At 46.4% G+C, this 121,896-nt stretch overlaps 1 long non-coding RNA gene and 1 other non-coding gene across 2 annotated transcripts; one reads left to right on the forward strand and one right to left on the reverse strand.

Moving 5' to 3' along the window:
- The first annotated feature begins 50,619 nt into the window (after window positions 1-50,619).
- LOC149857499 (uncharacterized) lies at window positions 50,620-100,987 on the forward strand. Its single transcript, XR_016444178.1, has 4 exons — window positions 50,620-50,881; window positions 72,485-72,634; window positions 95,232-95,361; window positions 95,459-100,987. It is a non-coding gene; the product is annotated as an uncharacterized LOC149857499 (long non-coding RNA).
- Window positions 61,237-61,308, reverse strand: TRNAD-GUC (transfer RNA aspartic acid (anticodon GUC)). The gene has a single exon. It is a non-coding gene; the product is annotated as a tRNA-Asp (tRNA).
- Window positions 100,988-121,896: the final 20,909 nt, after the last annotated feature.

The raw sequence follows: 121,896 nt of genomic DNA on the forward strand, positions 1-121,896 counted from the left end.
GGGACTCTTGCCTTGCCCACAGATTGTACCAGGGCTGGGGCAGGGGTGGGCTCCCTTAAGTGCCTTGGCCTGCTGGCTTTTCAAGGGTAGCTCAGTGGGCCAGCAGTGGCAGTATTCCCCCAGTCCCCCAGCGGGTTTAGTTTAAAGCCTGGTGGAGCAGGTCAGCCAGTCTGGCTGAGAAGAGCCTCTTAGCCAGGTGAGAGAGGTGGAGGCCACATTGACTTTCTTCCAGTCATCTGGCATCTGGCCAGAGCACCGTGAGTGCTCATAAAGCTGTGCCAGGGGCCCCACAATAACCCCTGCCAATTCCCTCAACACCCGGAGGTGGAGGGCATCTGGATCTTCTGATCTGAACATGTCCACCCCCTCCAGAAGGTCTCTAACCTGGTCCCCTCCACCCCCGACCTTAGGCCTGGTGGTGTTTCTCTTGAGTCCATCTGGAATCTTTGTCAGGGAGTTCTGGTCCCTGCACAAGAAAATGTAGGCAAAGAATTTGTTAAAGAGGTCTGCTTTCTCTTCTGGTGCAACCACCAGATTGCCAAGCATATCCTGCAGGGGCCCCACATTACCCAGTGCCTTCTTCATTCTCACTATATATTTTTAAAAAGGACTTTTTATTATCTTTGATCCTTATTTGAAGGATTATTAGGAAGAGATGGGATCCACCTGATAAAGAGAGGGAAGAGGATCTTTGCAGACAGGTTCACTAACCTAGTGAGGAGGGCTTTAAACTAAGTAAACTGGGTGATAGAGACCAAAGACCTTAATTAAGTGAGGAAGTGGGTGACCTGGAGGAAGCACAAGAAGAAGGGGTCAACAGGGGACTCCTTTTCATTCTGCCTGAGAAAGGAGGGCAATTGGCTAGTTACTTTAGGTGTTTGTACACAAATGCACAGAGCCTGGGAAACGAGCAGAAGGAATCTTTGCACAGTCCCAAAAGAAGTAATGTGATTGGAATAATGAATGCTTGGTAGGATCACTTGTATGACTTGAATGGAGTACTGTCATGGATGGGCACAAACTACTGAGGAAGGACAGACAGGGGAGAAGAGGAGGAGGAGTTGTGCTGTGTGTAAAAGAGATGTATGATGGCTCAGAGCTCCAGTATGAAACTAGAGAGAAGCCTGATGAAAGTCTAGGGTCAAACGGAAAAGCAACCAGGGTGATGTTGTGGTGGGTGTCTGCTATAGACCCCAAGACCAGGAGAATGAGGTGGATGAGACTTTCTTCAAACAGTTCACACAAAAGTTTCTCATTCATAGGTCCTGGTTCTCATGGGGGACTTCAATGACCCTGACATCTGCTGGGAGGGGAATACAGCACCACACAAGCAATCCAGGAAGTTTTTAAGTGTTGGGGACAACTTTGTGGTTCAAGTGTTGGAGAGACCAACTATGAGTTATGCTCTTGATCTGCTGCTCACAAAGAGGGAAAAATTGGTGGGGAACATGGTAGTGGATGACAGCTTGGGCAGCAGCAACCACAATTGAGTTCAGGATCCTGAAAAAAGGAAGGAGAGCAGCAGAGTAAGGACCCTAGACAGAAAAACAGACTTTAACTCACTCAGGGAACTGATGGAATCCCCTGAGAAACCAGACTGAGGGGAGAAGTAGTCCAGGAGATCTTGTTGCATTATAAATGAACTTTACGGAGGGTAAAGGAATGAACCATCCCAACACTCAGGAAGACTAGAAACTATTGCAGAACAGCAGCTTCACTTAACAGGGAATTTTTCAATGAGCTAAAGAAACAAAAAGGAAGCTTAGAAAAAGTGGAAACTTGGGCAAAGGACTAGGGAGGAGTATAAGAGTATTGCTCAAGCATGCAGGGATGAAATCATGAAGGCCAAAGTGCAACTGGAGTTGCAGCTAGCACGAGATATGAAAGGTATGTGGAAGGGTTTCCAAAGGTATGTCAGCAACATGGGAAAGATGAGGGAAAGTGTAGGCAACCAAGTGGCAGATGATGTGGAAAAGGCTGAAGTACTCAATGCCTTTTTTACCTCAGTCTTCACAAGTAAGGTCAGCTCCCAGACTACTGCACTGAGCTGCACAGTTTGGTGAGGTGATGAGCAGCCAACAGGGGTAAAAGGTCAGGTTAGGGACTGTTTAGAAAAGCTGTACATCATATGATCTAACACAATGCACCCAATGGTGCTGAGGGTGATTTGATCATCAATCCATTGACCATTATCTTTGAAAAATTGTCGCAGTCAGGAGAGGTCCTGGATGATTTGAAAAGGGCAAATATAGTGTTCATCTTTAAAAGTGGGGGGAAAGGAGGCTCTGAGGAACTACAGACCAGTCAGCTTCACCTCAGTCCCTGGAAAAATAATGGAGCAGTTCCTCAAGAGATTTCTTTCTAAGCACTTAGAGGAGAAGGAAGTGATTAGGAACAGTCAGGATGGATTCATTGAGGACATGTCATGCCTGAACAATCTGATCACCTTCTATGTTGACATGACATCCTCTATAATCAAGATGGGATCAGAGGAGGGCCAAACTGAGGTACTGTGGGTCAGGATACAAGGGGGTTGGAGGGAAAGGGACTCAGTAGTGAGGGTCTACTATAGATCACCACACCAGGAGGATAAGCTAGACCTGGAATTCTCCAGACAGCAGTCAGGGGCTGTACAGTCAAGAGATATGGTTGTCATAGGTGACCTAAACTTCCCTGTTATCTGCTGGGAGGAGCAGTCAGTCAAATCTAACCACTCATGTAGGTTCTTAACCTGCATACAGGACCTCAACCTAATGAGGAGGTATACTATCCCACTAGGGGAAATGCCTTGCTAGACTTGGTGTTAGCTACAGGGGAGGACCTAGTGGGGAATCCGTACACACAAGGTAACCTAGGGGATAGTGACCATCAGTTGGTTGAATTCAATATCTAGCAAAGGGTCAGTAAACTAACCAGCAGGGATGAAATGCTAGACTTCAGAAAGGCTAACTTCAGTGTGCTCAGGAGATTAGTTAGTAAGGGTTAAGACTGGGCTGTGTGAAAAGGCACTGTTCTATTTGACTTCAGTTTCAAAGTTTGGACAGAACAGCTGTTCCATTTCACTTCATCAAAACAGTGAGGCTGTTTCAACATTTCACCCAACCATCCCATTGGGGAAAGGAACTCATCCCAGCTGGGCTGACTTCCCAACCCCAGTGTGATCATAGGACTGGGATGGGGAACTGAGCAATTGAGCTCAGTTCCTTTCCCCAGCCTGATTACAGTGCTTGGGAGGGGAACTGAGTCTGGGCTCAGTTTCCTTCCCCTACACTGTGATCAGCTGCCTGCAGCCTGGCGGTAGGAGACAGGGAAGAGCTATGGCTGTGCTTCAAGTAGTAGCCAGGAATGCAGCCCTGGCTCTTTCTGTCTCCCGCTGCCAGGCTGCAGGCAGCTGATCACAGTGTAGTGGAAGGAAACTGAGCCCAGACTCAGTTCCCCTCCCAAGCACTGTGATCAGGCTGGGGAAAGGAACTGAGCCCAATTGCTCAGTTCCCCTCCCCAGTCCTATGATCACACTGGGGTTGGGAGTCAGCCCAGCTGGGATGAGTTCCTTTCCCCAATGGGATGGTTGGGTGAAATGTTGAAACAGCCTCACTGTTTTGATTGATTTCACTGTTCCAAGCTCAAAAAGAGTCGACAATGTCAAACCAAAACAGCCAGTGACATTTTGCACAGCCCTACTCAAAAGCATTGGCAAAATGGGGATCCAGGAAGGGTGGCCATTCCTCAAGGGAGCAATCCTAATGTCACAGAAGGAGACAATCTCATTGCTCATAAAAAGGGGGTGAGGAGATCAAGAAGCCCTCTTGGCTGAGCAGGCAATTCCAGGAAAACCTAAGGGCAAAGAAAGAGGTATACAGGCTATGGAAACAGGGGATAGCTACCAAGGAGGAGTATACCTCCCTGGCTCACACTTGCAGGGAATCAGGAAAGCCAAAGCAAGATTAGAATTTAGGCTGGTGACAAAAATTAAGGACCACAAAAAGTCCTTCTTCAGGTATACAGGAAACAAAAGGAAGGCACAAGATAGCACAGGATCCCTACAGGACAAACTAGGGCAACTGCTGACAGAGAGGAGGGACAAAGCTGAGCTCTTCAATGAGTTCTTTGCATCTGTATTCCTAGACACAGACCAAGACAAATCTCCCAATTGGATCACAGACAGACACAGAGGGACACCGGCCCACAAACTGCTAGTGCAGACTTAGTGAAGGGGAACTTGGAGGGCCTGGATGTGTTCAAATCATCGGGCCCTAGATGAATCAGCGGGCCCAAGGGTTCTGAAAGAAATGGCTGGTGCCATAGCAAAGCTGTTGGCATGACTGTTCAAGCACTCATGGTGCTCCAGTCAGGTCCCAGAGGACTGGAAAAGGGCCAATATGGTCCCTATTTTCAAGAAAAGAAGGGAGGAACTGGGAAACTATAAGCCAGTTAGTCTCACCTCTATCCTTGGGAAAACTCTGGAAAAAATCATTAAGGATCACATCTGTGGGAGCCCAGCAGGGGAAATAATGCTGAAAGGAAGTCAGCATGGGTTCATTGCAGGTAGATCCTGCCTGACTAACCTTGTTTATTTTTATGACCACATCACAAAAATGCTTAGACACAGGAGTCAAGGTAGATTTCATCTACCTAGACTTTAAGATGGCCTACAATATGTTATCTCATTCTGTTCTTGTAAATAAACTGACAGGCTGTGATGTAGATGATTTCATGGTCAGGTAGGTGGCAAATTGGCCTAGGGGTCACATCCAGAGGGTGGTGGTGAATGGGTTGATATCAACCTGGAAAGTTGTGGGCAGAGGAGTCCCACAAGGCTTGGTCCTTGGACTGGTGCTATTCAATGTCTGCAACAGTGACTTGGACGAGGGCATGGAGAGCACCCTTTCCAAGTTTGCAGATTGTCAGGTATCTCAGTCACTTGCAGACCTGTAGGACACCACCTGCCAGCCGACTAGGGTGAGACCATTTTTAATTGGGAATCCACACCCATGTTTCTTGTGCCATGACTTGGTGTTAAAGGACTTGGTTCAGTACCTGTGCGAGTAGTCCCATTAGTAGTCTTACCGTCATCCTGTGAAGGTCCTACATTCCTGAGGGCTCTGCCACACCTACACCCTTGCCTGTTCCACCGGGTTCTGATCAGCCAGTTGGTCTTTCAACATGACCTCCGTTCCAATCAAAAACAGGAAAACAAGAAAACAAAACAGGCACTCCTGGCCTGGGTCATTGTTCCGGCTGCTTTTAGCCAAGAGCAAACCAAATAGACTTTCGTGAGGTCGGGCCCTCTTTTCTGCCCCTTTCCTCTGTTTGGTGGTTCTCTCTAAGCCTCTTGTTGAGGTTGCCACCATTCCATTTATCCCATTAGGTCCATCTGTGACACCATTTTTGGCTTGTGCCACTTTTACATGCTTCACGGTACTGCAAAATCTATCATAATGTCCCTATTAGGGATATTACAGTACAAAACTCTGCCGGGCTCCGCCAGCTCCTGGCATAGTAACAAAACAGTTCTGAGCCCCGCCGGGTCAGTAGTTTTTGCTCTAAGTTCCCTCTGTGGGGCTTACTGTCTGCAAGAGTCTCCTACCAGCTCTCCGCGTCGCTCTCAGGGTTCCATGCAGCGTGCCGGCTCACTCCTCCACCTCCTTCCAGTTCTACATTCTCCCCTCTTACCTGTTCCAGGCTTTTCTTTATACTGGCGCTGGAGGTCCCTGCCCCTCCCCTCCAGAAACACCTGGGTAAGGGAGATTTCTCCCGGGCTCTTTGGGGCCGTGGACCTGGGGTTGCTGAGCCTCTGTTTAGTCCTTGTGCTTTGTAGCCCTGTGACTCTCACACAGATGATACCAAATTATGGGGCAAGGTTAACAAACTAGAGGGTAGAAAACAAATCCAGGCAGATCTGAACAGATTGCAAAAATGGGCAGAATGAACTAGGAAATAGTTCATCAAAGACAAGTACAAAGTGCTGCACCTGGGCAAAAAGAACCACCAAAACACTTACAGGCTGGGGGATGACCTTATGAGCAGCACAGCAGTGGAAAGAGATCTTGGAGTCATAGTTGACTCCAAGATCAACATGAGTCATCGATGTGACAAAGTTGTCAACAAGGCTATCTTTCTCATGCAATAACAGATGCATGACGAACAGGTCCAGGGAGGTGATGCTTCCCCTCTAGGTGGCACTGGTCAGGCCACATTTAGAGTATTGTGTCCAGTTATGGATGCCACACTTCAAGGGGGATGCAGAGAATCTTGAGAAGGTTCAGAGAAGGCCATTCATATGGTCAGAAGCCTGCAGGCAAAGCCCTATGAAGAGAGACTGAGGGACCTGGATCTCTTCAGCCTTTGCAAGAGAAGGCTGAGAGGTGATCTTGTGGCTCCCAATAAATTCATCAGGGGAGGGCAGCAGGGAATCAGAGATGTTATTTTTACTAGGGCACCCTCTGAAGTAACTAGGAACAATGGCCACAAATTGACAGAGAGCCACATTTAGATTGGACATTAGAAAGAACTTCTTCACAGTAAGGGTTGCCAGAATCTGGAATGGGATTCTAAGGGAGGAGGTGCTCTCCCCTACCCTGGGGGCTCTTTAAGAGGAGACTGAACAAACATCTAGCTGAGGTCATCTGAACCCAGCGCTTTCCTGCCCAGAGCAGGTGTTCAGACTCAATGACCTACTGAGATCCCTGCTGACCCTATCATCTATGAATCTATGACTGGCTCTGTGGTTGTGGGAAGGGCAGAGCACATGATATATCTTGGCTTTAGCAAAGTTTTTTATATGGTCTGCCACAATATTTATGCATCTGAACTAATGAAGTATGGGTTTGATGAATGGACTGTAAGGGGTATAGAAAACTGGTGGTATCCTTGGGCTCAGAAGGTCATAATAAATGGCTCGCTGTCTGGTTAGCAGCTGGTATCAAATGGCATGCCCCAGGGGTCAGTCCTGGGCCTGGTTTTGTTCAAAATCTTCATCAGTGCCCTGGAAGATAAGATGCAGTGCACCCTTAACAAGTTTAAAGAGGACATCAAGCTGGGGGAGCAGTAGATACACTGAAGGGTAGGGCTATACCTAGACAAATTAGAGGATTAGACCAAAAGGTCTCTCACGAGGTTCGATAAACACTGGTGCAAAATCCTGCATTTAGGACAGAATAATCCCATGCACTGATGCAGACTGGGGACTAACTGGCTAAGCAGCAACTTTGTGAAATACCTGGGGGTTACAGTGGACAGTAAGATGTATATTAGCCAACAGAATGCCCTTGTTACCAAGAAGGCTAACAGCATACTAGGCTGCATTGCCAGCAGATCAAAGGAAGTGATTAATTTTGCTCTATTTGGCAGTGGTGAGGCTACATCAAGACTACTGTGTCCAGTTTTGGGCTCCCCGCTACAGGAAGGATGTGGAGAGAGTCCAGTGGAGGGTAGCAAAAATGGGTAGAGAGCTGGGGCACATGACTTCTGAGGAGAAGCTGAGGGAACTGGGCTTACTGAGTCTGGAGGAGAGAAGACCGAGAGGGGATTTAATAGCAGCCTTCAACTACCTAAAGAGTGGTTCCAAAGAATCATAAAAAATTAAGGTTAAACGGAACCTTGAGAGGTCATCTAGTCCAACCCCCTGCTCAAAGCAGGACCATCCCAAGCTACATCATTCCAGCAAGGGCGTTGCCAAGCTGGGTCTTAAAAACCTCCAAGGATGGAAATGCCACCACATCTCTAGGTAACCTGTTCAAGGGCTTCACCATCCCCCTTATGAGAAAGTTTTTTCCTAATATCCAACCTAAACCTCCCTTGCTGCAACTTGAGACCATTTCCCCTTGTTCTGTCATCTGCCACCACTAAGAACAGATTAGCTCCATCCTCTTTGTAGCCACCCTTCAGGTAGTTAAATGCTGCTATCAAATCCCCACTCAGTCTTCACTTCTGCAGACTAAATAAGCACAGGTCCTCAGCCTCTCCTCATAAGTCATGTGCATCAGCCCCCTAACCATTTTCATTGTCCTCTGCTAGACTCTTTCTAGCTTGTCCACATACTTTCTATAATGGAGGGGGGACCCAAAACTGGACACAGTACTCCAGATGTGGCCTCACCAAATAGAGCGGAATAATTGCTTCCCTCAGTCTGCTGGCAACAGTCCTACTAATGCAGCCCTGTATTCTATTAGCTTTCTTGGCAACAGGGACACCCTGCTGACTCATATCCATCTTATTGTCTACTGCAGGGGTGGGAAAAAATACAGTCTGTGGGCCAGATCAGGCCCAGCAGGCCATTCTATGCAGCCCGTGGGGCCCCTAAAAGTTTAAAAAAATTAATATGCATCTGCCTCTGGCTCCTGTCAAAGATGTGTGGGAGTGTGGGGTCTGTGCCAGTGGTCCTGGGACCAGCACTGGTGGGGCCTGTCTGGACTGAGCAGCGGTGGTGGGAATGGTGCTCATCGTGGGGGAAAAGCATCCCCCCTCTCCCCACCTTGGAAAGACAAGGCTGTGTCTAAACTCCAACTGGCTACATGTTTCAAGGACAATAAAAAGCCCTTTTTTAGATATCTGTGGAGCTACAGGAAATGCAAGGGTAACATTGGAACCCTGCTAAACCATATGGGTCAACTGACAACCGATCCCCAGGAAAAAGCCAACCTGCTTAACGGGTATTTTGCATCAGTTTTTCACCTGCCCCAAGGGACAGCCCTGCTCAATACGGTACAGGACAGCCAGGGTGAGGGAGAATTGTTACCCTTCATCAATGTTGACCATGTGAAGGAACACCTTGAGAGGCTAGACACCTTCAAGTCAGCTGGCCCAGACAGCTTACACCCCAGGGTACTTAAGAAGCTGGCAAGCATCATGGCTCTGCCACTGGCACGGATCTTTGAGAACTCCTGGCGCTCTGGTGAAGTGTCTGAAGATTGGAAGAAAGCCAATGTGGTGCCTATCTTCAGGAAAGGGAGGAAAGTAGATCCAGGGAACTACAGCCCCATCAGCCTGATCTCTATCCTGGGGAAGATCTTGGAAAAAAAATCAAAGAAACGATTCTTGACAAATTGACTAAAGGCAACTTCCTGAGGGACAGCCAGCACGGGTTTGTTGTGGGTAGGTCTTGCCTGACCAATCCTATCTCCTTCTATGACCAGGTGACCTATCACCTGGACAAGAGAGAAGAGATTGATGTCACATCTTGATTTTAAAACAGCTTTCAATCTGGTATCCCATGATCATCTCATAGAAAAACTGGCCAACTGTGGCCTCGGCTACATCACAGTCCACTGGCTGGGGAATTGGCTCTGAGGTCAGACCCAGAGCGTGGTAGTTGACAGAAGTCAATCATTGTGGTGTGCTGTGACCAGTGGGGTCCCTCAAAGCTGTCCTTGGGCCTGTTCTTTTCAACATCTTCATTAATGATGTGGACATTTGGATCAGAAACAGACTTGCCAAGTTCACTGATGAAGCCAAACTTTGGGGTAAAGCATCCACATCCAAGGATAAGATGGTGATCCAGGCCAACCTTGACAGGCTCAGAAAATGAGTGGAGAAAAAACTGATGGCCTTCAACACCAAAAAATGCAAGGTACTCCACCTTGGGATGAAAAACCCGCAGCATGCTTATAGGCTTGGCAGTGCTACACTTGCTAGCACCACGGCCAAAAGGGACTTGAGGGTCATGATTAACCACAAGATGAATACGAGCCAATGTGATGTTGCAGCTGGCAAAGTGAGCAAAACTTGCATCCATATATGCTTCTCTGGCAAATCCCAGGATGTCATCCTCCTGCTGTACTCAGCCTTGGTGAGGATGCAGCTGGAGTACAGCATCCAATTGTGGCCGCCACAATTTAAAAAGGATGTGGAGAAGCTTGAGAGAATCCAGAGGACAGCTATACACATGATCAGAAGGCAGGAAAACAGGCATTATGATGAGAGGCTGAGAGCAATGGGACTCTTCAGCCTAGAAAAGCATAGGTTCAGGGGGGACCTGGTGACTGCCTATAAGTATATAAGGAGTGTACATCAGAATCTGGGCAAACAGAGTGCCCCATGGGACGCCAAGGTCAAATGGCCTGAAACTCCTCAAAGACTGTTTCAGGTTGGACATAAGGAGGAACTTCTTTACTGTCCAAGCCCCCAAGGCCTGGAATAGACTGCCACCAGAGGTGGTGCAAGCACCTACTCTGGAATCCTTTAAGGGTCGGTTGGATGTTTATCTTGGTGGGATCATAGATTCATAGATGTAAGGGTCAGAAGGGATCTCAATAGATCATTGAGTCTGACCCCCTGCATAGGCAGAAAAGAGACCTGGCTTCAGATGACCCCAGCCAGATGCCCATCTAACCTCCTCTTGAAGACCCCCAGGGTAGGGGAGAACACCACCTCCCTTGGGAGCCCATTCCAGACCTTGGCCACTCTAACTGTGAAGAAGTTCCTCCTAATGTCCAGTCTAAATCTGCTCTCTACTAGCTTATGGCCATTATTTCTTGTGACCCCCAGGGGTGCCTTGGTGAATAGAGCACCACCAATTCCCTTCTGAGCCCCCATGATGAATTTATAGGCAGCCACAAGGTTGCCTCTCAATCTTCTCTTGTGGAGGCTAAAGAGGTCCAGGTGCCTTAGTCTCTCCTCATAGGGCTTGGCCTGCAAGCCTTTAACCATGAGTGGCCCCTCTCTGGACCCTCTCCAAATTATCCACATCCCTCTTAAAGTGTGGCACCCAAAACTGGATGCAGTATTCCAACTGCGGTCTGACCAGTGCCCAGTAGAGGGGAAGTATCACCTCCTTGGTTCTGTTTGTAATGCATCTGCTGATGCACGATTAAGTGGCGTTAGCTTTGCTGATGACTTCGTCACACTGACGACTCATGTTCATCTTGGAGTCCACTAGGACTCCAAGATCCCTTTCCGCTTCTGTGCTGCCAAGCAGGTAATTTCCTAGGCAGTAGGTGTGCTGGACATTTTTCCTTCCTAGGTACAGCACTTTGCATTTCTCCTTGTTAAACTGAATTCTATTGTTTTCTGTCCATTTGTCCAACCTGTCCAGGTCTGCCTGTAGTTGTTCCCTGCCCTCCAGTGTGTCAACTTCTCCCCACAGTTTTGTATCATCTGCACACTTGGACAGAGTACACTTCACTCCCTTGTCCAAGTCACTGATGAAGACATTGATGAGTATCGGTTCAAAAACTGAGCCCTGCAGGACCCCATTGCCCACGTTCTTCCAGCTCAATACTGACCCATCCACCACCACTATCTGGGTATGACCCTCTAGCCAATTTGTCACCCACTGGACTGTGTAATCACCCAAGTCACAGCCTCTTAATTTGTTCACCAGTATGGGGTGGAATACCATATCAAAGGCCTTCCTGAAGTTTAAGTAAACAATATCTACCCCTACTCCTGCATCCAGGTGCTTTGTAACCTGATCATAAAAAGAGACTAGATTAGTCAGGCATGATCTACTTGCTATGAATCCATGCTGGTTTCCCCTCAGCATAATTTTTCCTGCTGGGCTCTCACATATGTGAGCCTTAATAATCTTTTCAAAGACTTTACCAAGGATGGAGGTGAGACTGACTGGCCTGTAGTTGCCTGGATCCTCCTTCCTCCCCTTCTTGAAAATAGGGACCACGTTGGCCCTTTTCCAGTCCTCTGGGACCTGGCCCGTGTGCCATGAGTGCTCAAATATTCTTGCCAGTGGCTGTGCAATGACATCAGCTAGTGCCTTCAGTACCCTCGGATGGAGCTCATCCGGGCCTGCTGACTTAAACACATCCGGTCCTTCCAAGTGACTGCACCATCTCGGGGTCAACGCTTGGTAGTCTGGTGCCCAGCTGTTGTCTGTCTATGAACCCATTGTGAGACTTGTTTTGCCCCTCATTTAGGAACACTGAGACAGAACTCATTGGGGAGTTCAGCCTTGTCCACCTGTCTGTCACCAGTTGCTTTCGCCCATTCAGTAGTGGTCCTATACTGCCCTGGGCCTTCCTTTTACTCCCTATATATCTGAAAAACAAATTTTTGTTATCCTTAACTTGGGATGCCATCCTCAGCTCCATGGTAGCTTTGGCCTTTCTAACTGCCTCCCTACAACTGCGAGCTGAGGAGGCATACTCCTCTTCAGTAATATCTTCCCATTTCCACTGCTTATATGCCCATCTTTTTGCCCTTAGTCTGCTCTGGGTTTCTCTGATCAGTCAAGGAAGCCTCTTGGCCCCTTTCCCTCTTATCAGAATTGTCTCCCTCTGTGCCTGAAGGATCGTTTCCTTAAGGTACAGCCACCCTTCCTGGGTTCACATCTTGCCAAATCTCCTACTCTGCAGTGCGTCATTGGCTAAACACCTGAGCTTGCTGAAGTCAGCCTTCCTGAAGTCTAGCACTTCCACCCTACTAGTTACCTTTCCCTCTCTACAACTTATGGTGAATTCTATTATTTGGTGGTCACTGTCCCCCAGGTAACCACTAATCTATAGGTTCTGTATCATGTCATCCCCCATTGCCAATACCAGGTCCAGTACAGCATTCCCCCTAGTGAGACCATGTACCTCCTATGTCAGGTGGAGGTCCTGTACACAGGATAAGAACCTGCATGAACGGTGAGAATTTGCTGTCTGCATCTCCCAGCAGATGTCAGGGTAGTTCAGGTCCCCCATGACTACTGCTTCTCTAGTCTTTATGTTCTCCAAGAGCTGCCTCAGGAGTTCCAAATCTAGTTCTTCTCCTTGGTGTGGGGGTCTGTAGCAGACCCCTACCACCAAATCCCTTTCCCATGTATCCTAACCCAGAATCCTTCTACTTTCTCCTCCTCTAATTCCATTTTGATAAGGATCGATGTATAATGCTCCTTGACATAGAGCGCAACCCCTCCTCCTCTCTTCCCTACTCCATCCTTTCTGTACAGCTTGTAGCCCTCAATGTGTACCACCCAGTTGTGGGTAGAGTCCCACCAGGTTTCTGTTAACACCACTAAGTCATAAGTGTTTTCTGCAAGCAGGAGTGCTAGTTCATCCTGCTTGTTCCCCATGCTCCTAGCATTAGTGTATAGGCACTTGAGTCCTGTGACTCGCGCCTTTGTTGCCCCCTGGCTCTGATGCCCAATGGGCCCCTTATTGTTTACCTACTTATTGCTTACCTGTTCTATACTGCTGAATGTCCCATGGATTACAGGTTCCTGATGTTCTCCTTCTTCTGCCTTCCCATCCCCCATCTGAGCTAGATTAAAGCCTGACATAGGAGATCAGCCAACATGTTGGAGAAAAGACTTGGATCCTGTGACCCCAGCTGACTTCCTGCCCCTGGGGCAGGGGGCTGGACTTGATCTTCTGAGGTCCATTCCAGCCTTAATGTCTATGAAATCTATGAAATCACACACTAAAAATAAAACACCCATAATAATATATTTTAATTTAATTTAAAAAATATTTTTGTCCTGATTTGTGTATTTGTGCTGTATATGCAGAAGTGATTGCATATGTGGGGATGTGTGTGTGTGTGTGTGTGTGTGTGTGTGTGTGTGTGTGTGTGTGGGTATGGATGACATGTAGTGCAGAGTAGCTAGCTGGTAGGCAAGAAAGTGGAGAAAGCAGAAGGGGTGGGGGGAGCAGAAGTGAGTGCAGTAAACAGCCTGTGCCAGTGTCCTGGGGCCAGCACTGACAGGGCCCAGAGTGGGGTGGTAGGAGTGTGGGTGTTGGCTGGCAGGGGTTTGTGGATTCAGGCTGGGCTGCACCAACAGGGAGAGGGGAGAGCTGACCCAGTCCAGAGAGCCCCTGCTGGCTGGGACCTCACACTCCTGCTGCCCTGCTCTGGGTCCCACAAGCGCTGGCCATGGGACAGTGGGGCAGGCCTCATGCTCTTGTGTGGCTGCTGGCTCCTGTCCAACTGCTTACTCCCCGTGCCCCCACCACAGCCCTGCAGTACAGGCGGGGATGAGCACACATCCTCCAACCCTGCATGCCCTGTGCTTACCCACCTGGACTGACCAGCGGCAGTGGGGATGGTGCTCAGAGCAGGGGAAAAGCACTCCCACCATTGGCACTCCCTGCTGCAGCCAGCTGGAGCCTACATGGGACTGTCCTGCCTCTTCACTGTGTCACCACAACAGAGAGCAGGCATAGGCAGCCCTGCATGTGCTCCAAGCAGCCACAATACAGGGCGCCAGCCACAGGGGTGGAGGGGTGCACTTTTCACCTGTGCCAAGCACCAGTTTGTTCCCTGCCACACTGCTAGCCTGGGCCATGTGCTGACTCCAGATCACCCATAGGGGCCCAGTGCAGTTCATGGGAAAGTGGATCCCCACTTGCCACTGCCAGGCAGTGTTTGCTGTGGCTGCCCTCCCAGAGCTCACACTGCACTGGGCTGTGGTGCGACTGTTTCACTGCAGCCTCTGTGCTGTCCTGTGGCTGCTCCACATGGCCATGGCTGGTGTGCTGGGGCAGGCAACCACAACAAACACCGCCCGGTGGCAGCAAGCAGAGGAGCTGCTTTCCTCCATGCTGAGCAGCAGTTCATGCCCCACTGCCACACCTCAGCCCCTACAGGTAACCGAGAGCCAGCACAGGGCCCAGGCTAGAAACAGTGCTGGGGAATGAACTGGTGCTCAGCATGGGGGAAAGGCAACATCCCCCTCCCCGTGGCTAGCATCCCATGCTGCAGCTGCTCAGAGCCCATGTGGGGCTGCCAGTGCCTGGTCTCAGTTGTGGTGATGCAGTGGAGAGAAAGGACAGCCCCATGTGGGCTCTGGCTGGCTGTAGCAAGGAGCACCAGTGGCGGGGAGACGAGGGATGCTTTTCCCCCGTGCTGAGCACCATCCCCACCACTGATGCTCCGTCCAGACAGACCCTCCCAGTGCTGGCCCCAGGGTGACCAGCACAGACCCCACGCTCCTGCACAGCACTCACTTCCACTCCCCCCCTGCCCCCACTGCTACTTTCCCACCCACTTGCTGGCTCCTGGATTTATGGCCGGACCTTGGGGCTTAGCAGAAGCTGGCCTGGCCCCGAGGACTGGGGTGATCCCCATGGTCCTCCCTGCCCCCTCCCCCCACTTCTTTACTGAATTTCCCATGCTGGTGCAGGCATGAACATCCCCATGATCTCAGGTCAGAAGCCCCTGCTAGGCAGATATGTGAACTTCAGTTGGAGTTCAATCGCAGCCTTGGCTTTCCTGGTTCACTCCCTACAGGTCTGGACCAGTACAGAGTACTCCTCCTTTTGGGTGGATCCATCCTTCCATCCTTTATGTCTCTCTTTTTAGATGCATTAGGTCCAGTAGTTCTCTGCGGAGCCAAGGGGGCTGCTGTGCCCTTTTGCTGCCTTTTCTCTGAGATGGGATAGGTATTGCTTGAGTTCCAGGATCGCTCCCTAGAGGAGCAACCACTCTTCCTGAACTCCCCTCCCCTTTGAGTCGAGGTCCCTTAGGGCCTCACCAACAAGCCTCCTGAGCTTGTCAAAGTCAGCTTTCCTGAAGTCTAGGACTTCTGCTTTGTTGACTGACTTGCCAGCTTTATGGCAGATGGTGAAGGTGATCAGCTCCTGGTCACGGTCTTCCAGCTTCCCTTCAATCATTGGGTCACTGATTAAGTCATCCCCTGTTGCCAGTACCAGGTTGAGCAGCATTTTGCCTCTCATTGGTCCATAAACGTCTTGAGTCAGAGCTCATCCATACACATGAGGAAGTTTTGTGACCATTCAGATGTCAGGGTAGTTGAAATCTCCCATGACAACCATGCACTGGGAGCATGCAGCCTCAGCTAGTTCCCTGGTGAATTTCTGGTCAGCCTCTTGATCCTGGCTAGGAGGTCTGTAGTAGACGTGCACCATTGTGTCCCCTGTGCCTTGCTCACCACGGATTTTAACCCAGTGAGTCTCCAGTTATCTCCCTGGGTGCCAATGCTAGTTTGCAGGGACTCATAGCTTTCCTTGACATAGAGAGATGCCCCCTCACCCCTTTTTTTCCACATTATCTCTCCTGTACAAAGTATAGCCATCTATACCTGTGGCCCAGTCATACGTGGAGTCCCACCAGGTCTCCGTTATCCCTATGAGATCCTAATCCTTTTTGTTTACAATTTGTTCGTTTTCTTTTCCATTAGATGGCAAACTCTCTTCCTCAAAGGAGTACTTCCAGAGGTAAGGGGAGGGAATTCCAGTGGCAAAGGCCAGAGGTTAGGGGCAGGACTTCTGGTTCCCAAGATGGTGACCATGTAGCCCTCTACAGCTTGCCAAAACTCAGTAAGCAGCCCTCTGCCCAAAATAATTGCCCACCCTGGAGCTACTGTAACCCCCCAGGTCCTTTTCTGCAGAGCTGCTGGTTAGCCAGTTGGTCCCCATTCTGTACCTGTATGTGGGGTTCTTTTGTCCCAAGTACAGGATTTGCACTTATCCTTATTGAACCTCATGAGATTTCTTTTGGCCCAATCCTCCAATTTGTCTAGGTCACTGAATTCTAGCCCTACTTTCCAGCAGATGTACTACACTCTCAACTTAGTATCATCTGTGCATTTGCTGAGGATGCAGTCCATCTCATCTTCCTGATTGTTGATAAAAATATTGAACAAAACCAGCCCCAGGACTGACCCCTGGGACAATCCACTCTATACCAATTGCCAGCTAGACAGTGAGCCTTTGATTATTACCCACTGAGCCAGATAATCCAGCCAGCTTTCTATCCACCTTGCAGTCCATTCATCCAACCCATACTTTTTCAGCTTTCTTGCAAGAATATAGCTGGGGTATGGTATCAAAAGCCTTGCTAAAGTCAATGTGTATCATGTCCACTGCTTTCCCTGCATCCACATAGCCAGTCATCATAGAAGGTAATCAGATTAAATCAGGCATGACTTGCTTTTGGTGAATCCATGCTGATTGTTCCTGATCACTTTCCTGTCCTCCAAATGCTTAGAAATGTATTCCTTGAGGACCTGCTTCATGATTTTTCTGGCAACTGAAGTGAAGCTGACTGTGGTCTGTAATTTCCTGGATCCTTCTTCTTCCCTTTCTTAAAGATGGGCACTATATTTTTCCTTTTCCAGTCTTCCAGGACCTTCCCCAGTCACCATGAGTTTCAAAGATGATGGCTAGCAGCTCTGCAAATCACATCAGCCAACTCCTTCAGCGTCCCCAAATGCATTGTATCCAGACCCAGGGACTTGTATTTGTCCAGTTTTTCTAAAGAGTCCCTAACCCGTTCTTTTAGAGCTGATCAACTGCGAGCTACTCACCTTCTCCCCAAACTGTGCTGCCCACTGCAATAGTCTGGGAGCTGACCTTGCCTGTGAAGACAAAGGTAAAAAAGGCATTGAGTACTTCAACCTTTCCCTCATCATCTGTCACTAGGTTGCCTCCCCCATTCAGTAAGGGACCCACAATTTCCCTGACTTTTTTCTTGTTGCTAACAAGCTTCTTGTTTCCCTTCATTTCTCTTGCCGGCTGCAACTCCAACATCCTCTGCAATACTTTAAACATGAAGTTCATCATGTTTATAATTCATTAAGGAGTCAATGTGTGATAGGCTTGCAGAAGGTAGGATTCTGAATGACAGCTAGCATGGCTTCATCGTGGTCAGGTTTCCAATTTCCAACTTCTCCAATTGTTGTTTCTTTCCATCTATTCATTCCCTCATCCCCTCAAGGAGCACCTTAGTTTTTCCTCCATCCACTTCTTTTCTTTTCTACAACTCTTTATAAAACTCTGCCTCTGTGTCCAACACTTTTGTGTGTTCTTCTATTTTGTTTGCTTCTTCCGTTCTCACTGCTTTCAGTTCTTTCCTTCTTTTCCTCAAGTTCACCAAAAAAATGCTTATACCGCCTTTCCCTCTTCTCCACCCAAGATGCACTGGTCAGAAAGATTTTCTCATCTGCTTTCCTTTTAAACAATTCTTCTATCCATCACTTCGTCTTTCAGTTCTTCTTTCACTCGGACTTCTCTTACCACTTCCTTTAATAATTCCTGCTTCCTTACCTACAGTTCTTCACACTCTTCCACCCTGTTCCTCACTTCTCTTTAACCAATATTTCTGAAAAATTCTTGTGTTCTATGTGTTATCATAGGTCTACCACTCCCAGACACTTTTGTAATATCTCTTCAGAGTCTTCCATCCTTTATACAGTTCCACATTGTGCCCCCCGGGCTTTATTCACTCCATAGGGTACCACCCTTTTGATGTCACCTTGCTCCAGGACCCTTAAGGGTAATGCGAGTGTTCTTTCTCCGCCTCGCCACCCCCATTCTCGCCTGCCACGTCTTGCTGCACCGTCAATGAGGGGGGCCGTCTAGCGAGTCCCTCGTTGCCCAGGCCCAACCCAGCTGATGTACACGGGGTTCCAACCACCCCTGCACCCCGGCCTCACGCCACCTTCAGAAGCGGACCCTAAGGAGGAGGTACGTGGCTCCTCTTGCCCATCTGCAGCCTTTCCCTATACCTATCCCTTATACCTAAAGGGTCGAGCCTTTACAGTTACAGGTTTGGCTCTGGACCCTCAGTCCCTAGGACCTTCATCCCTAATAGACATGGGCACCCGTGGTTCCGGTGGCGACCCCACCCCAATCGAGCTCCTCCCTCGGGATCCTTGCCACCCTGCCGTGCCCAGCATGCACCTGGTTCCCATGGGTCCTCCGCAATGCCTCCTCTTCCCTGTCATCTCGCCCGGACGCTGTCCGTCTGCTGCCAGCTCCTGGGAGCTGTTGCTGGTTCCCTCTCTCCGGCTCTTCCTGCTCTGGCCCCTTGTCCTTCCCTGGACACCACGGAGCTTCCCTCTCCTCTTCTGTCGTTGATGGATCTCCCTCTTCAGGGCCATCTGCCCCTTCCTCTGCAGCCACTTTCGCTTTTATCTTCACCGGCCGGCATCTGGTGCTGACGTCACCGGCCGGCCGCAGCTATATAAAGAGCCGGCTCACAAGCCGCGTGGGTTTCGCTGGCACAACGTCCCCTGCCACAGGTGAGTGTCTTGTTTCACCTCGGTCTCTGGGACACACATATTCTTGACAGACCTTCTCATTGTAATAATTGAACATTTAATTTCCACATCCCTTTCCCCCTACCTTCATGTTTTTCTAAACTCACTTCCATTCTCAGCATCTGGTGATCACTGAAGATCACGTCTAAGATCTCCTTCTTTCTAATCCCTAGCCCATTTGTCATTAATACAAAAATCAGTCTTCAACATCTGCCTCATACTCTATTCCATCCTCACATTCACCTTCTTACCAGTCCAGACATCTATTAAACCACCTTCCTTTATTATATTATTATATAATTAATTATTATATTAATCAGTATTTTTGATGAGCTGTCTAGCTATCCTTCCCCTCCATCCCCTCTCCTACCTCCCTCCTTGATAATGCAATTCAAATCCCCCACCAGAATTTGCTCCCTACCTCTACCTCTAATTTCTTAAACAGGGTGGTCCTTCCTTCCCTTTCAGCCGGTGTATATATATTAAAAATCTCTAACACTGTCTTTTCAAACTTCACCATCATCCATTGCAGTCTCCCTTCCACAATCACTTGTACTTGCCTCACTTCTACTTTCTCCGTCTTGAGCAAAATTGCAACTCCTTGCCCACCACAATGGTCCCCATCCCCTTCTCTTTACAAAATGCTTGTTATCCCTCTCACAGGATTCCATACTCCTGCAACCCACACTTCTGCAGAATACCGTGTCTGTTCCTCCTCCTTTCCATATCATTCTCTGCTCTTTCCCTTCTCTCTCCTCTGTCTCAAAGACACTTGTTCCACTTATCTTTCCTTCTTTTCCCTCTTCTGTTGCTAGCTGGCCACTTCGCCTACTAAAATTTCACTCTCTTCCTCCCTGGCTCTTCCATCTTGTAGTGTCTCCTTCACTGTCATGCATTCTGACAGAACATCTTCTTCCCCACTTTCCCTTTCCTGTCTGTGCTGCTTCTCTGTAGATCCATCTTCATTTGAGAAGGACCAGGGGCATCATCGCTGTACATGTCCCTTTTCCCCACAAATAACACACTTCAGTATTTCTTGGCACTCCACCACCCTGTGCCCTTTCCTTTCATATCTGTAGCATATTGTATACCAGCAGCATGCAGCCAAGTGCCCTTCCTTCCCACACTTGCTACAGAGATTAGGCTGTCCAAAATACATTGTCAGCTCTTGGTGTGGCCCTACTTGGATTACTCTCAGTAAGTGCATTAACCCACCATGACTTCCATTATCCAACCTCATTACCACCCAAGCTCTCCATGATCCTGTCCATATACTGTTTTTATCATGCATCTTCTCAACATCCATACCTTTTTGTACATAATTCACCAACTATTTCTCTCTCCCCCCTTCTCAAGTATGTCTGTGTACATTCAAATAATTATTGCCCTCTCTCTTGTCTTTGGTCCCGCAATAAAATTTATCCCCTTAAGTTCTTCTCTGTCATCTACTTCTGCATATGTCTTCCAAAAATGTTCATAGCCTTCATAATCTTCTCAGCTCCAATATAAAATTTCCCAAGACTTCCAGTTAAGAAAGGCAGCCAGGCTATTCAAATATTCCACTTTAACACCCAAAACTTCAAAAATATTTTTTAAATATAAATTTATGTCTATCATTGTCTAACTTGTCTTTTCTCCTTTCCCTGTTACTATTATTCTTATTCTTGGGTGTAGATTACCTGCCACTCTGCCTCTCTCTTCCTCCCATTTTCTTTCTCTTTGCAGATCTGATATATTTCTTTCACTAGTCTTCCTCTTCCCTTCAATCACTGTATCATTCCTCATTTCTCCCTCCTGACCTCCTCTAATTCTCTTCTCCAATTCTTCCTGCTTACTGGACTCTCCCCTCATTGCTTTCTTCAATAAAGCCTCCTCCAAAACTGCTGATTCTACCACACCGTTCTTTCCTACCTTATTTTCCCCTTCTTCCCCACCTTTGTCCATCCTCCATTAGACTCGGGATCTTTGCTTCTGCTCTCAGATTCACTTCTCATCTCCTGGTCCACTTTCTCTTCCATAACTCCCACTCTCCTCTCTAAGATCACCATGGGTGCTCTTTCAGGCTACAAGAACTCCTCCTTCATCCTAGTACTTCATCACTATCCCCCCCCCCCCCCAAGCTCTTCTAGTATCAATCCAGGCAGTATACTGGTCCTCCACCTAGCCACTACATTTGTTATTAACCAAAGGCACTGAGAAGTTATTCCACCACAAAGGAAGGCCACTGCAACCCATCTGAACCCATTGTGCTCAGTTCCCCTCAGTGCCGACTCTTTTACAAGTATGGTGAGCTACTATCTTGAATAAATTTAGACTGCCCCATTACTCCCACAGCTGAGATGTGCCTTTCTATCCCATTTTCAATCATCCCTGTTTCTTCACAAGTCTTAAATGCCTAGCAAATATCACAAATAAGGGCCCCAAGCAGTTCACCCAGAATCCCTGTCACCCCCTTTCTCAGCCTGTTGTATACATTTAATGTAGCCCTGCTCTCCATGAGGTGGTGCCAAACTAGGTTGCCCTGCGCCTCATCTACATATACATTTTGGAGTACCCTAGTACTTATGAGTGGAACCAGGGTTCTTGTCACAAGTGGGGGCCTAATTAGCACATAGATCATTTGTGGAGGGATATATGGAATACACAAACATATTAAGCAGTGCTGAACTATGGGATCACCATGGCTTTACATACTGTTGACTCTTCTGGAGCCCAGCCAATGAAATATATGGTAAATCATGAGTCTTTGGACTAATATCATGTATATTTGTTATTAGTAACATGCATAATCTATTTGGCTAAGATCAACTGCAGTTTTACCTGCCTGGGAAAAGCCAGAAAGACTGAGGAAGGGACTGGAAAGGATGGAGTGGATGGTGTGAAGACAGATCACCTGGACAGAGATCTTAAACAAGCAAGGAGAAGAGAACTAGCTGAGAAAGGATCATGACAGAAGGAAGAAGGCTCCTGGTAAGTGCTCAGACTGTCCCTAAATACCAGCCCAGAACTTTGAGCCAGATGTGATGGATTTAAGCCAGCTAGTGCTGCAGTACATCTTGAAAGTAAATCCTAGAGATCTAGTCAGGCTGGCAGCCTCACCTGGAAGGCTGGACTGGACTTCATGTACAAGGACTGCCAGCTCTTCAAGGATTTCTGGGACAGGTACAAAAGGAAGAAAGAGGCCCCAGGACTTTTGTTCCTTCACTTTGGAGAGCTGGAGGCGAACCAAGAGCATGTAGTGATTGTGAAGATGTTTAACCTGGCAGTGAAGGAAGAAGACATAAAAATCCAACTCATAAGCTACTGCAAAAAGGTGGGCGAGGTCAAAGAGGCCACTGTGACAGACAAACTGAAAGACAGACTGAAAGACTGAAAGACAGACTTTTTTCCTTTTTCTAAAAGTTTATTAAGGGAAAGTGGGGAGCAATACAGCAAAACAAAGTGGACCAGGAGATGAGAAGTGAATCTGAGAGCAGAAGCAAAGATCCCGAGTCTAATGGAGGATGGACAAAGGTGGGGAAGAAGGAGAAAATAAGGTAGGAAAGAACGACATGGTAGAATCAGCAGTTTTGGAGGAGGCTTTATTGAAGAAAGCCCACAAAGGGCCTAGGTGCAGAGGACAAAGCCTGGAGTTAGCCTGAAAGGCTTGCCCTCACAGGCAAAAACAAAAAAATTCAGTAGCACAGGAAACCGGCTGGGGGGGGCAGTGTTGCAGCATGAAAGCCAAAACAGGCACCCTCAATGCCGCAGAGCACCCCCTAAATGGGGCGACATGCCTGGAAGATGAGTACTGTTTGCTGGAAAACCACATGTGGGAATTGCAGTGACAAAACTTGCCCAGACCAAAAACTGGAAGAGTAACAGGGCAACATCAGTACCAGCCCCAGTGAGCTGACTCCTTCAGCTCTGGAGGGTGGCCATCTTGTAGTTTCATAGTTTCTAAGGTTGGAAGGGACCTGAGTAGATCATCTAGTGCAACCCCCCACCATGGCAGGAAATAATACTGGGGTCAAACAACCCCAGCAAGATGTTCATCCAACCTCCTCTTAAAAACCCCCACAGTAGGAGCCAGGACCACCACTCTGGGAAGTTGGTTCCAGATCCTACCCGCCCTGACCATGAAGTAGTGCTTCCTGATATCTAGCCTAAACCTGCCCTCTGCCAGCTTGTGACTGTTATTCCTGGTCACTCCTGGCAGTGCACGGGGGAACAGTGACTCCCCCAATGCCTGCTGATCCCCCCTGACTAGTTTATAACAGGCCACTAGATCTCCCCTCAGCCTTCTCTTGTGGAGGCTGAAAAGGTTCAGGTCCCATAGCCTCTCCTCATAGGGCCTGCCCTGCTGTCCCCTGATTATGTGAGTGCCCCTCCTCTGTACCCTCTTGATGCTGTCCACATTCCTCTTGAAGTGCGGCACCCAGAACTGGACACAGTACTCCAGTTGCGGCCTGACCAGTGCTGCACAGAGGGGGAGGATCACCTCTTTGGACCTGCTTGAGATGCATCTGTGGATGCATGACAAGGTACGGTTGGCCTTCCTGACTGCCTCCCCACACTGCCAGCCCATGTCCATCTTGGAGTCAATGATGACTCCAAGATCCTTTTCCGCCTCCGTGCTGACAAGAGGGGAGTTCCCCAATCTGTAGGTATGGTGCCGGTTTTTCCTCCCCATGCCGATTGTTCCTCCTCTTGGCCTAGCCAAACAGAAAGTCCACCAGGCAAAAGCAAGACTTTGTCGACAAGACTCTCCTGGAAAACATGCAGGAGACAGGAGCCGAGAAGAGGCCAGAAAGTCTTGTAAAAAACTCAGCAGGTAACCTGTCGAGGCCTGGGGCTTTGCCAGAGGTGAGGCCAGCTGTGGCAGCTGCCAGCTCTGCCAGAGTCACTTCCTGCTCAAGATTGCTGGCCTCCAGGGCACAAAGATGTGGCAGACCCACATGAAGTTCCCATGGTGGCATCAGGGCAGGACGGCTCAGCCGAAAACAGGTCACTATAGAAGGCAACGGCATGCTCATGTACTTCACCCGGGTCAGTGATTATCCAGCCCTCAGGGGTCTTGAGACGATCTAAAACTTTGCTCGCTGCCCACTGTCACTTCAGGTTGAAGAAGAAGCAGGTTGGGGCATCTGTTTCAGCCAGCTCTTGGCAGCAAGCGCGGATCCTCACTCCATGGGCCGCACTCTCCGCCAAGTCATGCAGGCACTTCCTACAGAACCGGAGGCTGTCACGCAGCACCGCAGCACCACTGGCAGCCAGCAGGGCAGCCTCAAGCTCTACCACGTCTTCCTCCAGCTCTCTGATACAATGGTAGAGTTCATTTGTGGCCACCTGGGTGTAGTGCTGGCAAAAATCCCAGATCTGTACCTTGCCCACATCCCACCATAGCTTCCAGGAGGAGTAATTCAGCCTTGTTGCCTCCCGGCCCCACCAAAAGTTGGCAAAGCAGTCCTGGAAGTAAGAGTCTTAAAGCAGGCTGATGTTGAAGCACCAAAAGGTTCAGATTCATGTTCAGGTTCTTCCTGGCAGGCTCAATTCACAGCAAGCAAGGCCATAATTGGACAGCCCTGAAGGAATGATGCGGCCACTGTGTAGAAGTGGCAGATGGTGCCTGGTGACAAAGGCAGTCGAGGTGGGCCATAGCGAGATCACCGGCACTTATTCTGGCCCAGGTGTACTGACACATGTTGGGGTGCAGGGCTTGCCAAACATCAATGAGGCCTGCAGTCTCCAAGATGGACTGCAGCCTGCAGGCTGAGGGGAGGCAAGGCTCAGGCCCTGTACAGTTGAGCAGGGTGCCAGTGATACAATTAAAAGTCCCCACCTACAGAGGAGCAGGTCATAATCCTCACTAATCTTGTGCAAAAGGATGGCCAAGTTCCCAAAGAATGTGAACCTCTCCCAGCCATCAGTAGGTGCATAAACATTGAGAAGTAGGTGGTGGTGTGCTAGAGTGATGCAGACAGTCAGCAGGTGGCCAAGGACAATCTCCCACCCCACTGTTGTGTCATGCTGTATTTGTGATGATAGGAGAGTTGCAATCCTGGCACCAAGGTTGGTGCTGTGACTCAAGAACAAAGTGGCCTTGCCAGGCAGCGTGCCAAGCCAACTGGTTGAGTTGTCAGAATGCATCTCCTGGAGGAAGGTGACAGCCAGCCATTTCTGGTGCAGGAGCTCCAGGGCGGCCTCCTGTTTCACCAGATTGACAGCTGTTCATGTTAAAAGTACCAATGGCTGTGGCTGCCATGGGTGTGGGTATGGGAGAGGAAGAGTGAGGTAAGGTGTAGATAGAAGAGCAAAAAGCAGAGACAGGTCAGAAAAGGCCTATCATGCCCTACTGTACTCTAGGGACCCCACCAGGCCCAACTCATCTCTCACCCACTGTGCGAGCTTCTCCAGATGGTAAGCCATCTGCGGAGTGCCTAGATCCTATTGCATAAGTTTAGCCACAGGTCTGGCAGCCTTGATAAAAACTTTAGGATCTGCACACCATTGGGTGATGCACCCCGCTATGTTCTTCTGTCCTTTAGTCTGTTTCAAAAAGGTCAGGAGTCCTCCATAGTTGGGACCAACTTGTGGGGAGGGGGGTCTGCCAACATGGGCTGCACATTTCCGACAGATGAACAATGAGGCTGCACCCTAGTTGGGAGCTCAGCATCTATACCCATCAACCTCCTCTGATTATCCAGGTCAAGGTCTGGATCTCGGAGAGCAATCCCCACCTTCTTGGGGGGGGGGGAAGAGAGGTCACCTTGCTCTTGAGGTCACTTGCAACACTCAGAAAGCTGGATCTCCATCTCACTAGCCTCCTCATCTATTTCAGTAGCCTGGATGTGACAAAGAGGGCAGCAGAGGAGTCAAATCTCCAGAAGAGAGACATTGGGTCAGATCTCCAGAAGAGAGACATTGTGCATAGCTCTTATTGCCACCAGCCTTCAGAAGCTGGGAGACAGGTGAGGGGTTAGTCACCCCTACCTTCGCCTCCCCTACCTCCAAGCTGCCCTCATCCCTGGTCAACAGAGTCATTGACATACAGCCAGAGCAGGCCAGGCTCTCCAGCAGGGCCCCCCCCAGCTGAGGAAGGTCTCAGTGGGGATGGGGAGTCCTGAATGGTCCCTTTCACTTTCTTCTTTGTGGCAGGTGGCCCACGCTTCATAGAGGATGGGTCAGACTGCTTCTGGCCTGGCTCCCCAGGGCCATCCACCTCAGTCAAGGTCACAGTGGAGGGCAACTGAGAGGAGACCTGAGCCCCATCATGTGACAGGGCCTTGGTGCCACAATCATTGACCACCCCAACCACCTCAATCAGGGCAGTCAGGGCAAGCGGGGGGGGGGGGGGAAGTGGAGGCATCAGCCTCTCCACCTGGTGGTGTCTCTGTACCGGTGGGAGTGGGCAGGGAGGGTTGGGGCCTAGTCCCAGCCTATCTGTTGGATGGCACTCACACCAGAGACTCCAGCCCCTTCAGATGGAACAGGGTAGAAGGAGGTCAGGAAAAGCTTCCAGCCTCACTGGGTGGGGCCTGCATCCCATCAGCGGATGTGCCATCCGTCAGCACCGCTGTAGTTGCCAATGTTCTGGCCAACCTCCCCCGTGGGCACTGGGCTTCTAGGTGGAAAGAGCTACTACACTGAAAACAAGTGGTATCCCCAAAGGAAAAATAGATCACATACTTTTTCCTGCTGAACATGAGGCTCAAGAACTAAGGCACAGACTGTAGGCCCTCCCAGGGGAGCATGAAAACCTGCCTTTGAAAAGACAGGACATGCCTCAGTTTTGGGTTCTTACTTCCTATTGTCAGTCGGTGAAAGGGACTCATAAGAGCCCAATAGGGCTCAGGTTCCTTGGCCAGCTCCCAATTGGTCACATGTGGGGGCACATTAGAAACCACCAACCTCACTGCTGGGGTGTTTAGGGGCATAACAAAATTGGTTCTCCCCACTACAAAGTCCTGACCATCCAGAAGAGATTTTCACCAGTCAGGAGGAGTGGTTGGACAAGTTCCTAAAAGAGTCACACATGGAAGTGTTTGTAAAAGCAATGAATATGAGAATAGATGAGGAGGGAGCACAGGAGGAGCAGAAGACAGAGAGAAAGCCTGTCAAGATAGAAGCTAACATCAGACAGATGACCTGGACTTCCATCAACAATTTCTTTGCCTCTATCTTTTTAAGCAGGGGCTGGGGCATCCCCCCCACTGGGATCCACAACGGACCCAGGGGAGGCGCTGCCAGGCCCACGGTCAGTGAGAACCTAGGCAGGGAACTTCTGGTGGGACTACAAGTGTTTAAATAAGCAGGTCCTGATGATCTCCACCCCAGAGTGCTGAGGGAATTAGCAGAAGTCATTGCGGGACCCCGGCACAGCTTTATGGTGCTCTAGCGAGGTGCTAAAGGACTGGAATAGGGCCAATGCAGTCCCCATTTTCAAAAGAGGGAGGAAGGAGGACCCATGAAACTACAGGCCCATTAGTCTTACCTTGGTCCTGAGGAAGATCTTTGAGAAAATAATCCAGGAGCACATCTGTGAGGGACCAGCAGGGGAGATCATGCTTAGGAGCAATTAGCATGGGTTCATTCAAGGCAGGTCCTGTCAGGCCAACCTGGTGGCCTTCTATGACCAGGTCACAAAATCCTTGGATGAAGGTGTCGTGGTGGATGTAGTCTTTCTGGACTTTTGGAAGGCCTTCGACACTGTCTCTCACCCCATTCTCATTAAAAAAAATTAGGCAACTGTGGTGTCAATCCTTACACAGTCAGGTGGGTCAAACTGGCTGGAGGGCCGCACCCAGGGAGTGGTGGTGGATGGGTCTTTTTTTTACTGGGAGGGATGTGGGCAGTGGAGTCCTCCAGGGCTTGGGTCCTCATGCCCACACTGTTCAACATCTTCATCAGCAACTTGGATGAGGGGGTAAAAAGCACCTTGTTCAAGTTTGCAAATGACACTAAGATGTGGAGAGAAGTGGGCACATTGGAGGCGAGGGACAGGCTGCAACTAGATCTAGACAGGTTACAGGGGTGGGCTGATGAGAACAGGATGGGATTTAATACTAACAAGTGCAAGGTACTGCACCTAGGGAGGAAGAACCAGCAGCATACTTACAGTCTGGGGAACTCCCTTCTAGTCAGCACAAAGGCAGAAAAGGATCTTGGTGTCTGTCGCAGGGCACTTAGGTGCCTGCTCCTGAAAGAGCAGAAACTGCCTGGGGAGAGCCCAAAGAGCCAGACAGGAGTGCAGGTACATGTTGCCATGGCAACCAGCTAACAAGGAAATTAGCTGGCACCTGCATCTGGTCAGCTGGCCAGAAGGGGCAGGGTCCTGGGCCCATATAAACTCCAGGACAGGGACTAGGAGGGAGTTCTCTGCTGGTAGCCAAGGGAGATGGAGCCCTCCTAGAGCAAGTAAAAGCAAGAGGCCTGACTAAGTTCTGCGCTGGGTAATGTAAAGAGGCCTGACTAAGTTCTGCGCTGGGTAATGTAAAGAGGCTCAGAACACCTTATGCAGCTTGTGTTATGTTATAGCCCAGGGGCTAATGTTTTGTTTGCTGTTGTATAAAACCGATGGTTTGGGTGAGGCTATTTGGGGAAGGAGAAGCGCTCATTGGGGACCCACAGCAGCATAAGGACCCCAGCGCCAGAGAGGGCATGGCATTTTTCTGGTGCACCGACGCCAGTGCTTAGGGGCATAGAGAGAGGGCTGCAGAGAGCCCAGCACTAAGGGGCCAAATTATAACAAGCCCTAGGCAAGACAACGCCAGTACTATCTATGAGGCTTGGGGTGTGGTAAAGGAGCAGTTGGAGCCACGCATCTAACCCATAAGGGTAGGGTGCCCTGAAACATCCATTGTAAAACAGGACCCACAAGGGCTCCAGGAACCCATAGAGTTCAGGGAGCCTATCAAACCATGTCCAAGAGGACTTAAAGACAGCCTTCCTATTTTATATTTTCCATCAGAGATGTGGCAGGAAAGAACTGAGGGTGCCCATTGGGCCAAACTGGCATGGTCGAGGGACCTTAGGAGATCACAGCCGTCCTTGAGGACTCTATCCCATGACAGTATCATTATGGATTCCAAAATGAATATGGGCTGCCAATGTGGGGACATGATCAGGAAGGCTGACCGTACCTGGTCATGCATTCACAGATGCATCACGAGCAGGTCCAAGGAGGTGATCCTCCCCCCGGTCAGGCTGCAGTCGGAGTACTGTGTCCAGTTCTGGGCACTGTACTTCAGGAGAGATGTGGCCCTCTTCTGGACCCTCTCAATGCTGTCTACTCACATGATCAGGGGGCAACCAGGCAGGACCTACGAGCGGAGGCTATGGGATCTGAATCTGTTCAGCCTCCACAAGGGAAGGCTGAGAGGAGATCTGGTGACTACCTACAAACTGGCCAAGGGGGACCGGCAGGCTATGGGAGAATCCCTGTTCCCCTAAGCACTACCAGGAGTAACAAGGAATAACAGCCATAAGTTGACCGAGCGTAGATTCTGCCTAGATATCAGGAGGCACTACTTCATGGTCAGGGCAGCTAGGATCTGGAACCAACTTCCAAGGGAAGTGGTGCTTGCTCCTAACATGAGGGGTCTTCAAGAGAAGGCTAGATAAATCACCTAGCTGGAGTCATTTGACCACAGCATTGTTTCCTGCCTATGGCAGGGGGTTGGACTTGATGATCTGCTCAGGTCCCTTTCAACCCTACCAAATATGAAACTATGACAGACAAAAGGTAAACCAAAATCTTAAACCCTCCCCCCCACCCTGGAACAATGGTGGGGTGGGTCCCCCCATGGGTCCTTGTTGCAAAGAAGGCTAACAGCATACTGGGCTGTATCAGTAGAATTGTTGCCAGCAGGTCAAGGAAAGTGATTATTCCCCTCTATTCAGCATTGGTGAGGCCACATCTGGAGTATGGTGTCCAGGTTTTGGGGGCCCCCACTACAGAAAGGATATGGATAAATTGGAGAGAATCTAGTGGAGGGCAACAACAACAACAAAATTGGATGGGGGCTGGGGCACATGACTTATGAGGACAAGCTGAGAGAAGTGTCCTTATTTATTCTAAAAAAGAGAAAAATGGGAGGGGATTTAATAACAGCCTTCAACTACCTGAAAAGGGGTTCAAAAGAGGATGGAGCTAGACTGTTCTCAGTGGTGGCAGATAACAGAACAAAGAGCAATGGTCACAAGTTGCAGCAAGGGAAGTTCAGGTGAGATATTAGGAAGAATTCTCACTAGGAGGGTAGTAAGACACTGGAACAGGTTACCCAAAGTAATTGTGGAATCTCCATCTGGCTACACAAAACTTGTCTAGTATGATCTAGTTGGGGATGGTCCTGCTTTGAGCAGGGTGTTGGACTAGATAGCCTCCTGAGGTCCCTTCCAACCTTAATTGTCTCTGATTTTAAGCAAAATGGAGAGAAGCACATAAGGTGCAGTTGCTATACAAAATGCAAAAACTATACCAGCAGAGCATGCTAGGATTCAAAGTGAAAGAAAAAAGAAATCAAGGAAACTAAAGGGAAATTAAAACAAGGAGAGAAAAAAAGAGTGTTTCTGGTACAAACGCAATGCTGAAGGAAAATGGAGAGTTGATGGAGTACTTCAACAAGATCAGAAGAGGAGGGAAAGAGGGAATAAAAGGCGTCTCTGGGATGATAAAGGAAAAGACGATGCCTTAAAAGCAGCCACACTGAAATGAAAGATTTCTACCGAGAACTACACAGACAGAGGTAGAGCCAGAGGCCAGACAGATCTATCTGGAAGGACTGCAAAAGAAGCTAATGAAAGAAGACCAACAACAACTGGAAGAAAACTGGAAGGACAGGAAGTTCAGTAAACCCCAAAACATTTTAGAAATGGAAAAACACCAGGAAAAGACAAACTGCCAAAATAATTCTATATAACTTCCTGGGACTGATTGGGACCAGACCTGATAGAAGTCTACAATGAGAGAAGGAAAGAAAGAAAACTTGAAAAGAATAAAAAGGAGGAAAAGTAACACTGATATTTAAGAAAAGGGGGCTGCGACCCCCAGGCTTCGACTAGCTGCTTTCGGGCAACTTTGGTCTCTTGGCGGATGTCACACCCCTTCGGGGCCAGTTTGTCATCAAGGTAGTCCTCTCCTTCCGCGTCGCCAACTCCGTTCTCGCCTGCCACATCTTGGTGTTCCTCAGTAGGCAGAACTAGTTAGCGGGTCCCTCGGTGTCCCAGGCTAGGGCCAACGGTTGCTCACGGGGCTCCACCACCCCTACAGCCCAGCCTCACGGCACCTTCGATGGACTGCCTAGCCATTATCTGCGGTCTTCCTCGCGGATCACGTTCACCACTCTGCATCCCAGAGCCAATGGCAGGAGGCTCTGCTTGCTCCATGGGCTAGTTCCTGCAGCGCTTCACTCCTCGATCCCATCCCACAGGGAACCTTCCCCACTATAGCCCCTACCAAGGCTTCCCTGCAACCCTGCCACAAGGACATATCCCTATAGACTCTGCCCCTGGCTTGGGGTAGTCCAAAACAAAACAAATACACCTCCACCACCCGCAACCAATTCCCCAGCCCTGGACCCTGAAGGGGAGGGATGACTCTCCACTCTGTTCGTCGCTCCCTGAACTAGGTCCAATCCATCGCTTAGCACCCCAGGCCCCAGCGGCGATCCCCACCCCAATTGTAACCCCCTTCAGGGCTGCCCCCAGGGTCTTTGCCTCCTGGCGTGTCATCCTCCGTGCTCCGCCGTCCCAGCAGTCCCACCTGGGTCCTGCTGCGCTCTAGGATGCCACTCCCACCCTCCCTTCACTTGGCCAGCCCGTCGCTCCTCTGTTGTTCAGCAGGGGTCTTCGAAGGGGTGCTTGCTCCTCTCTCCCCAGCCAACGTTACCTCCAGTTTGTTGGTCTCCTCGGGGTCTGTTTGTGGAGTCCACTCTACCGCCGGCGTTGGCTGCAGCTCCATCTCCTGGCTATCTGCCCCCTCCGCAGCTGTGGCCACCATTTTTATTTTCGCCGGCTGGCGTCTGACACTGACGTCACCGGCCAGCCACAACTGTACAAAGAGGTGGCCAACGAGCCATGCGGGTTCCTCACTCCACTCCACATGCACCTCATCCCGAGCTGCTGATGAGTGCCCTGTATTACTTTGCCTCCCAGGACAGGGGCAAAACCCAGACAAAAAAAATGGGAAACCAATAACTTGGTTAAACTTTGACTACAAGCTCCTGACCAAAGGGATAGTGAATGGACTAAAAGATGTAATCAGGAAAATGGTAGAAGAGGATCAAATATGCACAGTCCCTGGGAGGAGGATTCATAAGGCCATGATACATCTAAGAAACACCATGCAATACTGCAAAGAAAGAAACCCAAACATGGCAATAGTAAACAAAGACCTGGAGAAAGCCTTTGGTAATGTCGACCATGAATTCCCATGACAAATGCTGGAAAAGCTGGGGATCCCTGCAGGATTCCTCGATTGGCTTAAGATGCTGTAACAGGTGCAAAAAGTCAAGTCTTAACAAATGAATACCCAATGAAGCTATTAGAAGTGAGAGTGGGGATGAGGCGGGGTGCCCCCTCGCCCCACTACTCTTAATCCACATGATAGAACTGCTAGTAGAATGAATATAGAATGATGCCAGCATGTAGAAATACAGATACTGGGAGGAAGCAGAAGACAGACCAAGTACATTGTATATATGGAGGACATAAATATGTTATGCAGGAACCAATGGCCTGTCAGGGAAGCAATAAACCATGTTCAACTTTAAGAGGCTGAAACTCAACACTGAAAGTACTTGTATGGTAAGCAGGGAAATGGGATACCCACATCAGGGGTGGAGGGCACAGTCCAAAAATAAGGGATAAAGGGTACTAGAAGTACATTTCAAAGCAGATCTTAAAGGGAGGAAGGTATGGCAGAATGCTGCTGCAAGGGTCAATCAAAAACTGGGACTCTGGGGTGGGCAGAGATTAACCTTAAGAGAAAGCTGAGGCAGGCAAAAGCCATGATTTTGCCCATGATTTTATATACAGGATTGGTGTTCCCCCCTACATAGAGTACAGCTTGTGCAATACAGAGGAGCATGTGCATGCATTTCCAGGCGGTCACAACAGGAAAAACCAACATGGGACACATTATACAAACAGGAGAAACAGAGGCAGAGACTTCCCAGATGCATTTCTGTTCATAATGGCCAAGTAATTAATAAGCCTGTGTTGTAATTCAGTAATGAAAGGGAAGTCCAAAGCAACATGCTTTGTCATATAGTTTGGAGGAAGACCATGGAGGAAATGGGGAATAGGAGACTACCCATCCATGTGGTCATGGGCATGACAGCCCCCTAAATGGTATCTAGTAATAGCTTTCCAAAACTGATATATTTTACAGCAGGTAGAACTGGATGAAATAAAAGACCATCACAAGATCCAGCAAAAGTTGTGTGCGAGAGAGAACAGCTCGAGTTGGGAAACTCTCCGCAGAGAAAGTAGATGCCATCAGGAAGGAAGTGTGTGAGGGACCCTCCAGCATCAAGTTTCACATCAGGTAAGTCTGATCCCCATTCTCTCACTCATCATCAGCTTGGTCAAGTCAGGTAAACACTACACCACTGTGCAGTCACAACAAACTCACTGCTGTCAGCTTCCTCTCTCCAGGGGCTGCCCAAACCTGTCTTATCTGGTATTTAACTCTCCTGGCTTCCACTCACTCTCTTGCTGCACCTATCGGCATGACTTCCAGCCGCCACAGCTGGTGCTGCTAATTAGGGTTCTGAGCCTCTGGCCCCATCTCGGTAATTATCTTATCACACAGAAATTTCCCACTCCATGGCAGCTGCTGGCCTTTCTGTCATTCATGGCAGGGCCTAATTGCTGCCCTGTCACAAGCACCAAGAGCTAAGCTGGATGCTGGCACAGAAAATACTGCCAGTTCATAAGCTGCAACATTGCTGGGGCTGCGCAAACCTGTCTGATCTGGCTTTGCTGGACCACAGAGTGCCCAAAAGACATCTATACCAGGGAAGAAATGCATGAGCACTTACTGTGGGAATGTGCTTTTGCACAAAGGGTATGGGGAAGGGTAGAGTGATTATACCAACTAATAACAAGCACCAAGCTGGCAGCAGAAGCAGCGCAGTGGGCAGAGATGCCAAAGGTGGAACAAAATTGAGTGTGCAGAGGATGGCAGGTGGTAATCACTTTAAAAAATATATTGTGGACAGTAAGAAATTTTCTGGTCTTGAAAAACTTATAGTGGTGTGTCAAACAGTGCTTAAAACTAGGCCTACGCAGGAAGGTTGAAATTACACTCAGACTGTTAGAAGGGTCTGCAGTGGTGGCAGCCAGAAGCCAGCAGGAGTCGCTGATGCTGCCACCTGAGCTGCTTAGAAAGGCACAAGGTAGGCCAGGGGCTCTCATCTCTTATGGGGGTGGGATCTCATTGCTTCGGAGGGGGCTTAGCCCCTCCGCCAAGTCCCCCCATATTTCAAACCCTGCTATTTGTAATTGAAATATACCTATGGAGGGACTGGGAAGAGAGGGGAGGAAGAAGTGGACAGAGTCTAGGAGACAGAGAAATGGGTCTTGATGTTTGCAGCTAGAACCTAAGGAAAGAAAGAAGGGAAAAAAGAGTTGCATCAGAAACTGGACTGTGTAAGTAAAGGGGATGGGAAAAGGTTTCTTGTACTAATAAAATATTAAATGTGGAAATACCTAAGAGAAATGAGAGAATAAGTCAGAGAAGATTTTGTGTTTCTAGGAACAGGATACATACTTCCTTAGCTAAGTTTCTAAAGGGGAAGAGGAGGGGAAAGGAAGAAAGAGCAAAATGGAATTTGGATATTTTTGTTAAAAAAAAGATATATTAAACATATTTTGTACTATATATAAGTAGGTACAAAACTGCTGCTTAAAAGTGTGTTCATGGGGTACCTATACTAAAACTTACATTAATTAATGCATCAATTCTGTATGAGCCAAATTATTATAGGCATCTTTATTTTATAGTCACTGTTTTTAAATTTGTGTCTCATTTCAATGTGCTTAGGGGTAGCAGGATCTGACAATAAGAGGTAGGGAGGGGCTACAGGAGAAAGAAGTTGTGGGAGGACAGAGGATAAGGGGAATACCTGACCCCTCACATTTATTTTCTCTGCTTGAGCAGTGGGAGGAAGACAAATTCAAAGTTAAATTCTATCTTACATGGCATCATCTTTAATTACCTAGAAAAGGGGCTAAATGCTACAATAAAGGTATCTGCACACAGGGTGAAGCTGGGAGATCTTGAGAACACTAGCAAGTTTTAAAATGATGTAAAAGAGACTTGGAGAGTTTAGAAGGATGGGCAGAGGATTGGAAACTTGCTTCTAATGCTGTTACCGAACAATAATGCAGGGCATAGAGTATATGCCACTGGTCACTAGAAGTGAAAGACCTAGAAAGTTGTAATAATAAGAGCTGCATAGAAGAAATGCTGCTCAGGAAATTAAATGTGCGTTTGCAGTATGGCATAGCAGCTAAAAAAGCTAATGTAATTTGGGGCTCTTTGTATCATAATGCAAGGCAATAACAGTCTCTCTGCATGTGTAGCTCTAAATGCAGTCAGCTCTGGCTACCACATTACCTGGATAATATTGAGAATTAGAAGAACTACAGAGAAAAAAAACAATAAAAATATTCAGCCAGCTGAAGGAACTGACTTAAAAGTAAAATGCACTGTTTGACTGAGAGGCAGCTGAGGACAATGACAAAAGGCTGTGAATCTCTAAAAGAGGATAAGCACCAAAGCATAGGTCTGATCCCAAGCCTGTTAAAAACCATAAGTTGTTCCTTTTGATGCCCTTAGGCTTTGCATCAAGGCCATAAAGCAAGACTGTTGATGAGACAATGAATTTACAATAAGAAGCAATCTTGGACTGAGGGGAAAGATGGACTTTTCCATCTCCGTTGTTTGACTGTGCAGTTCCCCTAGCAGAGACAACTATTCTGTTTCCCTTCGCCTCACAGATTCCTCATCTCATTGTACGTCTCAGCTGAAAATCTCTTTGTTCACCCTTTATTTGCTTATGAATTTCTTTCTCATTGTAAAGCTACATAAGAATGTGCATTATGCGCTACTGAGGCTACAGGGCCTCTATCGCTCTCCAGGACATCCCCTGATTGGGCTCCCTGCTCCTTCATTTAACATTACTTGCAGGAACCCACACCTTGTGGAGAGTGAATTATGTACACCACTGCTTCCTTGAACTGTGAAATGCAGCCCAAATGAAAGGCACTATTTACGCCAGGATATCTTTCTATTGTGCTTAATGAACAACAATCGTTGTGGTGTCCAATCACCACACAAGTGTCCTCACAACACCGGCATACAATAGGGTAAGATTACTTTCCCGTTGTAAAGATGGACACTGAGGTCCAGAATGTTGTAGGCATAATTCTGTTACCCATGCGTACCTACATGATGGTATTCCAGAAACATAAGTAGCATGCTGGGCACTCATGAACAGTTTGCAATTCTATTACTCATACAGTGTGGACATACCCGCATATGCTGATGGGAGGAGGAGAAGAGTTCCCTAAGATTTAGCCCCCATAGCTGAGTGGTCAGGAGACTTCCCTATGAAGCAAGTAGACCCCGGTCCAGGATTCAGTCATCCTAAGGGGGTTTGAACAGGCAACTTGTATTACTCTGGTCTTTGTGCCCACAGCAGAAACTTCTGTACTGCTCTCAATCCTTTTTATCCAAAGAACTGTAAATGCAAAGGGCAGTGACTCAACTTCAAAGGCAGTGCTAGAAATGAAGTGAGATGTTGCCTCGCCTGTGGTGCAGTACCTAAAGGAGTATAGTAGGAATTCAAGAAGATATTGGTTCAACTACACTGTGGTTGAGGAGAGCCTGGATTCTGTGGTTTTGGCTTTCTGAGGAAGGTTTCTGACCACTGATCTGCTGAGATTAGAACACAGATGCTTATCCTCTTTTTCCTGGTCTCACACACAGGTACATGTATAAGTAGTTACAGACCTGTCGAGTCAACGGGTAGCCTGCTGCACACACTTAATCTACATGTACTCAATTAAACATCCATAGTGTAGGGATAATAGAATCAAAACCTGTGCATAAATTGCAAAAACTCCATTTACAGGGCTGGAAAATTGTCATTAAGACACACAAAGGGAAATAGAGTTCTGCCTTTGGTGTTCTTTGAATATGCCCCCGGGGTCAAGTCTCTTTAGCGAGTTTAGGCATGTAGCTGCTCATATTGAGATACTTTTTTCAAGCATATACAGGAGTCTAAAGTTAGGTGATAAGGGATTTTTCCATTCCCAAATGAAGGCAGTAAATAAATTTAGGAGCCTAATAGGTTGTGTTGTGTTTGATGCAGTGATTTTGCACTGCTTTTTGTGATTTAAATTCTGCCTAGATTCCAGTGAAGTAATTTGCCAATCTACATCTGGCTCCTACTCAAGTCAAATGTCTCACAGAAATCTATTATAGCTACAGGACCATAATTATTTTAGGGAAATCTAGGAAGTAGAAAGCCAAGGGAGGCACGCACACACACACACACACACACACATGTGCTGGGGCAGTGTGTGGCAGCAGGCAATGGTGGAGCAGCTGTCAGGAGTGCGGCGCCTCTCTCACTAGAGCTAGGGCTGGAGGCCAAGGACAGGGAGCCTGCTGGGGGCACTGTGTGGGCTCTATCTGATGCACAGCTCTGGCCCCTTCTCAGCACCTGCAGCCACATGCTGGCCTGTGCCCCGGGCCAGGCAGGCACAACTAGCACTGGCCTTGCACCCTCATCCCCAGCTGGGACAGGGAACGGCCGGGCTGGTCTGGGCTCTCCACACAGGGCTGTGATGTAGCAGGCCTGACCCAGCAACATGTGGCCAGGATGAGGCTGTAGGTGGCTGGGATGGGGCTGGTGCCAAATCCATGAGTCAGCCCAGGGCAGACAGAGCCCATGCAGTGCCCTCAGCCTGGCCAGTGCCCTGGCCCCATCCCCTGCCCATAGCTCCAACTCCAATGACAAAGGAGGCTCTGGCCCTGCCCACTGACACACTCATACACACCCCCACTCCAACCCTGCGGCTCCCAGGTTCCCACCAAGTTCCTAGGTTTCTCCAGCAATCTAGATGCTATGGCAGCTTATAGCATCCAGGACTATCCCAGCCAATCCAAGACATGGTTATCCTAATTATAGCAGCATTACTGATCTTGAGCAACAAACTTGTAATTTCAGAAAAAAGGTTTGACATAATCTAATTTCCTTAAACCAGTGTTTAATTGGCATTAGCTATATTAGTCTTCCTTTAATTCGTTATTAAACAGGGTCAATATTAGCTATTCCATTATTTTGCCTGGGAACAGTGACAGGCATACAGTTCCTTGAATCACCTTCTGTTCTTTTTAAGAATTGATTTAACATTACCATTTTTCCAGGACTCAGGGACTTTCCCAGTAATGGTCCAAGGAGCTCCTTGGTCAGTTCATTCAAAAATCTTCAATGCATTCTACATGGATTGGATAATGTAAGTTTAATAGCTAAATTTAGTGCTTTCTAGTTAAAATCCTTCTTAATTGTAGTTGGAATGAGAAACAATCTAAAGGATGATATGACATTGTCTGCCTTTTCCCAAATGCAGAACAGGAATATTTATTGACTGCTTCTGTCTCCTGCAGTATTAATAATTATTATTCCATTGCCATCTAATGATGTACCAATACCAATGTTAGTGTTCCTTCTATTCGAGATATACTTAAACCTCTTATTGATTTTCAGACCATAATCCTAAAATGCAGGAGAACTATCCCCTTTGACCTTAATTGCCTGATGGCATTCTCTCTGCACAGACACAGAGCTACAAAAACACACCACACTAACCTGCTTCTCCCATTCCCTTGTTCCCATCTGCATCCACTACCAACTCCAAATGACACAGACAGGAAACCATAAGACCAGAATCCCCTTCCTAGCTTCATATCACTTCTCTATAAAATGTTCACGTTGAGCTCTGAAACAATGAAGGCTAGCATAGACTGGACAGTTATGCATCACTTCCTTGCCCCACACATGCATGCACGCTGCATGCACACATACACATTGGTTCAAAGTCGTGAAAACTAGTACCTCCCAAAAGGCCCTTTGCTGCCACACACTTGCACATGGAGATCTAAAGCCACCTAGGCTTTTCGCAGTGCCCACATCACTCTCTTCCCAAAATATGCAAAATAGCTTCAGAGCATAAAATCAATGTCTTGGCACCTTTCTGGCACCCACATATGCATTTTATATAGTTCACACTTAGCTCAGTGACACCAGTAAGACACCAGTAAGACTTCTCCCCAAATGGCCTGTATTTTCCATTTTGCAGACAAGCCTTCAGGTATCTGAGACACTCTTCCACTGCTTGATGAATCTTCTTTATGAGCATACCCAATAGAATTAAACCAAGAAGAAAAAGTCTCCCTAGCCAAGATATTTATCTTGGCACCATTTATTTTTATATCAAAGCTTTTCACAGTCTTTAATGTATCTATCATGTATATATTCTGACTGAGCCAGAAGCTATCTTGGGATTGTAGGAAAACCTCAAAACTAAGGCTTGCTCAATGATCTGATCCATCCTGGATGTAGTAAGAGGGCATGTTTTTCATCAACCTACATTGCCATAGCGGTGCACTATGTTACCGTATGGCACACTACAGTGACATAGTGATTACATGAGTCTACATATGACCAGCAGTAACTTTGCTGTAGCAGCATGCTCCTCCATTTTAGCGTGCAACTGTGGCAAAGTAGAGGCTAAAAATAACCCTGCAGTGCATGCACGGCACAATACATGGGGTTACTGAGCCATACTTTAGTACTTCCAAAAGGAAGCACAGTAACGTCACCGTAGGGCGACGTGTAGATGCACCCAGAATGTAGTGAACACCTAGGACAGAGATCAGCAACCTACATACTGTAAGCTGCATTCAGCTCATTTAGATATTTTTTCCAGCTTGCCAATCATGTCACTCTCTGGCTAGGCATCTATGCATCTTCAGCACCCTCACCCCAGCCAGGAGCGGTCACAGGGAGGAAGTAGTTTGCATGGAATTGCTCCACTGCCACAAGAAAGAAACTGTTAAGAGAACAACCCTGGGAGGGGAACCCTAGGAGGGGAAGGATGGTTTCTTGGAGAGAATAGCCCCCAGAAGCCACTGGTCACCTTGCAGTGGCCCCAGTTACCATTGTGAGGCAACTTCTCCAATGATGCATCCAGCAATGCTCAAGTTGGAGAGGAATGGGGAGGACAGAGAGGTCAGTAGAGCAGCATGACTCCAGGGCACCACACTGACAGATTGAGCTGGAGCTGTTGCTGGAGCCAGACCTGCTGCTACCCCCTGAGCCCAAGCCCCAGTGTTCCCCTGACACACACTGCTACCCGGAAGACCCAGACTTACCCATGTTGGTTTGTACAACCTCCAGGCCATGCTGGGGAAGGAGAACTTTACTGTGGTACAGCTGGAGCAGCCCACGTTAGGACATGGCTTTGTTAACTTGGTCCACTGTTAGTGAAAAGTTACAGACATTTGATCTAGGAGGACTAAGAGATGTCAAAACCTTACCTGGTTAAGAACTGATTATCACATGCGTCCTCTGTTCAGCAGCTTATCAGTCACAGTGTTGCTTCCTGGGGGTCTTGGAACTGATCAAATGGTCAACTAATGTAGAAAATAGATTAAAATGGTAATGCACTAACACACAAGAGAATGAAATAATGTTAAGCTGTGTGTATATGTGTTAGTGAGTGATTGAATAGACCAAAAACTAATATATGTATAAATACGTATGTTTGCAGGAGAGAGTTTGGATGTGTATAGCCTGGCATTTTTCCCCATCAGTTGGATTGACCAGCCAACTGGCAGTGAATAAAGGCTATTTGCTCTCTATTTGGTTGCTGCTCCCTATTGAACCTGCAGCAGTGGGACTGGAAGAAGTACCCTGGAAGCTGCAGAAGTAATTTAACTACTCAACTAAAAATAAAATGGGAAAAAAACAATTAAACTGGATACACACCCATTCTCCCAATAAACAGCCCACTGCACCCCCAAATGTTGACCCTATTTACCCTGTAGAGATGCACAGCTCTGCATTGCTGTTTTGGCAATGTGCAACAGGCAGTTTGTGCTCCTCCAGAGGGCAATTTCATATGGCAGTGGCCAATCCTATGACAGCTAGAGAGATGCACACATACTCCCCCTGCCCCCATTTCAATAGGTAGACTTGTGAGCAGCCTCACTGATAGACAGCAGTATTAATTCAGCGTAAAGTAAATGAGGGAAGATTAGTGGTAGCACTATAACATTTTTTTCCCCAAAGTCTAAGGCATTTGTCTAGGAAGTGGGAGACTTGGATTCTAGGCCCACCACAGGGAGTTTGAACCTACGCTTTTTACTTCCTAACTAAAACAGTGGCCTACACATCAGGCCACAGGTTAAGTAGGACTTCCTTCAACATGCCTCTTGTTTAAAAAGAGCCATTGTGTGGAAATGAACACAAGAGTCTTGAAAGAAATCAGGCAAGAGGGAACTTGACTCTATAACCTAGTAGGTAGGACACAGAACTAGAAGGGGGGCGGGGTCTTAGATTCTAGCTCCTGCAGTCTGGACTGTTTTTCATTTTGCATTAAATAGCAATTAGGTAAGTAATTCTGGGAGCACTGGCCAAAAACCAGGACTCCCCCATCTCAGTTGAATGCCCCTTTCACTGAGCTACCGCCTTGCTCCTCTGTCTTTGAATTCCAATGATGTCTGCAATCTCAGGCTAAAATAGCCAGAACCCATGCTCTGCAGTACTCTCTGCTCCTCCTAGAAGATAATGTGTAAGTCAACATGTGGGAAGCTGTGTGCAAGTTTGCTGACTGGGAACTGTGACACTTAACTTCACTCCTCTGATGGTTGTACAGGATGGGGATGGAGAGAAATCTGCTGATTAATTTACCAGCGCTCATTTTGAAATTGTGGAAAGGATTGAAAGTTGTTGTCATGAAAAGTGGACTTTGGCACTACTCAGCCTACTCCTTTAAGAAACTGAAGAGTATTCCATCAAAATGAGCAGGGGTAATGGAAATTCTGGAGAATGACAGAAAACACCAGATTTACTGCTTGTGAGAGGTAGCAGGGGCCCAAATGAAAACAGACACATAACCCCACCAAGCTCTCAAGACCCTGCAAGGCATATGACCCAGCACCACCAGCTGTGCCTTATCTCAGACAAAGAAAGTGGACTGGTGCAGTATAGCCTCCCTGCTGGCATGTCGTAGGAGCAATATTTAGCTGGCTTTTGTTTCTGTATTCTTGAGGAAGATGAGGAATATGTAGAGGAGCAATTTGAAGAAAGGAATACCCGATTTAAAGAGTCCAGACTAAACTTCTGATTATTTAGGGAAAGAAAATGAAACTGGGGGATGGTGTCTGCAAGGCCTCTGCACTGCAGCTGGGCAACTAGGGGTATGTATAGACATTCAGGGAGGGTCAGGGGTGGTTAGGTCATGGTAAAAATGACTACCCAGTCTAACTTAGTTTGCCCAGGTGAAGACATTACACTAAGGTCCTCATTACACAGTGATTTTGGGTGGCTTCTGGAGCTCTTAACCCCTGGATTGTCCGCACATCAACACCTTAAAGTGGTTTTAAGCACTCATTATGTGATTCAAAGTTACACCACTCCAGGGCAGATTCCTCTCTAATCTGCAGTACCCAGTTCCTGTTCCATTAGCCTCTCCCCATAGATGGACCACCCAAGTTAAAATCTTCTAGTATCCCAGGACCTCTCACACTCCTGCCCATACAGCAAGGATAGAAGCCTGTCTTGGTGCACCAGTCCTCTAGTGGCAGCTCACAGCTACATCTCCCAGTTCTGCCCCTGCTCACCAGGCTTCTAATGGCAAGTCACAGCTGTGCAGGTGGGAGATAGTAAAAGAAGGTGTCTAGCCTTAGACTAGATACAAACATTACACTTATTGTGTGATGAGTGCTCAGAAAGTGCTCTATAGCCGTAACCAAACAGATGTTTGTGGCACATAGAGCACTTTAAAAAGTGTGAATCCCACTCTAAACTAACCTTGGATTGATGTTGTATCAGACTAAAGTGCTTTAGGTTAGGATGCTTTATTGAACGTCTGTACCAGATCCTGTCACAAGTCAAGGTAGATCACTTGTGATAGCCAGAACCAGAAGAATTAATGAGCAACTTATAACAAAGAGAAATCTGCTTTTTGAAGATATCTGAAATAGTAGCTTATGGAGCAGTTTCTGTCTGTCTGGAGTATAACCAGCAAGATTTATATATAGCTTTTTATACTGATCTTCAGACAGCATAAAAAGCAGAACTAAGGATTATAACCACAGACACAGCTGATTTATGAAATTTTGCTTAAAGTCAGTAAAAATTAATGAACATAATCACAAGGTATAATTAACATAGTGGGTTAAACTTAAGTAGACACACATTAATCTCAAACCCCAAAGTGATGTAGTGTATTTGCTTATTGGGTAAACCCAAGCTTGGGCAGTAACTTATTATAATAATTTCTAATACCTTTTAACCCCACAGGATAACAGCTATAAAGTAACACTATGAATAGCTATATAACTAAAAAAATAGCATAAACAGAATATAAAAGAACACACACGTTAAATAACCCTCAGGAAAAAACGAAACAGAAAAGTCATTGCTGTCCCATTTCCCCAGATCTCTGAGCAAAAACCAAATCCAAACTGAGGGACTTTTCCTCCAGTTTCCCCGCTGACAGCCCAGTTCAGAAACGTCTGACTTTGCTAAATCAGCTTGACGTGTATCTTCTAACTGAGGAACTATCGATAAGTTGCTAACCAAGTGGAAACTCTTAGTTAATTCCTTCATCTGTTTTATTATCACTGTCAAGTTTAACTTGTATTATTATGTTATCTGTTTATTAGATTAACCTTTGTATTAACTGTCATATGTGCAAACTATATCTTTTGTTGTTATAAGTAAAATTTATTCTTTTTTATAAGTAAAACTTATCATTGCTTTCCTTCCCAACATCACCTCTTCGATCCCGAACCAAAAAGCCCAGTAGCTAATAAAGTTGCAGTGCTCAGTCAGTTTGCAACTAAATTCATATACTCACAGTGCCCAGCTGGCCTGTAACAGTTGCTGTCTCCCTGTGTGGCTAGGTGGGGATGGTGGGGGGCATGGAGGAATGGAGTGCCCCCCTCCATGTTGTGCATCCCCCCACCCCCCAGTTGCTGTCTTGGGTCCTGGGGGAGCCTGGGCTAGGTCCATGAGGCAGCAGCTCAGCTGGGCTCAGCATTCTCTGGCAGACTCCTGAGAGACATGTGAGAGCATCCCCAGCCCAATGACTTCAGCCAATGCTGGCAGGCTCTGAGCTCCCCTGTCCCTCCCCCCTCCACTGAACAACAAACTTCTGTTCCCATCATATCTAATATAGAATACTTTGAGTAAAGTGCAATATGTACAGTGCTTCTTTCTTGGGCTCTTTGAACATCTGTACTTAGCCTTAGGGTGTGACTCCAAGCTAACACTAATGCCAATCAACATTTGTGTGGCTCACAGCATAAGATGTAACAAGGCCCCAAGTGCAAATTGTATGGAAGTTCAGTACAACTGGATCAGTCTAAAAATGGCTGATCCAATATAAGTTAAGTGTACCTCTGAGGTAGTCTAACTTAGATCGGGTCCAGCAAGACTGTGCTACCTGATGTCCTGTACAGTTCCCAGCACAGCCCCAGAGCTGGGAAAACCCAGCTGCTGGCCTTAATCCTGGGGCTGTGCTTTCCCTACCTGCCCCTCTGGCACCAGGATATTTTTAGCCCACTGCCCCTCTGCCCACCCCCAGACAGACACACCCCCTTCATAGACCAGCCGACCAGCCTCCCCTCCCCCCAGTCCCTCAACCAAGCCTGCCAGGAGCATTATTGAAGTAAGGCAGGGTGGGGCGAGAGGTGGGGATGGACAGTTGTTTGTCTGGGAGTGGGGGGTTCAGGGGACTAAAAATATCCAGCCTCCCCATTCTCCCAAGCCCCACTCCATGGACACCATGATACCCCTGATACCACCGAACCCTTCCAGAGCCCAAGAGCACTGCCCTCCCAGACCCCAGTAATTCCCCCTATGCCACATGCCCCCCACTCCCTCTGCAGACCCAACGTGCCCCCATCCCCTCCTCCCCAGAGCCTACTTGCTCCCCTGACCCCTCCCCCAAGCCCCTCTTCCTGCTAGCCTCCCCGTCCCAACTTTCCTTAGATTGGGTGGCCATTTTTAACTCGATCTAACCTACCTCTAACCTCCTCAAATGTCTGTACATACCCTAGTTCAGCAATAGTCCACCCCCTAATCAAGGCCAGCTGAGTCTCAATCTGCTAATTGGTTCTCTGGCTGCATTTAAGGAGCTCTTGCAGCTCTTGGCCTCTGCTGCACAGCAAACTCATTTTAGTCTGTAGCTGTCACCCATATGACTTCCCTGTTCCTGCATTCCTGCCCGTGCACCCCCTCCCTGAACTTCAGAAACCAGGTTTGTCTTAGGCTTGCTTTCTGACATTTGCTTCTGGTAACCCCTCAATTCAGCACATGCACCCTGGTTTGACTTCAGCTTGCCCACTATTTACAGATGCTGGTAACACCCCCCAGCTCTAGCAACTAATGAATCTGTGGACCCTGATAGTGTCCTTCCTTGGATAAACTATCTGAGCTCCTCCTAAAGCCATCCCTGGAAAAAAACTTCCCCAAAACACACTATTTCAACAAGGGGAAAAAGTGTTTTAGAGCAATGCCAGAAGCGCAGAAAAAGAAGAGGCAGGAGGTGAAGGGAATGCATAGCAAATGGGACATAAATATCAATACATAAATGTACATAAAGCAGCTTAAATTAAAAAGAAGTAGGAAGATTGTGAGCAATTATGGCTAATCTTCATAGAGCATTACTATCAAAGTGTAAATGAGCTCAGCACAAGCCCATAAAGAAGAGTAGCTGGAAGTCTGAAAAACTGAACCTGGCTCTCATACCTCTGTGTCTCTGTCTGTCCTACATATCTAAAATTCGATACCATATTTGTTATCATTTTACTTGGCCAGAAACTCAGACAATAAGGGTGTGCGATGCACAGGAATGCAGCATGAATATAGAAACATTTTACTGTCCCCAGCATTCACTGGCTTCTGGAGTTGCTATTACATGTGCCCTCACCCACTGCCCATCTTCTGTTCCTCCTTTTGAAAATCAAGTGGAAATAAAATGTGACATCAGCCAGAACAGCCGGTACAAATTAATGAAACTGAGGTCAGTGGGGTGGTAGTCTGGGGCTAGACTTTTAAGCGTAATATCAATGTCTGATCCTGGATGGCTTTCTGAGCTTCTGGCCACTCCTCATTCCTTAAACGGCTTGGCTTAGTTCAGCCAGGGAGGTAGATTCACTTCCTGGAGTTTGCTTTTGCTTCCCAGGGTAGTTCTCTCTACTGCTGAGTGGGAGTCATGTCTCTCAGCAGAAGGCACTGTCAGCAGTATGTCTTTAAGGAGCAGAGTGCTAGAATGCCCTTTGTCCGTGCTCAGATGTCTTTTGCTCCTCTTGTAGGCCTGGCCTTCAGGGGTTGCTATGCCATATGGCACCCGCAAAGCAAAACAGCTGCTACTATGGCAGGTTGATGGATATATTCTGCTCAGACTTTTAACATTCTTTTCCACTTGCAGTGTGACGAACTGGCTGGCATTCCTTATGTAGTGTTTCTTCTGTGGTAGTTCTTGTAGTGCTTCCTGTTTAAACAGGGGTGTTGCCCTCCAGTGTGGGTAATGAAACTAGGCTCCTAAAAACTCCCTCAATTTTTCAGTTGAATACTGTGCTCTTCACTTCTTGTCCTCACTAGGTATGTCTGCACAAGATGCTAACTAAGCAGTAGCCTAATAATACTGCACAGTAGTGCATCACAGCACAAATAATGCTAATACACTACTGCACGGTAGTATTAGGCTACTGCATAGTAGAGTCACTAAAACGGTGTTCACCAGATTTACTGCACAGTAACTCTAGCTGCTGTGCATTTATTTAGTATTTGATTATACAAGTACTATATTATATGAACAGTAACTACTGTGCGTTAATGAATGTGTACATGTGCCCACTGTTAATCACTGAAGTGTTATTGCTCTGCCACTTCCTACCCCAAAAGGCAGCTGCATTTAACTGATGGCTGAAGTGATTCCCATGTGTGCCAATGCCTGATTCTGCAAGCACTTATATATGTGACTTTGGTTGGTGTGGGTAGTTCCATTCACATCAGTATGTTTTCCTGTGTGTAGCCCAAAGGGTATCTGGCATTATTTATATAAGGAGAAGGCCTACTAAGAAAGTTTTTTTTCTTTTTTTCCAAACTTTTTTGGAAGAAAAGTAGAGCTTTGACTAAATGATTTTACTGTTTTCCGAGGAAATTCCAATTAAAAATAAACCTTCCCCAATTAAATAATTTGGGAGGATTTTGGTCTAACAAATATTTTGGTTTGTAAATGCTGGTATGGGACCTCCTAGAAGTTACAGCTCAGTTGCTTCAGGTTTCCAGCCTCCACTGTGGGTTAGGCTGCCCAACCAACTTGAGCTCTCATGGTCCAAAGCTGCCACAAGATTCCCATAATTCCTTATCTTCCCCTTGGATAAAGGAATCTATGGTGCATCATGCAATTTGCAATCCAGCCACAAAGCCCCTTCTCTAGAGCAGTGGTTCCCAATCTGTGGTACAAGTACCACCACAAGTATGCAAGCAACCTGTCAGTGGTACTCATTAGCAGATTTATTATAATTACTTTATATGACAAAGATTTGCTGATACTTAAGGATGAACTGAAAAATTTGCTGGTGGTACTTAAGGTAGTATCATTTTAAATTGGTGGTGCACAAACTGTCAGAGTTTGAGAACTGCTGCTCTAGAGGTATGTGAAAGCATGAGGTAGGTGATGTACAAGGTCTATAAGGCACTACAACAACATTTCCAAATTAAGATATTTCTATTTTCAGCTAAAATGTACTAATTTTCTTTTTTTTTAGTAAAATTCAAAACTTTCCATGAAGGAGAATACATTCTCTACCCAGCTCTGGTGATAAAATAATAAAATTTGTCAAGGTCTTTTTGATCTTTGGATAAAAGGCCATATATAACAATCTATTATTAATAATTAAGCATTATATTATTAACTATATCTTTAAGAAGTTGTAACATGCTTTTCTTTAAAAGTAGACAGAGAAGAAGGAAATAAAAGGCAAAGACAAGATAAACTAATTTTTAGCTCTAATATCTATGATTCCATAATCTTCCCTGAACCTCTGATTCATTCTGTTTCCTAATATTCATCCTGCTATCTGCTCTTCCTTGAAGGCACATGGCAAATGGAAGACAACACTACTGTTGAAAATGGAAGGTGCATTGTAAGTGATGCATATACCAGCTGGAAACTGGGATAAGGTTAGAAGGAAACAATTGAAATGTGTATACACTAATGCAAGGAATTTGGGCAATAAAAGGGTGTAAATGGAACTCCTGGTATGGGACACAAAACTAGGTAAGATAGGAACAAAGGAAGCGTGATGGAATATTAGCTAATACAAGCTGCTTAGGAAGGACAGACATAAGAGTAGAAGTAGTAGAGTGTCACTGTAAATTAATGAAGTGGTAGACTATAAGGAAATAAAATGTGATGACAGGAAAAAACATAATTCTTCTGGATAAAAATTACACTACAAAGGAACAATATAAAGGCAATTAAATGTGGGGTTAGTAGAAACCCTCATGTTCAATCTTGGAAATGTATAGGGATATATATTGACTTTTAGGGTGAACTTGAGGCATGGGCAGACAGCCAAGGGGGAATGTCAGAACAAGGGTTACCATAGAGAGAGACAAGGTTGAGCTGGGTATCAGTTCAAGTCAGAGGTATCAAGCTGAGGGGGTTGCAATAAAATCAGAGTCAAGGCAAGCCATTGCTTGTACCAAGACAGGGGCAGGAGTACAACAATACAGGATGGAAACAGGCAAAGTAGCAGGAGGTGGAAGGCAGGTATTAGGCAAGGATTCAGGCAGGAGTGAGGTACAGGCTCAGGCTGTGCAAGGTGCAGGGAGGAATTAGGCAGATGCAAGACATAGGTCTAGGCTAGGCACATGTGCAAGCAGGTATGTAGGCAAAGAGTTAGTCTACAAAAGGTTCAGGTGGTAACTAAACAGGAGCAACCAGGTTAGCAGGGTTCCAGGCAGGCCAGAAAGTTCATCCAGGCAGTCTGTTGCTCAAACAGCTCTCTGCTATCTGGTCTAAACCTATGAAGGCCTGTAGGCAAGGCCTCTTCCTCAGGGCCCTGAGAATGATTCAGCCAGGGTTCTGATTACCTCCAGCCAGAGCCTGTGACTGGTTCCCCCCAAACTGGGCCTATTCTCGTTACATCAGGTCTTCAGAAAATTTAGTAATAGTAAAAAATATGTAATAATGACTGCTGACAAACAGAGGGGGAAAAAACTCTGCACTTTACTAGAAGAAGCAGCACTTTAGTTGGACCCAGCTTTGCAGTGTCTGTATAGACTGGGTGCTTTAGCAGGGCTTTTTGGCACTTTTATTTAAAACTGATTCAAACAGCTATTAGATAAAAGCACCAAGAAACCCCCTAAAGTGCCTGACCTATATAGATGTTGAGGGAACTGAGTCCAACTAATGCAGTGCCTTTTCTAGGTATGCTCTGGCCTCAGTGCTGGGGTGCTGAGAGTTTAAAGTGTTGGGTTTTTTGAGCTGGGGGGGTTACATATGTAAGCATCCTACAAAACAATTTCCCTGCTAGAGAATGGATAACTAATGCTACCAGTAATAGCAGGGCACAGATATTTTTTGATGTTAGCTACTAGAGTTTCTTATCAAATGGTCACTGTACCAAAGATAGGCAATGCTCTCTTAGATCGGGTTTGGCTAAGTAGAGAGGATCTTGTAGAAACAATCTGAGATCAAGCAATCATACAGAAGAAATCAGGGCTGGAAGGGACCTCAGGAGGTCATCTAAGCCAACTTCCTTCTCAAGGCAGAATCATTCCTATTGAAACTACCCTAGACAAGTACTTGTCTAACCTATTTTTAAAGCTTCGTGAACAACACTCACACAACTACCAGGCACCATGCCTGAAACATCAAAAACAATCTAACTTGCCATGGGCAAAGCAAGGGGAATGAGGGCACTATCAATGTCCTGCTACTGCAAGGACAGTAAGTAGTTTGTTAAAACACACTCAGCATATCCAAGGAAGACAACTATACCTTCTGCTACAGGGGAAAGCAAAAACCTCCACGCTCTATGCTGATTTGATCATGGGGCAAAATTCCTTCCTGATCCCAAATGTGAAAATTAGTCTGACCATGATCAGAAGAGTAGCCAGAAACCTCTGTTTGTTTGTTTGTTTTTGTTTTGTTTTGGGGTTTTTTTGGTTGGATGGGTTTTGTTTCTTCTATTTTTAAGTCCCTAAAAGAGCATTGGCACACCCCAGTCAAATTCCCAGCTTGGCTACAGGCAACACCCAAAGCTTTGTAGCAAAGTGAAAAAATAACTCAGAAATCTGTAACAGCTGGGGGAAAAAATCCTACCTCGTTCCTTGTGCTGACCAGCAAAGCCAGGAACCATGGGCTAACCAAACAGCTTCCACTAACATGAGTTGATTCAATTTAGTTTAAATTGGAAATAGACACGAAAAAGCCTTCAATGTATTTTGGATTTCAGAAGAGCCAATTGTGAAATATTCAGGCAATTAGTAATTGCAACTGCATTGAGAGCTGCGTTGAGAGAAAATAAAGACAGAAGAGGCATTGGATTTAAATCAGAAGTGCAAATACTGTTGGGAATTTGAATCCTAAGCAAAAGGAAAAAAATGGTAGAGAAAATCTACAGAGCTACTTAAATGAGTAAGTACCTTGAACAGACTTAACTGTATTAGTAAATGTTAAGCTGGCAATTTACAAAGTTGAAGGGGTAGAAGAAAATATAAAGGCCTGGATGAGGATAGCTAGAAAATGCAGGGTGGAGAGTTGGGAGGGTGGGGGCAACTAAGTTACGTCATAAGGAAGTAGCCTACTTCCCTGGGGTGTGTTGGGGTGAGGGGTAGGGGAACTAGGGGTGTAACACTTACAGAGGAGAGAGGATATATAATGCCCTGCACAAGGAAGCTGCATCCTTACAAAGTGGTGGGTTATGAAGAGTATACACAGATACAAGTAACATCATGCAGGGGTACAATTGCAGGGGTGAGGGAAAATCCAAATCCAGCCAGAAATGATTCAAATGAAAACTTTAGTTTTCAAGCCTTGAAAGAAATAAGAGCAATAAAGCTGATATTTAATAAACGGTCAGGAAATCTTTATTAAATAACTTCTAACACTGTGTTAAAATTCCTTTATTCTTATAGTAAAACCAAAGACTGTCTAGTAATAAAAAGAACGCATCATCTTTAAAAAGCACAATTAATCAGGCAGCTCAAGCAATAATAAGAGCAGACTCTGACAAGAGTACCAGGAAACATTTCAAGTCAGAAACCCTGATCGCCAAATAAAACTCCTTTTCATACTAGTTTTCCCCATTCATATTATAACGTATTTTATATATGTCAGCATATATACATATCCATGTGTGGATGTGGGGGCTGGAACAGTACAATTTGCAGAAAAAGCCAAAGAATGTAATGTCAAATCCTATTCCATCTTTACATGCCTATGGGTGTTGACAGGTTAATATGAGGCACTTTAGATCTCCACTTTGGTGTGCTTCAAATGTGCAGGTCCCTCCTAAGGCAGAGAGTCATGGCCTCCCTGGGTATGTTTTGAATCCTTTTCCAACTCATCTGCCAGCTGGTGTGCAACAGCATGGCAGGGCACCCTGACCAAGGCAGTCAAAAGGTACCTCCATGACATTAAACAATGAAAGAGATAAATAGTACATGCTGTATTGTTCATCATCACAAGAAAGATGTACCCAATGTATCAGAAAAAAAAACCCAAAATCTTTTTATATTTTCTACAAAGAGCCACAAATGATCTTTTGAAGTCGCTTGTGATTTGGGAGACACAGTCTGTATATAACTTGCTTAGAGATTACAGCACTTTCACTGAGTTCCCCCAGGGAGGGGGGAGGCACTCATTTGGGATCGCCACGGGCTTGTCTAGCCTTTAAGAGTCCCACCTGAAGCCAACTCAGGCAAGACTTCTACAATGGGGAGTGGGAGCTCTGACTTCTTCCTATTCGAAGACCCTTGCCTTCTGGTGTTCAACCCTCCCTGGTCCTTCCATGGCTGTTACTCAAGCTAGCACCCAGTTCAGATCCTGAGAAAGGGATTTTATCTCTTGTTGAAGAGAGAAAATGCAACTTGAAGATCTAAGCAGCAAAGCAAATTTCTCCTTTTGAATAGAAGTGGTTACTGGGGCAAAGGCCACCCAGCCAGAGATTTCCTGCTTTTTCCAAAGGATTCCATCCTACAGATCCCTGCGCACCCCAAAGTTACTCAGTTTTCCAGTCTGCCCAGCTCCCAAGCCCATTCAAAGCCATGCTGCTGGTACCAGTCTTCAGACTGTCTCCCTTAAGCAGATCTTCTGCTTGTTCCCACTCCCCTGTCCATTATCATGCTTATCTTCTTTCACTTCTCTGGAGACTCCTGGCTGTCACTGGCCATCCCACCTTCAATTATGCATCAACAAAGCTATTAAATTATTTTGTTGCTGGAGTTTCATATTGCCTTGGGTAAACGGTGGCATGCAACTTTGTAAAACATGAAAACAGAGCAGAATTATTACAATAAAACCCATAGTCTGTCACAAGCACTCATCCAGGATGTGGGTGACTTGGATCAATTCCTTCCTCTCCCTGATTAAATTCAAATCCTGACTTCCATTCTTCTTAGAAAGGACTAACCACCAGTCTGGAATGGGGCTTTCTCCACCCCTCTTGTTGCTCCATGGTGCAGAAAATGATTCAATATCATTGGTCTAGAAAAGGAAGCTTGACTTGATTAGGGCATTCACTAGGGAAGAGGAGTCTTTGCTCCTAGTTCCTGCTACAATGTCTATTAATTTCATCCAATGCAATTTGTATAATGGAAGGGAAACTCAGTAAGTTCATGGGTATTTTGAGCACTTATTTCCGGTAGTGGAAACAAAATCTTAGTGAATTCAGATCAGTAGAACTACATCTCACCCACACAACCATCTTGCCAATAAACTCATCTTGATCCATGTAAAAAAAGTAGCTGCTGCTATTCTGATAGTCCTTTGTCATACTGGGGAGTAAAACTAGATTACAGTTTGACATACCAGCCTTATCTGGAACATCTGAGCATGAAACGTCTCTGCCTGGAACCTCTGGAAGAGCAGACCCCATGGTTCTCTATACATCTGTATGGGACCTGGTATTTGTTTCAGCTAGATACTGTTCCTAAGTCTGGCAACAAAGCTGTCACCCTCATCTTGTTGACACAGTGTTGAACTCAATCTATCATGGGCTGATGGAACTATGCACCCATAGTTACAGTATGTCCCAGCACGCACAACCCTTTCAATTTGCTGACAAGATGCCATCACTCCAAAGTCTGCCTGGAGAGCTTTGACGATAAGATCAACCTATTACATTTCCAGTTCATCAAACGCTCCATTTTCAGATGTGACACAGTGTGCAGGGCTATATCAAAGGTCTACTCTTATTCAGGGAGGAAATCTTTCTCCTGTAGACTGGCACACAACACAAGTAATATCAATATGTCTTCACAAAGGCAGCTTGTGCACTGCTGGACAAATGCCCTACAGACTGTTTTCTAGGTATGGACAATCATGCATGACAAAAAGTCTGTAGGGCATTTGTCCAGCACTGCATTTCACCAGGAAGCTAAAAGTTACATACTTTTTGAGCAGAAGTATAAGTAAGAAAGAGATTCCAGTACATGAACTAATTTCAGAGTCCATTGCTGCACCTGCCTCCCTGACTAGTTGTATATAAAACATGGATAAGGCTCAAACCAGTCAAAGGAATGTAGGTTGTAGCCATGTTGGTCTAAGGACATAGGCAGACAAGGTTCTTTGGGTAAATCTGATGTATTTTATTAAACTAACTCAAATAGTTGGAAAAATTCTTCTTAGCAAGCTTTCGGGCTCAAATACCCTTCGCCAGGCTGAAGAAGCATCTGCAGTTGGTGTGTGCTCTTCCTGGATGGAATGAATAGTAAAAAAAAATCAGAGGCTGGTCTGCATGCAAGAAAAGCAGTCAGTGAAGATGTAAACTGAGGAGTCAGTGGGTGAATTGCTTCAATCATGCACTGATTTAACCTGGTTTCCTTCCCCTGTTATGACTTCAGAGAAGTGTTACAGACTGTAACTCAGCCTGTGGAAGAATGCCCTATCCAACATTTAGAGGGCAGTCTAAAGGCTTGACTATACTGGTGGGCCAGCAAGTTCTGGCATATGAGAATGGGGGGGAACCAAGCACACCCCACACATGCCCTGCCTATACTCCACATCCAGAAACTCATTCCACTTGACAAAGTCACGCTTCCTTTCCCTTGCCTAATGAATCCTAAATTCTTTTCTTCATAGTAACCCAGGTTCAGCAAGAACAGTTGAGAAAGTCTCCACTCCAGAATAGGTTTATGTAGGGTCTGAGGTATTCAGCAGACTCTGAACCTTCCTACTAAATTGCGGTCCTCTGGGTAGAAAAATAAGTGAATGACTTGCCTGACTCCCAGTCACGGTTAAGTGCAACCTAGGCATCAAGCTGCTTCGCCTTGTCACGCTGGGGTACTTCTAAGCATCCCCGGAAGCAAAAATTTAAACTATGTGGGAAACTTGAAGGAAAATAAACTAAAGCACCTACAAAGCTCAGACATCTCCAGAATTAGGCAATAACTAAACATGGGCTTTTAGGACCAGTTTCAGATATAGGAGCCTTAATTTTGCCTAAACCTCTTGTTTGATATCCAAATCAATTTCTGCATCTGGTCTCAAATTCCTAAATGGCCCTTTGAAAAATAATGCTGTCTTGTTCTATGCATAGTTGTACATGAAAATCAAATGACCAAATTCATGCTTCTTGGTAGAAAATACAATATTTGAAGAATTTTTTCAGTTGAGCACCTTAGATTTTCTTTCCTTTCCCTGTGCATGCACAGATCTATAAAATATATAACAGACATAAAAGAATAATATCCTAGTAAGTATCAACTAAAGTTTTCTATTCTGATTAAATGTAGAGCAACAGCTAAAATCAGAGAAATCTACCTCTGTATTTTACTGATAGCATATGCTCATGTGCCTTTTTCAAACTGTTTCTGGAAAAATAAGCATACATGCTAGGCTGACCTTTCCAGAGAAAGAGTACTTGTTTTCTAGAATATCTCAAAGATGTGGTGAGAGCATTTAGGGCATGTTTCAGAAGATGTATTGCAATTTCAGTACACTGTATGCTACAACCACTATAACAATACCTGTAATAATACCTGCAGGCACTGTCTTGTACAAAGCTCCAATCTTAATTGCTTAAGTTCAGTGAAGATGTAATTTCAGTACAAAGTAGGAAGGAAATGTTTTTAAATTATTTTATGCCCATGAGCACAACAGTGAGTGAGTATTGTCTAAGGGCCAATCCAATTTCCATTGAAGTCAATGGAAAGAGTTCCTTTGGTTCCCTTGGCTTCTCTGGGAGATAGGTTGCATTCTTAATGCATAACACTGATCTCAAAAAAGCACAGAGTACTAGGCACAGAAAAATGCTACTTTGTTCAATAGGCTAAAGGGGTAAAGGACAATAAATAGAGATTTGGAAAATGTATCTGGGGAATGAGAACTATTGAAGCAAAGCTATATTCCTCAATGAATGATCCAATGTTGAAATTCAGGGGCATTCAGAGAAATGGGTGAAATAATGGAGGCCTTTTTAAAATCTGTCCCAGAGAAAAAAAGGAAATGAAAGGTCAAACACTTATGAATTAAAGAAGCTTCTGTAAATAAAAATGTTAATAAGAAACCGGAAAAAAAAATGAGAAATGTGTGTTGGTGGGAATCACTGTTTGGGATTATTTGTATGGTTGCTACATCAATAGGAGCATCATTTGCATGAACGACTGCTGCCTCCCGAGACTGGGGGGGCACCATTTGTAGGGGGTAGTGTCAGCGGCAAGTGAGGACTGCCCGCAGATGCCAGCAGTGGGGAGTAGCGAGAGGAGACCACCCGCAGACACTGGCAGCGGTGTTGGCAGCAGCGAGAGGCAACTGCTTGCAGACACTGGTGGCGGGGTCGGCAGCAGGGGGGAGAGGGTGGAGAGCAGCGAGTGGGGATGCCCACAGACCCCGGCGATGGTATTAGCGGCAGCGAGTGGGAACCACCTGCAAATGCCGGCATTGGGGAGGGGAGGAGCGGGGAGGGATGGCAAGTTGGGACCGCCCACAGGTGCTGGCAGTGGTGCCAGAAAGAGTCCGGTGAAGAGTGACAGAAGTTATTAGAAGCCTGAGAAACACGAATGATAAAGAAATCTGAAAGAAATAGGGTTTTTAGCTGCCATGACTAAACTGCTTCGGCTATCTGAGCCATTTCTTTTAAGCTGTTTTGGGCCTTTTTATGATACACTTCTGTCTGCAGTGGAAGCATATCCTAGGCCTCTGCATGTTTCATGAGATGTTTTTAAGGCAACTGTGTATGAGAGAGAGAGCTCAACTCAGCAGTATCTCACAAACTACACTGAGACATAGTTTCCACCTCCAAGGTAAGAGGGCATGAAAAAAACGCTTCCCCTATGTAAAGCCACTCAGTTAATTGGCTGCCTACAATGCACCTCCCTTCTACCAAAATAGAGACTTCTAGAGAGGAAGTTCACTGTAATCCATCCCTTTTGATTTTCCATGAAAGCCTGGTCCCTGAAGGAAAATGCCCCCTCAGCTGGCAGCTACTGAATCTACCTCAGCTAGAAAGGTATAGAGATGTAGTATCAAGGATCTGTGAGTCGAAAAACACTAAGAGTCTTGGGAGTTGTTCATAGGTAAACTTGGAATATTAAAATGGAGCGTCAGCCCCTGGCAAAATTTGAGAAAGGCCTAATGAGCGCTGGGGATTTACTCTTTCAAGGTTTCTAGCCGTTTATTTTGTGGAGTTTACAAAATAGAACCAACTTGGAGGGACGTTTTCAGCCTCAGTCTCACTCAGCCACTAAAGGGTGCGCATGCTGTAATCCCATAAGTCCCAGAGCAACTACAAAAAGAGTCTGACATGACAGTGAGACAGAAAATAAAACAGCAGGAGTCTAAAGTCTGATGACGGAAAAGGGAGTTTTCTCTCTCCGGTGAGGATGTACGAAGTGTGAAGTTGTGTTTGTAGTCCCCCGGTTGAAGACCACGGTGGAGCATGTTTGTTTTTTCCCATTCTTCTAAGCTTTGCTGGCTGCTACATGGGACTGGGAAGGATTATTGCTACACAGGTCACAGCTTGTTTGGTTTTTTTCACTTTCCTTGGAAGCATCAGGTGTTGTCTGCAACCAAAAATTTTGACTGGGGTTTACCAATGTTCCTATAGGAACTAAAAGTCTCCGAGGTTCCTGGCTGGAAGGTCTTGACCCTCCACTCAGGATAGGACCAATTCCTACATTTGGGATCAGGAAGGATTTTACCCACAATCCAATCAACATGGACTGTGTTGAGGTGAGGGGATTGCCTTCCTCTGTAGTGGGAGATGGGGCATGTATTTTATCAACCACTTTCTGTCCTTGCAGTGGTCAGACACAGACAGTCCCTTCATCTTCCTGCTTTGCCTGGGAATGGTTGAGGTGTTTGTGCTGTTTCAGGGCAAGGTGCCTGGCAGCTGTGTGACAAGGTTTTCTGTGTAGGTTAGACAAACACTTGCATAGGGTAGTGTAGATAGGGATGATCCTGCTTTGAGCATGGGCTTAGACTAGATGACTTTCTGAGGTCCCTTCTAACTCTACTTTTCTATGATTCTGTAGAGTAGGAACATGGGGCCAGATTCAAGCTGAATCTGTAAGAGGTTAGGCGAACTTAGGTGAGACTTAAATATCTAAGCCCAAAGGAGTATTTGAAACAGTCCCGGAACCAGCACCCTAAAAACTCAATACACACCTAAATCCTCTAAATACTTCCTACATTCCCCTAAGGCCTGAAGCAATTCAAACTCATCCTGAGATGTAACCTATCTAGCTGGAGGGGCCATGCTAATAGAGGGCAACATTTCCCCTGGTATACTCATGTTGGCTGCTCTAAACTCAATTCAGAGTGAGTAATGGTGCTATTCCCCTTCTGTTTTATAGTTTAGTGGTTGAGATTTTTATGGAAGACATGGGAGACTTTGGCTAGGTACAGACATTCAAAAAGCCCAAGGCGAATCGATCTGAGTTACACAGTTTTCTCCATGTGCCTTAGTTTAGATCAGTAGCAAATAGAAGACACATTTTCCCTTTGGCTGGGGTGGGGAGTGTAAATCTTAGACTGGGTTCCACATTTTTAAACCAGCCTGTGCATGCCAAATTTCTGTTCTGTTACGGGTATAGACCAGTTTCCAATCACTTGTACCGATAAAGCTATAATGCCTGTACCTGGTCATCCTTTACCCTGAGAAGGATTTGAACCCACATATCCAGCTTTTCAGAGAAGTGCCATAAGCACCACGCTGAAGAATAGGCTAGGTACTACTGAGTTTGGGGCAAGAGGCAGCCAAAAGTCCAAGAATCATAGTTTCTAGGGTCGGAAGGGACCTCAGTAGATCATCTAGTCTAAACCCCTGCCCTGGCAGGAAAGAGTACTGGGGTCAAACGACCCCAGCAAGGTGTACAGCCAGCCTCCTCTTAAAGACCCCCAGGGTAGGAGCCTGCACCACTTCTCTTGGAAGCTGGTTCCAGATCCTAACCGCCCTGACTGTGCAGTAGCGCCTCCTGATGTCTAACCTGAATCTATCCTCTGCCAGCTTGTGACCATTATTCCTGGTCACTCCTGGCAGTGCTCGGGGGAACAGGGACTCCCCCAATGCCTGCTGATCCCCCCTGACTAGTTTGTAACAGGCCACTAGATCCCCCCTCACCCTTCTCTTGTGGAGGCTGAACAGGTTCAGGTCCCATAGCCTCTCCTCATAAGGCCTGCCCTGCTGCCCCCTGATCATGGGAGTGGCCTCCTCTGGACCCTCTCCACGTTGTCCACATCCCTCTTGAAGTGCGGCACCCAGAACTGGATGCAGTACTCCAACTGCGGCCTGACCAGTGCCGCATAGAGGGGGAGGATCACCTCCCTGGACCTGCTTGAGATGCATCTGTGGATGCATGACAAAGTACGGTTGGCCTTCCTGACTGCCTCCCCACACTGTCGGCCCATGTTCATCTTGGAGTCAATGATGACTTCAAGATCCTTTTCCGCCTCTGTACTGACGAGAAGGGAGTTCCCCGACCTCTAGGTATGGTGCCGGTTGTTCCTCCCCAGGTGCATCACCTTGCACTTGTCGGTGTTGAATCCCATCCTATTCTCATCTTCCCACCCCTGTAACCTGTCTAGGTCCGATTGCAGCCTATTCCTCCCTTCTAGCATACCCACATCCCCCCACATCTTAGTGTCATCAGCAAATTTGAACAGGGTGCTTTTTACCCCCTCGTCCAAGTCACTGATGAAGATGTTGAACAGTGCGGGCCCGAGGACCGAGCCCTGCAGAACCCCACTGCCCATGTCCTTCCAGGTCGAAAATGACCCATCCACCACTACTCTCTGGGTGTGGCCTTCCAGCCAGTTAGTGACCCAATTGACTGTGTGGGTGTCAACACCACAGTCCCCCAGTTTCTTAATGAGAACGGGGTGAGAGACAGTGTCAAAGGCCTTCCGAAAGTCCAGGAAGACTATGTCCACTGCTACCCCTGCATCTAAGGATTTGGTGACCTGTTCATAGAAGACCACCAGGTTGGTCTGACAGGACCTGCCTCTAATGAACCCATGTTGGTTGCCCCTAAGCATAATCTACCCTGCTGGCCCTTCGTGGATATGCTCCAGAATAATTTTCTCAAAAAGCTTGCCCAGGATCAAGGTAAGACTAACTGGCCTATAGTTTCCTGGGTCCTCCTTCTTACCCTTTTTGAAGATGGGAACCACATTGGCCCTCTTCCAGTCCTCTGGCACCACACCAGAGCACCATGAGTGCTCGTAAAGCCGTGCCAGGGGTCCTGCAATGACCTCAGCCAATTCCCTCAGTACTCTAGGGTGGAGATCATCCGGACCAGCTGACATCCAGTCCTTCCAGAAGTTCCCTAACTAGTTCCTCACTAACATTTGGCCTAGGTGTGCCTCTCCTGGGGCCTGAGGAGGACCCAGCAGGGGAGGTAACTGTTCCGGTCCCTGCTTAAGAAAATGGAGGCAAAGAAATCGTTAAATATGTTGGCTTTGTCATCTAGTGTGACAACCAAATTTCCTAACGTGTCCTGCAGGGGCCCCACATTACCTGGAACCTTCTTTTTATCCCTTATGTATTTAAAGAGGAACTTCTTGTTGTCCTTAATCTGGGAAGCTAGTCCCAGTTCCCTCTCTGCGTTGGCCTTCCTGACTGCCCCCCTGCATCCTCAAGCAACTGCAGTATAGTCCTCCCTGGTGAAGGCCCCTCCCTTCCATTGCGTGTATGCCTCCCTTTTTGCTAGGAGACATTCCTGGATGCTTTTGGTGAGCCATGGAGGCTTGTGTGCCCTCCTGTTCCCTTTGATCCGTGTTGGGATTACCTCCCGTTGGGCTTGGAGGATCATCTCCTTAAGGAGTGACCACTCTCCTTGGACACCTGGCTCCCCTCCGGGACCTCAGTGCTTCCCCAACTATTCTCCTTAGCTCACTGAAGTTTGCCCTCCTGAAATCTAGGGGTGCTGCCTTGCTGTAGGCCTTTGCCACCTTGTGCTGGATGGTGAATTACAGCAGGCGATGATCACTGTCGCCCAGGTGGTCGAGCACCTGCAGCCGCCTCACCAGGTCGTCTCCCGTGGCCAGCACAAGGTCTAACAAGGCATCTCTCCTGATGGGGCTGTGCACCTCCTGGGTTAGATGGAGGTCCTGCACTCTGGCTAAGAACCGACGTGAGCGATCAGACTTGGCTGACTGCTCCTCCCAGCAGATGTCTGGGAAGTTCAGGTCCCCCATAATGACCACATCCTTTGACTTCACTACCTCCGTGACCTGACTTAAGAATTTCTGGTCCAGCTCTTCCCCTTGGTTGGGAGGTCTGTAGTAGACCCCCACGCTTAAGTCTCTTTCCCCAAAAATTATTAAGCAGCCTCCCCGTCAGGGAATCGAACCCTGGTCTCCTGCGTGACAGGCAGGGATACTCACCACTATACTAACGAGGACATGTCTCATAGAAGAGAAGAAACAATAGTAGCCTGGTAGGTAGTATACTCTCCTTGGAAGTGGATAGTCCTAGCTTTCAGCTGCTTCTGCCAGGTTTATTTTGGGTTTTCAATTGATAAAATCAATTGGTGGGCAAATTTGGCTCATGGGCTGTATTTTGCTCATCCCTGGTCTTATCCCTGGAATGAATCACAATTAAATTAATGGAACTGATATTAGCTTACAGGTGCACACAACATAGTATTAGGGGAAAAAAGCATTAGCAGATCTTAACCATCATAGTTCACAGATGCAACCTCATGACTGCATCCCTCTGCATCTGCCCCATCTGGACTCTGCTTCTCCCTCCATGTGGCTGCTGGAAAGAAAAGAAAGAAAGAAGCAGTATCTATTTTACAGCATATCCATGCTTCTTTTCTCAGCAGAAAAAAATCAGCTGCCCACTCAAAAAAGACATTACAATTTTGAAAGCCTAATTTTTTCAGAAAAAGGCATGTGTTGTATGCAAGTAAATCTGGTACCTCATTTTCACAACCTTTCCTCATACAGATTGTATTCCAGCCTTTATATCATCTTTATCAGTTGCTTCCGAATCTTTTATACATCCTTCTTAAACTCAAAACCCCAAATCGGAGGCAATGTGATTGGAATAATAGAGACTTGGTGAGATAGATTGCAAAACTGGAGCACTATCATGGACAGGTATAAACTGTTGAGGAAGGACAGGCAGGGGAGAAGAGGAGGAGGAGTTGTGCTTTATGTAAAGGAGCTGTAGGATTACTCAGAGCTCCAGTATGAAACTGGAGATAGGCCTGTTGAAAGTCTCTGGGCTAGGGTCAGAGGGCAGACCAACAAGGGTGATGTTATGGTGGGGTTATGCTGTAGACCATGAGGATGAAGTGGATGAGCTTTTAATCAAACAGCTAGTGGAAGTTTCCCAGTCACAGGCCCTGGTTCTCATGGGGGACTTCAACCACCCTGACATCTGCTGGGAGGGCAATTCAGCAGTGCACAGGCAATTCAAGAAATTTTTGGAGAGTGTTGGGGACAACTTCATGGTTCCAGTGTTGGAGAGGCCAATTAGGGGCTGTGGTTCTCTTGATCTGCTGCTCATAACCAGGGAGGAATTAGTGGGAAACATAGAAATGGATGGCAACTTGGGCAGCAGTGACTATGAGATGATTGAATTCAGGATCCTGAGGAAAGAAAGGAAGTAGACCAGCGTGGTAAGGGCCCTAGGTTTCAGAAAAGCAGGCTTCAACTCACTCGGGAAACTGATGGGCAGGATACCCTGGGAGGCCAGTCTGAGGGGGAAAGGAGTCCAGAAGAGCTGGTTGTATTTTAAGGAACCCTATTGAGGGTGCAGCAATGAACCACCCAGTTGCACAGGAAGACTAGCAAGTATGGCAGAAGACTGGCTTGGCTTAGCAAAGAACTCTTCAATGAGTTAAAACTTGAAAAGGAGGCTTACAAGGAGCTAAAACTTCAGCAAACTAAAAGGAAGAAGTATAAGAGTAATGCTCGGCCATTCAGGGATGAAATCAAGAAGACCAAAGCCACCTGGAGTTGCAGCTAGCAAGTGATGTAAAGGGCAACAAGAAGCATTTCTACAAGTATGTCAGCAACAAGACAAAGATTAGAGAAAGTGTGGGTTCCTTACTGAATGGGGGAAGCAACCTCGTGACAGATGATATGGAAAAAAGCTGAAATACTCAATGCCTCTTTTACCTCAGCCTTCACAGGCAAGGTCAGCTCCCAGACTGCTGTACTTGGCAGTGAAGTTTAGGGAGGAGGTGAGCAGCCAACACTGGCAAAAGAACAGGTTATGGACTCTTTACAAAAGCCAACAATGTCCCATCATTGCCAAGAAGGTTAACAGCATACTGGGCTACATTAGTAGGAATGTTACCTGCAGATTGAGAGAAGTGATTAATTTCACTCTATTTGGCACTGTTGAGGCCACATCTGGAGTACTGTGTCCAATGTTGATTTCCGCCCCCCCCCCCCCCCCCCCCCCCCCAGAAACGATGTGGATAAATTGGAGAGAGTCCAGCAGAGGGCAATGAAAATGATTAGGGGGTTGGGGCACATGACTTCTGAGGAGAGGCCTAGGGAACTGGGCTTACTGAATCTGGAAAAGAAAAGACTGAGAAAGGATTTAATAGCAGTCTCCAACTACCTGAAGGGTGTTTTTAAAGAGGAAGGAGCTAGACTGTTCTCAGTGTTGGTAGATGAAAGAACAAGGATCAGTAGCCTAAAGTTGCAGCAAGGGAAGTGTAACAGGGTGCCATCCCCAGGGCCTTTTGAAAATGCTTGGAGGCATCCTTGAGTCCCTTTTTTATATTTTAATTTGCTGCTGAGAGAAGACTCCCATTTACTTGCTTCCTATGACTTGTTGTTACTTTGAGTTCTTAAAAGGGAGGCTGCCCCAGGGCTTCTCAGATCCATTCTTGGCTCTCAAGCACCAGGAGGTGATAAGCCCCTGCCTTAAGAACTATTTTCACAACTCTGACCTTCCCTTATTGTGCCCCATGCCTTGCAGGTGTTGTCTGCATCTTCTGCTCCCTTTAGTGGGGTCTCAGCTAATGCATCTTCTGTCCCTTTTTATGTAGCTAAGCCTTCTAGTTCAGACCCACTATGCTGGGCCCAGCTTTGAGGCACTAGCTTCGCTCAATCTGTTCTGGGCTCCTGCCCCCTGTAGCTGCGCCCCTGTGGTCACTAATGAGGTCTCCACCTCCCCTGCAGCCTCAGCCACAAACCACCAGATTAAACTACAACATAAATAGTAAGCCCCCCGTGATATAACAAAGAAAAGTTAATGGAGGCAGTCAGCCTTCTTACCCATGGGTTCCAAGTCTCTGAGTCCTCACTGCTGGTTGCTCTCACTTGTAGAGCTGCTGCAGCTGTGATTGGAGCCTTCCAGAGTCCACCTTCTGTCTCAGCCTGGGCTCCTCTGGCTAGCTCAGACCAGGGCTTATATAGTTTTGGCCTGGGGCCTCTAAAATTCACCTGATAGCCCCAGTCAACTGACTGGCCTGCCAGGCTTAGCCTTTAACTCCTACTCTGCTGGCAGGCTGCACTCTGAAGACTCAAGTCTTAAAGGGGTCATTGTGCTTCCTAGTAATAGGCCTAGGGTTCCCTGTTACAGTTAGACATTAGGAAAAACTCCCAAAGCCAGAGAGCAAAGGCCAGAGAGGTTGTGGAATCTCTATCCTGTGATAATTTTAAGGGTAGACAAAGCCTTGGTTGCGATGATATAGATCAGGCTGATCCTGCTTTGAGCAGGGGGATGGACTCAATGACTTCCTAGGGTCTCTTCCAACCTAATTTTCTGTGATTCTTTGTTAAAAATTAGAGTTATTACATGGCTTTGTAGAGTTAGAAGACAATATAGATTCCCATGCATGGTAGCTACTTAAAAACATAATTGGTGTAAGTTAGCACGATATATGACATGCAGTTAGTCATATGGCCTATGTTAGCCTGGGGTAAAGTTGTTAGGAAGTTTCAACATGATACTATGGAAATAAAAGAGACAAGACCCTGTGCATGGTAACCCTACCAGTACAGAGTTATAGGGTTGTAAGACAATCATAGAAGTCGGGTCAGAAAGGACCTTGTAGATCTTCAAGCCCGACCCCCTGCCTGGGCAGGAGAAAAAGACTGGACTCAAATGAGTCCAGCCAGGTAGTCATCAAGCCTCTTCTTAAAGATCCCCAGGGTAGGAGCCAGCACCACTTCCCTAGGAAGTTGGTTCCAGCTCCTAGCTGCCCTAACTGTGAAGTAGTTCTTGCAGATGTCTAATCTAAATCTACTCTCTAATAACTTGTGTCCACTGTTCCTTGTCATGCCAGGGGCCGCTAGGGGAAACAGTGTCTCCCCTAAACCCTTCTGGTCCCCCCTAGTGAGTTTATAGACAGTCATCAGGTCCCCCCTCAGCCTTCTCTTGTGAAGGCTGAACAGGTTTAGGTCCTGCAGTCTTTCAGTGTAGGGCCTGCCCTGTAGTCCCCAGATCATGCGAGTGGCCCTCCTCTGGACCCTTTCACATCCCTCCTGAAATGGGGCGCACAGAACTGGATGCAGTACTCCAGCTGTGGCCTGACCAGCGTCGCATAGAGGGGGAGGATCACCTCCCTGGCTCTACTTGAGATGTACCTGTGGATGCATGACAAGGTGCGGTTAGCCCTGCCAACCGAGACCTTGCATTGTCGGCCGTGTTCATCTTGGAGTCAATAATGACTCCAAGATCCCTTTCTGCCTCCGTGCTCTCAAGAAGGGAGTTTACCATTCTATAAGTGTGCTGCTGGTTTCTACTGCCTAAGGGCCGCACCCTGCACTTGCCAGTATTGAAACGCATCTTGTTTATGTCAGCCCACTCCTGTAACCTATCCAGGTCTTGTTGCAGTCTTTCCCTCCCTACTAGCGTGCTCACCTTGCCCCAGATTTTGGTATCATCAGCGAATTTAAACAGGTTGCATTTCACCCCCTCATCCAAATCACTGATGAAGATGTTGAACAGCGCAGGCCCCAGGACCGAGCCCTGGGGGCCTCCGCTGCCCACTTCCCCCCAGGTCGAATATGACCCGTCCACCACCACCCTCTGAGTACAACCCTTCAGCCAATCTGCAATCCATCTGACTGTGTAGGCATCAATGCCATGGTCGCCTAGTTTTTTAATCAGGATCGGGTGGGAGATGGTGTCAAAGGCCTTGCTGAAGTCTAGAAGGACTACGTCCATGGCAACACCTGCATCCATTGCCTTTGTGACCTGATCATAAAAGGCAATCAGGTTGGTCTGACAAGACCTGACCCTAATGAAACCGTGCTGGTTGTCCTTGAGCATCATCCCTGAAGCCGACCCATCACAGATGTGCTCCTTGAGAATCTTCTCAAAGAGTTTCCCAAGGGTAGAGGTAAGACTGATGGGCCTATACTTGCCCGGGTCCTCCCTCTTCCCTTTTTTGAAGATGGAGACCACATTAGCTATCTTCCAGTCATCTGGCACCTGGCCCGAGCACCACGAGCGCTCGTAGAGCCGTGCCAAAGGCCCTGCAATAACCCCAGCTAGCTCCCTCAACACCCTGGGGTGGAGAGCATCTGGACCCGCTGACTTGAACACGTCCAGCCCCTCCAGAAGCTCTCTAACCCGGTCCTCCCCAACCTGAGGTCTGGAGGCGTTCCCCTCGAGTCCATCTGGCATCCCAGCGGGGAAGTCCCGGCCCCTGCACAAGAAAACGGACATGAAGAATTGGTTAAAGAGTTCCGCTTTCTCCTCTGGCGCAACCACCAGATTGCCCAGCGTACCCTGCAGGGGCCCCACGTTACCCGGTGCCTTCTTCATCTTCCCTATGTATTTGAAAAAGGACTTTTTATTATCCTTTATCTTGGACCCTAGTCCTAGCTCTATGTCTGCCTCAGCTTTCCTGACAGCCCCCCTACAGACCCGAGCAGAGGAGGTATACTCCTCTTTGGAGATAGCACCCCCCTTCCACTGGGTGTACGCTGCCTTTCTGGCAAGCAGGCATTCCCGGACGCCCTTCGTGAGCCAGGGGGGCTTCCAGGCACTCTTGCCCCCCTTGCTTCTTGTTGGGATGGACTCCCCCTGGGCCCTGAGTATCATTTCCTTTAGGAACGACCACTTGCCCTGGGCACTGAGTTCCCCTGCCCTCAAGGACCCCAGCGCCTCCCCCACTAGTCTCCTCAACTTGTTGAAGTTGGCCCTCCTAAAGTCTAGGGCTGTCGTCTTGCTGCAGGCCCTTGACACCCTGCGCTGGATGGTGAATTCCAGCAAGCAATGATTGCTATCACCCAGGTGATCAAGAACCTGGAGGCCCCTTACCAAGTCATTGCCTGTGGCCAGGACCAGGTCCAACAGGGCGTTTCCTCTGGTGGGACTGTGCACCTCCTGGATTAAGTGGAGGTCCTATATCTCAGCTAGGAACCTCCTGGAATGGTCCGTCCTGGCTGACTGTTCTGGCTGACATTCTTAGACAGTAGATTTAGCATGCAGTGTACAGTGGGATAGGGGATATTCTGGGGCATTAACAGTCTTTGCAAGTCTACTGTGTGTGTGTTGTGGGTACAGTGTGTTCCCTCATCCTCACTTCTGGTGGAAAGTCTCAGCCAGGTGTCTTCATACGGGCACTGCTCTGTAACGTGCTCAGCAGAGATGCCCCCTGGCCATTGGATAGGTATTGGATACTATAAGGTATTTAATCAACATGAAGTAGCGATACTCTGAAAGCTCTCAGGACACTCTCGTTGCTTGGGTCCCATGATCCTAGTGCCCAAACAATCAGCACCTGCACTGTCATGTCATACCCCTTGTCCCTCAGGGTATTGGCCTGTGGCCTGTACTTGGACAGCTTTCTCCCCCAGGCTTCAGCAAAAGCCTGCCACCAGTTCTCAAACAGGATGGCCATACCAATAATCAGGATCTTTTTATTGTTCTTGTCATTACAGCAATGGCTGGCCTGTGAAGGCAGCATACTGTGAAGGAGATTCAAAATTGCATTTTCTTTTTTTCCAGCAACATCACATTGCTAACTCTTGTTGAGTTTGTGATCCAGTATAAATCCTAGATTCTTCTCAGCAGTGCTATTGTCCATCCAGTTATCCCCCATTTTCTACTTGTGTTTGATATTTCTTCACCATGTGTGGTACTTTAAATTTGTCTTTACTAAGCTTAATTTTATTGTCTGTAGCTCACTCTTCTATGTTATAAGGATCCTTGTGAATATAATCCCACCCTCCAAAGTGCTTAAAAGCCCTTCTAGTTTTGTCTCATCTGCAGACTTGACCAGAAAATTCTCTACTCGTGTATCCAAATCATGAATACACATATTAAACAGCTTCAGACCCAGTATAGACCCTATAGAAAACCACTTGAGATCTCTTGTCACTCTGATGATCCATTTACAGTTATCCTTTGCCTGTGGTTAGTCAACTAACCATGTACCCACCAAACAGCAACTTTCTCTAGCCCACACTTTTCCAGTTTAATTACATAACATCATGAGGGGCTGTAACAAAAGTCTTGCTAAAGTCCATTATAATCCCTGTATACCTTTCATCCACTAAACTAGCCACCATGTCTAAAAGGAAACCTAGTTGGCTTGGCATGATTTGGTAACAAATCAATGTTTGATATTAGTCGTCTCCCCTCTTCTTCAGAGGTTTACAAATGGACTGTTTTATCATTAGCACTTGTGTGTTCCTGGGTACTGAAGTCAAGCTGACAGGTCTATAACTCCCTGGGGCATTTTATTTCCCTTTTCAGAAATGGGACCTCACCTGTTTCCCATGACTTTACAAATACTATTACCAGTAGTTCTGAGATTTCAGCAGCTAGTATGGAGCAGGGAAAAGTTATCATTTGTTCTAAATACAGAAGTATCTATATCAGAAAGAGGCAAAAGTCTGTCAGTGCAACAAAGTTAAAAGAGAAGAACCCAACTATTTCACGCACTTCACTGTTTCCATTTTATTGACAGATAGGGAAAATCAAAATAAATTATGATAACCCAATCATGCTGACGTAGCAATACATTTCCTCTCTTCCAAAATGCAGTCATCCCTAATGGGACATTGCCTTAGTATAACCACTTTGGGTTCCAGAAAAAAATCTCTGAACCTGCATGTGTTGAAATGACCCCCAAGACATAAGTGTTCTAGGGAATTTCAAAAATTGAAAACTATTAAGTGAAAAAGCATTTGAAATGCTATCAGACTTTTCTAGATTTCGCATTTAATTGAATTTCACACTGAGGTGTCCCAAAATGGAACTAAGTGGCACTTATCTGGCTGCAGTGCAGTGTGACCTTCTCAGAACAATAGACATTCCAAAGGGCTGGTGAGATGGGCCAGATGAAGATATGTTATTAAAAGCTTGCTGTGCTTTGTCATCTATGTACTTTGCTGAAAATGGAAGGGAGCATAGGACCTGTCACCCATCCCAGATCTGAGTCTAATCACACAGAGGTGAAATTCAGATTCAATTTCTGTTCAGCAAGAAGGTGATATTCTTGAGAAGAAACCTGATATTGCTAAGCTTTCCTGTGTGATTGGAATGAATATCCAGCTGTATTGCTCTGGCAGGCAGCAAGGCATATAATGAGTTGTCTTCATGCTGTGGCAAAGGGCTTTACATTAGCATTTCCACACCTCAGCTGGACTGGAGGTTGCTTTATTCTTCTACAGTCCCATTCCCCCACAATGTCTATGTGTAGTGTTAAGAAATTACTGCATCTGAATTGCAGAGCAAACGTTTCCCTTTCTATTGTGAGTCCTTTGGGAATATTTCATTCAAAAGCCTTGCTATCAATATTATGTTAAACTGTCATTCATTTCCAGCCTAGTCATCTACAATATATTCAATAACCTACATTTATAGAATGTCTTTCATCTCCAAGAAGCCCTGGATGCTTTACAGTGTGTCTTTAATAAAATGCTAATTGTATCTCTTTGATACCTTCTCTGTGTGGATCTCAAAGCGTTTTACAATTCTAAGAAATTTACCCTCTTTTCAAAATAAAAGATACTGTTCTCTAGGTAAAGCCGGGCAATTGGGAGTACAGAAGAGTTGAATGTTTTGCCCAAGGTTTCCCAGTAAAGTAAAGAAAAGAACACCGCTCCCTGAATCTACCCAATAGACCACTATCAACCCTCTGAGAACGCTCATTGCATCACTGCACAACAACTTTTGGACAGAAGTAAAGAATACTGTACCTGTGAACAATGCAGGAAAACTGAGAATTGAGACAGCCACAATAAGTATCCTGGTTTCTAATTTGTCCAGGACTCCAAAGCTAAAGCCTCTGTAGAGCACTAAAACTCACATTGGGCATGTTTACATGCGCCTTTTAATGCACAGTAACTTATTCTACTCCTCATTAAAGCATCATGTAAAAAAACCATGCAGTTATACTAATACAACACAGTAAAATAAGCTGTGCGCAGTATGTGCATTTAAGTGCATATTAAGTATCACTTAAAAACTGTGCGTATTTGTTACTGCGCATTAAGGCACCCTAATATGCATTTGCTTAGTACCTCACACTGAAGGTACTACATTTTAATGCATATTAGGAAAAGTGCCTTAATGCACATGTAGATGAACCCACTGAGTTATAAAACATAACAAACCTTCACTGAGTTTGAAAACATTTTTTTTTCCAGTGTCCCATTTTTTTTCTAATCTCTACTTCTGAGAAGTATTAAATATATATAAAAAAAATCCTTCGGATTATGCCAACCAAGGAATTCTGGGGTCTACATTGAAAAGTCTGTTCTTATTATATTTCCAGGTCGGTGAGTTTGGGATAAACGTAAATACACTCAAACGATGCTCTGAATTTCTTAACACTAGCTATTTATACTAAAGGGAAAATGAGGTATGGGCAACATTTGAGAGAAATGGGAACAAATTGGGTTTGGGCCCTGACCCTGAAGATACTTAACTTGCAAAAGTAACTTTATGGAATGAGTAATCCCATGACTGGTAGGTATTAGTCATATGCAAAAGTGTTTATAAGATTTGAGCCATAAGATTTGAAGGATTTTACCTCAGGAACCTCATTTGGGGCCTGCAGAGTGCTATGCACGTTTTCAGTGCTATGCAAAATAACAACAAAATTCAATTACTTAAAACCTACCCATCACGTATTTCAGTTCATTTCATAAGCATTAATTAATTACATCTGACATCCCACCCTTTACTTAGGTTTGGTAGTTACTCTACAACAGTGGCTCCCAACCTCAGGGCACAACCCAAATCCGGGTTGCAGGGGGTCCACCCCTCATGCCTGAGGGCTCTCCCAGTGCACGGTCCACATGGCTCTTACTGCCATTGCCCCCTATGATCCCAGCCTGGCCTAGGCACTGCTGTTGCCACCAGGCATGAGTGAGTTGGCAGCAGGGACAGGGGTAGGGACAGAGATCATGACCCGGGTCTAGGGTTGCAGCAAAAAAAGGTTGGCAGCCACTGCTGCATAGTCATGGTCATTGTATAGATATGGAAACTGGGGCTAGATTCCCAAGGGGCGCACCTAGATGAGACACTTACTGCAGAATTGCCTAACTAGCTCCATAGTAAAGTGTCACCAGTCCACATGTGCAGAGCTATTAAGCTGGAGTAAACTAATTACTGGATGCTTATCTTGCTGGGATCCTATGACCCCAGCTGACTTCCTGCCCTTTGGGCAGGGGGCTGAACTCGATGATCTCCCAAGGTCCCTTCCAGCCCTAATGTCTATGAAATCTATGAAATCTATGAAATTAACTCTGTCATAGGTCAGTACAGGGCTTTTCAACATTTTTTAATAAGTGTACCCCCAGGGGAGGGGGGTGGTGAGCAGCCAGATGTGGAGCAGGGGGTGGGGTATTAAGCAGCCAGACGTGGAGTGCATGGAGTGAGGGGATGGCGAGCCACTGGAGTCAAGCAGCCAGACGCAAAGCATGGGGGAGGGGGTGGTAAGTGGCCAGATGTGGAGCATGGGCGGGCTGGCGAGCAGCCGGAAGTGGAGTGCAGTGGTGGGTGGGGGGTGGCAAGTGGCTGGATGCGGAGCATGGTGCTGGTGTGGCGAGTGCCCACACACAGAGTGTGGTGGGGGGTGATAAGAAGCCATATGTGGAGCATGGCATTGGCGAGCAGCGGAGCAGCAGCAGCGCAGCATCTGTGTGACCCTGTTCTCATCCTGTCCCATTCCTGCTCCTTTGAGGCAGCAGTGCAGGGTGGCAGTGCTCCTTTCCCACGTACCCCCTGGGACTTTTCAAACTACCCCTTGTTTACAACCGCTGGGTTAATATTGCCAGATAGAAGTACTATCCTATGGCCTAGTTATTTACTCCAGCACTTCACACATGTAGATGCTGATGGGCCTGGCTGGGGGATGAGGTTGCTTCAGTGAAGGGGCTGTCTGCTGGCTAGCCCCACATTGAAGCACCTTCATGTCCCAGCCAGCCCCTCTGCAGCATATTGAGCCAAGTTGGAGCAGCCCAAAGCTGGCTGGCAGACTGATCCCCAGTACCCCCTACCAGCTGGAGCTGGTCTGACCTGGCTCAATGTGCTTCAGTCCTGGGCACACATATAAATGCTGCACCTGGGAGCAATGAATTGGGCTGGGCTCAAGGAGTCAGGTGCCCAGGTAGTCTTTTCTTCTGTTCTCCCTGTTCCAGGCCACAGTCCTAGGTGCGAAGAATGCATCAAGGAAGCGAACCGACTCCAACAGTGGCATTACCAAGAGGGCTTCAGATTCCTCGACCACAGTTCACACTTCAGGGAGAGAGGACTCCTGGGAAGGGATGGCATCCACCTCACATGGGAAGGTAAGTCCCTGTTCTCAGCCAGGGTGGCCAATCTTCTGGACAGGGCTTTAAACTAAGATTTCTGAGGGATGGGGATACACTAACTCAAACATGCCCAGGAACTGACATAAAAGAAAGCTCCATAGATAGGGATACCCCGAGAGCCACTCTTGTGGGAGCTGAGGGAATAGTTGTCCTTCAGTGTGACAGGAAGTCAAGGGCCTCAAAAGGAAAACTCAGGTGCCTGTACACTAATGCTAGGAGCGTGGGCAACAAGCAGGAGGAGCTAGCCCTCCTACTGTCAAGTCAGCATTATGATCTAATAGAGATTACAGAGACCTGGTGGGACTCCTGACACAACTGCAGGATAGCCATGGAGGGCTACACCCTGCATATAAGGGACTGAGTGGGGAAGAAAGGTGGCGGTGTAGGTCTCTACGTGAAGGAGCAGTACTCCTCCTTAAAGGCCGACATCAGTGCCAAAGAGGACGGCTTGAAACCCTCTGGAGAAAAGGTAACAAAAGGTCTGGGAAGCCCTTGTGGCTAAACAAGGATATCATGGTCCTCTTAAGAAAGAAGAAAGCAGCATACAAACAATGGAAGCTTGGGGCATGTCCCAAGAAGGACTGTACAACAGTGACCCACACTTGTAGGGAACAGATTCGAAGGGCTAAGGAGGCAACTGAACTAAAATTAGCAATGGGAGTCAAGAACAACAAGAAGTCCTTCTTTAGGTATGTAGGGAACAGGAGGAAAACAAATGGGAGTGTGGGGCCAACTGGCACTCAGGAGAAAACTGAATTCCTGAATGACTCCTTTGCTTTGGTCTTTCACTGGGCCAAGGGCAAAATCATGCCAGAGTGGGTACAGAACGAGCAACATCGGAATGACTTCCTTCCTACTATTACCATAGAACTGGTGTGTGATTATTTGAAAAAAATTAGACATATGTAAGATAGCAGGACCAGATGAACTTCATCTGAGGGTGCTGAAGGAGCTGGCCGAAGTCATCGCAGAACTGCTGGCAAAAATTTTCCAAAACTAGTGGCACTCCAGAGAGGTCTCTGAGGACTGGAAGAGGTTACCTGCCCCCCAGGTAACTATAGGTCAGTCACCCTAATTTCTATCCCAGGGAAGTTCCTGGAAATATTCATCAAGGAGTCTATATGCGATAGGCTTGCAGAAGGTAGAATTCTGAATGACGGCCAGCATGACTTTGTGGTGGGCAGGGCTTGTCTTGCCAATCTCATCTCCTTTTACAATCAGGTAACTCACCACCTGGATAAGGGAGAAGAGGTTGACATTGTATACCTTGACTTCCAAAAGGCCTTTGATTTAGTATCCTACAATGTTCTCATGAGAAAATTGGAGGACTGGGGGCTTAATTGTGAGACAGTCAGGTGGGTAGGGAGCTGGCTGCAGGGTAGGACCCAGAGAGTTCTAATGAACGGATCTGTGTTGTCCTGGCAAGAAGTGGCCAGTGGTGTCCCTTGGGGGTCAGTGCTTGGTTCAACGATTTTCAATATCTTATCAATGATTTGGACTCAGTGGTGAAGAGCTCACTGGCCAAGTTCATGGACAAAACCAAGTTATGGGAAAGCATGGTAACACCTGAAGATAGGCTGCAGATATAGGCTGACCTAGACAATGTAGCAAAATGGGCAGATTGGAATCAAATGAAATTCAATGTTGAGAACTGTAAAGTGCTCCACCTGGGGACAACCCCCCCCCATATACCTACATGCATGGCAACGCCAAGCTGACCAGCACCACAAATGAAAGGGACCTGGGGTAATAATAGACTACAGTATGAACATGAGCCAGCAGTGTGATGCTGTAGCTAACAGGACAAATAATACTCCAGCATGCATCGATCGATGCATCTGCAGCAGAACTAGCAAAACTAGATTTTTCCATTCTACTCAGCATTGGTGAGACCGCAGCTGGAGTACTGCATCCAGTACTGGGTGCCACACTTCAGCAAGGACATGGTAAAGCTCAAGGAAGTCCAGAGAAGGGCCACCTGTATGATGAGAGACTTGCACAGCAAGCCATACGAGGAAAGGATGAGGGACCAAGGGACTCTTCAGCCTGAAAAGAGGGGACTTGATAGCAGCTTACTACTACATCGGGCATACATCAAGGGCTTGGTGAACAACTGTTCACTCGGGCACCCTTGCAGAAAACTAGGAATAATGGCCACAGACTCCTGAAAGACCATTTCAGGCTCAACATTAGGAAAAACTTCTTCACAGTTGGTGTGTCCAGACTGTGGAATAAGCTCCTTCCAGAGGTGGTGCAATCACCTACCCTGGAAATCTTCAAAAGGAGACTAGACAGTCACCTTGCTGGGGTCACCTGACTCCCAGGTGTCTTTCCTGCCTGGAGCAAGGGGACTGGACCCGATGATCCCCCGAGGTCCCTTCCAGCCTCGCAATCTATGAATCTATGAACTCCGGTGCAAACTGTACCAGAGTTCATTGCATCACATTAATATTAATGTGTAGACATTCCCAAGGAGAGATTGAATTAGGTGCTGGAGGGTGCATCTACACCTGCCCCTACAGCCCCATTGTAACTGTGCCATCATTTTGTATTTCCTTTTGGAAGTACTAAATGATGGCACAGTAATAGGCATTACCATTACTGTGCCTTGCTGACGGCGCACGCTTCTTTTTAGCCGCTACAACACCTTAGTGATGCACTATAGCAAGGGAGCACGTCACTATGGTGACATAGCTGCAGCACCACAGTTTGTTCCTGCCTGTGCTACATCACTGTAGCATATTCCTACAGCAATGTAGTGCCTCATGTAGACGTGCTTTACATGGAAGGCATCCTGCCACCTACTAGAATTCACAACTGTATGCTGTAGATCCCCATACAAATTCAACAGTGCATGTGAAGAGTCAACATGCTGAGTGGGTAACTGCCATAGCTAGCCAACAAGAAAGCTTAAGGCAAAGAGTGTAGCTTAGGCTGCACCCCTCAAAGATACTAGGCCAGATGAAAGCATCTGTTTCTATTTGAGCGTGAACATGGTTTGGAGCTAGGCACTTAAACCAGGGCACTCCTTTCGTCCCAAAGTTTAAGATAACTAGCGGTGGTAATGTTATCACCTGCCCTTATACCTGGGAAAGCCAGACTTACCCATCTTCAAATCTCACCTCTGTTTTTTCCACATCTTTAAGAAGTAGCTTCATTAGCATATCCTAACTATAGGCTATGCTACTGTTCTGGGAATCCCCTGATACGTGGGCATGAACTCAGCACCTACTGGCTTGGTACCATCAGGAGTTAGGCAGTTGTGTGCTTGCCAGTGACAGAAATGTAGATACCCAGAGGACTTCACCACTGGAAAGCTCAGTGTTTAGGCATGTTGCCTGGCCACAGGGTTAGACAGCAGCTGATCAGGGATTCTGTGACTGCCCCAGGTGCCTACATTTTGGTTTTAGATACCTAGAGAGGCAGTTAGGTGACAAAGCCTCCTTTGTGAATTGAGCTGGGGGACAAGTGACTTTTCAAAGGTCCCATAGTAAATCAGTGGCAAAGATTAAAGTTGTATCAGAAATCTTGGGGGTGGGGATGCCCTTGCTGGGTGCAGTTGCTAGCTATTTTTCTACCTCATTCTTTTTTTATTCAGCCTGTATTTTTTCTGCTGCTATTGTATGCTTTTCCCCTGACACTAAAACAGTGAGAGCTCATGAAATGCAGTTTTAATAACCAGCTCAGATTTCTGTAAAGGAAAATAAATAAATATAATGCTCAAAAGCCTAAATAACATATTTAAAAATAAAGCCTATTGCAGAAGATTCCAGAACACTCATTTTTTTGTGTTTTAAACAAAGCCTCCATTTTCAGGAATGGAGATATTTTTCTAATTGAAACGATATCCCAGAGGATTGTCTTTTTTGCTTTTATAGTGCATAAACAAATCGTTTTTGTAATTTGCCACCTTCCAGTACTTACAATTACCTTGAATTGTTTACTTACAAGCTGCAGTGAAGTATTTTATAAGAGGGGTATTCCCTGACAGGCATTTAAGTCTGAATATACTCCAAAATTTTGAAGTTCCTCTGATTGTCTGAATAGGGCAAAGATAGATTCTTTCATCACTGAAAAGGCCTATTCAGCCAGGACCCAAAGCACACAAGAGCATTTCCAAGTCAAGAATATTTTTAATTGGTTCCATTTCAAGGATTGGGCTTCACAGCTTTTGAAAGATTCTTAATTCTTATTAATTTTCCTGCTAGCTGGCATGGCCTTCTTTTGATGTGCAAATTTGAAATTATTTTTTCCCCTCAGCACAGATAAAAATCTTTGGGAAATGAATATAATATCTGTAAATGGCTGGACAAGTGGGGAGGGAGGGAGAGAATAGTGGGGGAGAGAAAAAAAGGAAGTGTGGGGGAGGAGACAACCAGAAAGCAGGCGTCAAAGTGGTGTGAGGAAACCCACTGACTAGTTTAGAAGCATATGGAAGATAGCTAAATTCCCTTGTGCCCCTCTGCTTCCGTTAGGAAAGACTCTGCTTTTGTGTGGAAATACTCCCCGTTGCAACAGGAGAGGTGATACACAAAAAAGAAGCTATACTTCATGCAACAGCTGTGTCCTGTTGATCAGGAGACCAAGAATTTCATGAACACGGTAGCCAATGGGCAAATATGAACTGCCCCTTTCCTCCCAGTGACTCATGCAGAGGTGTAACAGGGCAGCTCTGTGCCCTGGTCATTTGTGGCATATGGGATGCTACTGGCAGTGGCTTTTTTTGCAGTGCCTAGGAGTGCTGTCCTGGTCATGCCCCCTTCAGTTATCTACTTGGCAGCTGTGTATAGCTGTCTAGAAAGAATGGGAGAGACAGTATAGGAGATAAAAGGTAAAACTAGTGGGGAAGTGATCATTACTTCCCTCCACTGGACAGAATCAGACCTGCTCAGCTATACTGAACAAAGCACAGCTAGGCTAACAGCCAGTGGAGAGTCATTTTGGCCTGAAGGAAAAAAATGTTTTTTTGGATCACCATTTCCTATGGCCAGATCTATATGAGGAGCACCTTACTGGTACACTGTGCTGGGAAAGTGCTTCAGGCTTAACCAGGAATGTTGTGCTTTGATCTATATAGCATATTTCATAACCTCAAACAAAACAAGCTACACTGAGAAAAGTATAGCTTTCCTGGTATACCTGAACTTGCACTAAGGGCTTCTGCAAACACTTTTCTGTTGGGAAAGCATAACAGTCCTACACGCTCCAGCCCATTAGAGCTATACCAGTAGAAGTCTGAGCAGAAGGTGTAGCCTACATTTCTTTCCCTGCAGGTGCAAGGAAGAACAGTTTTTTCAGTGACAAACCAGATCTTTTCAATCTTGCCAGTCACCCCAGGTGGGTTGGAGGATGGCTAACCTACCACCACCACCATAATTATCTCCGTCAGGCAATCACTCCACTCTATCGTTCTTCAAGAAATTAGCATAATGAAGGAAACCAAGCAATAACATTTACAATGAAAATAAATGCATAACTGCCCCTTTTCTACCCTGCATACATACCAACTGTTGGCATCACTACACAAAAGCCAAAGAGAGAAGGAACTCAGAGTGGTGCATCTTCTCTCCCTTCCCCAAGAGAAGCAAAGCAAGTTCAGGGTCTGTCAGAGAATGAACATTTTCACATACCAGGAGAGAAGAGTAAGACCAAGGTGCAGCATAGCTCTGGAAATTCTTAAAAGAGTATAAACCTCTTCCTCTGAGGCCATTCCTCTATAAGTCAGGCTCAGCCCAGTTCTGACTGTGACAGGCAACGAGATCTTTCAAGAACTTAAATGACCATGACTTCAGCTTGCATTGTCAAAGACACTGGGGCCCTACAACAAATCTGCCCAAGTGCAACTTCCTGGAAACCTCTAGAAATTGACTTCAGTCCCATCTGCAACCATGGCATCAGGCCATATTTTTTCAGGGAACTCACAGTCCTCAGAAAGAAAGTCTCCATATACAGTCCCATGGGCTTCTAAAAGGCAAAAAATACACAGAAACACTGGGCTTCCAAACTAATCAAAACACTAGCAGATGCTTTGCCTCAGATCAGCCATCCAGAAACATCTGCCTACAGTTAACGTCTTCATATCACCTTGAATCTGGAGCAGCAGCCTCACAGAGACCCCATATGGTCTCCTGGAAAAAACATTGCCTAATGTTGTGAACTCACAAAGACATAAGGACACAAACCAAACCTACCTGTGCCAATAAATTCACACTCCACCCTTGCACAGCCCCTTTCTGAGGAAATCACTTAACTTACATCCCTTAGGTCAGCCACTCACATGAGGTTTCATAGTTTCATAATTGGTAGGGTTGGAAGGGACCTAATCAGACCATCAAGTGCAACCCCCTGCCATGGCAGGAAAGAGTACTGGGATCAAACGACCCCAGCTAGGTGAATGTCTAGCCTCCTTTTAAAGACCCCCAGGATAGGAGTGTGCACCACTTCCTTTGGAAGTTGCTTCTAGCTCCTGGTCACCCAGACTGTGAAGTCGTGCCTCCTGATGTCTAGCCTGAATCTACTCTCAGTCAACTTATGGCCATTATTCCTTGTTTTTCCTAGTAGCGCTCGGGGGAACAGGGACTCTTCCATAGCCTGCTGGTCCCACTTGGCCAGTTTGTAGACAGCCACCAGATCCCCTCTCAGCCTTCTCTTGTAGAGGCTGAACAGGTTCAGGTCCTATAGCCTCTCCTCATAGGGCCTCCCCTGCTGCCTCCTGATAATGCGAGTGACCCTCCTCTGGACCCTGTCCATGTTGTCTACATCCCTCCTGAAGTGCGGCGCCCAGAACTGGATGCAGTACTCCAGCTGTGGCCTGACCAGTGTCACATAGAGGGGGTGGATCACCTCCTGGGACCTGCTTGTGATGTATCTGTGGATGCATGACAAGGTGCGGTTGGTCTTCCTGATTGTGTCCCCACACTGTCAGCCCATGTTCATCTTGGAATTGATAGTGACTCCGAGATCCGTTTCTGCCTCTGCACTGGCAAGAAGTGAGTTCCCCAGCCTGTAGGTATGCTGCTGGTTCTTCCTCCCCAGGTGCACCACTTTGCACTTGTCAGTGCTGAAACCCATCCTGTTCTCATCCACCCACCTCTGTAACCTGTCCAGATCTAGTTGTAGCCTGTCCCTGTCTTCTAGCATGCCAACTTCTCCCCACATCCTAGTGTCATCCTCAATTTTGAACAGGGTGCTTTTCACCCCCTCGTCCAAGTCACTGATGAAGATGTTGAACAGTGCGGGCCCGAGGACCGAGCCCTGGGGAACCCCACTGCCCACATCCCTCCAGGTTGAAAATGACCCATCCATCATCACTCTGAGCATTGATAAACAGATAACAATGACATCAGAAATGAACATTCCCCATACCTGGTCTATAACCAACTAGGTTAGTGTGACTGATCCACAGCTGGATCAGCTAGATGGACTATCTTCCAGAAGTTTCCAGAACCAAGGTTCCTCAAACGTGCCCACATAAGTTTTCCAAACTGCACTGGGGCCATTGGTGGCATGTGTGCCCAGAACACTAGGGCTCTGAGTACATTAACTGCAAAGGACACCTCTCTGTGCTGCAGGGTGTTAAGGACCAGTGATGGTGATTCATACTTGATTACCAGGTGGCCAGACAAATCTACAGTGATAGAATGTATTTGCCCATAGTGTTTCCAGTATTGTGCTGGAAGGAGTGACAATTTCTTTCCCCTACGACAGGTTTCCCTCACTTTATGCTGTACATGCATTCCTGGAAAATGGTGCATAGCTCAAATTTGGGTAAAAGGAACCCACTTTACAATGTAACCAACAGGGATACATTCCAAGACTTTGACTGTACTGACCCCCAGACCCATTTTTACCACTTTTACGAGACAATTTTGGTACTCACCAACAGCAGACAGTACACACAAGCACAGGGTGGTGGTGAATGTTACCATAATGAGGATGGCAACTCCAGAAACATGTCGCAGACCATGAGTGAGAACAGAGCCACACAAGAAACTATATTTTGGTGCACATCACTCCCATAATGCACTGTACAAAGCAACTGACTGTGGGCTTCCACCACATCGATCGCACGAGAGTGAATTTACCTTCCGTATAACAATTTTTGGGTATAAAAAGGGTCACTGTATAAGAGCGAATTTGCACATACAGAACCCTCATAAAGCGAGGGAAACCTGCATTAGGACTCTAGCCTATCCACTCCTTTACTTGGCTCATAAAACCCACCTGAAGGCTAGAAAAGAATTGTACAGATACCAGTTAAGCAGCTGCTCAATGACAATGGAATGTGCCTTTGGGCACATGATCTACAGAGGCAACCAAAGTCTTGATTCCTCTTTAGTATAAGAGCCAGGCTGCAAAAATCCCTATCTTGTAAATATCAGTAGTTCAGCCCTAGAAATGGGTGCATTTAAGAATTGGGCACATGTCAGGGGGCTTTTTTGTGCATTCCTCAGCTGTGCCCAGATTGAAATGCTTTTTTCCTCAGTCACTGAAACTTTCTGCTGTTTGATACCTGCTGCACAGGCCAAACTCTAGAGGATGACCTAGTATGGAAAGGTTAATATTGCTCTGAAACAGGAGGAGGGGCAACCAAAAACTTACCCCTACACATACAACAGTACCCCCTACCCCTGACTTTCCCCTCTGATTAGTCCTTCTGTGTTGGACACATGACAGTAGCAACAGTACATGGCAAGTAATCCCATTTGTTAGGTTAGCCCTTTTGTTTATACATTTGCTGGTGGTACTGATAATGTATGCTCAATAATGCCTGCTGGGGAGGAAAGTAGTAGCATTTTCTGGGAACTTCCACACATGCACAAACTCTTTACTACTTACTTACAAGCTTTGCTACTGTCGGGACATTCCGCGCTTAAATACATTGGGTATAATGAATGCACTGACAAATCTGAAAGGGCTTGATACAAAAGAGGAAATGCTTGGAAGCACTTTGGAGGATTGGACTAGCATTCCAAAGGATCTTGACAGACTGGAGAATGGGTACTGGGCACCAGAATCAAAGCTAACAAACTCAGATGCAGGGTGCTCCATATAAGGCAGAAAAACTGAATGAAAAATGAGACATGATGAGACATGATTAGCTTGGCAATTGAGTTGCTGAGAAAAGTCTGGAGGTTTTTTGCTGGATCACAGACTCAACGTGAACCCACAGTGTGATGCAGTCACCAGAAAATGAATGCAATCTTGGACTGCTTTAGCAGAAATATAGTATGCAGTTGTGATACAACTACCCTACTCAGAGCTGATTGGGCCTCAGCTGGAGTATTGTGTGTATTACTAGGTTCCACCATTTAAGAAGAATATGGAAAAACTGGATAGGTACTAGAGGCAAGTGACAAAGATGATAATGGAGTTTGAAACAGGGTGGTCTGGCCCTTTCAGTGGTGCAGACAAACCCAAGGTAGTAGCCTAGCTGTAGAGCGATTAGCTGAACTTTAGAGCTGTGCAAAATTTTGCCACCAGTTTTGTTTCGGCACTGTTTCGACCTGTTTTACGGTCAAAACGCCAGAATTGACATGAAACAGATATGGTCAAAACAGACTCAAAACAAAACGAGGCAAGTCGAAACGGTTCTCGGTTTGGACGCTGTCTCACCATTTTGCCCATAGGCTATAATGGGGAAGGACAAAACAGCCTATAACTTTGTCATTTCTTGCCAGATTTGGATAATACTTGCAGAAATGGTAGCCCCTGCTGAGGTAATAAAGTGGGCCAAGTTTCAAGAAGATAGGTGCAGGGAGTTCTGAGAAACTGCACCCCAAAATCTTGAGAGCCAAACTTATGTCATGTATGTGTGTTAAGCCACAGTAGGGTCAAAACTACAGGAATGCTAGCCCCTGCTGAGGCCACAAATCTTGCCATGTTTCAGTGTTTCAAGGAGATAGGCTCAGGGGGGTTGGAAAAACTGCACTCCAAAATCCTGAAAGCAAAACTCATGTCACATGTATGTGTTAAGCCACAGCAGGGTCAAAACTGCAGGCTTGCTAGCCCCTGCTGAGGCCACAAAGCCTGCCAAGTTTCAAGGAGATAAGTATACGGGTTTAGAGGAAACTGCACCTCAAGCTGCAGACAAGCAAAACTCATGACATGGGTGACACTGTGTGTGATAAGGTGCAACAGGCTGAAAGCTGCAGGGATGGTAGCCCCTGCCATGGCCATGAAGCTGTCCAAGAGATAGGTACAGGAGGGTTCTGGGGCCCTGCACCTCTGGGTGCTGACAGACAAAACTCATGACATGGGTGCTTGTGCAACTGACTGTGTCTGTCTTGGGGCAGTTGATGGTCTGTATTGATTATTTCCTCTCCTTAGTTGTGGTTTTGTAGGTATTAATCCATGCTCGTTAACTCATTATGTAGTAAATAGGTACCATGTATTGAGCTGGTCCCTGAGTGAATCATGATTAATTGGTAACTGGTAACACAATAGCTTAGCAGCCAGTCCTGTAGTAGACATCATCGCCCCCCCGCCCCAAGATAGACACAGTCCCACAAGCACCCATGTCATGAGTTTTGCTTGTCCACAGCTTGAGGTACAGTTTCCCCCAAGCCCCTTCACTTATCTCCCTGAAACTTGGTAGGCCTTGTGGCCTCAGCAGGAGCCACCACCCCTGCAGTTTTCAGCCTGTTGCACCTTAACACACACAGTGTCACCCATGTCATGAGTTTTGCTTGTCCGCAGCTTGAGGTGTGGGAAGTGGGGGAAGAGGCGGGAGGGGGTTTGCGACCCTGAGAGAGAAAGAAGATAGATACACACAAACCCATACAATGGTCTGCAATGGTGGAGGAAGTGGGTCGAAGAAAATGTCTCAGTCCATATAGAGTCCCATTGCAGGGATCCTCTTCGGGTGGAGTGGGGTGGTCCATTGCTGAAGAATCCTCTTGAAGTGAAGTCCATCTGGTGCAGAGGAGGCATTCAGGCAGTCCATCTGGTGGAGTCGGACCAGCAGCAGTCCATCTGGGCCCCTCTGGGGCCGATCCAGCAGTGGTCCATCTGGTGGGGTTGGAGTACTGGCAGTGGCCCATGATGTGCTCCAAGTAGATGTTGCGGGACCAGCAGATGGTATCAGACACCATGAGGCAGCACATCAGTTTGGCATAGCAGCAGGAGACTACAAATCAAACATCCACAATACATAATTTAATTTCATTTTTTTTAATTGTCCTAATTTGGGTCTGTTTGTGTTGTGTATATAGAGGTGATTGCATAATTGCTCAAAATGAAGTCTTACTCTTATATATTGCTGGGGGTTATGGGTGGGTATGAGGTTTGTAGAGGGCTGTAAATGTGTGTGGGTATGTGTGGTTGTGGGTGGGTATGTGGGGTTTGTGGGGTGTGTAGAGGGGGAGGGGGGCTGGGGATATGGTATGTGGGGGATGGGTGTGGTGTGGGGGGATGTGTACATAGCAGGGAGTGGGGCTCCCTTCAGAGGCACACAGGTGTATGAAGGGGGGTTACATGTAGTGAGGAGCATGGGGTTTGTGGTGGGCATGTGGAAGGATATGGGTGGGTGTGGTGTTTGTGAAGTTTGTGATTGTGTGTGAGGGAGGGTGTGTTTGTGGGGTTTGCAGGGAAGAATTTGTGGGTATGGTAGGGTGTGTGTGTGGGAGCTCCCTGCACGCACCCCCCTGAGTCAGTTAGCACTACCCCTGCCATGCAACAGCCCAGAACCTTCTTGCCCTTCAGCCCCTCCCCACTGCAGCCAGCAACATTCAGCCACAGCATGCCCCACACATGCTGCAGACTCACCCTGGTTTCACATGCCCTGGGCTTTGTACATAGAAAGCCCTGGGGTGCCTGTGGCCAATTGGGTGGGTATACTGCTCTTTGCCAGTTGGTGCCATCAGCCAAGAATTCTCTTTTGGTATCTGTGGCTTAAGTGCTCTGAGGATGAGGGCAGGATGGATGGATGGTTCCTATTGATGTCCATTGCACCAAAGCCAATCTGTCCTGATGACAGGTACATCCCTGGCTCCACACACCTGAATAGGTCCAGGAATTCCCCAGGATCCTTTGGGTCCTTGCCTTGAGCCTGGGAGTGGCATGGTCCAGGACTTGGGTCTGAGCCAGGCCTGAACCAAGGCCTGCTCCCATCCTCCTCATGGTCCTCCTTGTCTTCTGCATCACTGTCACCATATGACTCAAGGTCTGCCCTGGTCAGTGATGAAGCAAGACTATATGGAGTCATCCTCCATGAGAATCTATGACAATTCTTCATAGGAAGAGCACAACAACCACCAACCTGAAACCTGGATGGTGTACAAGTCCAGTAGTACCAGCCTTCAGGACCTTTGCCTTGGACCAGCACTACTGTTCTAGTTGTGTTCAGAAGCTGCTGTTTCTGCTGCTGTCCATTCATAACTTCCTTGGTTTCAATGGCTTTACCATGGCCTGCTAAATTCTCTCCCCCACCCAGATGAACAGAAGATCAAGGATCTCTCTGTCCTACCTGCATAAGCATTTTGCAGACCTAGATATTCATTCTGAAGTCCTCATCTACCCTTTAGTTGGACAGAAGGGTTTGCACTGCTCTCAAAGTCAGATTTGCAGAGTAGTGGTGCAACAATAAGTGACAACAGTTTGTCTTTGCACCTTTTAAAAGTCAAGGTTACCTGCTTGGTCAGTGACCCAAGAGAAGTAGATTTGGGAGTATGGTGTGGAGCAGCCATTGGAAAAGGCATCTTTATTATGTTCCTCAGTATGGGGTGGACATATGTAACCTCAAATGTTTTACTCAGAAGCACATCAGTTATCCTTGTTTTATCCAGGGTTATTTTGATACAGTAAAACTGGCTCAGGTTCTATAGTGCTATGTATTGTCTGTCTGATACTTTGCATTGTCTGTTTGTCACAGAAACCATTTGGCCATACATCAGTTCTGCCAGATGCAATGATATCAAAACCTCAAGCTAATCCTTTATGCAGTAAATCGTTCACATAAACACTGAGGTGTCGCACCAGTGCTGCCCCTATTATAATAATAAAAAGCAGGCCACTCAAACCCTGCCTGAGAGAATGAACCAGGCACCAGACACTCTTGAGACATGGACCTCACAGAAGCCATGTTGATACTATGCTGATGGCTGTCAGATAAGAAAGTGAATAGAATCAGATAGAATTCTTCAGCCTCACACCATAATACCAGAGGAAGTGGAGACCTTCTTATCCTCACATGTTTTTATTTTGAGTAATGGTATAATATAGGCATGTCCAACTGCCAGACCTATATGTCCACAAGTAGAGGGTGCTCCTGCACTGAGCCACCCACCTCACTGTGCCCGACCACCTTCCAGGCTCCGAGTGCCTCCTTGGGGGTGCCTCATGTCTGGCCGACCCCCTTCCTGGACCACATCCGCTAGCCTTATGACCTCATTTACCTGGTCCAATGGAGGCCAGCACCTGTTGGCTGCCAGCCAACCAATTTGAAATGCATCACTGGTTGCTAGGCAGACTGGTACTCTCTAGCCCACTAGGGAGCCCGAGTCCCTCACCCAGGTATGTGATGCCAGTCACATAGACAGAGGCAGCAGGTTTCCTCCCTCCCTCAGGAATGTATCCAACTCAGGTTACCTAAAGAGATAGGGTAGGGTATGTACCTTCTGCAGGGCCCATACTAACCAAATTGTCACAGAGCAGAGTTTTTGGGAGAAACAGAGGTGGCCTTCTGCCACATCCACATGCAGCCCACAAGGGGTTAATTTGCAGCCCCTGAGCTTCTGCCTCTTATTGCTCTAGCTGTGGCAACAACTGAGGTCTCTAGACTCCCATTTCCTCCACTGCTTTCTGCTTCCTGACCTTTCTCAATGAGGCAGGCTGGTACAGTGCAACCCAGGGTGCAGGGAAAATCTGAGAGTGGCTGTGCACTAGTTGCAGCAGGGGAGCCCACAGCTCAGGAGCTCTAGGAGCACCCACATTCATGGTGCCAGAGTGTTGTGGGGGGAAGTGAGGGAGGCGCGTACAGCCTGGGACTCTCCGGGACCGTGCAGTGGTGTTCCCCTTCCACTTAGAAGTTGGGCAGCCCTGGTCTAACAGAAACCTAGACTACAGTGTGGTAGCTTGAGGACTGTGCTACAAAGTCAAGAAATGGAGGTTCAAACACCCTCTGGGTGAAAGGGGCCTGAAACCTGTCGTCTTCCTGCTAAAACTGTCCTCTCCCTGTTCTATTTTGTTGTCATTGGCATGGAGCTGGCCATAAAAGAGCCAAAGGCACCACAGACATAATGACAGAGCTCTGGGTTGCTCTTTAGGCAGCAGCAACTCTTTTCTGTGTCCTCAGACATGAGGTTGCCAGGTTGCTAAGGAGAGGGTGCCTTCTTCAGCCCGTAATCATCCAGACAAGGCTGCCTTTGTTTTGCTCTTAATATTACAAGCTTTCTCTCTTATTCAATGTAATTTGCCTGCATGTAATTGGAAGTGATGCAATGCAAAAGCTTTGTTTGCATTTCTATATGTCTGGCCAATTTTTACTGTCTTTGATGTGATCTGTGCCCAAGTAATTTCCCTTGGACCTCTTCGTACATGGAAAAAAAGTGCAATCATGTTCCATCAAACGCCTTTAATCAGGGGTTACTGAAGAAAGATAACAGAGTATCTTCAATTTCTTTCTGGTGTCAACTCAACATGGATTTTTGCAAGTACAGTAAGTAGAAGGCTGGTGAACTTATCAAAAGAGGATAATCTCTATAATACCCACAGAAAGAATCAGTTATATGAGCAATTGATAGGTGCAGCAACCTCTGATCTCATACCAAAAGACATGACTACAAAAGTAAACTTGGATCTGATGTAGGTAAAATGGGCACACAGAATCAGCCTCTGGGGGGATGTAAGCCTCTGAGTAATTTTCAATAGAAATATCCTGTATTCTATTGTCCATTAACTGAAATGTGTTGGAGCATAGTTCCAAGGAGGGAATATGGCTCAGAGACAACATGGGACTTTACTTATACCAGTACTTCTTCCCTTAGCAATACCAGGAACGTTGGTGTAAACAAGGGACTGATCCTTCGTTTTATTGGAAGCCTTACTAGGAAGAGTGGAAGGGGAGATCTCAATGATGAATAATTAAAACTTTTTTACATATTAATTCAAGCACCAAGGTGGCTGAAACTTTAACAAAGATATCAGCAGACAAGGTTCTTTGCGTGAATCTGATATCTTTTATTAGACCAACTTAAATAGTTGGAAAACAATTATTAAGCAAGCTTTCGGGTTCAAAAACCCTCCGTCAGGCTAAGGAAGTTTCAGGAGTTGGTGTGTGTTCTTCCTGGATGGAATGAAAAGTAAAGAAGCCAGAAGCTGGGCTGGTCTTCATACAACCTAAACCCCTGTAACAAAGATATCTGCATTCCCAAATACTTGTTAAACACTAGAGTGAAACAGAATTTTTAAAAAATGATCAAAGAATTTTACGCAGTTCTATTAAAAAGACATTTTACTTTCCCTGCTGCTCCATTTTCCATCCCTAGTGCTGCCATAATTTTACTTGTTCTCTTGTCAACATTCAGGGCGGTCCTCTGTTGTTTAATAAAAAACAATATTTATCCTCTGTGTGTGACTTTTACAGCAAATTCTCATTAAAGCTCCTTTTAAATAGAGATATCTGAAGCAGAACTAGAAGCATTTTTCTTCCTACAAACCTGAATTCTCTTGAGAAACTGTAAACAAATACTTCCCCAAGAAGGTTTGTAGATTTTTTCATTTAGCCCATAGGTGAACTCCTTTAGCAGGGTTTTACTTGTAATCTCAGTTAAAAAAAAATCTCAGAACATCTATCCTTTGAAATTCAGAGAACCATTTCAATCTTCAGTTTGGATTTCTTGGCATTCTGATGTTCATTTGCCTAAAATAGCATCATTCTTTCTTTTTTTTTCTCTTAGGGTGTTATTACATGTTAACTTAAATATGCGTTAAGAGCCTTTACAACAGGAGTGTCCACACATTAGGGCAAGGAAGCATGGGCTAAGGGACCTCTAAGCGGCTCAGAGATAATCCTCTTCCATTATCTCTAACTGTTTTTTGGCAGCTTGTGTTACAGTCGCATGTGACTGCTCCACAAGCCACCCAAAACCAGTTGGGAGTGATCTCCAAGGAATTCCACTGTTTTTTAAAAAGGTAGACAAAACCTTGGCTAAAAAGATCAGGTTGGGGATAGTCCTGCTTTTAGCAGGGGGTTGGATTAGATGACTTCCTGAAGTCCCTTCCAACCCTAATTTTCTATGATTTTCTATGATCCTTCATTAACTCAGACTGTAGTGTACCCACCCACTCTATCTTCCCTCACAGCGACAGTGGGGGCAGCCAAGGGAGCACCTAAAAATAAGCATCTCCCCTCTCCTTCCATTCTAGGCATGTCCCAGCACCCAGGGCTCTCCTGTGTCAGTCACCCCCGGGGCTCACCCCTGCACTTCGAGTCATCCACCTGGGGCTCCCCTTCTGCTCCCCTGGTCCTCATGGCTCACATGCAACTGCCAGCAGTATCCTGGAGGAATAACCAAAGAAGGGGAATCTGCCTGTCACCACCATTGACTGCAAGCTGTGGCTACTCTCCAGGATGAGGCCAGCAGTTGTGGTGCTGGTGGCTGGCTTCCCTTTCCCTGCTTGTTCTCCCAGGGGCTGCAGGTAATTTAAGAGCTGCAGGGTGGAGGGGGGGTGGGGGTTGGAAACTGTGGTGTGAAGCAGCTGATTTTGGGGGAGGGGGGAAGGCAGCACCCTCAGCCACATCAGGCCTGCTATGCCCCTTATGCCCATACCCCCAAATCAGGTCACACCCCATTTCCCCACTTGCTGCCCCCCAGCAGATCCTGGCCTAGCTGCAGCTCTCAGTGCTGTCCCAGGAAGCAGGGAAGAGGAACCAGCCAATGGCCACCACTGCCACTCTCTGGGCTGGGGTCAGGCTGGAGAGAAGACGCAGTCTGGCAGCAGCAGTGGCAGCAGATGAATTCTCCTTCCCTGATTGCTCTGGTGGGATGGCATCAAGAGCTGCAGGGAAGCTGGGGGACACGGTAGGGTGTGGGGGAGCCACAAGGGCAACTGTGCACTGCTCTTTGGCCATGGCTGTAGACCGCTTTCTGGGGCCAGATCAGGCCCCAGATCAGAATATTGTCACTTCTGTCTGCACACTCTGAATGCCAGTTGTGTATGACTTCTCAGAAACTCATGACTAACAGGAGTTAGGTGCTAGATGAAGGAGAAGGGTTATGAAGCTCAGTGTGGTGTGTGTTGGCCTTGGAGTTTGCAGGTGCTGGGTTCCAGCCTGGCCCTTAGCTCCTAATTGTGCAAAAACCTCTCTGCTTTTCTTAATCTGTTCTGTTAAACACTAGGAGTGGGGGTTTAGCTTCTAAAGAAGCGCTTCAGAATAGAAGACCTACTTTCTGTTCATGGGAATATTCCAATCTGCCTTATTGTACAAACTCCAGCCAAGTTTTTTTAAGTGATTAGTGCTTTGGGTTCCCTCAACTTGTGGGTAATCAATGTAAGGGAACTTGAGGACTCATTTTGAGAAAATGGTGAACATGTGCCCTCTTAGGTATCATGTATAGTTGAGAAATTTCAAGTTGGAACCTTATTAACTGAAATAGTTTGAATCGCTAGTCACTTTTGAAAATCTTGATCCCAGTACATATATACAAGTCCTGCTGCATTTTCCAAAATACGCATCTGCTGACAGAGGAGTAAGCATGAAAAATCTGAGGCAGATTGATTGAGTTGAGCTGTGTTGGAAAGGTTTTTTAAATGAAGCTTACAATAGTAGTAACATGATTACTGTGCAAACATGATTTATTTGCCATAATGTGAAAAGTTTACGCACATAAGGAATAAATCACTGCAAAAGGAGGTGATTTTGATTACGGAAGTAAAGAGGCCAACATTTCAAGGAAAAAAAAATCCATCTGCTTAAACTCCACTGTGTTTTTTACAAAGTTTTCTCCCTTTAATGGTGCTGCACTGATGTATATTGTCAGAGTCTTGGCCTGTAACATGGGGTCTGACCACAAGGGAATCAGGGCAGCAACACTGGCTATAGCTTTGCCTTGAGTTGCAGAAATCTGTAATCACCCAGAGGGGCAGTTGGGTAAGGGTAAAACTAAACTTAATAGATTTTTATCTGTAAGACTTGTTTCTTGCTGAAAGCTCCATTTCTGCTAGCAGTGTTTCTTTCCCCTGGTGCTATCTGTCTTCAACCCTCTGGATTCTTTGCTTCGTCCAATAATAGCATACATTGTACAAAAATATTACAAAGGAATTGCAAATCAGTCCCTTTGCTAGTTCTCAATGTGCAGGATCTATATTCCTACATTTGGCTCTTTATTTTAATATGTTTCTGAATTTCAAATACATGAACTGAATTGACAGAAAAAAAGACCCCAGGCAGGCACATACAGGCCCTTCAGTATCTTTCCAAATCTCAGATACTTGTTTGGGGAGCTGTGAGAAAGAAATGCTTCCCAGGTATTAGCATGCAAATAAGCAATCAAGCCTTCTATTACACTACATGCAAATTGCATTTCTTTTTCCTCTCCCTTAATGAAACCCCATGAAAAAAGCATCTCGGTATGATGTGCTTACTGGGTGTGCATGCTACAGGGGACTGGGTCTTGCTTGTCTGATGCAAAATCAGATCAGCCCCTCTCATGCAGAGTACCTCATGATCTTGGGTTTGGTTCATACAATATTCAGACCTGCAGGCTGAAGCTTACATCTGCCCTAAGAGCAGAATTTATCCTGTGAAATGACCCATGGAAAGGTTTAACAGATTTCTAAAAAGGAAAGTGTGTGCAAAGGAACGGGGGTGAGTGCTGCAACCTAAAGAGCTAGAGGCAGCAGTAGTGCATAAGGGGTTGACAAGAAACCCCCCAAAGAGGCCTAATAATAAGGTCACATGGTTAGGAAAGTAAAACAAGGCTAGGCTCTCCCTAACCTAAAAAATGAATGCTTCCATTGGCACTGCTCCAGGCTTCAGCCGAGCCACAGATAGAGGGTAGAGGCCTTAGAGGCCCTTCCTGTAAACATAGTCCTGTTTTGTCTGACTAAAAGAGCAATTATTTTGTTTCATTGCTCATTCTAGAAGTGCCTTTTTAAAAGAAGTACTTGGTCTCTTGGTTGAGGTGGGAAACTGGGAATCAGAAGGCTTTGCTTCTTGCCTTGGCCCTACTGCAAACACTCGGTGACCTTAGGTAAATTGTTACAGTTTGGTTCCACATCTATGATCTGAGGATCAGAACCTGGCCTGCTGGACAGAGAAGGGGAAAGGACTGATTCACTGCTGTTTGTGCCATGCTGCAATATCCTTGGGAGAAAGATGGAGAAAGCTGTCCTGGCTTTCAGAAGTTGAACAGCTTGAATGAATATGCAAATACAGAGGCTTGGGTTTATTAACCTCCTCTTCCCTTCAAGACTTGGATCCTGGGTGCACTGGGTAGAAGTGGCCAGGTTTTCATTAGCAATTACAGGGCACTGCATGGAATCCCAAGTTTGGACAAACAAAGCAACCTCTGATTTGCTACTTGATGCTTGATTTGTCTTTAATAAGCTCCCACCTCTGCTTTGCTAATGATTTTGTATCCAAAGCAAACTTCTCCACCCATCCCCACTTCTGACCTAAGGGCCCTGGTACAAATAATAGAGGGTTTTCCACATTGTCTCAATCTGTCTCCCTTAAAGTGACATGATAGGTGTCAATTTATGCCATCACTCTGTTACAGGTAATAGGTCAAAAATCTCCAAATTTCTCCATGCACTATTCAAAGTTAAATAAGGTAGGGAGCACTGCAGAACAGTTCAACCCTGCTGCACTCTTAGTACCAAATTACAGCAGTAGGCACTAAAATACAGCTCACATAACATGATATGTGTAGATCAGTGACAGTTGTTTAGTTTTATTAATAGACATATTTTGCTTAAGTATAATTTCAGTACTTTCATTACTGTCATAACGAAAGTACTGATTTTTCAGGAATGCAATTGTGCTCCTGGGTGCATGGCATTGTTCAAGCACCCCAATTTTCAATACACCCTACCTGTCAGTAGAGTGAATTTGGAGACAGCTAACACAAAAAACGTTTCTTTAAAGTATTTATTAAATTTAATTACTGAACTTTAAAAAAGGAGGTCAGCAGGAGCTTAATCTATGTTGGGTTCTGCAGCTACACCTGGTGTGCTAAAACATTTATTACACAAAACCTGCAAATTATACTGAAAATTACCTGAAAGTACCAGTGAATTGTAGTGATACCTGGTGGCCAAGGAGGCTCAGGGCAAGTAATTTGGCAAGCTGACATGTATGTGACATGTACATGTGACAGATTTTTTTCTGTCCAACAATGGGACAATTTGCTGTGATCAAACTAAAATACATCGGAGGTGGTGTAAGTTGCCACACTCCAGAACAGTTTGACATGACAAAACCTTATGCATGTGTACATGGGGACACCATTATGCTAACCAAATGATGATGTTTCATCGTGTATATGGGCAAATCGTCACATGTACAAGTGCCCTAAGAGGGTAACCCCTTCACCCCCTTAACTTAGCCTTGCTTCCCTGCAGTGTGGTATATGTGCAAGAAGAGCTTTGTGTGAGTGGGTGAAATTACCAGCTAGTGATTGACCCAGGGACAAGATAAAAGGCCTACAGCTGACATCACCTGGGAGAACACAAGGTGCTAGTATTGATCAAACAGAGAATAAAAACCCTTTGATAGTGTCTTCTCACTTGCAGTGGTTACATTTTATCTTATAAAAACCTTTAGCTTCAATCTCAGACACTGCCTACATATGGAATGGTGTCAGCAGATTTATATAGTACCAGCATTGTGCACAGCACTTCATTTTTAATGGGCCATGCACTTTCCAAACAAACCTCTAAACCAATGGGATGAATACCAGAGAGTATGACAGGATAGATTACACTAGATATGTCCTGTACATATTTTCCCCCTCTAAAGTATCCACTCCTTCCACTCTTGAAGACAGGCTACTGGGCTAGATGAACCATTGGTCTCACCCAGTATGGCACTTCTTATACTCCTACTACAGAAGTTTCACAGATAGTAGCACAGTAGCACCTGCCCAGGCCTACAGAACCCAAAAAACAGGATAATGAAACTCCCAAGTTCGGCCTTCACCCCTAAGTCTAGGGATGAGGTAAGGAACATATTAGCAGGAGATCTTAAATAAAGGTCAGGACTGAATAACAGGACCAAGGAAGTAGATGCAGTTCTGATTTGGAGTAAGAGAAGATGATAGGATCAGGACTGAGATATGCTAGCAGAGGTTTTTGGGACAGCAAACTGGAATAGTAGGGAGATGCTGCAAGTTCAGACAGCTGGTCTGTCACTGTGAATACAAAATTCAATCTTTTCTTTTTATGTGTGTTGGAGCAGCTATCTCTACACTCTAAACACCTGTGGATTTCTTTAGAAGGCTCAGCCAGTGAAAGGGTGGGTTCACATAGAGGGAAAAATAGCAAGTAGAGAGTTGCTCGCAAGATTTAAATTTTAACATGAAAGGGATTCCACACAGGCTAGATGGACTGAATATTCTGTAACTTAAAAGCAGAATGCGATATCTATTTGAATAATTGTAACAGTGGATAAATACTGTATCAGGAGCCTGTGTGTCATTGATCACATGCTCTGCCTGCCTCGGCAGCTGGGTTTTAACAGAGATGTTTCTGGTAGCACAGATGCAGATTCTATCTCTCAAACGTTCAAAGCTTATCAAAGATTTTTTTCCTTTTCTGTCCCGTATATTCTTAACCTCTAAGATCTTCTTATGTGTAGTAAGCACACAAATATCTCCTGTTCCAGCTCTGCTCCTAAACATGAAGATGATTATAAAGCTAAATCCCTAGCATATGGCTTGAATACTATTCTTGCAAATGTGCCACCATATCTTGTTACAGGATTGCTCATTAACCCTTGGCTGCTCCTTAAGAAGGAGAGTAGCATGGCTTGGTGAGCAGCCTGCAAGGAGCAGGTAGGTGTGCTGTACCAAAACTTGGTCTCAACAGCTAGGGAAATGAGGAACTGCTGTTCACAGAAAGAGGCAAAGACTGGAGAGGATCCCACAGGCAACTGATTTTTATACTCTCCAATTTCTACAAACAACCCAAAAGACTGGCACTGACCTCTAGGAAAGAAGGGTGTTAAAAACAAAACAAGTTGCAGGATTCAGAGGTTAAGAAAAGCAACCAAAGGGGAAGAGAGCTGACATCCTGTGCTGCTGGGGGTACCAGTTAGTTCTGCTGTGCTCAATTTGCCACATCCTTAGTTTCACCAGGTAGTACATGTGCAGCCTCACAGAAACCCATGGGATACTCACAGGGAAAGTTGCAGCCAAACATGAAAAAGGGAACTGCAGTCTGGCCCTCAGGAAATACCCTTGCTTTGTCCTTGGAACAAATCTTAAAAGCTGGTGGCAAACCGTGCTACTCTGGAGAGCAACAATGCTCTTGCTACAAGACCCTTCTTGTAGCTGACCCAGACCATGCAACTCCTCCTGTTACTCTGGGCCTGTAGTAAAGTGTTGCCAACTGGAATACATCTCTCTTTCAGCCAGTGGACAAGGCCTGGGAGGAGGGGAGCTGTATTTGTGAGGACCTCTACTCCACTCTCTTCACTTCAACGAGTGCCATTGGAGCCCTGCTGAACACACTGAGCAGGGTATTATTTGCCACTTGAGAAGGTAACATTAATTTCCCAGCACACACTCCCTATCTGTCATCTTTTGGGGGAGGAGTGTGAATGGGAATTTTGCTCCCTTACCCTTTTTCTTTTTTCAGAATGAAACTTCAGTTTCCTAATTGAAGGATACCTTCCAGTTGAAGGACACCTATGATTTGAAGGACACCTCTCAGGTCAATTTTACTCCTTCCAGGATAGACTGTACATTTTCTCCTCCACCTTCTTGGTTGCCCAAGTTGCTCTGAAATGCTTTAAGCTTCTATTCCTTGTGAGTGCCACTTCACTGTTTACCTGAAATCAGTCGAGAGCTGTAAGCTAAGCAAACAAAAAGCAGGATCAATCCAACAAAGTCAAGATCAGGAACCAGGTCATAGGGCTCATTCGATGTTTTCAAGGAGGCTACAAAGGTCCAAAAAAGGCTGACGTTCTATTAACAAAGTTACCAATCGTTTTGGTTTGGCCAAGATAGTCTTACTACAGGAAAAAAGCTGTCCTTGTAACCCAAAGGAATTTTAAAAATCAAGATTTTGTTCCAGTTGAAATTTTCTGTCCTGGGAAAACATATCACAGGAAAACATGGCGGGCTGCATTGTGGCAAGATGAGCTTCATCCTTTCCAGGCTTCCTGCCTCTGGCTGAAATTGAAAGGAGTGTAGTCACTTTGTGCAGCACTGGACATCCATCAATAACCTCTGTGCAGAGGGAAAGCCTCCTGGGTTATATACAGTGCTACCTTAAGTGGGTCACACTGCTTCAGGTACAAGCAGGAGTCTGTATCAGTGTACCACTAGTACTGATTGTGTACTACTTTTTAATACAGAAATACTGATGCCATAGTGAAGCAGAACTGTTCCACTTCAGGGTAACATAATTTGAGTAGAGAGGTGTGTGTGTGTGTGTACACATAATTATCCCTCCAGTATTAAAGCAAGTAGGTGCTGACACTGGCTGGCAACCATACATCTCAAACAATGTGACCTGCATTAAAAATTAAACCTGTTCCTTGGACCCATCTCTGCAGAAATGATGTCTTTACCCAATCTGGTATTACCCTAAGCAGCTCTCAGTGATGGTTTTGCAACATCCTCACTCTAAAATACCAGAAAGTCACCTAGCCATACAATTCACCTTTGTTCTCTCCTCCCATATCAATGCCATCCCCCATTATTCTGCCTGTCATTCCAGCTGCTTTCACTTCCAGTCTCATTCTAATCTACCATCACCCCTCTCCTCTCATGTCCAGACTAGATTGTACCAATCTGTGTAGATAAGGCAAACATTTGGCTAGAACGGATTAGGCAAGGATGATCCTATCTTGAGCAGTGGGTTGGAGTAGATGAGCTCCTGAGGCCCCTTTCAGCCCTATGTTTCTATTTTTCATAGGCTGCTTGTCCATTTTTGGGAGCTGAATCCTATTTACAAAGCATATATAGCCAAGGCCTGAAATATCTAAAGAACTCTCATTTTTCCTCTATTTCACCATGCTGCCTGTATTTCTCTGAAATGTTTGATTTCATAGTCCCAAGCATAATTTGGGCACTACAGTGATAGGCATGGTAAAAAAAAGGTTCTGTTAGATAGGAAGCCACATGCACTTTCCTGAGAGCTAGCACCAAGCAACTCTAAAGCAGAGGTTCACCTCTGAATGTTTTAAGATCAGAAATATGCTGAAGATTGAACTTGGCTTCATTTAAAATGCACTGCTAAGAGCATCTAGGTATAGTGTCAGGAGTGTCTCTGCCCAGGCTTCCTGCAGACCTTGGACAGAATTCTGTTACCCTTTCTGCATCTAAATGGCAATGTTCCAGCTACCTAAGTGTCATTTTTCTGTTTATATACAGACTGCAATTTGATTTCCCCTGTAGTGTGGACAGATATGTGCATGTTTAGATTGAGCATGCACAGCAGGTTATGTAATGGTTGGGTCAGTACCATAAGTACCAAAAGTACCACTTATGATGGCTGGAAAATTGTCTTTCTAGGCAGACAAAATTCTGCCCTAAAATCTATGAACTCCCAAGAAGTATGGCTATTTTTTATAATTTGTACTATTAATATTAATCAGCGTTATTTAACATATGACTTTGGCCCTTTAGCAGCTACAGCGGATATCACCAGATTTAAGACCCCTGTGACCTGCACTCGTCATAAACGGATATAGCCTGTCTATAAGCCTAAGAAAAAGAAAAACAACTGTGATCTAGCAAAGAAAAGGAAAGTAATATAAAATGACTAGCATTCATTTATTCACACCATCCTTTGAGAGAAAAGGATCCAAAGCAGTTGAGACAGCAGATAGTTCCTATCTTATGTTCTCTTCGTTCCCTACTTCTTCCCTATTTTGAAGGGTGTTATAAGCATATCCTCATATCCCCCTGTACCACAGCTGTATACATGCAAAAGCTTTGTTCATTTTCGCTCTTACTCACCTCACAAATTACAGGGTACATGCTTCAGAGAAACTGCTTCATAGATCACTTAGTAAATAATATTGCATTACGTAAATATTCTTTGCTATGGATAGGTAAAATATGGTGAAGATTGTCACAACTAGTGCCTTTAATTTCTTCAAAGAGTTCTCAAAATTAAGTAAAACACCTATTCTGTGAGGGTTATTATGCCATCCTAACCACTTGTCTACCATTTTACAGCTAGTCTTACAACTAAGACTTAAATGCTCATAGCCATATGACTCATATGACTATCAGGTAAATACTCATACTAAATGCTTCATTTACAGAATTTTGGTCATTTGTTCCCTATATGCATTATAGCTATATTATTTCATAAAGCTGCAGGATACTACAGTCTGAGCTATCTAACATGACATGCTCCATTAGTGCGAGGTCTGCTTTTATGACAGCTAGAAAGGTTAATGGTCTCAAATATAAGCCACATAGTGTTCAGATACTAAGACAGATGTTGGGGGGAAAGTGTTCACTAATTACTGAAGGAGAGGAGAAGGTGCAGGAATAAAGGGAGGATTATGTGTGCCAACTTGGGCTAAGAAGCCAGGGGTCCAGCATCATTTTTTGGTTGTTGCTGTTTCATTTTTTGTTTTTGTACTGAGGCATGGCTAGGTGGCCCTGTCATGGACCAGCCCCCATAAGGCTATGTGTTGCACACACATCACAGAAAATGATCCCTGGCCATCACAACTCAGAAACTAAGTAAATAGCTGGGAATTTCCATCATGACCCGCCAGAGCCCGTGTTATTTTTTTTTACCATTCTATGAGGTGTGAAGAGTTTGAACAACGTGCAGTGAAAAAACAGCCTGAGGCAGAATCCTATTTCACTTTCAGGCCCAAATGGCACTTACCTAACTGTGCTACTGCCATTTTGGCACTCATGCACACTTCCACAGGCAGCAGGGATGCACTCTGAACATGCATGTACATGGCTCTTTATGTACATACATGGGTGAGCATTAAGTCCCCAGACTGTAAGCAGGTAAAAACCCAAGACTAGCAAGTGTTAGATGCTGGAGAAAGTTTGTCCCATGTGTTAGTCCCTAAACCTACTAGTTAAAAGAACTCACCCAGGATGTAGGACACCCCATCTAGACCTTCTCATACAGAGTTCTAACTATTAGGACACAAGTCAAACATACTAAAGAGCCCTCTCCAGGCTTCCTCTTGAAGCTGAGCCACTGAACTTTGAATTTGTACTATTCACTGGAAAAAAAATGGGTGGAGAAGTTTCCACCACACTGGGAGCAAAAGTACAGACTAGAATTCAGGAGCCCCTGAACTTAAAAGTAGCAGCCATCTGAATCGAACCATGTCGCTCCAACATATTTGCTTACACCTGGAACCATATATCTCACTCCGGGGTGCCCAGGGGGAGCGAGGGGGTTGGTGGGGGGGAAGCATGAAGACAGGAGCCTGGAGAACAGACTGAATAAGGACTAACCATGGCCTGGGGTTTAAAGCAATGTGAAGCAAACAAAAGAAAGCAATTTTTATCTAGCTGTAATTTGGGGATTTGCACTTGCCTGTATATGCTGCATTGTGTATCTACCTGGTCAGAGTGCAGCCTACTGTGGATGCTCATTAGCCACAGAAACACTTACACATCCCCACTGATGTGGAGTAGGATGACTGTGTATAAGTACCAAAAATAGCAGTTAAATGTAAATGCCCTTTGTGCATGTAAAGTGAAATAAGAATATGCCCCTGGTGTTTCAGCAAGAATGAAGTTTCAATAAAAACTGTGGCTGACTATGGACAGCCAAATTATTCCTGTGAACAGAACCTCCCTGTTCTATGGTCAGGCAACCATAGTGCCGTGAACTATTACTTCTTTCCCACTGCATTAATAAAGGGAGAGAGAGACAAAATAAAGTGGAGATTTATCAGAGCAAACCAAACCTGTGGGTGGTACTGCGAGTCTAACCCCCAAATACATCACATTTACACACATGTATTTAGATGCTCACAGAATTCATTTCCCTGATCTTACTCTAAATCCTGGTTCAGGGGGAAACCTGGCTTTCGTGCCCATCTGCCACCTAGTGGAGGCTAGAATAACGACAGCAGTTGGAAATCACACATTCTGAAATCGTTCAGAGTGCACAGGCTCTGTAGCACAGTAGATGTGTTTCCTTCACCAGACAAAGGCTTTCCTTACTACCCTAGGGTCTGCTCTTCATCCCAAATGGTCAGTGGCAGACACATCCCCAGCTTCAGTGATGAAGGATCAGTCTTAGTAATCTGCGAGTAAATTATTGATACTCCAGTGAGAACTGATCTCTGTGCTGAGACAAGCTCTTTAAGCATCATGAAGCTACGCCAAACCATCGTAGACGTCTCTGTTTGCGGCACCGCTTACCAAGAGGTTGGTATTCAGCTCAGGGTTCTGCCACCTACAACGGCTGAGAGAGATGAATCAGGTCCCAGAGGAGGATGTGAGGTAAATTCCCAATGGTTAAAAGAAGCAGAGTTTGTATATCTCACGTTGGGCTTACAGAAGGCCGGGGTGGGATAATTCCTCATGTGACCTTAGCAGAACCCAAGGTATGACCATGTGGGTGTGGCAGAAAGCCACCTTGGTTTCTCCCCAAATTCTCTGCCCTGTGACAATGAGATTAAAATAGGCCCAGCACTGAGGAGTCACACCTCAGCCTGTCTCTTTAGGTAACATGAGCTGGCTGCAGTCCTGAGGGAGGGGGGAAACCTGCTCCCCCTGCCTACGTGACTGGCATCAGCCACCTGGGTGAGGGGCATCTACCTGGTGGACTGGAATCTGCCCGGTAACCGGTGATGCATTTCAAATTGGTTGGCTGACAGCCAACCGGGGCTGGCCTCCACTGGACCAGGTGAATGAGGTCACAGGGGCTATATAAGTTAGGATGGGGAATGAGGCAGTCTCCTCGGCCATGAGGTGAAGCAGCAGCCATGCGGGGGACACAAAGGAGCTTTACCATCTAAAACTGTCTCTCTCCCCCAAACTCACGAGCTAGGAACTGCCTGCCTCCAAAGAGAAACGGCACCGGCCTTTGGAAGATGCTTGTGAGTAAGCTACTCGAGATCTGATTAGATATCTAGCTGGCAGGAACTCAGATGTGTGATCAAAAGGCTACCTCAGCCAGACTGTTTGCTCTTTAGGATATCTAGGATATTGCTCAATCTTGTACCCTATTTTCACACTACCCCTGTAACCAATAAAGTTCTCCTTTGTGACTGGTGTGGGAGACTTATTGAGGGGTGGGTCTAAATTATGCCTAAGAGACCCCTTAGGTCTGCAGACTAAGGGGAACTTTACTTTTTGCCCCCTGACTTGGGGAAGTGCCCCAAGTGTCTGTACTTGGTCGAGTACCCGTAGGACTCTTAGGCCTGTGTTTCCCTGAGGACACAGGGCCGAGACAGTCTCTTCTCCGGGTGGTGGCACGGTGTTATCCCCAGGCTAGCGTATGTGCTCCAGGAAGGGGTCGGGCCAGACATAAGGCGCCCCTAGGGAGGCATTCGGAGCCTGGCAGGTGGTCAGGTGCAGGTAGGTGGGCAGCTCAATGCAGGAGCACCCCCTACTGGCCCGCCACAGTGGGCAGCTCTGTCTTTAAGAGGAACAGGTTCCAGTAGACCATGCTTCATACTGATCCAAGAGAACCAAACATTTACCAACTGGATCTACTTCTGATGCCAGAGCTCTTTGCATGGCCATCTCCCCAGCCAAGTCCTTCTCTTCCTTCTTCACTCTCCAGTGTGTCAACATGAAAGAACAAGCAGCATTTCTCAATGGGAGGATGCCATTTGGGCATCCATGTTGCTGGAAGGGACATGGGGCAGTAGTGTAACAATACGTGGGCCAGTGGGGCACAAGCCCCAAGAACTGCTTAAACTCCCTTTCAACCCCCTTCCCCCCTACACTTTGCACTGTCCCTGCAGCAGCTCTGGCAGCTAGTACAAAGCATCAGCTGTTGGGCTGGCACTGGCACAAACTATTTTCCAAGGGAAGTCACTGCTGTCAGGGGGAGGTGCTGATGCGGCCAGGACCCTGAAGATTAACTCTTTTGTCTTCTTTTTTCACTCCCAAATTTCAGCTTTTAAGTTGCTGTTCTGCATACTTTCCTGAAGCATTAACCCCTGCAGGAGCAGTATGACTTGGACACAAACTCTATCAGTGACACCTCTGCAGGGAGAGGGACAAAATGCACTGAATTAGGTGTGTTTGAAATAATAAAGCACAGCTTCAGAAGAGACCACAGTAAGGGGGCTTGGTTCACAAAGGCAATTTTACATCAGGTAGATAACAGTCCTGTCCTATGGTTCTGGTGAGGCTCGGTGGAACATTGTGCTCAGTGCTGGACCCCAAATTATCAGAGAATTATGACACATCATAGAGCACTCAGGGAACAGTGACAGAACTGACTGAGGGAAGGGACTGACATAGATTAAAAGAAGATGAATAAGGCAAGGGTGGCTCAGTGGTAGATTATAATAGAAATGAGAACAGCCTGCAAAACCCTCAAGGGAGAGAAGGAGATCAATGAATGGTACCAAGGAAGGGATGAGCTGAAGGAAAGTGCAGGATGCTTATCTAGGAAGAGAGCCATATCAGTGCTATGGACTCAGCCATGGAATTGTCCCCCCAAAAGGGTAATGAAAACCTTATGGTTTAGGTGGCAGACTTCTTGAAAGGGTAATTTTTAAAAACCCTGTTAGTATTTTTGTAAAGGTTCTTTTTACATAGTTAACATAAACAGCCCATGCCAGTTTTAAAGGGCCCCACACTATACTGCTGCTACTTGAAGGTTTGTTCACAACTCTTTGGTGTCTGTTCTCTGTGTTACGTTCAAGGGTCAAAGGTTAATGGCAGGAAAGAAATACTGCAGAAATACAGATCTCAATCTAACAGAGAAGGCAATTTGCAAAAGCACATTTGAGACCCCAAATCCTCACACCAAAAATGTGGCTTTGCTTGTCCAGTTGCAGAACAGAGTCACAAAAGCTGCTCAGTTAAAAGAGATGCAGAATTGAACACTTGGCTCACAAAGAAGCTCCGGAGTGAGGATTAACTATGGATGTCATCTGAGGACTAATTTTAAATAAGCGGTGCAAGCAAGCCCCTACTTGAAGAAAAGAAAATGCCATCATACAAGCGATCAGCTCCCAGGGTTTTATACAAACTCCCTTGTATATTATATGCTGAGCTTGCTTCTGTACATGGAGGATAGACTGAGATCTCAATCCCAAGGCTGCATATTCATCAGCAGAATTTAGTGCTTTCTGAAAGCAGCATTCCTTCTGAACATACTCTTTTCCAGCAGAGGGAACCAGAATACTGGTTTCTTGCCGGTGTTATGAGTGGCACTGTCAACTACAGAAACGAGATTGATTCACAAAAAACAAGAAGAAAGGAAATGTTGTGACAAAATCATTAGAATAGTGAAAGCACATTTTCTACAGCAATAAACATTGCAAAGTGTTGGAATAGGGATCTGATCAGTGCCCTGGGGATTGCTGCAATGGGGATTTGATCAGTGCCCTATTATGATTCATAACCCAAATAAAGGACTATTTGCCCTTAGACTAGCACTTTACAAGCAGCTTAATTTTAAGGCATGTTGCTTAAATGTTGATCTAAGAGGGAGCCTCCTCCAGCTAATGCAGAGAAAAGAACGTTAAGCCTGCTTCTTAATGAACCATATTCATTTTCTTCTAATAATTCTCCAGCAGATGAACATGGTGAGGCTCCATCATTGGCATTTTAGATCAGGTAGCTGTTGCATGAGAAGACAGAGCTCAGTATTCAGCAATTCAGATCCACTGCCTTCCAGCCTAGCAACTCCAAACTCAAAATGTTACTAAAATCCTCATGGACCAGAAGCAGCCCCTCTTTCACTGGCAGCCAAACATCAGGCAGAATGTAGACAGCAGTTCATGATCTGACAGACCTATATGCAGAACTATAACAATCAACTGATCATGTGGCTATATAGTGACCAGAACATCAGTGGGCTCTAGTACAGATATAACTGATCTCAGACAGAACACAGCATGTTGTTGCAGAGCTGTAAACCAATTAATACTCCTCCAAAGCTGTGTTGGCATGAACACTCCTTTTACCTCAGTGGGTGTGTCTACATGTGCATTTGATGTGACAGCAGTTTACTCAGAAGTAAACTACTCGGGAGTAAACACTCCCAGGCAGGCATCTACACATGCCACATGCAAGGAAGTGGGAGCAGATTTCCTTCTAATGGCAGCAAACTGTTCCCACTTCCTGGGGCCCTACAATGAGCCCCTGCCACCACTAGGGGGAGCTCTGGCTCCCCCCACCCCTTGGGTCCTAGCTCAGGGGCGGGCAGGGAGCACTAGGTCAGGAGACAGCTATCTCCTGATTGGTGCTGGAACATTGAACCCTGTCCCCGGGGGCTGCCTGCTGCTGGGGGGAAGGGACAATGTCCCCCTGCCCCCCAGTAGCAGGAAGCTCATGGCCTTGGCTCCCCAACTGGGGGCAGGGGACTTGGAAAGAGCTGCAGGGGAGGGGCAAATCCCAGCCCTCTTTCCCAATCTGCTGGTGAGGCAGCCAGCAGCTAGCTCACTGCTAGATGCCCCACTGGCAGATCAGGGTAGGGGGCTGGGAGCTACTCCACGCTGCAACTCATTCCCAGCCCCGTGCCTCAGTAACCCAACTGAGACATGGGGCTGAGACCTGCCCCTGACAAGGACAGCTCCAAGTACTGTGATCGCAGGGTGGGGGGCTGGAGAGCCTGGTCCCTGCTCAGCTCTGCAGTCACAGACCTGGGTGGGGAACAGGCTCCCCAGCCTGTTCCCCACTCAGCTCTATGATCATGAAGTTGAGCAGGGAACAGGCTCCCCAGACCTCACCAGCAGGGAGCTCCTAGTGCCAGCTTCATGGTCATGGGGCTGGCAATGGGAGATCCTCATCTCCCAGTGCCAGCTCTGCAACCACGAGGCCAGCACTGGACAGGGAGCAATCTCCTACCTCCTGGTGGCTGGCTGACCAGGAACAGATTTGCATCCAGTCAGGTATCTACACAAGCACTACTGTGCAGTAAGTAATCACAAGTACATTTGCTACTTGCAGTTGCAGGTAGCAAATTTACTCATAATTAGTGAGGTTTTCTGTGCAGTAAGCATTTGCATGTGTACATGCACACACTTACTGCATAGTAAACTACTCTGCTGTACAGTAAAGCATCTCATGTAGATGCACCCAGTGAGTTGCTCACTAATGCAAAAAGAGCATTTACCTGTGCATTTGACTTCTTCCCTGAAGAGAAATCATGTCTCTTCAAACTCAGATGGATGGAGGAAGCCAGGCTCACCTCTGCACCCAGAGCAATGGGATTCCAGATGGACTGGGAAAATGTAATATGACGGAGACCATATGACCTTAGGAATTCAGATGCACCAGGAAAGCCAAATCTAGCTGAACCCAGGGTCCAAGAATCTCAGACCATCTCAGGACCCCTCAGAGCTCAGCCGGGCAGAGACTAGTAATACTGCATTCAGCCAGACTGAGTTGAGCAAAGCACACACATGCCCTCAGTCCCAGAAGACAGTGGGTCCTGGCATGGCACCTGCTATTATTCATATCCATGCAAAGTAGAACCAGTATGTCTCCATTTTAAATTGCCCTTGTATACATGATGGATGCCCAGGTGCCCAGGAGCCTCTCTAACCAGGTTTTCTGGATCATGTCACTATGGTTTGTATATAAAGGATAGAAGGAGTAGAGAGTGCAGTCAGGAAAACATTTGAGGAGATGACAACTCAGTGACTTCCCAATATTGGTACATGTCTCTGCTCTCCAGGTCCATGCATTTGCATTGTGGTATGGGAGAAGTGGAAGAGAGAAGGAAGGAGGCTGTTGATCCCAAAACCTCAAGAGCCCCTTTTGGAATTGGTGTCTATGGGCCCATGCCCAGAGCAGAAGAGTACTTACCAGTGATGAGAACCGGGATGGAATGTCAGTGGGTTCTGGGAAAGAAGAAATGTTAGGTGTTGTGGAAAGTAGAGAGAGAAAGCATGTCCCTGAAGGATGTTGACAGGGAGAAGGAGGCCTGTTGTTAAACAAATGCACTGGAGGATGAAAAAAGCTGCTCCTACTTTTCCATTCCAGTAACATGATGACAGCAGTTAGGCAGAATGAGCAACTCAGGGGGTGAGAAGTCTTCAACAGGTATGAAGTAAATACAAGGCTAGGAACAGATGTTGTATTTGTCCTGGGACATACTGTGCCTGTGTTTGTCCCAAAACAGAAAAGTCCCAGGATTGGCAGGTACACATATCACCCTTCTGATCAGGGTTTAGTAAGCAGCTGATTGCACTGCTGTTTTTCTGCCATTGATTCAATGATGTAATCATGAGACCACTGCTCAGATGCAATTTGCAATGTCCTGGGACAAACTGTTAGCACTTCTTATCCCATGAACCTTTTTAAGGTTTGTCCCAGGACAATGGACGAAGACATCTGAATGATTGCACTTAGTTCTGGGATAAAATAGTTTCTTTTGGAACAAATGCATTGTTTGTTTATAGCCCAAATAATCCCATGATGAATCCAGCTTTTGGGAAGGTTCCCTATCCCAGAAATTCCTCCAGCATTCCTGGAAGTTGGCAACCCTACTGATAGACCTGCTATCTATTTTGGCTGATAGCCAACTGAAATTATAAGGAGAATTTAGCTAAGAGAAGTGTATTAACATCAATACTTCACACCTACATGGCACTTTATCTGATAACCTAGAAATATTTTACCCAAGAGACAGATGGAGAAACAGAATCAATTGACATTGGCTAATGACAACATCATTAAAGTGGGTATCTATGTTAAGGCAACTTCACCAATTACTAAATAATCAGAAGTCCTGATCCAAAAGCCAATCGGAGCCCTAGTTTGGAGACAGTGGTCTAAATTTCAATGCCGTGAGTGTGTGGCAGAGATGGAAATAGGATCCTGGACAACTGATTCCCAGAAGAGTAAAAATGGAGCACAACATGGCCTCCCCTGGCAATGTAAATGCCACACTAAAGTTTGTCTGCACTACTCTGTTACAGTGCCAGGCAGCACTATAATAAGACTGCATCTGCTCTATAGGCATGTCATGAACTAAAATTGTAGCTGCCTTGGCTTTTTGCTCCTTGGTTGCCCAAATTAATCCTGAATGTTATCACTAGATACAGGATAGGACATAGGCTGGTACTATATGCTCCATGTCCTATATGCTCACATTAGGTGGCATCATAGCTGTGTAGGTTACATTAATTAATTGATTCTCTGGGTGGTGGACACACTCAGTTGAAGTCAATGGGAGCAGTTAGTACTTCTGAACACCTGCACTAGGCCTCGTGTTCCTTTCACCACCTACAGCCATGCAGTGCAGACTCCTGCCTGTGTGCTCCAGCAGAACTTGGCTTAGAATCATAGAATCATAGGGCTGGAAGGGACCCCGAAGGATCAGCAGGCCCAACCCCCGGCATGAGCAGGAAAGACATCTGGGGTCAAATGACTCCAGCCAGGTGACCATCTAGTCTTCTCTTGAAGACCTCTAGGATAGATGATTGCACCACCTCTGTGGGGGAGCTTGTTCTATAGTCTGGACACCCTGGTTGTAAATAAGTTTTTCCTAATGTTCAGCCTGAAACTATCTTCCAGGATAGTTTCAGGATAGTTTGTGACCATTGTTTCTAGTTTTCCCCCAGGGCACCTTGGTAAACAGTTGTTCACCGAGCCCCTGATGTATGCCTCTGATATAGCAGTAAGCCACAGTCAGGTCCCCTCTCAGCCTTCTTTTCTTTAGGCTGAAGAGTCCAAGATCCCTCAGCCTCTCCTTGTATGGCTTGCCTTGCAAGTTCCTGATCATACAGGTGGCCCTTCTCTGGACCCTCTCGGGCTTTATCATGCCCTTGTTGAAGTGCAGCACCCAGAACTGGATGCGATATTCCAGCTGCGGCCGCACCAATGTTGGTTTTACTGGAGATGCATTAATTGATGCATGCCAGAGTTTTATTGGCCCTAGTGGCTACTGCCTCGCATTGCCAGCTCATATTCATGCTGGGGTCTGTTGTCACCCCCAGATCCCTTTCATTCGTAGTGCTGGTCAGGTTAGCGATGCCCAGGCTGTAGGTGTGCTGGGGATTCTTCCTTCGCAGATGCAGCACTTTGCATTTCTCTACATTGAACCTCAACTGGTTCCGTTCTGCCCAACATGCCAGCCTGTCTAGGTCTGCTTGTATCTGCAGCCTATCTGCGGGTGTGTCCGCACAACCCCACATGTTGGTGTTGTCCGCGGACTTGGCCAATGGACTTTTCACCCCGTCATCCAGGTTATTAATGAAGATATTGAACAACACTGGGCCAAGTACTGACCCCTGGGATACACCGCTGCCCGCATCTCACCAGGGCAACACTGACCCATTCATTTGGACTCTCTGTGTCCTACCCTGAAACCAGTTTCACACCCACTTGACAGTCCCACAGTTGAGCCCGATGTCTTCCAGTTTTCTGATCAGTACCTCATGGGATAGTAGGTCAAAGGCTTTCAAGAAGTTGAGGTATATGATGTCAACTGCTTTTCTCTCATCCAGGTGACGAGTCACCTGATCATAGAAAGAAATGAAGTTAGTCAGACAAGACCTACCTGCAATGAAGCCATGCTGGCTGTCATTCAGCAGGGATTTGCACGTATCTGCTATGTGATTCAGAGTGCAGTTGTAGGGTTTGCAATAGCTCTATTTGACTGTTCACCCAGCAACCAAAGTGGAGTTCAGACTCTGCTGAAGGAGAGGGGGTGAGAAGGAGGAACAGCTTCTCTGTGCACAGTATTACAGCAGGTCATCTCTTATACTTCCCCACAAATGCAACAGGAAAGAAGACCACACCCAGTATATTTTCTTGTAGAGGTGCTCCTCATTCTTGTCCCAGAACATCTCAAAGATGCCCTCTTCCAAATAGCTGATGGAGTGACCATGGCTATATACCCTAGAACTCTTTAAAAGGTTTCTTTCCACAGGGGCAGGGTTGTCAGTTGTGTTAGTCTGAACCACGCAGAAGTTATGGTAGCATGGCATTCAAGTTGGTTTTTAAAGATTTTTGGTTTCAGGACACCTATTCCGAGGTCACTGGTGGACTGTCCAGAGAGGTTAACGTGTTCTGCTTGTGTGAGCTTCTGGAATTGGCTTGTGGACTTCTGGTCTGGATGTGGCTTGTGGAATTCCCCGGCCAATTCTGGAATTGATATGAATCAGAGTCTAGTCATTCTTTTATGTAGCGATTGTCCCATCTGACCAAAGTAGACAGCAATACATGATGGAGCTAGTGGTGCTCTTAGGATGAAAGCTGGTAGCTGTAGTGGTCTGATGGTTTCTGATATAGTGTGGTGGTGATATGGCCATTACACAGTTTCACAATGGTGGCCCAAAAATGAATTTGCTTGGCAAAGTAATCAAGGGTGAGTTTGATGAAACATGTTAAAGTTCTAGCGAAATTTCTCCAGAGATTCCTTCCCATGTGTCCACGTGATGAATATGTCATTGATGTACCTCAGGGATACTGTGGGGGGAGGTGAGATGGCATCTTTGAAGGAAGCAGACTTCAGGATCTGTCATAATATATTGGGATATTGTGGGGCCATACATGTGCTTCTGGCAGTTCTGTTTGCAGGTATAAGGAATCTCCAAATCTGAAATAGTTGTATGAGGACAAAAAAGGAGAGTTTGATGAACATGGGAATGGCATCATGCCTCTTTGAACCAGCCGCAGTTAACCTTTAAGGTGCCTCCCTGCCCTAACTTCTTCCAGGGGGGAAGAAACACTCTGTAGAAGACAGAATGAAATCACTACCTGTCCTTCCTAACTGGCACCAGCTCTAGGTCCTCTACTAACAGCTCCCAACATCTCATCTCCTGCAAGTCCCTATTCTGTAGCAGGAAAGACGCAAGAAGGAACATGCCAGATAGGAGTGCTGGCAACTCTCCTGCCACTAGGCAGTGCAAAGGATAGTGATAAATCTCCCTACTGAAGCCTTCTTCCCCGGGAATTCAGTCTTGGTGAGGAGAAAACCTTATTGCAGAACAGACTTCCAAAGCAATGGGTAGCGTTACTCCTTCCAGATTTCTGAAGAAGCCTCGCTGCATGGCATCCTCCATTCCTTCATATATATTTGGCCAGCTCTTGGTCAATTTTCTATAGGCAGGGGCAGGCCATGAGCAACTTCTGCTCCAACATAGCAGGTGTATCTGAGACTGGCCATTACAGGGGTAGCTTACCTTGCTTCACTCTGTTCTTCATCCCCCGATTCCTTTTTTAATCCATCATTTGGGAAAGTTGGCCAAAGGTCTTATATGGGATGAAGATGCACTATCCTGAACATTTTGGGGAATGGGGATTCCATGATGTCCATTTTAACACTGGGTAAGGTCCTTAATAGATGCACTACTGCTGGCATTTGTGGTACCAGGCACAAGACTTCTGTTTGCAAATCCTAGAGAAATCTGTGACAACAGCTTACAACATCGTTGAGTCATTCCAGTCAACATTTTAAGTTACATCTGGAAAGGATGGGAAACAAAATTAGTCATTCCATAGGAAGAATGAGAATACAGCTTGCTAAAGCCTGAAAGGACAAGGTTAACCATCTCCGCAAGGTGGCAATACTGAAAAAGTTGATTAAGATGCACAGAAACGTGTTACTATACATGTTCGATCTTCTGCAAGGCCCTGCTTGCTGTGGAACTGCACAGAAACTGCACTAGTTTTGAGGAGGCCATCTATAACCCCAGCAAACCGCGAGATCACACAACATTGCTGGTGACAGATATGGCCTAGGATGTTAGCACAGTGGAGTGTCCTAAGCACGTTGAAAAGGAGGAAATTCCTGCGCTAAGCCTGGGCTCTGGCAAGGTGGAGAACTACAGACAAGGATTTGCCAACAAACTCTGATTGCAGTTATCAGCTGACCTGTCTGAGCTTCTGGTCTTACATCCAGCACCGTGGCAGCATGGAGCAGGAGAAAGCAAGCAGTCTTTGTGCCTTTGTTCCTTGGTAAACGTTTTGGAGTGGCAGACCGAGTTTGCCTGTGTGGTTCTATAGTGAGTTAATTCATCCTGGTGGCTATGTTTTTTTCATGAGCATAGCTATAATCACTATATGATGTTACCTGTTGAAGGTGCTCCCAGAGTCTGAGTCCTGAATGCTACCATCTTTGGTGCATAGATGATGTGGCTGGCAATCTACAGCACAGTGCCACTTGCGTAAACTGAAAGGACGCTTCCTGTGCTCAGCAGGACCAGCTTTAAGGGTACATGAGGCTGGCAGCTCATGTGTGAGGTTAGGGGCACCATAAAGTACAAATAGCAAATGCAATTTAATATTCACTGGCATTAATTGTTTAAAACTGGCAAAATGGCAATTCTGCATAACTTGATGCTGGACTGCAGCAAACAATAAGTAGAGATTTCTATTTGGATGGCGGCAAAGAGAACTCCTGACTACTCTAGAAGACAGGCTCAGATCAGTACTAGTGCTCAGAAGCACTGGACCTGGTTGGACAGTAACCTTTGCTTTTGTCAGTGTCAGATCTGTAGGCCATGGCAAAAGTTACTGTAGAACAGGGGCAGACTTTGCCAGGACTGCACCACTTTTCTATTAAGTATAGTGCTGCAAGCCTGAAACAGCCTGCATGACCTGAATGCAGTGGTTCCTAACCTTTTTAGCCGCAAACTGGCAAACTGTGGACTGGAAGTGACCGCAGACCAGCATACTGCAGACCAGAAGTGTATAAAGTGTATATACTTAGTATAAAAAAGGGTTGGCTGCTGGTCCGCGGTATGCTGGTCACTTCCGGACTTCCAGTCTAGCAGCCAACCCTCCTGCGGACCGGCAGCCAACCCTTTGCGGCCCGGTACTGGGCCACGGCCTGGGGGTTGGGAGCCTCTGCCTTAATGGGACCAAGATGAGTCACTTTATGTATGCTGAGTCAGTATTGTCTGATGCTTCTAGTGTCTTCTCAAGGCAGCACCAGAATGTCTACATTTTGTAACCACTGATACATCATTGTGTGGCACTGCACTGTTTTGGATTCACTCATTGTCCACGGTTTCTTGGCGTAGAACAAACTCTTTTACTGAGCTCTTTTTGGTGTGATACCCGAAGCACACGCATTCGCTGCCATTCCTCCACAGCTGCAGAGCGCAGTCTGTCACTAACAACTCTAATTCAATTACAAATCCTTCAGACAGTTTAGTGAGGCTCTGAACTGATTTATAGAGTTAAAATTTAGCACAAACTGGATTTGCTTTCACACTGTGGCTGTTTTCTACCTATGAAAGTAAATTCTTAGTGCATTAACATTCTGCTCTTTGAAAGGCCATTTATTAAAGAAGATATTATTCTTTGTTTCCTTTACCATTCCAAACAAGGAAACAGCTGCGTTATACTTTTTTGGGGGGTACCCATGCTGGATGGACAAGGAACTAGCATCTCACCAAGTAATCCAATAGTATCTATAATAATTACTATTAATAATAGTAATGCTATACAGTGTCCAGGCTTTTTAAGTCTTGTTTTCTCTGGTGTCTCTGCAGTCTGTGCACAGAAACCAGTAAAATTCAGTACTGCAGCTTGATTCAGTTTCTGACAGTCTATAACATTTTTTATCTGGTTTACTAGTGATGGACAGATGCGGCATTCTGCTGAATCCTTACCTTCCCAGGAGCTCATTGTGATTCCTGAAATAAGATTAAATAAGACAAAAACAATCTCTGTCTAGGGACAGGAGGCTCAGGGGGGCAGAGTGCTAGAAAAGTGACAAGAGGGGAGAAACGTGGGTTTTTTTGCAATAAAAACTTCAAACCTCTTCCCAAAGGAGGCATTTGTTTGCTGACAGGAGACTTGTGAAGAGGGTGAATGGCCCTATCTCTTTTTCTTATAGCAGAGGATCCATGGCTCATTGGATGAGCAATTAGGGTGCTAATCTTTCAAGACACCTGGGATCTAGTCCATTGTTCTGTCAATGACTTGGTGGAGATTGCATATGCCCTTCTTCCTGGTCCTTAGTAGTTTTTCACCTCCACAGTAAAAATAGTCTAAGGATTGGATAATGAAGATTCACATTTTTTAAATAGAGTACTGATGGGGATAAGAGTAAGAAGAATTGGGGGTAGAGTTTCTCCCTCTGGCTGCTGCTTCAGTATTGGTTAACAATCTACTTCCTGCTACAGAGAGATCCGGTTTTTGGTTAGTTCTGATAATGATCTCCCATAGTCTGAGAGATCACTTCTCTGTCACTGACATGCCACTTAGATGTACATTTGCACTTTGGCTTTCTTAAACTCTTCCTACAATACAAGTTTTCTTTTTTAAATCTTCCTTTCTATGTAATTCCTGGGTCTGACGATTTGTTTTATCATAAAAGAAGCAGTTAGTGCTTTGTTAACTTTTTAGGAACAAGCCATTCTGTTGTAGCGTGGTTTTTTCAGTCTCTTGCTGAGCAACCCAACTGCAGCAGAATGAAGGATCTTGTTCTTTGATAAAACATTGCAACCTAATTTACCTAGTTAAGGGCGGAGCAGCATCTGGAACTGCCACAAGGCCAGTGATGAGCTCTTTGGCTAGATACTTGTTGCTGGTCTATATCCTGTTGCTTCTGCAGCAAAAAATCTGTTAATTTCTTCAACAAACTGCAGCCATTTCATCCTCTTCTTGATGCAATTGTCATCTAAAGGGGGGGAGGGTTGTGGAGTGGGGTGTTGACTACCAGAGGACCCCCTTCTTTCTGTAGAACAAGAATGCCATCTAGTGGTGAAGTGCATTCATGGGAATTGGGTTTCCCAAAGGATCATCATGAACGCCTACATGCAGTTACAAGACAAAGTTTCTGCCCATACAATTTAAGTCTATATACAGTTGTTTCTAAAGCCTGGCTTCCTTCTTTGTGGCTGGACCCAGAACTCAAATGCAGCATTGCATGAATGTAGTGCCTTTCTCTTTACTGTTCTGATTTTTTTTTTAATCCAGCACAGAACATCATTTTAATTTTAAGAGAGAATCCAAATGCCCACTGCATACTTCTAGGAAGTAATTGTCTGAAAAACCCCCCGTTTTCCTCGGGGACTTCTACAAAATAATTTGTGAACAAGGATTTAGTCTTCAAAGTTATGATTATTTTATTTTCCTGTAAAACTAGATTAAAGCCAAAGCCTTTATTTTACTGTTCCTAATTAGTTCTGTTCCATGCCCTCCCCTCAAAAACAGTTCATGCATTTCTGTTTGCCAGCTTCCAAAAAAGGAGAAAGAAGGATTTTTCCATATAAAAGCTTCTCACAGCCAAAGGAAAAGACAAGAATAGATGCGGTTAAAATAAAACATTTAACATAATATAGTTTATTTTATCAATTTTAAAAGCCCTGGAATATGTTTTTTTTATTCAATGTTCTATTAACATCTTAGCTCCTTGCTGTGTGCAGACGCTGTCTTTACAATAGACTAGAACACCCGTCAAACATACCTGATTGGAGGCTGGTTCCCGTCTCACCTCGGCTTTACACAAATGATTAGCTAATGGGTCTTAAAGTGAATAACTCCTGATTTATACCAGGCATAGTGAGAGGGAAATCTGACCATAGAATTGGTGCTTTGTTTGAAAAATGAGGGCAAAATGTACTCACTTTTTACCAGTATCCAAGATTTGACTCCCTGGGCGCATCTACATGTGCAATTAATGTTATTTGGGTTTACTGTACAGTAATTTACTTCGCAGTAACCCAGCCTGGGGCAGGCATCTACACGTGCAGCCATTTGGGAGCAGATTTGCTGCTAATGGAAGTAGCCTGCTCCACGCCTCTTCCAGCCCTGCTCCACCCCGCTGCAGCATCTAGGGAGAGCTGGAGGCTCTGGTCTCAGCTGCCAGGGTGCCAAGGCACTCTTTAAAAGGCAGCTCTGTGCAGAATTCCCTGGCCAACTGCTTTTCTGACCCAGAGCAGTATGCAGTGCGCTGGCACAGCCCTCTGTCTGCAGAGTCTGTGCCCACTGTACAATGACTGCTCCATCCCTAGGCCTCAGCAGCAATGGCTCACATTCTGGGCTTCTGTTTGCCACCATGCTAACTGCTTTACCACCACAGAAACCACCATCTGGCCAAGGTCAGTCTTGACTCTGTCTGCCCCCCACCACACAGCCGCACGGCCAGGTTCACTTTCTCCATCTGAGGCCCCCTGCCCCAGAGATGACATTGATCAGCCCTGGGCCACCACCTGAACCCCAGCAGGGATGCCAGTGACATGCATCACCAGGGGTTCCATCCACAAGCTCCTAGCGTTCCAGTCCCACCAACTGTGGGCCCACCCTGCCAGCCAGAACTGGTGGCTTCTCAACATCCAGCACACTTGGGATGACAAGTAGTGGCTAGGCTCATTCTGGATAACCTACACCACATTCCAGGAGCTCCTCAGCCTGTGCTTGCACCTGGAGCAGCTATGTGGTGCCCCCTTCTGATATAGTTAAAAAAATTCATATATATATATTTACATTATTTTCTAACATGGGAGTTCACACTGTTCAGGGATGATGCACATGGCTTGGAATGGGAGTCCCTGCCACAGACCACTTCCTGGAGACTATAGCCTAGGCAGGTGCAAGTGACAGAGTTTCAGGTAACTGCAGCTTGGCAAGGGCTGGGGAGGTTTGTCTTTTCCCTGAGATCTAGGGGAGACCAGAGGGCACTAGACCTGTATTGGCATAGTCTCGTGTTACAGGGAGGGAAGCTGGCACTCCATTTGGGGTAATAATCCAAGAGCAAGACGACCAACAGCTTATCATCACCATAAGGAGGCATGAGGCTGGGGTGTAGGGGCGGCGGAGCCCCAAGAGTGACCACCGGGGGAACCCTGGGCCACGGGCACGCACGACAACCGACCCCAAACACTGGTAACATCAAGTCGTGGCAGGCGGGAACAGGGTCAGGGAGTCAGGTAGAGAACATCCGCTCGGCCGAAGGCAGGAACGCTGGCAAGGGACAACACCAATCACCCGGGGAAGAGCGGCCTGAGAACAGCTAGTCGCATCCTGGCGGCAACACCCTGCATTGTCGGTAGACCCCCAACTTTCCTTCCTGCCACGTCTTTGATGTTGTTATTATTATTAATATTACTTCTAGATGTTTTTAGCCAGGAGGGTTATTTTCCTTTGGTTTGTTCTTATTAGGACCTTGTACTGAGGCTCACGCACAAGATGTATATATCAGCCAATCCACTTATTCATATACACAACTGAATTTGAACCAAGATATCCACTCTCAGTCCATTTAAAAGCATTGATTATTTTTCTTTATTTTTCTTTTACAACATTCATTTAAATTCCACACACCATCAGATTGAGGAGGTTCCTTGTTTCCCTTAAAGTATTAACTTTGTAACTTGTCTCACACAAAACAATTCTACTTTGCAACAGTCGACACACAAATGAACTGAACTTGGCACTCATGAGTTGACCCTCCACTAGGATCTTCTTCCATTCCTTCTATTTCTTACAGCGTTTCACAATTTTAAGGGAGATTTTATCTCTTCAGTTCTCCCTGTATGTAATCTGCTCATATTTGTTGCCATCAATACCACCAATTGGCTCTCTCTTTAACTAGTGGTCTCATTCACTTTGCTTGAGAGTTGGCAATAAAAATCATTGCTTTTCTCTTTTTTTTCCTTACTATTGTTGATGGGTATCCTGAGTCCCACAGAGTCCTCCTCGGGTTCTGCCCTTCTCTCCATCCTTTCTTGCTCTAATGGTGAGCACCACAGGTCTCTCCTCCAATCCTCCCATGGTTCCTTCTTCAGTCTCTTCTCTTTTTAGTTCTTTTTCTTCCTCCTTTCTTCTTCATTTGAAGTCCCTCCCCTTTCCCTCTGAAAATGCTCCTTGGGGGCATTTGGGGTTTGCCATCTTAGAACCGGTAAAAAAAACAAATAATACACTAAAAGTCAAACAGCTACTGTGAAAAAATCCCCTCCCCCTCTCTCTGCCCCTCACTTGGGTCAGCCTAGGTGACCCCTTTCTCTCCTTGCTTTCTTCTTGGTTTAGTCTGGTCAATCAGGTGACCTGGCCAGATAAATTTGTAGTGGGAGAGGGGAATGCTGTCTTCCTCCAGTGGGCATTTTGAAACCTTGATGCAAAGACCTCAGGCTGCTGCCTGAAGATTTTCTGTAAGTAAAGAACTGGAAACTAGCCAGGAGTTAGGAATTATGTGTAGGTCAGTTGCATCTTAAAAGGATCATTGTGTTCAATTCCTATAAAGGTTCATGTCCTTATGTTTGGTCAAAGTTTATTCTGACTTTCTTGTTCTACTTCCCCCCAATCAATAAAGGTGTCAGGTTACAGCTTGCCTGGATGTGTTACTGAGGTGGGAGAGAGAGAGGAGGCTTTCCACTTCTTTGCTTGGCCAGTGAAGTTTGTCTTTTTATTTTCCTTCAGTTCTGCCTGATGCTATGTTGGAATGCTTTGGGCTGTAAAGAAGCACCCAGAAATATTACTGTGGGCTAAGCAACGCCAAGGTTCTCAGGGTCCATGTGCCCTGGGCTGCACAGATCCCTACCAGAGACCAGTGCCCAGGTGGTGGCAGCATTACCCCAGGCTTGTGGGTGTTCTCCAGAAAGTAGGAGAGCTGGCTGTAGGCTCCCTGAGGGAGAGTCCCAAAGTGTGGTTTTGGGCCTGGCACAGTGAGGCAGGTGGCTCTGTGTAGTAGCATCCCCTACTGTGCCACCACAGCTACTGTAGCACATTTTAATTTTATTACAAAAAATATTTTTGCCATGATTAGTGTTTATATTGTGTATATAGAGGTGATTGCATAATAACTCAAAAATAAATTCTTAGTTTTTTTATATTATTGGAGAAATATGGGGGGGGGTGTGGTGGGTTCTAGGTGTGGTATGTGGAATGGAGTGTATATGGTGGTATGTGGGTGTGAATGTGGTATGGTGTGTGTGTGGGTATGGTGTGTGGGGGGGTATATGTGTATGGTGTGTGTGGTACGATGTGTCTGTATGGTGTCTGTGGAGAGGATGGTGTGTGTGGTATGTGTGTATTGTGTGTATGGTAAGTGGGTGGTGTGTGTGTGTGTGTGTGGTTGGATGTTGGGGGATGTGAGGAGGTGTGACTGTGTTTGGGGGTTCATAGGGTATATTGGGGGGTTGTGTATATGTGGGGGGGTTGTAGGGGTAGGGTTTGGGTATGTGGGAGGGTGGGGGGTGGAACCTCCCACTCTCCTCATGGCACAGCAGCAGGCGGGACACTCAGGATGTAGCTCAGGTGAGAGCTGCACATCACAGTGAGGGGAACAACCTCTGGTACTGCCAGTGCTCCCTGACACCCATGCACAACCCCGATGCTCACACAGCATGGGAGAGAAAACCCATCTGCTGGAGCTAGTTGCCTTCCCCACTGGGGCTGTGCTGCAGGGGAGGGAAGCTGCAGGCACCTTCCCCTGAGGCACTGGGAAGGCAGCCAGCTCCAGCACCCAAGGCTTCTCTCGGGTGCTGTGCAGTCCTGGTGGGGAAGGCAGCTGGCTCCACACATTGAACCAAGCTGTGAAAGTGCAGGGGTCTGTGCTGCCCTGAGTGCCCCGCCTGCTATGGCTACCACTGCCTGCCAGGGCTGGGCTGCATGGGGAGGGGGTGGAAGGATTCTGGGGGGTCTCCATACTCCTGACCCTCCCTCACACCGACACACTGCCCAGCTGAGCTCCATGCTGCCACCACCCCCTTGGGTGCAGGCTCCATGCTGCCACCAGTCCCAGCCCCATGCTCCACACTCCCACCCAGCTGCAACCCTGCCTCGACTGCCCGGATCCAGCAGGAGACTGGAGAAGTGGAGAAAGATGCTAGGGGCTGCAGCAGTGGCAGCAGCAGCCCCATGCAGAAGTTGCATGCTGGCCAGGCTGGGTCTTTCCACCCACAAGGGTTGGAGCAAGGTAATAGGGTATGTTCAGGGCTGTGTGTACACATGGGTGCCTCACTCCCACCCTTGTAGGTGGAAGGGCTGGGCAGGGAACAATTTGTTTGTGGGAGCTGTGGACCAGATGAAAGTGCTTGGTGGGCCGGATGCGGCCCACAGGCTGTATTTTGCCTGCCCCTGGTACATGGCCTGGAAGTGCCAATTGGCAAACACAAGCAGCATGGCTCCCAAGGTATGGTCAGGCCTAAATAAAAACAGACTTGTCAGAGACTGGACAAGTCTGACTGTATTTGGAGTTGATCCACTAAAGACCATGTCACACATTACATTTAGCATGTGTTAAATGCACTTAAAATGCAGGCAACCATGCATGCAACCAGTAGAACACATGCTAAGTTTACTCACATGGTAGTCAAGTCACACCTTTTGCATGAGGAGCATCTCCAGATCCAATAAGCAACACAAATTCAGCTAGCATTGGACTGCTCCACAGAAATAATACAAGTAATCTGTGGTCCTAACCAAGCCATGATATCAGCCATGAACCTTTCTACTGTACCAAGCCTCCAGGTGGGATGAAGAATGCCAAGCATGTCTGGAAGAAGCATCCTGGATCTTTCACTTTTAAGATTCCTCCAGCATCCAGTTGAAAACCAGGTGCTTCTAAATTTCTACTTGCAGAAGAGTTATGACATTTCAATTTTTTCCTCAATGGTTAATTTTCAAGTAGAGGAGCATGTTAAGATTTAATGTTTAAGACCATATTTTCCCAATTTCAAACTGTATCAATTAAGTCAGTAGAATCTGAGGGTGCCTCAGATTATAGGGTTTAATCCTAATTAACTTAAATATGTTTAGAAAATTTAAACTTATTTATTTTAGAGTGTTGCATCAGTGTTTGTTCACACTGGGCTTTCAAATGAATTAAGCCTGGTGTGCAGTCCCCCATAAATTCCAGCAGGGGAGCCAAATACCAATCTACCATGGTGCTGTCTTCCCTGCCGAATTACAGCAGGGGGTGCATGTTCACCAGTAAACCAGTAAGTAATACACCAGTAGTCTCCTCCCTCCTCAGTCCCTGCCCCTCCCCCCCATCCTGGGAGCCTCATGCTAGCACCCCAGCTCTCCCCCCTCCCCAGCCCTTGCCAAGCTGCAGTTACCTGAAACTCTGTCACTTGCACCTGCCTAGGCTACAGTCTCCAGGAAGTGGTCTGTGGCAGGGACTCCCATGCCAAGCCATGTGCATCATCCCTGAACAGTGTGAACTCCCATGTTAGAAAATAATGTAAATATATATATGAATTTTTTTAACTATATCAGAAATATAAATTTGTATGGGGAGAAAGGAGTGGGTGGCATACCTGCTCCTCCTCTTCCTCCACTTCACTGGTGGCGATTGCAGTTGGTGGTGGTGGTTGTAGCTCATGAAAAACAGATGTGTGTGATCAGTGCTTAGTACAAAACTTAACAGTGTAGTATAGTACACTGCGGGGGGTGGGGGCAAAATCTTGGGTCCGTCCAACAGTTAGTTTTCTGTGCTTCAGGACTATATTTCCCAGCCTTCCCCAGTTGTTGGGGCTTGGAACAGTTTCCATGGGAACCCCTGACAGGGGCTGCTTCCCTCCTCCGCTCCCCCTGCCCAGTGACACCATGAATACCTTCACATAAGGCATGCAATCGTGTGTTTTGCATGGAAAACAGCTCTGTGAAATGCTGGGTTGACTATGGACTGCACCGCTCCCCTCATCTGCACCTCCCAATCTTTCTGTGTTTTTAGTGCATCTCAGCACATCCATAAACAATTATGGTGTAGAAAACAGAGACTTTTCCTTTACTCCAAAAAGCATTCTTTGCACAGTTGGATATAAAAGGTAGCTAAGAAGTGGTTAGATACAGCATTTCAGCCACAGATGCCTTTAGGAGGATTTTTGTCCTCCCAACAACCAAGTCAAATGATCCCCCCCTTCCCCCAACACACACCAAAAACCTGAGGACTCCTGCAGGCTGCTCATACCTCCCCCCAGCCAAGGAGAGGTTTAATTAACCCTTCACAGGACATGATCCAGAGTGGCTAAGTGGTGTAGGGCACTGAAATGTGCATGCCCACCCCCCTCACCCCAGTACCAGCCTGCAAACATCAACCCCCAACCCCAGTCCAGGCAGCTGCTTCAACCCTTGTCCCCATGCCTGGCCCATCCTTTACCCCTGGTCCTTCCCACCCACACTATAACCTTCTCCCCACCACTTTTCACAAAAATTTACTGGAGACACAGATGGTGTCTGGTGTAAATAGGCAAGGCTTTTATTTTAATGGGAAGAACAACCACTGCTCGTTGTCAGCAGTGTCCATAATATGTGCTTCCAGGCAATCTCACACAAGGGCCACTCAACCAGCGTCTCCTTGCTGGTATTGTCATGAGCCATGTGCTGCCCACCCATGTCTCTGCTGATCATTCCAAGTAGTCTTTCAGTAAGACAATGTCACCTGACTTAAAGATTACAGTAACCAACACATTTACATCAAAGCTCAGGCCTTCACAGATCTCTGTTGGAATGGAGAAAGAGATTTGGAGACATCAAGTTGAATCAATAGGAGCAGGAAACAACATGGGAAGAAGAGCAAAGGACTGAAAGATATATGCAAAAACTAGATCTTATAAAGATGGAAATCTGCTTGTCTCAGTGCGTTCAACAGGCTGATAGTCACATGTCTGAAAAACAAAACAATACAATACCCGTGGACTCTCTTACTGTTTCTGATAAAATGAACAAAGATAATAGCTATCCCTGCACAGAGGGAACAAGGGAAGGGCGGCAAACATGGGGAGGGGTCATGTGCCCCCTGGATCTGGGCTCAGCATGGGTTGCAGCTGCAGCCTTTGTCCTGGGAACCTGGGAGTCAGCACATAAAAAAAAAAAGCTGGGGGAGATGAAAGTGAAATGAAAGCATTATATATGAGCCTGTTCCCCAAAATGCAGTGCAGTCAGCCAAGGGGTGCACTAGTGCCAGCAGGGCCAAGTGGGCACCACTATGATTCAGAGAGCAAGGGGTGGTTCAGCCAGGGCATGGCTGGGGCAGGCAGGGGTGAGGGTGAGGGTGAGGGTGTGGGTGTGGGTGTGACTGTGAGC

The sequence above is a fragment of the Crocodylus siamensis genome, chromosome 9, assembly GCF_052110815.1.
Source record: "Crocodylus siamensis isolate JL-2025a chromosome 9, ASM5211081v1, whole genome shotgun sequence".
Lineage (NCBI taxonomy): Eukaryota > Metazoa > Chordata > Crocodylia > Crocodylidae > Crocodylus > Crocodylus siamensis.